Consider the following 130350-nt stretch of genomic DNA (forward strand, 5'->3'; position numbering starts at 1 on the left):
CCTCCTGCTTCCGTGCTTCTGGCCCTATTTGTATGAACCAGGGCAGTATGAAGGTCTTTCCCTCACTGAGCCTCAGACTTCCCGCCTGTAAAATGGAAGCAGATTTCTGAGGGACTCTCCTGCTCTGACAGCCAAGGTTTTACGAACCCCTGCTTTGTACCCAGGTCCCTGGGTGCCACAAACGGTTTGCACTCAGCTACTATGGCAGCTTGAACCTACCCAGTGGTGATGCCTCAGAAGAAAGGCCTAGCACTCTGTTTCCAGAAGATTATAGCCCAGAAAACCCTGTGAAGCACACTTCTACTCTGAAGCACATAAAGTTGCTCTCGGTAGGAATTGGCTAGACGGCAACAAGTTTGTGTTTTTTAATTTATACTCAGATTTACGACGCATATGCCAAAGGTCAAGTTAATATTCAGCCAATGTTTGGTGAATGGATGAATGCTGAATGAATGAATGAGATGTCTTTCTTGCCTCAACACCCTGCCTGTAAGCAGAATGAAGAGGAATTAGAGCTTTGCTGTTACACCCACCCACCCACTGCCATCTTAAATCCCAGCTCCCCCGTTCCCTAGCTGTGGACCTTGGAAAAGTTGATTTGTCTTGGTTTCTTCATCTTGAAAATGGACCATTACTGTCCAGTAATAGCTTCCTCTCCAGGGTGCTATGAAGCTGAGGCGTGGCAACATGTAAAGTGCCTAGAACAGGACTCGGGGCAGAGTGGAAGCTTGAGAAATGAGAGCTCCACTCAGGGGTGGGTTAACCAGTAAGCACGGTATGTATGGGTTTACTTGTGTTAGTAATCTGTAGTGCACAACTTCACAAACCCCAGTGTACCTTGTTTATAGGGTGATGCGTGCCTGGCTCCGCCCCTTCTGATCATCTGTTCATCTCTCCACCCTTCTCCCCTGTGCCACTCAAAAAGGGTAGGTGCAAAATAAATTATATATATAAAACAAAACAAAACCCGTTGCCAGCAAGTCAATTCCAACTCATAGCAACCGTAAAGGACAGAGTAGAACTGCCCCATAGAGTTTCCAAGGAGCACCTGGTGGATTTGAACTGCTGACCTTTTGGTTAGGAAGTATAGAATTTAGGCACTAAGCTGCCGGGGGTTCCATATGTATGTAAAGGATAGGCACTACAGTCAGGCTCTGTTTGATTGCATAACTAGCAACATCTGCCCTGCAAGGGACTGGTAGCTAGGCCTTCTAACAGAAAGCATGCTTAAAATCTTCTTGACCTACTGGTCCTCTCTGGATAAAAGATAAAACCCAGCCCCAGAGGAGGTGCTGAGATTACTGGCCTGCAGCATGGGAAAGAACTGGCTGCAGAACCCAGAAGACCTGAGCTCCAAGCCCCCATCCCCAGAAACCTCTGTAAGCTTGTGGCTTTGGGCAAGTAACTCTGCCGGCTGGGTCTCAGTTTCCCAGTTTGCTTACTTTCTAAGTGTGAAGCTCAAAGAGGATTGTGAAAGCCTGTGAACCCTGTGGAAGCCATGATCGTTATGTAACTGATCAATTCCTCGGCCCCCCTGCAGCAGGCGCTGGACTAGGGTGGGACCTTCCTTGAGCTGCAATCAATCTCTGCAAAACTGATACTATTGTTCCTGTTTTCTGTTAAGAGAAAACCTAGGAAATCTGGGTCAGATGCCACACCAAGCCACGTGTCTTTTCTTGGTCTCAGTTTCCCCACTGGAGAAAGGGGCTTCCTAATGTCACATAGGAGCCCTTCCTAATGTCACATGGGTGGAGCAGTGGTTAAGAGCTCAGCTGCAAGCCAAAATGTCAGCAGTTCGAATCCACAGCCGCTTCTTGGGAACCCTATGGGGCAGTTCTACTCTATCCTACAGGGTCGCTGCAAGTCAGAAGCGACTCGACAGCAACCGGTTTGATTTAATGTCGCATAAGGACCTGAGAAAGTGGAGCATCAGGTGGAAACCGAGGGGGAGGGAGGCAATACTGGAGTCGGCCTGGGTCTTTGTGAGTGGTAGAAGGACACAAAGAGGGTGTGCGCCCTACGGATTGGGGATGATCAGCAGGTGGCTTGGAGTTCTCCCGGGGATGACCCCAAGCCTCTCCTGGAGCTAAGGGCCAGGGATTCTCTGGAGGCTCCAGGGAGCGGGCGGGGCCAGAGGCGGGGCGGCGGCAGGAAGAGGCCCGAGCGGCGCTCAGAGCGGCCTGGGCCCGGCGGAGTCCGGCGGAGCCCAGCGGCTCCTGGAGGCTTCGGCGAGCCGCTGGGGGCTGCTCGGGGACCCCGGGGGAGGCGCGCTCCGGAGTGCACCGCTGGGCGCTGGAGGTAGAGGCGCGCGAAGGGGGCACAGGGACGTGGGAGGAACCGGACCCTCTGGGAAGACCGCAGCCCTGGACGCGTAGGTCCGGGAGGCGGTGGGGCGGGAGTCCCAGGACTCGCTGGGCCCCCCGGGGCAGGGCGGGGCCTCCGCGGCTCCTCCCCCTGTGGGCGGGCCCGCCCCCTCCTCCCCGCGGGCTGGGTCCTGCTCCCGGGTGGGGACCCAGCGCCGCGCTCCCCCCAGAGTGCCATGGCCTCCCGGCTCCTGCACCGGCTGCGGCACGCCCTGGCCAGCGACGGCCCCCGGGAGGCGGCGGCCGGGCCCGAGGCGGAGCAGTTCCCGGAGAGCTCGGAGCTAGAGGATGACGACGCCGAGGGCCTGTCCTCCCGCCTCAGCGGCACCCTCAGCTTCACCAGCGCCGAGGACGACGAGGACGAGGACGACGAGGAGGCTGGCCCTGACCCGCTGGCCCCCGGGGATGGGGCGTCGGGAGAAGACGCAGGTGAGTGTCGGGGGACGAGACCAGACCCTGGAGCTCAGGTAGGCCTCCATCGCAGCCGCGTTCCCGAGAGCATCTGGGGGCGCTCAGAGTTGATCCAGCCGAAATTCCGACACTTCTTTAAGTGCCCCAGCCACCTCTTGGCTGTGTGACCTTGAGAGAGTCACAACACCTCTCTGAGCCAAGTTTTCCCCTGCTTCAAATAGGGGAAATCACCCCCATCTCTGGGCTGGTGTGGGCTTTAAACATATGTATGGCATGGGATACACATGGCAATAATGTGCTGACGATGCTTCGGGATGAGAATATTTATTCAGCGCCTACCATGTTCCAGACATTGTGCTTGGCACCCGGCTCCTCACTGGCCCTCAATTTCCTTTTCTGTAAAATGGGGATAAAGCTTGTCTTACAGCTTAAGAGGATAAATGAATTCCTGGCATGTGGTTACATGCGTCCTGGCCCTAGGCTTGGTGATGTGACCAGTACCTGTGTGCTTCCGCAGAACCAGGCCCCCCGCCGGACGGTCCTCGGGGCAGTCAGCTCCTGGCCCGGCAGCTACAGGATTTCTGGAAGAAGTCCCGTAACACCCTAGTACCCCAGCGGCTGCTTTTCGAGGTGACTAGTGCCAACGTTGTCAAGGATCCACCCTCCAAGTACGTGGTGAGTGAGGGTCCAGGTCCTGGGCAGTGAGCCCAAAAGAATGGTATGACTAAGAGAGAGCAGGGAAGGCTCTAACTTCTTGGAAGCAGAAGGGTGAATACAGTTAGAAATGGCTGCCCCATTTTACAGATGGGGAAACCAGGCCAGGAAGGGGCTGAAACTTGAGCAGATCCTCAAATGACTTAGCTTTTCCGAGTCTGACTGAAGTGGAGATAATGAACTTGCCTCCTAATCTAGTTTTGGGACAGAGAACTTATATGTGTGAAAGGGTTTTGCAAACTGTAGCAAGATAACAGGGGGAAGGACATGATCTGGGTTAGACTTGCAACCTGAGTTGCATGGGCTAGTGGTTAAGGAAGTGGGCTTTGGAGCCAGAACAAGCTGAGTCAAATCCCCCTTACTGGATCCCAGATTGATCTCAGGTGTTTGGTATTGGGAGAGTCATGTGACCTTGTTGACCCTCAGTGTTCTTATCTGGGCAGTGGGAATAATGACAGTGATATCTACATCAGAGGATTGTAGCAGGAATTAAAGGAGACAGTGCACAGAAAGCTTTCAGCATCGTGCCTGCCTGGCATTCTGACATGTATGTGTAAGGACCCCTGGTGGTACAGTGGTTAAACACTCTGCAACTAACTGAAAGGTTGGCGCTGTTCAAACCCACCAGCTGCTCCGCGGGAGAAAGATGTGGCAGTCTGCTTCCATAAAGATTACAGCCTTGGAAACCCTATGGGGCAGTTCTACTCTGTCCTATAGGGTCGCTACGAGTCAGAATCAACTCAATGGCAATGGGCTGTTTTTTTTATATCATTATTTACTTTGGGTTGAAAATGGCTGGCATCTAGGGCCTCCTGTGGCCTCCTTCCAACCCAGGATAACCAATTCTCAAGCACCCACCCTGTACAGTATAATCTTGTCCTAAGGGCTAGACTTAGGAGGCCAGTAGGGGCTTGGGGTGAACAGTAACATGGAGGAGAGGCCTTGGAGTCCCCATTTTCCTTGCTGTGGAGAGGAGGGACTGGCATGAAGAATGAGGTCTACCAGGTTGTGCTCCCTGCCAGGCCTGAAACCCAGCCCGGCCTGGCCAGTCCTGGCGGTGGTGGCGGTGCTCTGCCTCTCATGTCCCTCTTCACCACCCGCCTCTGCCTCTGACTCAGCAGGAAGGGGGCCTGGAGCCCTGTCCCACATCTGGGCCTCTCCACCCCTCTCTGCTGCTGTTAGTACACAGGTCCACACCCATGGGGACACTCCTCCAATTTGAGCAGGGGTTGATTCTGTGATGCTCAGGTCTTAGGTGGCAAAGGTCTTAGAGTTCTAGGATGGATGAGGGGTAATGCACAGGAAGGAGACACTAAGAATCAGTCACCTAGGAGCAGCCCAGAGGCAGGGAGGAATGGGGGTGACTTGGAAGGAAATGACATAATAGAGCAGGATGGCCGAACATGCACTGGCCCATGTCTGGGGAAGCAGTTCACCTCCTCTGCCCAGTGGGGACCCCTGGTCCCCATCTAACTTCTGGGGGAAAAGCACAGGCTTTGGAATCTGACCTACCTGGGTTTGAATCCCAGCTGGGCCACTTATCAGCTGTGTGCCTCAGAGAAAGGCTTTGAGCCCCTTGCCCCCGCCCCCAGTCCGCTTCCTCAGCTGCCTACCAGATAATAACACCTTCCTTGCAGTGCTCTTGTGATGATTAAATAATACTGTAAATGTTCAGCACATAGCACAGGGTGAGTGTTCAGTCCATGGAGCTACTATCATGATTTCCTGTCTTGGTGGGAGGTTACAAGGATCAGATGAGATAATGGATGTAAAAAATTTTTTTGCAAAAAAATTAAAAATAAAAATAAAAGCTTCATGAACATAAGGGGTTATCATAGGCCAGTGTTTGCTGAAGTGTATTCTGCAAAATAATGGTTCCTGGGATATTAATAACTGTTCAGGAAAGGGTTTTGCAGTCAGTATGTTTCGGGAATGCAGATCTGAATGAGAATAAGATAGGTTTCTTTATTGTGAGACTTTCGCATCCTCTGTATTAACATACTTGGTGAAGTAGAGGGCCGGTGAAAAAGAGGAAGACCCTCAACGAGATGGATTGGCACAGTGGCTGCAACAGTGGGCTCAAACATAGCAACAATTGTGAGGATGGCGCAGGACTGGGCAGTGTTTCCTTCTGTTGTACACAGGGTCGTTGTGAGTCGGGACGAACTCCACGGCACCTAACAACACTGAGAATCATCAAGAGAACAGAGTAGGCAAACCTAAGTGACCAGGAGTGGCTATAACACCGGCAAATCTGCAGAACACTGGAGAGAAAAAGGTGGTCTCCTGGTAGTATGGAGTCCCTGGGTGGCATAAACGGTCAAGCGCTGGCCTACTAACCAGAAGGTTGGTGGTTTGAATGTACCCAGAAGCACCTCAGAAGGAAGGCCTGGCAATCTACTTCCAAAAGATCACAGCCATAGAAGACCCTACGGAGCTCAGTTCTACTCTGACACACGTGGGGTTGCCATGAGTCGGAACTGACTCGATGACAACTGGTATTTCTTGGTTTGGTGTCAGTATACCTTTAAAACCTAGCACTTGCTAATCCCTTTTTTAAACCTGTTGGCTCAGCATTACTGTCATTAATCCACACTCAGGTTCTCAGAACTGGGGGGAAGCTCAGCGGTCATCATGCTCAGTGTTTCCCAAAGCCTCTGTCATTCCAGTACCGACTTCCCAGTTCTTGTCCTGTCTGAATATCACTTGTACCACTATTGGCTTCATATTTTCTTTAAATGAACCTGCTTTTTTTCATTTTCCTTAAATAAGTTTATTTTAAAAGACCATTTTACAACAGCACTGTATGTGTGGAAAACCTCACTTGCCATAAATAGAAGGTAGACATCAAAATAAAGGCAGAGAAAATGAAGCTGCGTCAGCCTAGATGCTGCTGTTGCCGGAAGGGGGCCCTGACCTGCGATTAGCTTTCGGGCTCTTTTCTAAAACTGGAGATGAGAAATGTTGGGGGAGTGCTTAAAAAAAAAAAAAAAGTGCCAAGCTGAGAGCTTCTCAATTTATAGTCACAGAGATTAAGAGAGGACTAAAGGGGAACCACCTCCTATCTGTGATTCATCATTATTTACCCTGGTACATAAAAACGAATTACTTCACTTGTACACGTTAAGTCAACACCGACCTGGTCCAACGCTTCTGGTCCCAGAAGGGGACTGTTTTGCCTGCAGTCACATGGTGAGGTAGAAGCCGACCTGGGGTTTGGAACACCTTCAGTGTCCTTGGCACAGCGTTCCGGCTGTCTGAAGACTTGTCCTCTGGGCCTGGTTTGGAATAACCTGGCCTGGGTAGAGGCTGTGTCTGGAGAGGAACAAAATCCAGGATGGTCCTAAAGGTTGGCTCGGAGGCCTGGAACCTGGGTTTCTGAGCAGCTGTTGGAACAGCCAGCAGGGCTATGGGGAAGGGGTGTTCCCTAGAAGGAGCAAAAAGGGCCAAGTAGCCCCAGTCCCTGAAGCTCATCTCTGTCTTTCTCTCTCCGTGCTGACATGGGCCTGGGTCATTTCAGACGAGCCTCAGGTAAGATGGCTGGGGTTTCCTAGCCACTGCCCAGCTGCTCCCACCTTCCTGGGCCCAGTCCTAGGGCTGAAGGGGAGAGGTGGGAGGGTGGTGAGGAAGGGGACCCGTGGAAGCCTTGCACCTGCGCTGACACTCATTCCCCCTGCAGCTCTACACCCTCACCGTGATGGGCCCAGGGCCTCCAGACCGCCAGCCAGCCCAGATTTCCCGCCGCTACTCGGACTTTGAGCGGCTGCATAGAAGCCTGCAGCGGCAGTTTCGGGGCCCCATGGCTGCCATCTCCTTCCCCCGGAAGCGCCTGCGCCGGAACTTTACAGCAGAGACCATCGCCCGCCGCAGCAGGGCTTTTGAGCAGTTTCTGGGCCACCTACTGGCGGTGCCCGAGCTGCGCCATGCCCCGGACCTGCAGGACTTCTTCGTGCTGCCTGAGCTGCGGCGGGCGCAGAGCCTCACCTGCACTGGCCTCTATCGTGAGGCTCTGGTGCTCTGGGCCAGTGCCTGGCAGCTGCAGACCCAGCTGGGCACCCCCTCAGGCCCAGACCGCCCCCTGCTAACCCTGGCTGGGCTTGCTGTGTGCCACCAGGAGTTGGAGGACCCTGCAGAGGCCCGGGCCTGCTGTGAGAGGGCCCTGCAGCTGCTAGGGGACAAGAGCCCCCACCCTTTCCTGGCGCCCTTCCTAGAGGCCCATGTCCGCCTCTCCTGGCACCTGGGCCTGGACAAAAGCCAGTCAGAGGCCCGGCTCCAGGCCCTGCAGGAGGCAGGCCTTACCCCCAAGCCACCCCCCAGTCTCAAAGAGTTGCTCATCAAGGAGGTGCTGGATTAACCCTTGCCTAGGCCACTGTGGGGAGGGGCTGCCCCAGGATGGAGGGACCCGATGAGGACATGGGCTGCAGCTGGGAGGCTGCAGGGGTGCTGGGAGCCCCTAGAAGTTTCACGAAGAGAATCTGCAGCAGACCAAGGAACTTTGTTGCTTCTGTCCCGCTGGGCTCAGGATGAGCTTTGGCTGGAGTTGCCCTGGGATGGTGGAGGGAAGAAGTCTGCCACAGCCTCTCCAGCACAGCAGGATCAATGTTCCCTTTTCTAAGGGCAGGGACTCTGACCCTGAAGTCCTGGAGTTAAGGGTTGCTATTCCAGCCCAGGGAAATTAAAGGCCAGCCACTCCAGTGGTACCAGTCTCTTTATTGGTTGCGTGCATTGGAAGGCCCAGCCTTCTACTGTAACTCTTGCTTCAGCAGTAGAGGTGGAAGGGAAGTCCTTGAAGCCCCAGGCCAAGCTGGTACCTCTGGCTAGAGCTTGCTCTTTGAGTCCCGGGGCTTCACTCGGATCACACCCTCCTGGGCACAGGACACAGCCAGGACCCCATCCCGACGCCACAGCCGCCCATGGACCAGTCCCCGGGAGCCACCTGTGGGCAAGGGGTAAAGTGGGTACGGCCTTCGCTCCCTAAGCACAGCCAAGCGTACTTCTTGAAAAGAATTTAGCCAAGGGCAGGGCCAGCCCATGCAAGGGCGCCACTGACTGTGTCAGCTGCTCCATGTCTCCCTTTACAAGCCTATTATGGTCAGTCACTGGAGGTGACCCCTCCCATGGGAACTTACCTGACAGTTTACAAGCACTTTCACATACCTGCTGGCTTTCTCAAAAAGACTGCAGAGGGAAGGACTCAGAGAACAAACTTTAAGTGGCTTGGCCGAGGGGATCCGCTTACCTCTGACCACTTGTGTTAGGAAACCCTTCGGTTGCCTTTATAACCTCAAACCAGGTCCTTCAGGCCAGTTATTTGTGAAAACTTCCATCACCAAGGGGAGGAAGAGGCTGGGGGCAGAAGACCTGGGGCCATGAGGTCTGGGGACTCTCCATTGCTGGCCTTAGGTCTGAGTTGAACGTTTAAGAAGGGAACGATTGGCCTTCCTTACAGAGAGCTTAGCTCACTTAGTCCTCACAATAGCTAAGCAAAGCAGGCGCTTGTTCCATTTCCAGACAGTGACACTGAAGTCTCTGGGACTTGGGAACTGGGCCCTGAGGACCAGGGCCAAACCTGAACCCAAGTGTCCTGACTTCAAGCCTGTTAATTCGTATTTTGATGCTCTTGATACTTGAGAGCAGCCCTTTCTGAGTATAAGGAGTCCTTTAAGTTCTGTCCCTGTTTCACAAAGTAAGGCTTTTCTTCGTTTGAAGTGGACCTCCTTGAAAAGGAAGCCAGGGTTCTGAGACTAGACATTAATGAACGAGTGTGGGTTTCTCTCTCTCCCATACAAGGATGGTCCAAGTAGTGGAGTCCTTAGGAACCGGTGAATCCCTGACCCCCAACCAGGTTAATCACAGAATCACTTGGCGCTTTTGAAAAATGCAGATTTCTGGACCTTAGCCAAGACCTGCTAAGTCATAACCAAGTGGGTAGAATCTGAGTATGTTTTGAAAAAGCTCCCCCAAGTGGCGGTCTGATGAACCACCACTGCTCTAATGCAACCCCCATTTGCTCAGATGGAGAAACTGAGGCTCAGAGAGGTGTTGGGACTTGCCCAAGATCACACAGAGAATCTGGGGTGATTCTGGGACTAGAACTGGGTCTCTGTGAATCAGTCCCTTGACCTTCCCAGCATGTTAGAAAAATTTAGAGCTGAGAAGGTGTCTCATCCTCGAGCCTAACCCTGTCATTTTGAAGGATGCCAAAGCCTGGGACAGGGCAGGGGAGGAAGTGACCTGTGCAGTGCCCCACAGGAAGGGAGGCAGCATCACCTGAGAAACAAGGCTCCCTGCCACCCCAGGGGCAGTGCCCTCGCCCCACGTGGCCCCACACTCACCAGCCCAGGGGCTCTCGCACTCATACAGCATCCAGTGGTCCGCTCGGAAGGGGGTGTGGAACCACATGGAGTGGTCCAAGGAGACCATGAAGTGCACCTTATGCTGCCACTCGTGGGGCAGCAGTGCCGTGCCCAGGAAGGCATAGTCCGAGATGTAGGCAGCCACACAGCAGTGCATCTTGATGTCACCCTCCCCTGCAACAGGTGCCAGCCCCATCAGCCCTGGGCTCCTGGGCTTTATGGCTCAGCACCTGCAGTGGGGTGGGATGGAAGGGGCTCCATGCACAGATATGCAGACTTTACTGACAAGGGTACCTGGCCCAAGGTGTGTGTGTGGCAGGAGATAAGGGGGGAGATGAGTGAGGATGGAGATGCAGTCTTCACTCACCAGTCTCCCACCCGGGCCCCGGATGGGGTGCCTTTTTCTAGTCGGCACAAAGGCACCCTTAGAGTTAGCAGCAGACCAGGAGAAAAACCTCAGGTGCCCTGCCTTCTTCAGAAAGGGCCTACATTGGGATTGTAGTCACCTCCCCATTCTCCCCATGCAAAGGGCTAAGACAGCGCTGGTGAGAAACTGGGCCAACTTCCCCATCACACAAATAAGGAAACAGTACCCGAGAGGGCAAGTACCAGGCCCAAGGTCACAGGGTGATGAGTTGCAGGTCTAGACCCCTGGAGAGAGTTTTCCTCCAGTCCATGGGGTCCTCTTACCAATATAGCCCCGGGCTCGCACCCAGAACATCTGTTTGGGCTCCAGGCGCTGCAGCTGGCTCAGGGTGGGTGGGTTTATGACCCTGATCTCAATGGGCACCTCCTGGGCAGCAATCCGGTTCAGCCCCACTCGGTACCTCTTGTGGAGGTTAGGGTCCCTGAAAGTAAAAGGGAGAGTGGGGAGATGCAAGAAGAGCGGAACTTCTCATCTGAGCTGCCTCTTCTGACCCCCTCCTTCCTCCACAGGACTCCTGACTTGTCCCCAAAGCTCCCCTCTGCTTGTGGCAGGCACAATAGTAGTTTTTTAATTCCTTCTTTGCTACATATGAGCCATATGGCTTTGTCTCAGTTAGTGATCTCTCTGAGCCTATTTTCTCATCTGCAAAATGTGGATAATCATAGTAACCTGGCTGATAACAACGTGGTGAAGACAACACATTATAGCAGTAAGACGCACACTTGAGAGGCACTATTCTGTTCTAAACATCTCACATTAACTCACGCCTCCCAACAACCCTGTGAAACTGGCACTGTCATCACCCCCTTTTGATAAATGAAATAAGTACAGAGAGGCCACGTAGCTTGCTCAGAAAGTGGAGAGGGCATTTGGACCCAGGCAATCTGGCTCCATAGTTCATGCTCTTAACCATGTCAGCATTCTACACAGTCAGGAAACAGCAACTTGGCCTGAGTTACCTAACATTAAAGCAGCTGGGAACAACCTTCTCCCCCAGAGGGAGGGGCCCGTTTCCAAGGAAGCCCTTTCACCACAGTAACAACCACCCATAGTGCTTCTCGGGGTGCCGCCATTTTCATCCCTATCCTCACGAGTGCTGTCCCACAGAACTTTCTGTGATGGAATGCTCTATACCTGCACTGTCCACTATGGTAGCCACGAGCACATGTGGCTTTTAAGCTCTCGAAATGTGGCTAGTATAACCAACAAACTGAATTTTTACTTCTTTTAATTAATTTAATACAGCCACATGTGGCTAGTGGCTACCTTACTGGACAGCACAGCTCCATAAGCGGAGCCCCTGAAGAACAAAAGTCTTCATTTCATTTCAGCAAACATTTGTTGGGCACTGACTACATACGAGGCCCCCTACTTATTCCTGTCAAGAGTGGTATAACTACCATTTACTGAGTACCCTCTAAGTGCCTTATTTCCCTTACCTCATTTAATCCTCACAGCGGCCTTGGGAGGTAGTAATTATTATCAGCACCATTTTACAACTGAGGGCACAGGCTAAGAGAGGGAAAGCAACTTGCCCAAGCTCACAAAGCCAGTAAGAACCAGTCTAAATTTGAACACAGGCCTTTTGGGCTCCTAAACCCACATCCATCTACCCTGCTGCCTCCCCAGCATCCAGCACAAGGCAGAGGAGCTGTCCTTGTGATTCAGCTGTGAAGCAGGCAGGGCAGAAGTGACTACTCCCATGTCTTAGATGCAGAAACTAGGATCAGAGAGGCTGGGGAACTGGGCAAGTCCACAGCAGGTATGCCCTAACTCAGCCGGCCAGAAAACACCATCTGTCCTGAGTCTGGACCTGGTGCTCTTTCTCTTGCACCAGCATTTTTCAAACTTTATAGGCTGTGATCCAAGTGAGAAATACATTCTACCAGGTGATACACCCAGTAAGGCAAAGGCAAAGAGCTGGTGGCAAAGCCATTAAAGTGCTTGGCTGGTAACCAAAAGGTTGGTGGTTTGAACCTACCACCCACTCTGTGGGAGAAAGATGTGGCATTCTGCTTCCATAAAGATCACAGCCTTGGAAACCCTATGGAGCAGTCCTACCCTGTCCGAGAGGGTCGCTATCAGTCGGAATCGACAAGAGGGCCAATGGGTTGAGTTTTTGGTTGATATTATCTAAAGCAAGGAGCCCCGGTGGCACAACAATTAAGCACTTGGCTGAGAACCAAAAGCCTGGCAATTCAAACCCACCAGCAGCTCAGTGGGAGAAAGATGTGGCAATCTGCTTGCACAAAGATTACAGCCTTAGAAGCCCTATGGAGCAGTTCTACTCTGTCCTATCGGGTCACTATGATTCAGAATCGAGGCAATGAGTTTTGGTTTGGAAGACAAAGGCAGCGACCAGTCAGAGCAAATTTGGGCCATAGCTTCGCAGCAGGGTTCTAGAGGACACCCACCCCTGCCAGGCATTAACTCCTAAGCTGCTGAATCATGGGTGACCAGGAGAAAGGAGAGGAGATCATTCAGTGGCCTGAGGAGGTGACTATTTACCAAGTGGTTACAGAAGTATTTCAATATTTTAACAGCCAGTAAAGCTGTAACAGTGCCTGCACTGGCTGAATATAAACCCTGCATTTTACATCATGACCCAGTACACACACAACTGAAACTCAAGTGTCACCAAAGAATTCTTACCCTTCCTACGTACGATATACTCCAATATCTTCTTTTCTATTCTATATTTCTAAAATGCTGGTCAAGACCCATGAAAGGATCTCATGACCCACTAATGACTGAGAACCGCTGTTTGAAAGCACTGCCCAGGAGCCTCCAGGATTCTCACCTTAAGTACTGGTCAATGAGGGTCTCATAGTCGAGCAGCTCCTCTGGCGGGGGCACAGCTGGCATGGAGAACTGGTGCTGCAGGGGACTGGGCTGGATCTGTTGGAAGGAGGCCTGGCAGATGAAGATGGGCTTGCCGTGTTGCACGGCCCTCACGGAGCGCACCGAGAAGCTCGCCCCTGTTCGCGTCCGTTCCACCTGGTATAGCACTGGCAACTTTGGGTCTCCTGCAGTGGGCACAAGGGGCACAGTGAGCCCTACAGGCTTTGTAGACAGCACAAAGGCCAGGTGGGCACCTCTGCCACTGGTCCTCTATTCCTTTCTCTGTTCAGTAGCTAGGGACTGAGACCAGGTACTGGGGATACAAAGAGAGCACTAGGTGGAGTGCCTCCTGTCAACAGCACAGAATACTTGGACTCGGCCAGATTTCCTGCATTCAAACCCTGGCTCTGCCACTCACCAGATGTGTGACCTTGGAAAAGTCGCTTAACCTCTCCGAGCAGTTCACTCCAGTAAAATGAGGACCCTCATAGTGCTCAGACCTCACAGGATTTTTATGAGAATTAAATGAACTCATAGTTGTACAGTGTTTAGAATAATATCTGGCTCATAGTTTTTCATAGTTAGTACTCTCTAAGTGTTGGTTAAATAAAATAAATTCTCTCAGTTCTTATCTTGTTCTGTCTGTGACTGGGATCATGTCATGACTACAGAATCATTTCTTTAAAATCAGGGGTCAGCAAACTATAGCCCGTGGGCCAAATCCAGTCTGCTACCTTTTCTGGTAAATAAAGTTTCTTTGGAGCACAGTTACAATCATTTGTTTGCATATTGTCTATGGCTGTTTTCGCGAGCTACACAGCAGAGTTGAGTTGTCACAAAGAGACCCGCAAAGCCTAAAATATTTACTATCTGGTCCATTACAGGAAAAAAGCTTGCCGACTCCTGCTCCAGATTTTCCCAGCTCTAAACCTGTTGACTCAACGGCAGTGGGTTTAAACCTGTAGCATGCTACATTCCTGTACTACATTCTTTTACCTCCCTAAAAAAAAAAAAAAAAGACATTCTGCCTTGGGCTTTTAGAGTTGATAATATAAATGACAAAGATTACCCACCCTCAGCATCTTTTATAAATATATATATCATTTAAAACATCTTCATTGGTTATATTTGAGGTATGTGGTAAAGGGTCACGTCACAAACTACTGAGAGCTTCCCTTTTTGCCTTGCTGCCAGGGAGCTGAGAACTAAATTTTGTGAGAAACTACAGCAATATGCCTTAGCCCAGTTTTTTGGTAAAGTCATTTTCCCCAGGCTCCTACTCTGCTGTCCTTTGACCTTTATTTTGATAGTCCTTTGATAGCTATCAATTATCTTCAGCTGTCTTGCAGCCTTTCCAGGAAGAGATAAGGAACAAATAATTGGTGATTTATTCTGAAATGGTAGCAAGGAAGAAGATCCTTCCCCCAGAACCTGGAACGAGCACTGTGATGGTTAATGTTATATGTCAACTTGGCTAGGCCATGATTGTAATTATCTTCCCTTTTTGTGGCCTGATGTAATTATCCTCCATTTTATGTGTTGAAAGTCCTAACCTCTACGTGCTAATAGGGCAGGATTAGTGTAGGGTGTATCACGAGTCACATCCTTATAAGCAGGTATGACCCAAGTCACACCCTTGCTCAACTATCTGACGTGATGGGAGTTTCCTTGGAGGGCACAGCCTGCATTCAATATACATGGATGACTGGCAAAGCTCTCCCTTGCTCTGGGTCCTACATCGAGCTCGTCATCATCTGACCTCTGCTTCTTGGTACTTGAGCCAGCAGCCTACCATGTGACCTGCCGATCTTGGGTTCCGCAGCCCCTGCAACCATGTGAGTCAGAAGAAGCCTTCCAGCCCAACACCCGACCCATGGATTTGAGAACTGCCGGCCTCCACAACTGTGTGAGCCATTTTCTTGAGATAAATCTCTATCTATATACATATATAGATATATACACTTCACTGGTTTTGCTTCTCTAGAGAAGCCAGCCTAAGACAGGTACCCTGGTAGCCCTACACGGATTTGTAATGATCTTCACAAGTGAAAAGAGAAAGTAGCAGAAGACTGTGGAGCTGGAGGCACACAAACCTGGGTTCAGATCGTGGCTCTGCCTCCCTGAGCAGCTGTAGGAGCTGGTTACAAATCTCTTTAGGTTGCCATTTCCTTATACACTGAATGGTGGCAGGAATGCCCACCCTCATGTTATGAGGACTAAGTAAGATAATGTACCTGGCCATCCTCTGTGCCATGCAAATATTAATTATTCTCATAAATTCATCATAAAAAATGATTATTATCACTTATGGGAAACCTGCAATGTGCCAGGCACTGCACTAGAGGCTTTCACTACAAAGAGTTATAATTCTTTCATCACAGGATAAAGAAACAGATTCTGAGGGATCAAGTAATGCCCCTACTTCCACAAGGCAAGACAAAACCACCAGGTCTCTCACTGAGCTAGGAGGATTACACTACCAAAAGACCAGCATCTTGGAAGCTTACAGCCAAACTGAAGAAATAAAGTCCAGAGGTGCTCCCAACTAGCACAAAGGTAAGAACTGGGCTGGTAAGTAGTGATGACAATCACAGTCAAGGGGCTCAGGCAATAAAGGAAGGGGGAGTGAAGGGCATGGTAATATGGTGTGAAAAAATAGATTTATTATTATAACTATTTTTTATTTTTAAAATGAAAGAAAACCCCCCCCTATTGTTTTCTGAGTACAAATCACAGAATATAAAGTTAAACAAAATCTTCCCAGCTGGTTTGACTCTGAAGAAGACAACAAGTCTAAAATTGTGGGCACCTGCCTTAGAAGTCAGGGGTATGGAGGCAAACCAAGTGAGATTTTTGTTTCTCAACACAGAGTGGGTTTTAAAAGACTGCCCCTTGCTCCTGGACCGGATCCCCGAGCTATAAGCAACTATAGAGATCATCCAACTAAAAGCCCCTGGACCAACCCTTCCTCTCCTCCCCACTAACTTCACTCTAAAGAGGGCACAAACCAAGCCTCAGGGAGGGAGGTCATCTACTCAGTGTCACAAGGCAAGTTATTGGCAAGGCTGAAACTAGAACTAAGATCTTTTGATTCCCAGCCTGGTGCTCTTTTCTCCAAGCCAGGCAGACCCAAACCCCTAACAGAGGTTACAGCAGATGTGAGGATCTAGCACCATACTCACACCAACAGGGAACAACTAAGAAACAAGTCTTGCATCATCAAGAGCCAGAGAACAAGTTAACGGTCTCAGTAAGTGTAAAGTCCAAAGCTCTTTGTTGGCCCCAGGCCTTGTTTCTCTCTTGGCTCCCCTGCGACTGGAACTCTCTGTCTCCGTTCTTCGCTTCCCCTTTCCCCTCAGTCAGCCCCCCAAAGCCAGGAGGAAATGGCTCCTAAGCCCCCCTTCTCTCCCTCTCTCCTCAGTCAGCCCTCCAAGACCAGGGAGAAGTGGCTGCCGGGTCCCCAGGACTGGGTGGGGGCAAGGAGGGGGTGGTTTACCTGCCCGAACAAAGTAGCAGTGCAGGGAGTGTACGTGGACGTCTTCAGTCACAGACTTGGCTGCAGCTACCAGGGCCTGACCCACGATCTGACCCCCAAACAGCCGCTGGGTGGTGGGTACCCAGTAATGCCTTCCTCTGTGGGAAGAGGAAATTGGGAGAGACTTGGGTAGGGGCTGAATCCTACAGCTCTCAAAGAGCCTTTACTGCAGGATCTCTTAAATTTATTGGGGTTTGGGATCCCTTTGAAAAACTGGTGAAAGCCATGGGCCCTCTCCCAGGCAAATATCCTCACACATTACTCTGCATACAACTTCATGGCCTTCATGACCACCCAGAGCCCTTCTGTGGATTCAGTTAAGGATAACAATCTAACTCACTTATTTCACACTCAGAGAATGGCGATCAGAGAGTTCAAATGACTTGAGCAAGGTCACAAAGCTTAAACATTGCACATCCTGGACAGTTCTAGAGTCTTTTGACCCCAAGTCCAGTGTTTCTTCTACTCCCCATATCAGAGTAAGACACAAGCATCTTGGGTGGACCAAGATGAACCTCCAGGGCTGAGTCTATCCCCTATATTCCTCAACCACAACAGCCCAGTTCTTTCTAGAACCCGATTCAGAGCTGGAAGTGTAAAGATGAGGAAATTGGGTCCCCCGAAGTGAAAAAAGACCAGTTGGCATGTGAGCCCCAGCCCCAATTTAGTATTCTCCATAGCACTGTATTGCAAATAACCCTCCAGGAAGTGATTTACAAGTCGTTAAGTGGACGGAAGGGAAGTTAAAGCCAAAGATGGATTCCAATAAAGCCAGTAGGAGCTCTGGAGGCCAAAGCGGTCAAGAGCTTAAGTGAACTGGGAAGGAAAGAGGCTCAGACCTCAGCATGAGCAGCAATGAGCTACCAAATCCCACCAAGTAGTGGGGAAGGAGTATGTAAAATTAAAAGGATAGTAAAGATGCAAGAAGCTGCGAATCAGGGGACTTAAGTTTTAAACTAGATTTGCTGTGTGCCCTTAGGTAAATCACTGCCCTCTCTGGGCTGACTCCCCCAGGGACCCCAAGGGCCGACTGCCGTATCACAGGTTACCACTTTATTTGCCCAGTTCGCAAGAGCGCTGCGCAGTCCGGGCATGGAATGGGAGGGAGGAAGCCAGTGCAGTCTGGACAGCGCAGTGAGGGCCAAGCCCTCTCTCGATCGCGGCAGAGCCTGCAGCCTCCGCACAGCCCATCCTCGTTCAGGAGCTGAGGGACAATGGGTGGCGGCTGTCGAGACCAGGGGCCTCCGTCCCAGTGGGGGCGCGAGCCGGATGCTGCAGGCTACCTGAAGAGATCTTCGTCCAACGGCTCAAGGTTGAGCACGCTGGTGACCAGGACGCTGCGGAGGTCCCTGGGGGGATCGTGGCCTTCCTGCCCGTCCTCCGGAGCCTGCGGGGACGACATCTTACTAGCTGGCGGCTGGCCTCGGCCACTGCCCTGGGCGAGGGAACTGGAGACATACCCAGAGCCGGAAGCCCCCGGCAAATTGCCCTCGTAACCGGAAGTGCCCTGCGGGACCGTGAGAAGGCGGGATCCGACTATGATTGTTGATGTTCCTATCCGTCTTCTGGTGGATGAGGCGGGATTTCTCTAATGATTGGAGAAAATAAGTGCCACTCTGGGGTCCCGTGTGTGATTGGGTGTGATACTGAGGGGGCGGAGCCTCGGGGCTGAATAATAAGGACTGAGTGTCAATTTCCCTCTGTCAGGCAGTAAAGACGCCCCTCGCCCCAGAAACCCCTCAGACTTGGGATCCTCCTGAGCTCCATAACAGGCACTCAAGTGGAACCGACCTCTAAGGGCCCTGGACCTAGACCAGCCTGTAGACCCTCACAGTGACCTCTGACCCCCGGTGTGATACTGGGCCCACGCTAGGACCAGCCCCTGCTGTGGGCTGAGGGGACAGCCATGGAGCTGGGCAGCTGCTTCAAGACCTACGAGGACTTCAAGGAATGCTTCAGCGCCTACAAAAAGGAGAACAGGTGCTCCTTCATTCTCAGAGACTGCGTCTCCGTCCGCTTCCACAACCTCCACCATGGCACCTCTATCCGCGAAGACATCCTGTAAGGGCGGGGCGGGGGCGGGGCAGGAGGATGGGGAGGAGGGTGGCCGGCCCTCCGGAGGGCGGCCTGGAGGAGGAGGAGGAGGCGGGAATGCTCTTGGGCCCTTGTCTCAGACTTCCGCAGCCATTCATTCAGCAGGCACCTACTGAGCACCTGCTGCGTGCCTTGTGGATATAGAGCAAACCCTCTTTAGGCGTTGCTTTTTGACCACCCACTTCACCGTCACTCACTCATTCCTTTATTGAACAAGCTTTTCTGGAATTCATAACTGCAGTTTGTCCTATTTTTGAAGCACCTACAGTATTCCAGACACAAAATACTGCCTTCAAAGATGGATAAAAACGCCTTAGCGTTTTATTCTTTACAAAGCAGTAACAGGTCAGTTGGTGATTGTTGCATTCATTCATTCTGTAAATGGTTCTTGAGCTCCTAATATTAACAACCATTTTTCAAACACTTTGCATGTCCCAGGCAGCGTTCTGTACTCTGGGCGTGCTTTACCCCTCAGGGCTGTATCAAGGATTAGACGTTATTCTTCTCATTTAACAGATAAGAAAACAGGCTTAAAGAATTTAAGACAGGAGTTGAAAACTCAAATGCCTTTTGGGCTCAGGTGAAACAGCCCAGGGTAAGAAAATGTAACATAACTTTTTATTGTACTGTAAGAATAAGAATGATGAAATAACGCCATGGGGACAACAGAGAGAACTGTGAACTGGGGCAAATTAGAGAGCAAATCCCATCTAATCAACTCCAGCTGATTACTGCCATGTGAAAAATGAAGATTCATTGTTGCCAGAATTTTGGGCGAGAGGAGTGAGAAACAGACTTTTATGTGGATTTGGCCACTTTTTAAAAAAAATGGAAATTAGTTCAAATTGTGGGCTACACTATGTGGGCCATCTCTGAGAGTCAAAAATAGTATATCTCAGGGCCACCAGTCTAAGACCTCTGGTTTGAGAAGTTGGCCAGAGCTCCCCAGCTTGGGAGCCAGGCAATGTGTGTTCTTTCTGTTACTCAGAAGTCTACTGTTGTGTTGGGTACAGATGACGTAAAGATGATTAAAAAATCCAGCCGACCCTGAAGGAGCTTAAAGTGGAATAGACTCGAACTCAGATAAGCCAACCTGTAAGTGATAATGCTTTAAAAGAGACTTGTGCAGAGGAAGAAGTAACATGCCTGGGAGGTATGGAAAAGCTTCACTCTGGAAGTAATGGTTTCTCTGGGCAATGAATACACACAGAGGGCTAGAGTAGGAGCCTCAAAGTCCCTGGGTGGTGCAAAAGGTTTGCTCTGGACTACTAACCTAAAGGTTGGTGGTTTAAACGCAGCTCATATGTCAGTCATTCTGTGTGCCATCATCTCAGCTCTTGCCATGTCCTGTACTACAATTTACTTAACGTTTTTTTCTTTAAATTCACTCAGGTTTAATATTCAAAGTAACCTATTTTAGACCTAACCTAGGAAATAATATATATGAAGTAACAGCATAAACCCGTTTGCTATTGAGTCAATTTCAACTCATAGCGACCCTATAGGACAGGGTTGAACTGCCCCATAGGGTTTCCAAGGAGCAACTGGTGGATTCGAACTGCTGACGTTTTGGTTACTAGCCTCAGTGCTTAACCACTGTGCCACCAGGGCCAAAAAAAAGTGCATTCTGGAATCAGACTGACGGATTCCAGGTAAAATGCAGAGCATTCATGTGAAATGAATGTTATGTATTTATAAATAATCCTGAAAATATCTGTTCTTAAGCAATCTGAGGTCATTTTGGACCCCTTATGGGAAACTCGGTCTTAGCTAGTTGTTCATTTTTCTTTAGGTCTCAGCACTTCCTCCAGGAAGTCTTTCTTAACTTCCCCAAGATTAGGTTTGATGTTCCTGCTGTGCTCCAGCAGCAAGTGTTACACCTCTTTGCATATTGCTTTGTAATCCAGTTTACAGAGTTTTCCCCATTGGCTGTGCTTTTCCAGGGAGAAACTTTGGTTCACCATTGTGTCCGCAGGGTCTAGCCCTGGGTTGGGCCCATAGCAAGTCATTGTATATTGAATGACTGAATCATCAAGTGCTAAAAGTGTGCTTCAGGGGAATAGGTGCTGCAGGAACTGGGAAGAGAGAGTAATCACTAGGCTGGAGAAGTAAGAGAAAGGGAGACCTGAGGTGCACCCCTAAAGATGGAGAGGGGGCACTGGGAGGTATGTTAGTTTTCTTTTTGCTGCTGTAACAAATTACATGAACTAATGGCTTAAAACATCACAAACTTATTTTTAGATTCTGTAGGTTGGGAGTCAGACATAAGTCTCACTAGGCTAAAATCAAGGTGTCAAGGAGAATTGGTTCCATTGCCTTTTCCAGCTTCTACAGACGCCTAGCCCTCCTTGGCTTATGGTCCCCTTCCTCCGTCTTCAAAGCCAGCAATGGCAGGTGGAGCCCTCCTCACATCATATCACTCTGACCTCACAACCCGTTCTCTGACTCCCCTTTTCTGTCTCCCTCTCCCACTTTAAGGACCCTTGTGGGGAAACCTACTTAGCTAGAAGGAAGATTTATGCTGAAGAATAGTGGGGAAGAATTGGATGGGCCCAGATAAATAGGCTGGAGGGTTGACATTAGTTTCATTTATTTTTGTCTTTGAAGGTTGAACAATTTTAAAAATTAATTTGTTTTGGTTATAGTTAATATAGTAACTAAATTAAAAAAAAAAATCAAACAGTACCAAAAAATCTAAAAGTCAGTGTCCCTTCAGCATTATTACCTAGAGACAACCACTGTTAACCTTCCTGAGACACTGGTGCCTGAACAACCGTATTGTCTTTGTGCATATGTATTTTAGCACAAGTGGGAGCGTACTATCAATACACGCGGTTCTGCACCTTGCTCTTCTCATGTATCTGTGTATCTTGGAGATTATTCCGTATGGCTTCTTCCACTTGTATGTGCAAAGCATCCTTACTCAAAGTTCCCTGGTTTAATTCATTGATTTCAGCATTTATTTACTGAACACTGATTCCATGCTAGAGTCTGGAGAGACAGTATTGAAAAAGATAAAGTGGGTTCCAGCCCTCCTGGAGCTTACCTTCTGGTCAGGGAACAGATACTAACTTATCACCACAGAAGTAATTATTTACTTAAAATTGTGGTAAGGGCTGCAAAGGAGAAGTCTAGGGTGCTGGGTGATGGAATGACAGGGAAACAACCTGGTTGGGTGGCCAGGGGAGAGTGGTGGTGGTGGTGGTGGAGGAAGAAGGTATCGGTTGAAATTTGATACCAGTTCAGGTTCTTGATTAGAAAAGTGATGTTGTCATCCCTGATACTTTGCAGAGATCATTTACAAAGCACGCGCACCTTCATTATCTGACTTGTTATTTTGTTTGCCCATTAAGTGAGTTAATACATGTAGAGTGCTTATAGGAGTGCCTGGTTCATAGGAAATAGTCCATAATTGTAAGCTGCTATTATCGTTATTATTTTGCAGGTGGGGAAACACAGCCAGGGGAAGTCAAATGTTAAAAAGGGACTAATAATTTCTACCTCTCTGCTTTAGGTCCAAGGAGCCCTGGTGGCACAACGGTTAAGCTCCGGCTGTCAACCAAAAGGTCAGTGGTTCAAACCTACCAGCGCTCTTTGGGAGAAAAGACCTGGCCGTCTGCTCCTGGATAGATTACAGCCTAGGAAGCCCTATGGGGCAGTTCTACCCTGTCACATGGGCTTGCTGGGGGTTGGAATTGACTCCACAGCCTTCGACAGCAGCAGCTTTAGGTTACGGCACTGAGCTCATTTACATAACACTCGGAAGGCTGCTTTGCACGGAGTTCCAAATGTGTGAGCACAGGCAGAAGAGAGGATAGATAGAGGCCAGGAGTAGGTGGGAGCAGGCCCCCAGGCAATCGAGGCATGGAAGAGGAAAATCATGAGAACCTGTGGCAAAAAGCACCCTCACCCCCAAAAAGCACATGGGTGTGAGCCAGGGAAGTCTGAATCTGGTACAGTCACAGCCAAGAAAAATGGGAAGGGGCAGAAAGGAGGGGGCAGGTCAGAGTAGGGAGTAGGGTAAGATTTCAAGAAACCGTAAGAAAACACTTAGGTGTTAGGATAGAGTAGAACTGCCCCGTAGGGTTTCCAAGGCTGTAAATCTTTCTGGAAGCAGAGTGCCACAGACTGCCACATCTTTCTCCCGTGGAGTGGCTGGGGGGTTCAAACTGCCAACCTTTCGGTTAGCAACTGAGCGCTTAACCACTGTACCACCAGAGCTCCTCCCTTAGCCTCATCCTGGTTAACAGATGAGAAGGGAAATCAACAAGGATGATAATAGGATTGGAACCTGAAAAGGAAAGGATTTGCATAGCAAAGAATGAAGATAGATCCTTGGGAAAGCTAATACAGCCCTGGAATATTTGGGTAAAACTGACCTCTGCATATTGCAAAAGTGAGACAGGAAATGAAGTACCATAGTGTTTGCAAAAATTACACCAGGGAAAAAAAGTTGGCACTTAAGGTTGTTCTTTTTGTTTTTGTTTTGTTTTTTTTCTTTGCCTATTCATCTATGCTTAGGCCAGTACAACCTCAAGTTGTTCTTTGATTATTCTAAGAATAAGCATATAGTTGTCATTATAATCTACGTTTTATTAAATATAATATTAACTCCATAATTTTTGTCTTATTTTTTAAGGTGAAATTCCACTCAAATCTTTTTTCTCCCACTATTTACTGTGAAATGTTGCTTCCAGGGATGTCCTTGGCTACAAGGAACTGAAAACCTTACTCAAATTGGCTTATTAGTTCCCATGTAGAAACCCAAAGGTAGGCCTCTGCAGGTGACTGTCTCCGAGGCCCAGGCTATTTCCATCCTCCCACCCTGCCATCCACAGTTCTCAGCTGTGCCTTCAGCGTGGCTCCCCACATGGCACATCCAGAAGAAAAAGCTTTCCTTGGTGTCCTGAAGACTTCCTACTGCCTTTCTTGGCCAGAATTGAGCCAGTATACGTGCCCCTTCCTAATGGGATTACCTTAATTGGCTTAGACTAACCCTGAAGCACAGAGCTCTGTGGAGGGGTGGCAACCAGAATAAAATGGAAGTTCTGTTAGAAAGGAGGAAGGGAGGGGACAAAGTTCTGTGGGGCTGGCAACAAGCAGAATCTGCCAAAGCCTTTTAAATGGATTCCCTTTAAGTGGTACTGATCATTCGTAGAACAAGAGGGACCTGTTGCTTTGTTATTTCCACATTCCTGACTGTGCAGATGGAGGTTTAGAAGAAGTGAAGTGCCTTGTCCAAGGTCGTACAGCTAATCTGTGGTAGAACTGGGATTGAAACTAAGGTCTCCTGACTCCGGAGTCTTGTTCCTAACTCAAACTATATTGTCTGAGATGTCTTTAAGGCGCCCTGGCAGCACAACGGTTAAGCACTTGGCTGCTAACTGAAAGGTTGGCAGTTCAAACGCACCCAGCAGCTCTACGAGAGAAAGACCTGGCTATCTGTTCCTGTAAAGATTATAGTCTAGAAAACCCTATGGGGCAGTTCTCTGTCACATGGGGTTGAAATGAGTTGAAAATCAACTTGATGGCACTAACAACAAAGATGGCTTTGCCTATTCTTTTTTTATTGTACTTTAGATGAAGGTTTACAGAACAAACTAGCTTCTCAATAAACAATTAGTACACATATTGTTTTGTGACGTTGGTTACCAACCCCACGACATGCCAACACTCTCGCTTCTCGACCTTGGGTTCCCTATTACCAGCTTTCCTGTCCCCTCCTGCCTTCTAGTCCTTGCCCCTGAGTTGGTGTGTCCCTTTAGTCTCGTTCTGTTTTTTGGGGGCTTTGCCTATTCTTCATCTATAAAAATCCTACTCATTGGTCAGGGCCCAATTTACATACAAAAAAGGGCACAAATCTTACACAAAATTAATTGAGAGCCTTAGTTAATCATACCGATTTCTACGGTCAGAGTGCCTCACCTAGTTTTCAGTGATAAATATATTGTTTGTGCCTCTATTTAACATTCAGTTGATTTTGACTTTATTGGCCACCTGTGTAATAATCTGCTCATGAGACTTTGAGAGTAGGAACTATCTAATTTGTCTCGGTAGCCTTCTGAGCAACTAGAAGTATTTGGTACTTAATTGTTGTTGTTAGTCTCTCCCTCATGCCAAACTTATGTATGATAGAACAAAACATTGCGTGCTCCTGCACCATCCATCCTTACAACTGTTGGAATGTTTGAGCCCATCCGTTGCAACTCCTAGGTCATTTCATCTCACAAAGGGTTTACCGCATTTTCTCTGACCCTCTACTTTACCGAGTACGATTTCCTTTTCTAGTCATTGGTCTTTCTTGTTGTCCAAAATAAGCAAGTTGAAGTCTCGTCATCTTTACCTCTAAGGAGCATTCTGGCTGTACTTCCTCCAAAATGGATTTATTTGTTCTTCTGTCAGTTCACAGTATATTCAATATTTGTCGCTGATACAATTCAAATGCCTCAATTCTTCAATCTTCCATTTTCAATTGTCCAGCTTTTACATGCATATGAGGCAATTGAAAATACCATGGCTTCGGTCAGGTGCACCTTAGTCATCAAAATGACACCTTTGCTTTTTAAAACTTTAAAGAGATCTTTTGCAGCAGGTTTGCCCTATACATCGTTCGATTTCTTTCTTTAATAATATTTTATTGTGTTTTAGGTTTAGCAAATTATTCTATACATACTGTTGAGTGACATTGGCTACATTTTTCACAGTGTCAAGATTCTCATTATTTCCATTCTGGTTGTCCTGTTTCCATTAATCCAGCTTCCCTCCCCCCTTATATATTCTTAATTGTTGTTGTTAGGTGCCTTCAGGTTGGTTCCAACTCATAGCGACCCTATGCACAACAGAATGAAACACTGCCTGATCCTGCGCCATCCTTACAATCGTCATTATGCTTGAGGCCATTGTTGCAGCCACTGTGTCAATCCATCTCATTGAGGGTCTTCCTTTTGTCTGCTGACCCTATACTTTACCAAGCATGACATCCTTCTCAGGGACTGATCCTTCCTGACAACATGTCCAAAGATCCAGTCTCGCCCTCCTTGTTTCTAAGGAGCGTTCTGGTTGTTCTTCCAAGACAGAGCCGTTCGCTCTTTTGGCAGTCCGTGGTATATTCAATATTATTTGCCAACACCACAATTGAAAGGCATCAATTCTTCTTCCATCTTCCTTATTCACTGTCCAACTTTCACGTGCATACGACAGGATTGAAAATACCATGGCTTGGGTCAGACGCACCATAGTCTTCAAGGTAACATCTTTACTTTTCAACACTTTGAAGAGGTCCTTTGCAGCAGATTTCCCCAATGCAATGTGTCTTTTGATTTCTTGACTGCTGCTTCCATGGCAGTTGATTGTGGATCCAAGTAAAATGAAATCCTTGACAACTTCAATCTTTTCTGTGTTTATCATGACGTTGCTTATTGGTCCAGTTGTGAGGATTTTTGTTTTCTTTATGTTGAGGTGTAACCTATACTGAAGGCTGTGGTCTTTGATTATCATTAGTAAGTCCTTCAAGCCCCCTTCACTTTCAGCAAGGAAGGCTATGTCATCTGCATAACGCAGGTTGTTAATGAGTCTTCCTCCAATCCTGATGCCCCATTCTTCTTCGTATAGTCCAGCTTCTCAGATTATTTGCTCAGCATACAGATTGAATAGGTATGGTGAAAGGATACAACCCTGACATACACCTTTCCTGACTTCAAACCATTCAGTATCCCCTTGTCCTGTCCGAACAACTGCCACTCGATCCATGTACAGGTTCTTCATGAGCACAATTAAGTGTTCTGGAATACCCATTCTTTGCAATGTTATCCATAATTCGTTATGATCCACACAGTCTAATGCCTTTGCATAGTCAATAAAACACGGGTAAACATCCTTCTGGTATTCTCTGCTTTCAGCCAGGATCCATCCGACATCAGCAATGATATCCCTGGTTCCACATCCTCTTCTGAATCTGGCCTGAATTTCTGGCAGTTCCTTGTTGATATACTGCTGCAGCTGCTTTTGAATGATCTTCAGCAAAATTTTGCTTGCGTGTGATATTAATAATATTGTTCTATAATTTCCACATTTGGTTGGATCACCTTTCTTGGGAATAGGCATAAATATGGATCTCTTCCAGTTGGTTGGCCCATAAGCTGTCTTCCATATTTCTTGGCATAGACAACTGAGCACTTCTAACACTGCATCCATTTGTTGAAACATCTCAATTGATATTCTGTCATTTCCTGGAGCCTTGTGTTTTTTCGCCAATGCCTTCAGTGCAGCTCGGACTTCTTTTTTCAGTACCATTGGTTCCTGATCATATGCTACCTCTTGAAAAGGCTGAAAGTCAACTAATTCTTTTTGATATAATGACTCTGTATATTCCTTCCATCTTCTTTTGATGCTTCCTGCATTGTTTAATATTTTCCCCCACAGAATCCTTCACTATCACAACTCGAGGCTTGAATTTTTTCTTCAGCTCTTTCAGTTTGAGCAACGCCAATTGTGTAATTCCCTTTTGGTTTTCTATCTCCAGCTCTTCGCACGTGTCATTATAATATTTTACTTTGTCTTCTCGAGATGCCCTTTGAAATCTTCTGTTCAGTTCTTCCACTTCATCATTTCTTCCTTTTGCTTTAGCTGCACGATGTTCAAGTGCAAGTTTCAGGGTCTCCTCTGGCATTCATCTTGGTCTTTTCTTCCTGTCTTTTCAATGACCTCTTGCTTTCTTCATATATGATGTTCTTGATGTTATTCCACAGCTTGTCTGGTCTTCAGTCATTAGCGTTCAATGTGTCAAATCTATTCTCAAGATGTTCTCTAAATTCAGGTGGGATATACTAAAGGTCTTATTTTGGCTTTCGTGGACTTGCTCTGATATCATATCAATTGCATACGAGCAATTGATAGTCTGTTCCACAGTCAGCCCCTGGCCTTGTTCTAACTGATGATATTGAGCTTTTCCATTGTCACTTTCCACAAATGTAGTCGATTTGGTTCATGTGCATTCCATCTGGCGAGGTCCATGTGTATAGTCACCGTTTATGTTGGTGAAAAAAGGCATTTGCAGTGAAGAAGTTGTTGGTCTTGCAAAATTCTGTCATTCCATCTCTGGCATTGTTTCTATCACCAAGGCCATGTTTTCCAACTATCGATCCTTCTTCTTTGTTTCCGACTTTCGCATTCCAATCACCAGTAATTATCAATGCATCCTGACTGCATGTTCGGTCAATTTCAGACTGCAGAACCTGATAAAAATCTTCAATTTCTTCATCTTTGGCCTTAGTGGTTGGTGCATGAATTTGAATAATAGTCCTATTAACTGGTCTTCCTTGTAAAACCCAACCCAGTGCCGTCGAGTCGATTCTGACTCATAGACTTCCTTGTAGGCGTATAGATATTATCCTATCACTGACAGCGTTGTACTTCAGGATAGATCTTGAAATGTTCTTTTTGATGATAAATGCAGCACCATGCCTCTTCAAGTTCTCATTCCCAGCATAGTAGCCTATGTGATTGTGTGATTCAAAATGGCCAATACCAGCCCATCTGAGCTCACTAATGCCTAGGATATCGATGTTTATGCATTCTATTTCATTGGAATTTCTACTAGAAATTCGGCCCCATGCTTGAACCCCTCTATATTCTCAGCCCCATTGGTGTCTGACCAACAGCAAGCACATGGTAAATATTTGTCGAATGAGCCACGATCTTGTCTTCTTTACAAAAATTTGCCAGCTGATCCTAGCCTTTTCTTTCTTTTTTCTTTTTTACCGTACTTTAGATGAGGGTTTACAGAGCAAACTACCTTCTCATTAGACAACTGATACACATATTGTTTTGTGACATTGGTTGCCAGCCCCACGACATGTCAACGCTTTCCCCTTCTTGACCTTAGGTTTACCATTACCAGCTTTCCTGTCCCCTCCTGCCTTTTCATCTTTGCCTCGGGGCCGGTGTGCCCATTTAGTCTCGTTTTGTTTTATGGGCCTGTCTAATCTTTGGCTGAAGGTTGAACCTCAGGCATGACTTCATTACTGAGCTGCAAGGGTGTCCACAGGCCATACTTTCGGGATTTCTTCAGTCTCTGTCAGGTCAGTAAGTGTGGTCTTTTTTGTGTGTGTGTGTGAGTTAGAATTTTGTTTAAGTTTTTCTCCAGCTCTGTCTGGGACCCTTTATTACGTCATTTGATTTCTTGACTCTGTAAATGTTTGCCATGAAATAAAGAACTTGCTCAAAGTAATAGTGCTAGGGATAGTTCCAGTAAGAGTAATAGCCAATGGTGCTTGGCTGAGAGTAGCCAAGTCATCTACTCCTATTGTAGGAAGAACATTCTGTGTCATACATTCACTCATTTAATGTTCATTCAGCGTATGTCTATAAAAACCCATTACCATTGATTCTGACTCATAGAGACCCTATAAGTACCAGGTACGGTGCCAGACACTGGGAGTACAGTGGAAGCATCAGCAGGCCCCTTCCTTCTGGGGTTACAGTCCAGTAGGCAAGTATGGATTGGAAGGAAGCAAGACTGACTGACTTGCCTTCCTCCACTTTGTAGTTGAGCACTCTTAGATATTGTTGTTGTTTTATACTATCAAGTCTATTCTGACTCATAGCAACTCTATAGGACAGAGTTAGAACATAGCCCCCTAGGCTATGATCTTTACAGGAGCATGAGGCCGGGTCTTTTCTACCATGGAGTGGTTGGTGGGTTCAAAGTGCTGACCTTTCAGTTACCAGCCAAGTACTTAACCATTGTGCCACCAGGGCTCCTTAGTCTTAGATATAAACACTTCAGTATAACTGAATGTTTTGTTGCATTACACATAAGGTCTCTATGAATCAGCACTAACTTGATGGCACCTAACAACAACAACAACAAAGGAGATTCAGAAAGAATAAAACCTCGTCCCTGTTTTGAAGGGAATCTGTGCTTTTACCAGCGAGACAGAAATAAGTATAGATTGAAATAACAATAGCACTTGGTGAATTTTTACAAAAGATTTGTGTGCTTCAGTGTACGTAAATTATATCTCAGTCCAAAAAAACTGAAGGAAGCAGAAGAAAATAACAGAAGCTTAACCCAGTGTCTATTAAGTATGAAATGCATGATGCCGACAAGGACAACAAGTTTAGGAACCATTAAGGAAGTCTTCCAAGGTGAGGAAGAAAAAAATGGGAATTCAAAGAAAGAAGTCAAATCTGAGAAATATTTTTAAGGAAGAGAGGAAATATAACAGTTAATTACTCAGACTATAGCCAAGCCGGCTTAATGTAAATCCCAGATCCTCCAGTCTCAGCTGTAATGACAAATCCCAGAGCCTCATCCTTGAGGACGTTACCGAGCTTCTTTAAGCCTGTTTCCCATCTGTAAAATGTGGGTGATAATAGTACTCCTTTCCTAGTATAAAATGATGGAGGTTAAGGGCTTACTATTGCTGGCGTATATGTATAATAAATCCTCAACACATGTAGTAGTGGTAGGAAAGAATTAAAAAGTCTCGGGAACATATTGGATATAGGCACAAAGGAGAAGGAGGAATTAAAAAAGAATACCAAGGTTCCCATATTGGAAGATATGGTCATTAATGGAGCCAGGAATGGTCAAAAGAACTATTTGTTGGCAGTCACTAGTATCTTTTTTTGGAGGAGCTCAATGAACATTCACCGAGTGCACATCCCCAAACCAAACCCACTGCTGTCAAGTCAAATTCTGACTCATAGCGACCCTATTATAGGACGGGGAGAACTGCCCCATAGGGTTTTCAAGGCTGTAATCTTTACAGAAGCAGACTGCCACATCTTTCTCCCATGGAGCAGTTGGTGGGTTCAAACTGCCAACCTTTGGGTTAGCAGCTGAGCACTTAACCACTGTACCACCAGGGCTCCTCTTAGTGTACATAAAGCCAATATAATTTGATGAGCTAGAGTTATGCTAAGATATTGAGAGAACAGAAGGGTAGAATCCAGTCTATGTTCTTGAAGAAGGCTCCCTGGAAAAGACAGTGATTGCATGTGGTCTTGAAGGATGAGTAAGCTTTGAGATGAAGAAAGGGGGAAAGGGCTTTCTAGACAGAGGGACAAACATGAACAAGGCAGGAAGGGGAGACACAGCATAGTGAATACAGGAAGTGGTACGCAGTTTGTCTTTCTAGGGCCTAAAGAGCAAGATGGGTGGGGGGTGCGAAACGCAGCTAGAGAGATAGGCAGAGGCCCCATGGTGGTCACCCCTCACTCCCTTGCCATACTACTGGGCTGCTCCAGCCCCTTCCTGGCCCTGAGCTACGGGTGGTGGCACTATTCTTCCACTGTGTACACAACAGGTGGGGGCGTCCTCAGTCCCAGGCCCCTCCACCCTGTCATTAGTGGGCATGACATATCCTGTTTTTCTAAGTTTGTCCCACAGGATGGGCAAACAGGACCAGCTGGATTAATGTTTGGAAAAGGGTGGTTGAAGTTCCCTGGCTGTGCCATGTTATGCCAGAGATCTTTTCCCATTCCCATGGTCTTTGGGTGGCACAGATGGCTTGAACTCACCTACTCACCTAAAGGTTGACATTCTAACCCACCCAGCAGTGCTGCTGAAGAAAGGCCTGGCAATCTGCTTTCGTAAAGATGACAGCCAAGAAAACCCCATGGAGCAGTTCTACTCTGTCACACTTGAGGTCACCGTGGCTCGGAATAGACTTGAAGGCAATGGGTTTGGTTTTGGTGTTTGGTCTTTGGGCTGGAACCTCCCGTGGGGAGGCAAGGGTGTGACCTGTCCCAACCACCAGTGATTCATCCAGGAAGGCTTTGATAAGCATCTGATGGAGGAATAGTATTGTGTTAAGAATTTGGAATACAGTGAGGAATCTCTCAGTCCTAACACTTGAAGACTACCCATCCAATCGGAAGGGCACTACATAAACATTTGAGAACTTAAATAGCAGGGAAAAAAAAAAAAAACAAACAAGAGAATGTCACAAGGCACAGGAGCTATAATAATAGCAGTAAACAAACAAACAAAAAAACCTGTTGTCATTGAGTCGATTCTGACTCATAGTGACCCTACAGGACAGAGTAGAATTGCCCCATAGAGCTTCCAAGGAGCGCCTGGTGGATTCGAACTGCTGACCTTTTGGTTAGCAGCCTTAGCACTTAACCACTATGCCACCAGGGTTTCCAATAATAGCAGCAGCTAACATAAATAGAAGGCTGAACCAGGCTCTGGGCTGAATGTTATGCCTGTGGTTCATTTATTCCTTGCAACAACCATAAAAAGATAGCCTTATTTTTCGATGGCGTCCCTGAGTGGGGCAGTTAACACATTTGGCTGCTAACCAAAAGGTTAGCGGCTCGAGTCCACCCGGATTACCTTGAAAAAAAGGCCTGGTGACCTACTTCCAAAAATCAGCCCTTGAAAACCCTATGGAGCACAGTTCAACTCTGACACACGTGGGGTTGCCATAAGTCAGAACTGACTCCATGGCAACTGGTATTTTTCGATGAGGAAACTATACAGAGAGGTGAAGTACCTTGCCCAAGGTTAAACAGCTACTGAGTGCCGGAGCCAAGACTCAGATCCAGGCGGTCTGCCCCCAGTGTTCCCACTGGTTAACCACTAGGTGTACTGCCATTCAGCTAAGCCTTGTTAGATAACCCATTGCCGTCAAGTCGATTCTGACTCATAGCAACCCTGTAGGACAGAGTAGAACTAACTGCCCCATAGGGTTTCCAAGGCTGTGATCTTTAAGGAGGCAGACTGCCACACCTTTCTCCCACAGAGCAGCTGGTGGGTTCAAACCGCTGACCTGCAGCGAGTACTTAACCACTGCTCCACCAGGTCTCCTTGTCTTTTAGATTTAAAAAAAAAAAAAGTTGCTGTCGAGTTGATTCCAACTCATAGCGACCCTATAGGATAGAGTAGAACTGCCCCATGGGGTTTCCAAGCAGCAGCTGGTGGATTCGAACTGCTAACCTTTTGGTTAGCAGCTAAGCTCTTAACCACTGCACTTTTTAAATAAATGCTATGAATTCAGAGAAAGAAGCAATTACTGTTGCGTGGGGCATCAGCAAAGGCTCCCTGGAGAAGGTGGGACCTGATTTGGTCCTTAAGTATGGATAGAATGAGGATAGGAAGAGAGAAAGTGCAGATATTCAATTTAATTACCCCTTCCTTCAAATCATCACTTTCTGCCTAGAATGGCAAAGCTAGAAGAACCCTAAAGATCATCTAGCCCAGTGGTTATCAAACTTTCAGGATGTGGACATTTTTCTTTACATGAAACAGAGAGCAGGCCTGGACACACCCAGCCCCAAGGGCCCTGAAGAGCTCAGCTCTAAACAGTTGATCTAATCCAGGTCCTTAATGGGTCAGCTTTTCTCTCTGATGCCTGGAGGAGGAGGCAGAGGCTCCCAGAGCACAGGAATGAAGGGGACGTTTTAGGCCGTGAGGAACCAGCTGGGTACACTGCTGCCTGCCTCTTGTCTGTTTTCCCTTATATCTTGCCTTGGGTTGAATTGTTGGCAACTAAAATGGGCAACAGTAAATGGGCAACAGCTGGGGCTTAAACTGTTACAGATGAAAATGTGGAGAGTTGCAGTTGGCGAGGGTCTTTAAGAAAGGGCTGGATTCTTTGGGACTTGAGAGTTAACCTAAATTGTCCTTCTCAACATCCTACACTACACTGTGGTCACCAGGAAATGTATCAGCCAATATAAGTTCCTAAGAGTGTTAGCTACAGAGCCTTGTAAGTGGAATAGGGTGGCCAGCAGCATTCTCATTGTAACCTCTACCTTCCCTAGATATGTGCAGGTGAAATTTGTCTGTATTCGGACCCAGTCAAACAGGAAGAGAACATCAGAGGCAGACACGTGCCCAGCATACTTGTCCCTGCGGTATGATGAGAAACTGGATAGACTGTTCATCAGTGGGCTAAACACTAAGCATGTACATGGCGACTCTACGACTGCAGGTCCTGGAGGAGATACCACTGGCAAATCTCAAAAGACAATGCGTCTGCAGAAACCCCAGCCAGCGTGGCCCCCAATCAACAAAGACCTTGACGCTGAGAAGTCCCCAACCGAACCATCATTTTGCTTAAATAAGGTTCAAGTGCCCCCAAAGCATGAGCAGGAGGGCATCACTCCTTCTGACCTGGCCAGTATAGCAAAAGTGATGAAGAACTTTCTCAGGTTAGATGTAGGCTCCATGGCCTCCCTTAGTGTGGGCAACAGCCAAGTCCTGGACCGACTCAGCTTCCAGAGCAGCAAGATGAGTGACCTGTTCATCCGTTTCCCAGAAAGTCTCCTGCTGCACCGGGTGGAGAACGCCCAGGGCCACATCCTCTATGCTTTCCTGGTGGAGAACAAGGAACGAGAGGGGCGAGTGGTACACTTTGCCGTGCTCAAGGCTGAGACCGCCACCTCCGTAGCCAAGATGCTGAACATCTTCACAGAGTTCAACTCCGACTGGCCCAAGGTCAAGGTGGTTTTTGTGGACCCATCCTTCCCTCACCGGGCCATCCTGCAGGAGATTTTCCCTGCTGCCCGCATCCTCCTTTCCATATACCACACGACCCGGCTGTTGGAGAAGAAGTTGCATCGTAGTTCAGCAAATGCGTCCTTTAAAAGGCTCATGAAGGAAGCCCTGCGGGAGGCTGTGTTTGTCACTTCAGAGGCCAGCCTGCAAAATCTCTCTCACATGTGCCAAGCCCTACTGGACAAGGAGCTCTTCAGCTTTCTGCAGGCCCACTGGTTCTCCTGTGAACTGCTGTGGTACATGCATGTCAGGAAGGGCCTGCACGCATGTAATACCTACATGGACAGCCTTGACGTCGTCACCAGCAAAGTGTCAAGCCTCTTCCGGGAACAGCAGTCCCTGCTGGACTGCATCCTGCGCTTTGTGGATTACATGGACTTGTTTAACACCAAAGGCTTGAAGAACTTGCCCACAGTTCCTCCCAAGCCAGCTCCTCCCAAGCTAAAGAGGGCCCGGCCAGCAAGTGGCATGCTGCCAAGGTCCAAGAAAACTTTGGGAACCTGTGGAGGGAAACTTCCTAGACCTTCCTGGCTCCCTGTGGCGGAGACAAAGCCAGACTCGCAGCAGCCAGAGCTGCGGTCTTCCCAGGGCTGCATGCTAGCCACTTTGCACCAGAGCGGCTCTGAGCTGGCCTATAAGCTGTGCCGTAGTGAGTGGGAGGTGGTAGAGAACTCCACCCACCTGGTAGAGGTGGTTGGCTCCTCAGTGAATGTTCAGCTGCTAGAGGATTCCCACCAGGCTAGCAAAGATGGCTGTAGCTGCAGCTGTTCCTTTCAGCAAAGGTACCACCTGCCATGCCGGCACATTTTGGCTCTGCTACACACCAGCCAGCAGCCCGTGAGTGAAGCCATGGTGTGCTCCCGGTGGCAGAAGAGGTACCAGCACCTCCTTGGGCCCAGTGGAGAATTTCGGGACCCTATTCTGGTCCCAAACACAGGTCAGCATGAGAACCAAGGACGGAACAACATGATCAAAGACCTAAGCAGGGAGCTGGCCAACCTGCTAATGCAGAGTGAAGGGCCAGAGCTGGAGGAGCGCTGCTCCACCCTGCGCAAGATAGTGGACATCTGGGCTGACCCCTGCCAACCTCCTGAGCTCAGGCAGCAACCTAGGGACTTCAAGGATGTGGGCCGCCTCCCTTTCCTCTGGGGAAAGCAGGAGGAAGGGGAGGGTCTCCTTCCTGCTAAGCCATGATTCATGACTGAAGCACCTGCACTGGAGCACTGGCCCCAAAACACCACTTTTTCGAAGTCGGAGAGCTCAAAGTGGCAGGATATGCCAGGGGCCAGCATTTCAACCAATGTCTTCCTAGGTAGGGCTAGGAGGAGTGTTACAATAGGGAGGAGTGGAACCCTACTGTACGCGAAGGCCCTTTGGATCTGCCCCTTTTCTGCTCTGCCTTTGACATTCCTTAAGAGCCTCATTCATTGTTCAAGGCCAAAGTTCTCTCTGTGCTGAAAGGTTACCCTCCTTTTTTACCCCCAACCCCTGAGATCAGATCTTATTCACTCTACAAAGATAACCCCCCGCCCCAGGATAGGTGAGACAAAATGGGCCTGGCAAAAGGGCCTGTTTTCAGGGACAAAGGGAGGGAGGGTGATCCTTGACTGTTGCTGCTCTTTATACCTATTTTTATTCATATTAAATAAAAGTGTTTGTTTGTTTTAATAAAATCAGATAAGCAGGAGAAATGTGTTCTGCTTGAACAGGGAAGGAAGGGGAGTTGGCTTACCTAACAGGAGGACTCCTGGCTTCGCTATCAGGAAGTGGGTGCTGTAGGTTGGATTTGTTAATTTTAAAGGAAATTGAGTATTATCAATCTAATGGGGTTATGGAGCCAAATAGAACCTGATGCCTCCAATTCAAGCACTTACACTCTCCCACTTAACACTCTCCCTACCAACCAAGTCTGCAGATTGATTTCAGGCTACCTCATATGCTAGCTGTTAGGTGCCATAGAATCGGTTCCGACTCACAGCAACACTATATGCAACAGAACAAAACACTGCCCAGTCCTGCACATCCTCACAGTCATTGCTATGTTTCAGCCCATCGTTGCAGCCACTGTGTAAGTCCAACTCCTTGACGGTCTTCCCTTTTTTTACTGATTCTTTACCAAGTGTAATGTCCTTCTCCAGGGATTGTTCCCTCCTAATAGCATGTCCAAAATAGGTAAGACAAAGTCTCACCATCCTCTCTTCAAGGAAGCGTTCTGGCTGTACTTCAAACACAGATTTGTTTGGTTTTCTGGCAGTCCATGGTATATTCAGTATTCTTTGCCAACAAACATAATCCAAATGCATCAATTCTTCTTTGGTCTTCCTTATTCATTGTCTGGCTTTCGCATGCATATGTTCTTATTGTTGTTTTTAGGTATCCTCAAGCCAGTCGTGACTCATAGCAACCCTATGCGCCACGGAACAAAACACTGCCCAGTCCTCTGCCATGCTCACAATCATTGCTATGCACGAGCCCATTGTTGCAGCCACAGTGTCAGTCCAGCTCATTGAGGGTCTTCCTCTTTTCCACTACCCTGTACTTTACCAAGGATGATCTCCTTCTCCAGGGACTGATCCTTCCTGACAACATGTCCAAAGTATGTGAGATGCAGTCTTGCCATCCTTGCTTCTAAGGACCATTCTGGTTGTACTTCTTCCAAGACAGATTTGTTTGTTCTTTTGGCAGTCCATTCAGTATTCCTCGCCAATACCACAATTCAAAGGCATCAGTTCTTCTTCCATCTTCCTTACTCACTGTCCAACTTCACATGCATATGATGTGACTGAAAATACCATGGCTTGGGTCAGGCGCATCTTAGTCTTCAAGGTGATATCTTTGCTTTTCAACACTTTAAAAACCTTTGCAGCAGATTTGCCCAACGTAATGTGGCTTTTGATTTCCTGATTGCTGCTTCCATGAGTGTTGTTTCTGGATCAGAGTAAAATGAAATCCTTGACAACTTCAATCTTTTCTCTGTTTATCATGATGTTGCTTATTGGTCCAATTGAGAGGATCTTTCTTTTCTTTACGTTGAGGTGTAATCCATACTAAAAGCTGTGACCTTTGATCTTCATCAGTAAGTGCTTCAAGTCCTCTTCACTTTCAGTAAGCAAGGTTGTGTCATCTGCATAACACAGGTTGTTAATGAGTCTTCCTCCAATCCTGATGCCCCATTCTTCTTCATATAGTCCAGCTTCTCAGATTATTTACTCAGCGTACAGATTGAATAGGTATGGTGAAATGATACAAACCTGACACACACCTTTCCTGACTTTAAATCACACAGTATCGCCTTGTTCTGTCCGAACAACTGCCTCTTTATCCATGTACAGGTTCCTCATGAGCACTTAATTGTGTTCTAGAATTCCCATTCTTCAAAATGTTATCCATAATTTGTTATGATCCACACAGTCAAATGCCTTTGGATAGTCAATAAAACACAAGTAAACATCTTTCTGGTATTCTCTGCTTTCAGTCAGGATCCATCTGACATCAGCAATGATATCCCTGGTTCCACGTCCTCTTCTGAATCTGGCCTGAATTTCTGGCAGTTCCCTGTCAATATACTGCTGCAGCTGCTTTTGAATGATCTTCAGCAAAATTTTGCTTGCATGTGGTATTAATGATACTGTTCAATAACTTTTGCATTCAGTTGGATCACCTTTCATGGGAATAGGCATAAATATGGATCTCTTCCAGTTAGTTGGTCAGGTAGCTGTCTTCCAAATTTCTTGGCATAGACAAGTGAGCACTTCCAGCGCTGCATCCATTTGTTGAAACATCTCAATTGATATTCCATCAATGGAGCCTTGTTTTTTCACCAATGCCTTGACTGCAGCTTGGACTTCTTCCTTCAGTATCAGCGGTTCCTGATCATATGCTACCTCTTGAAATGGCTGAACATCCACCAATTCTTTTTGGTATAATGACTCTGTGTATTCCTTCCATCTTCTTTTGATGCTTCCTGCATTGTTTAGTATTTTCCCCATAGAAACCTTCACTATTACAACTCAAGGCTTGAATTTTTTTCTTCAGTTCTTTCAGCTTGAGAAACGCTGAGCGTGTTCTTCCATTTTGGTTTTCCATTTCCAGCTCTTTGCACATGTCATTATAATACTTTGTCTTCTCGAGAGGCCCTTTGAAATCTGTTCAGTTCTTTTACTTCATCAGTTCTTTTGCTTTAGCTGCTCAACATTCAAGAGCAAGTTTCACAGTCTCTTCTGACATCCATATTGGTCTTTTCTTTCTTTCCTGTCTTTTTAACAACCTCTTGCTTTCTTCATGTATGATGTCCTTGATGTCATTCCACAACTTGCCTGGTCTTTGATCATTAGTGTTCAACGGGTCAAATCTATTATTGAGATGGACTCTAAATTCAGGTGGGATATACTCAAGGTTGTGGTACTTTGGCTGTCATGGACTTGTTCTAATTTTCTTCAGTTTCAGCTTGAACTTGCATATGAGCAATTGATGGTCTGTTCCACAGTCAGCCCCTGGCCTTGTTCTGACTGATGATATTGAGCTTTTCCGTCATATCTTTCCACAGATGTAGTCGATTTGATTCCTGTGTATCCCATCTGGTGATGTCCATGCGCATAGTCGCCATTTATGTTGGTGAAAAAAGGTACGCACAATGAAGAAGTCCTTGGTCTTGCAATATTCTATCATGCGATCTCCAGCATCGTTTCTGTCACTAAGGCCGTATTTTCCAACTACTGATTCTTCTTCTTTGTTTCCAACTTTCACATTCCAGTCACTAGTAATTATTGATGCATTCTGATTCATGTTCAATCAATTTCAAACTGCAGAAGCTGGAAAAATCTTCAATTTCTTCATCTTTGGCCTTAGTGGTTGGTGCGTAAATTTGAATAATAGTCGTATTAACTGGTCTTCATTGCATATGAGGTGATTTGGAAATACTACGGCTTGGGTCAGGCGCACCTTAGTCCCAGAGTGACATCTTTGCTTCTCAACACTTTAAAGAGGTCGTTTGCAGCAGATTTGCCCAATGCAATATGTCGTTTGATTTCTTGATTGCTGCTTCCATGGGTGTTGATTGTGGATCCAAGTAAAATGAAATCCTTGATGACTTCAGTATTTTCTCCATTTATCATGATATTCTTTATTGGTCCAGTTGAGAGGCTTTTTGTTTTCTTTATGTTGAGGTATAATCCATACTGAAGGCTATAGTCTTTGATCTTCATCAGTAAGTGCTTCAAGTCCTCTTCACTTTCAGGAAGCAAGGTTGTGTCATCTACTTATCACAGGTTGTTAATGAGTCTTATGCTAGCAGAAGGAGCCAAATAGACTGGGGGGAAGAAACCTGAATTATAGACTTGAATGCCAGCACCTTGCTGGGTGACAGTTTCTTTGGCCTTAGTTTCCTAATCTGTAAAAATTAGCATGTTGGCCTGATCTAATCCTGAACGAACCCACACTGCCCCCCAACCCTGGATTTATGTAAACAGAACGTTTTCCTTGCATTAATAAGCACAAACACTGTCTTTTGTGTTGTGCTAATTTGTAGTATTAATCGCCTAAGGCCTGGTAGCCATCCAGTCTTCCAAGATTGTTGGAGGTCTAGATTGACATTTTCAAGGAACTGAATCCAACATGGCAGTCAGTCTTGGTTCTTGCACTAATTCGCCATGACCTTGAACAAGTCACAGCACTACTCTGGACCTCTGAAATACTGGAGGGGGTTGAGCTGGAGAACACCAAGGTTCCTGTCTTTCCAGGGGATCTGGATTTCCCCAGGTCTTGAGGGTAGGGCCCCTGAGCCCTGAGGGAGAGGCAGAATTTGAGACTTAAGCTTCAGTTTCCCCGTAACGCAGTGCAACTACATATTCACCGTTTCCTTACTCCCTGAGGCTTTGGGGTTTGAGTAAAAAAGTTCCCGTAAAACACTGGTATTTATTTTCATTTTCAGCCATTGAGGGAGTTTCTATTAGTAGCTCCCCCTTCCCGTAGTCTACGCAGAGGAGAGGCTCCGGGATTCCAGCCTCAGGGTTCAGACTTGTCTGGATGCAAGCGTCCTCAGGCTGTCATTGGTTATCGCCTACCGAGCGCCTCGTAACCCTGGTAACAGTGCCGGCCCACAAGGCGCTGGGCAGTGATTGGTCCATGGCACCAAATACTAAAAGCGAACTCCTCAGGCCATTGGCCTGAGTCACTGCGAAGCAGGCGTCGCGGTTGGTGAATCGAGAGGTCAGTCAGAGTCGGGGGCAGGGCCAAAGTGGGAGCAATGGCGTTGGAGCCAGGCTTTGGGTGAGTGATTTTGGAAGGGGTGAGTTTGTGAGGGAACAGTCACCGGGGTTAGCCATGACACAGGTCCCACAGGGATGGTAAGTTGGCTCTTCATCTGGCACCGGCCTGACTCCGAGTGGGAACGTCAGACGTCCACATCCTCCGACCCGGGGTTGAGGTGAGAGGTCAAAGGCCATGTCCCCACCCCTTCCCTGGCCTTTGAACTCCAGATGATGTGCAAAGCAGTCAGCCTCCTGAGGCATAGACTAGGTTTTCACCTACTTACAGAGTGATGGTGGGCAAGTCATTTAACCTTTCTGAGCCTCAGTTTCTTATCTGTAAAATGGGGGCAATAATCCGGTTTGAAGCCAAATAGAGGAAATATTTGCAGTTAATTGTTGTTGTCAGGTGCCGTCGAATTGGTTCTGACTCATAGAGAGGACGCTGTCCCGTCCTGCACGGTCCTGCGCCATCGTCACAACTGTTGCTATAGTTGAGCTCGTTGTTGCAGCTACTGTGTCAGTCTGACTCATTGAGGGTTTTCCTTTTTTTCGCTGACCCTTTACCAAGCATGATGGCCTTTTCCAGGGGCTGATCCCTCCTGATAACGTATCCAAAGTAAGTGAGATGAAGTCTTGCCGTCCTTGATTCTAAGAAGCTTTGTGGCTATACTTCTTCCAAGACAGATTTGTTCGTTCTTTTGGCAGTCCATGTTACATTCAATATTCTTCACCAATACCATAATTCAAATGCATCAGTTGTTCTCTGGTCTTCTTTACTCATTGTTCAGCTTTTGCATGCATACGAGGTGACTGAAAACACTATGGCTTGGGTTAGTGCCTGTTAGTCCTCAAAGTGACATCTTTGCTTTTCAACACTTTAAAGAGGTCTTTTGCAGTAGATTTGCCCAATGCAATGTGTGGTTTGATTTCTTTACTGCTGCTTCCATAGTTGCTGATTGTGGATCCAAGTAAAACGAAATCCTTGACAACTTCAATCTTTTCTCCATTTATTATGCTGTTGGTTATTGGTCCAGTTGTGGGGATTTGTATTTTCTTTACGTTGAGGTATAATCCATACTGAAGGCCGTAGTCTGTGATCTTCATCAATAAGTGCTTCAAGTCCTCTTTGCTTTCAGCATGCAAGGGTGTATCATGTGCATATCACAGGTGGTTGATGAGTCTTCCCCCAATTCTGATACCCCGTCCTTCTTCATATAGTCCAGATTCTTGGATTATTTGCCTAGCATACTGATTGAGAGGCTACAGGCATTGTTTGCCCCATTTTGTGGTTGATGGGATTGAGGCACAGAAAGTGCCACTGATTTGCTCCAGATCACACAGCAAGTTTGGAGCAATTGCAGCTTTCTTGTATATACCAGGACCAAATGAGAGAATGGGTGCCAAAAAGTATTTTGTAATTATAAAATGCTATACATTTTTAAGGCCATATGCAGCTCTGGCCTTTACATCCATTTAAATCCCATGGAGCCAAATCTTTCCATGGCTGGCTGCTTATCATTTAGGTCTCAGTTCCCATGTCATCTCCTTCCTCCCAGAAATGCCTTCCCTGACCACCTAAGCTAATTTCTCCCTCCCTCCCTCAACCTCCCCTCTGGTCTGTTACCTAGAATTATGGTCTTTGTAACCTTCACTATTTGATATATCCTTGTTTGTTTATATCTTTATTGCATATTTTCCCCCAGAACAGTGCTGATACATAGTAAGTGTTTAATAAATATTGTCTGGATGAGTACTTGAAGCGCCACGTCCCCACTGGTTCATTAAACCTCTTTTCCTCCATAGGCCCGTCTTTGGAACAAGATCTTGAGACTACAGTCCAGCCTCAGGCCTAGACGTAGTGGTGGCTTGAGAGACTGAGAATCTCTGGACAGCAGCCTCAGGGAGAGAGCACTTCAGGAGATAGACACCTCCCATCTCCCCCATGGCCCTGACCATGCTGAGTGAGCCCCCAGTTAAGGACCCAGGCCCACCCATGCTGCTGTACCAACTTAGCAAGACTGCCCAGTTAGAGACCCTCAATTACCAGAGCTGCTCTATGCAGGGCATTTTTGCCCAGTTCCCTGAGATCTTATTTATCCACCGGACCTATAACCCAGTAGGCAAGGTGTTATACACCTTCCTGGTAGACGGACCACAGGTACGGCTAGAGGGTGCCCTTGCCCGTGCAGTCTACTTTGCCATCCCTGCCAAGGAGGATGCTGAAGGCCTGGCCCAGATGTTCCAGGTGTTCAAGAAGTTTAACCCAGCGTGGGAGAGGGTCTGTACCATCCTGGTGGATCCCCACTTCCTCCTGCTGCCTACCCTGGCCATGGAGTTCCCTGCTGCTGAGGTCCTGCTCTCAGCCTTCCACATCTGTAAGTTCCTCCAGGGCAAGTTCTATCAACTGTCCCTTGAGCGGCCAGTGGAGAAGGTGCTCCTGACCTCCCTGCAGAGCACGATGTGCTCAGCCACTGCTGGCAACCTGAGGAAGTTGCATGCGCTCCTGAGCAGCTGCATCCCCCCGGCCCAGCTGCCCGAGCTCTACTCACACTGGCTGCTCAATGACCGCATCTGGCTGGCGCACCGCTGGCGGAGCCGCGCCGAGAGCAGCCTCTACTTCCAGGGCCTGGAGGTCACCACCCGCACCCTCAGCCAGTTCTTCAGCACCCCGTGTGTGGAACAAGGCATGGCCTCTCTGCTCCAATACATGCAGCAGAACTCTGGAGACAGGGCAGGCTTCAGCCTGGGTCTGAGCCCTCAGAGCAGTGCTACCCACTTAGACACCACCCCTGAAAGCCCCCACGTAGTGCAGCTGGTAGAGTCCCACATCCAGCACTCCCTCAGTGTCATCTGCACGGAGCCAGCTGCACAGCTCTGCCTGGGCGAGTTTGCTGTCGTCCAGAAGTCTGTGCATCTCATTGGCTCTGGCTCAGAAAAGGTGAACATCCAGATCCTGGAGGACACCCACAGGGTGCAGCCCCAGCCCCCTGCCAGCTGCAGCTGCTACTTCAACCAGACCTTCCACCTGCCCTGCCGCCACATCCTCGCCACACTCAATGCCCGCCACCAGGTGCTGCAGCCCGACATGCTGCCAGCTCAGTGGGAGGCAGGCCGTGCTGCCAGTCTAGAAGGCATCCTGGGCAGCCAGTGGAGCGAGACCCTGGAAAAGCGCCTGGCAGTGGCTTTCCTCACTGAAGAGGTCAGGCGGCTCTTGCAGCACTGTAGCCAGGAGGAGTTTGAGCGGCGATACAACACCCTGCGGGAACTTGCCGACAGCTGGATCGGCCCTTATGAGCAGGTCCAAGTCTGATCGCCGTCAGTGCCCAGACATGTTCATGCATGTGTACATGTTCACATCCTCCCCTGCACACACACACACACACACCCAGCTGTATTTCTGTGGGCCCTCCTCCGGGAAAGGAAGGACAAGGGTCTCCTCCATTGTAACTGCTACCTACAAGCCTTTCAAAAGGTAAAAACCATTCTTCACTGGAGGGTCTTAAAAACAGGCAGTCTCTGCATTAAGACATAGGACATTGCGTGGAGAGGTTGAGAGCTGGGCTTGGTCACAACTTCCCAGGTCACGCGATGACTTCCCTACCCCATCTCCTGGGAGAGAACAGGCCTAGAAGCCTTCCCTCAGAGGAAAAGGCCCCTCGGGAGGTGGCCCCACCAGGCTCCCAGTATTTCCCTCCCTTCTCTGTCCTGGGGTCATTAAAGTTGAATGCAGCACATTCCAGCTCTTATGTTGTTTAGTTTTTTTGTTCTGGGTATATCCTGGAAAGAATATAGACTAAGGAGTCAGACACTATGTGCAAATCCTGGTTCTTCCCCTGCCTGACTTTTGGTTCAGCCTTTTACTAGCTAACTGATCTCAGGCAAGTCACTCTAAGCCTCAATTTGTTCATCTGTAAAAATGGGGATCCCCACAGGGTTATTAGGTTCAAAGGACAGTGGGCATGTACTGGGCCTGATGCCCAGTGGGTACTCAATTAAGTGCTCATTTCCCTTCCTTACCTGTGGTCCCACCATCTGCCCTCAACAGGCTGGAAAATTTAAAGCTAAAGGGAAATTTACATTGCCTAGCTCAGGACGTTGTATAAGACATTTTGATTGAGTCTCCCAAATGATATAAAAGCCTCCACTCTCCAAGCAAGGCCTCCTATACCACAGGTAATTTTACTTGTAACTACTCTGACAAGACCCATCTCCTGGCCTAGCAGTATCTGCAGAAAGTTCCTGGGGTCTGGGCCCTCATGAAGGACTGGTGTTGGTCAAGTGGCTCAAACAACCACCCTGTCCCCATCCCTGCCATAGGCACCGCCAAAAACCATATGGAAAAGCCACCCTATGTGTCTGGTGCTATTTCATCCAGCTACAAGCAGGAGCCAGGAGGCGGGCCCCTCCTGGGTCTCACTAGGGGCATCTGCCCAGAGGCCGTGTGGGCGGGTGCCTGCTCCCACCGCATGCCTTCCACAGCTCCCTCTGGCTCTGGATGGGCCATCATGAAAGCTTGAGCTGCCCGGATCAGGTCCTCTTCCCGCAGGCCTGGGACAGGCACGGTGGGGATGCCAGCGATCATCATGGCCAAGGTTAGGATGCAGATGTCAGGCTGCGAGCTGGCCTCTTGCCCTCCTGTCTCAGAGGGCACCTGCAGAACCCCTGGTGACACCCCGCACAGCAGCAGGGACCTGGGCCGGCCGGGGCCACCCACCTGGGGCACTCGGCCTCTGGAACAGCCATCCTCCCAGCCCAAGCTCTCCGGCTGCCTCATGGGGGGGAATCTGTGGCAGTATGGGCTGTACTCCTTCCGCCTCCGCAGTGGCTCCCAGCCAGCCCCTTCAGGGCAGCCCCTGGCTTCCTGCATGGCTAGGGCTGGGCCCCAGGCCTGGGCAGCAGATGTCAGCTGCTCAGCTTTCTGGCTCAGTGGGCCCCGCCCACCAGGGGCCACCACCACTGGCTCTGCAGGGCTGTAGAGGCCAAGGGAGGAGCCCGGAGAAGCAGCCCCACCTGCAGAGACAGGAATGAGATGGAATGTTGTTACTGTTCTCCTTGAGGAGGCCCTGAGGGGCAGGGCATAGGGGTGACATTGGGAGCAGGTGACAAGACTAGCTCAAGAGGACTGTCTTGAGGTTGGGAACTAGGTGTTATCCATCCCTCCAGTGCCCAACACGGAGCAGGTGATGGAGAAGTGTTCGTTGAATGAATGAATGAACAAGTGGGCAGTTACTGGCAAGGACTTTTGAAATGGCTTTTCTTCTAAGAGAATTGGCTCCAGGGCCAGCCCAAAGATGCCCAGCAGAATCCCCACCTCCCCAGAGCCAGAAAGCAGCTTCTCGGGGAAGGCGTACCCCCTCCAGTTCCAGGAGCCCCTCTCTCACCTTGGCCAGAAGGCAGAAAACCCAGATGAGTTTGTGGAGACCTGAAGTAGGACATGGCCAGCCCAAGGCCCCTGGTTGTGAGGGAACAGTCATCTGCCTCTTGTCCTACCCTCTCGACCCTTCTAGAACCTCACCTCACAGTCCCTCCCCTTTACACCTGGAACCTACCTCACAACACTGACTTGTTCATTCTAGAGCCCCTCTATGACAATGGGATGGGGTTAAAAGAGCACTGTGCCAGGAAGTGCGTGTTCTAGTTTCTTGCCCTTACCTTGGGCAAGTCACCCGGACATCCTCACCTGTAAAGTGTGGGTGGTAACTCTGCCTACTACCTCACCAGGAGTTGTGAGGAATAAATGAGATTGTTGGTATGGAAGCAAATGAGCAGAGATAAAATAAAGGAGTCTAGTGCTTTGTGCCCTGTAGTATGAGACAAGGAGCACTCTGCATTTCTGCATTCATTCATTTGCTGTGTGATCTGGGGCAAATACACTCCCATCTCTGGGCCTCAGTTTCCCACCTGCAAAATTCAATAGTTTGTCTAGGGCACTGTTCTCAGCCTGGGCTGCACATTAAAATCTCTTGGGAAGTTTTTAAAAATCCTGGTGCCCAGCCTCATCCCAGACCAGTGAAGTCAGAATCCGAGGGTCAGAGCCAGGCTGAAGACCTCTGTTCTAGGGAAATGCTTTTCTACCCTGGCTGTACATTAGAAATTCCAGAGGAGCTTTAAAAAAAAAAAAAACCTCCGGGCCTAATTCCCCAATAGAGCCCCGGTGCCCGGTGGCACAATGGTTAAGCATCTGGCTGCTAACCAAAAGGCTGGCAGTTCGAATTCAACAGCCACTCCTTGGAAACCCTATGGGGCAGTTCTCCTCTGCCCTATAGGGTTACTATGAGTCACAGCCAACTTGACAGCAATGGGTTTGGTTTGGTTTGAATCCTGCAACAAACTGGACAAGAACCTCTGGAAATAGGGCCCAGGGCATTAGCACTCTTAAGTATCCCAGTGACTCTAGTTAGTAGCCAGGCTAAGAACCACTGGGCTCCAAAAATAAATAAATAAACCCGTTGCTGTTGAGTTGATTCTGACTCATTGTGTCCCCATAGGACGGAGAAGAACTGCCCCATAGGGTTTCCAAGGGGCAGCTGGTAGATTCAAACTGCCAACCTTTTGGTTAGCAGCCAAACATTTAACCACCATGCCACCAGGGCTCCCACTATCCTCTATGACCTTTAAAATGCTCTCTCTTGCTCTGACCTGCTGACCAGCAGTGATCCTAAAGGAAATACCCCTCAGTGGCTGCAGGGGCAAAGAGACTGTGTTTATTTCTGGCCCTGGCTGGCAGCCACATCACCGGCTGCAGACAAGCCGCAGCTCTGGGGCCAGCACGTGCTCTGTGGCCCTGAGCCTGGTGACTGTACTTGCAGGCCTTCACTCGTACTTGCAGAAATCCTTCAGTCCTTTGGGCAGATGGAGCCCATCGATGGCCAGCCGGTGCACCACACTCCTCTGGATCACCAGGCGGCACAGAGTCTGCAGGGATGGCACTGGGAAGAGAAGGGAAACAGAACTGGAGGGTGGGTCTGATGCTGAGCCCCAGAAGATCTAAATGTTGGCCTCTACTTTGCTGTTAACTTGGACAAGTCCCTCTGCTCTCTGGGTCCAGCCTACTTCCTGGGCTGTTAACATGGCTGAGATAAGCACCTTTCTCTGCGAACTCTCATGGTGCTGCAGCAGGTTTCTATCACAACACTCAGTGCCCCGTCTGCTTCTCAGCCGAGCAGCTTCCAGGGGTCGTGTCTGGTTGGCCCCAGCTTCCAGCACCCTCCCCACACAGAGTACCTTCAAGTTCACTGAATTCATGCACTGAGATCAGAGGTATAAATTAAGGGCTTCACAGGACTGCAGTGCACCAGACCTCAGGATTAAGAAGTCTCAGTCTGGGATCTGTGAATTCTTTAAACTGGTCTACCCAAATCTATGAGTATTTTTGTAATAAGAGAGCACACAATTCTCAAAGAGGCCCAGGATCTGAAATCCGCTTAGAACCCCTGCCATAGGTTAATACAGAAAATATTGCCACAGCCAGAAGGGAACTTGCAGGGCATACTGTCAATCGCAGCCAAGACAGTCAACTGTGGTCCGAGATGACAAGCAGAGAAGGAATTTGAAGCCAGGTTCTACGACTTCTAAATTAGTGTTGGATCAAGGCCCAGCTAGCTGGCTAGGGAGTCCTAGCAGGATCCTGCCCCCACAGCGGGCCTGGAGGGGTCACTGCCCAGGGGGCAGGATACCTACAGCCATATTCCAGCTGGACCAGGCGCACGCTCTTGGTGGAGGCGAACACGTCCACCACTGCGTAGAGGGGCTGGGTAGCTGGCAGCCCCCGGGCGCTAGGGCCCATGTCCTCGCCATTAATGATGATGTGCATGTCGGCCGTGCCGTCCCGGCGCGGGCAGAAAAGGACACCCAGGCGGCTGCGGCGCGCGGTCGGAGGCAAAACGTTTAGCTCGTAGAGCTGGTCTAGTAGGTGACTGTAGAGCCCTGGCCGGCTGCGGCCCACCAGGCGGTCCCGGGGAATGCGAAACTGCTCAATGCAGAGATAGGGTTCCTGCAGGAGGGCCGAGGGTCGGCTGGGGAACACGACCTCCACCTCCGGGTGACCCTCGGGGGGCACTCGGTTGTGGTGGCGCGTGATGGCGAAGACCCAGGTGTGGCCGAGGCTGACCAGGTCGGGCAGCGAGAACTCGGGCACTACAGGCAGGCTGGCGGGGTCCAGCGCAGTCAGGCCGAGGCGCAGATGCCCGCACCAGCCCAGCTCCTTCTCCTCAATCTCGACCAGGAACACCTGGCCCGGGGCCAGCGGCTCGCGACTAAAGCACACGCCGTGAGCGAAGCTCTCCACGCGAGTGGCCCGCGTCCCGGAGGGGTCCAAGCGGATGTGGGCACCGTGCACCCGGTGGAAGCGGGTAGGAGCGGGCTCGGGGCGCCCGGGTCCCCAGGGGGCACCCAACTCCACGGCGTCGGAGGCAGAAGCCATCTCCCAGGCAGGAGCCGCGCCGGCATACGCCGGGGGCTATTTTGGGTGACGGGCTCAGCTGGTGACCGCGGGGGCACCATGTAAGGTATTTCCCCCCTGACTCCCGTCCCCCGGGCTCTGCCTGGGGGTCCTAGCGCCGCTGGCCCGGCCATCCAGCCTAGAATGGGGCCCCCAGAAGGCTGGGGTGCTGTCCACACCCGGCTCTATGCATCTCCCAGGATACAACCCGCGAAGCCTATCGACCCTGACCGGGCATGGACCGCCTCCACCACCGACCCCCAGGCCAGAGGAGACCAAAGGAGGGCCCATGAAGGCTGTCATGTGACACCCGAGTTCACGTGACTCGGAGTACACATGACTACCAGTCGCCGGCCGCTTCTTGGAGCATAAAGACGTGGGGAGCAGAGGTGAGGGGAGTCCGGAGGCTGAAAGGGATCCCCGAGTCGCCTCTCCGTGCGCGGCGAAGGAGGCTGAGCGGATGGGAAGCTGGGTCTGGGAACAAGGCTTCCGTCGCCAAGGCGCCGCCAGCTCCTCCGCAGGGCGGCTGCACGGAAGCGCGTAGTAGCAAACAGGGCAAGGAAACTGTAGGCTCCTGCTTCTTCTTCCCTCAGATGTTCAGAGCCGCGCTATTGCTGCCGTCGCTACTGCTGCTGTTCCTGTCCTGGGCGCCCCGAAGCAAGGCAGCTCCCCAGCAGGACGAGATCCAGCGCCTCCCCGGGCTGGCCAAGCAGCCGAGTTTCCGCCAATACTCCGGCTACCTCCGCGGCTCCGGTTCCAAGCACCTGCATTACTGGTCAGCTACCCTACCTCCCGGGGGGGTTTGGGGGACACTGAGATGTCCTACCAAGGGAGATGACGGGTCGGGGGCGGTTCTGAAGACCTCTGAAAGCGCCTAGGAGCAGAGAGGGAGCTCAAAGGGGCCTCTCCACCTGCAGTGACCTTGCCTTGACCCCCATCCCAGGTTCGTGGAGGCCCAGAAGGATCCCAAGAGCAGCCCTGTGGTACTGTGGCTCAACGGAGGTCCAGGCTGCAGCTCCCTCGATGGGTTCCTCACAGAGCATGGGCCCTTCCTGGTGAGTGTAAAGCAGCCCCCCTCCTCCAGTAACCCAGGAAAGGAAACAGTGGGGGCAGTTCTCAAAGGAAAAGGCTAAGGAAGAGAGCACAAAAGACTTTGTGATTTTCCCTTCTTTCTGAGCCTCCATCTTCATCTGTACAATTGGTTTGGCCACTCAGGGTTTCTGCCCTCATATAAAGTGCCTACCTAGCATAGCGCCCCTTCCGTTGCCTAGTTGCCCTTGGTACTTAACTCGGCCATCTCTTTCCTCCTCAGATCCAGCCAGATGGTGTTACCCTGGAGTACAACCCATATTCTTGGAACCTGGTACAGCTGGACCTGTGGGATGGGAGTGTCTGGGGAACTGGATGGGGTGGGGAACATCTCCAGCTGGTTTCCTCCTCTCCTTTAGATTGCCAACATGTTGTATCTCGAGTCGCCAGCCGGGGTGGGCTTCTCCTACTCTGACGACAAGTATTATGTGACCAACGACACTGAAGTGAGTCTGGCAGCCTCCAGCTGCCCCAGCCTTCTTGGCTTTCTAAGATGGCACCGCAGGGGGAGAACACGTGGCTTTGGAGTCCATTGCTGGCTCTGCCACAAACTATGTGGTGTGGTTTTGGCCAAGTCACTTCCTCTTGCACAAACAGGGTGGGTTGATCTCGTTATCTCTGATGTCCTCTCCAGCTCAAATATCAGTTTTCTGATTCCCTCTATCTTGCCTTCCTCAGGTCGCCCAGAGCAATTATGAGGCCCTTAAAGATTTTTTCTGCCTCTTTCCGGAGTACAAGGACAGCGAGCTTTTCCTGACAGGAGAGAGCTATGCTGGTGTCTACATCCCCACCCTGGCCATGTTGGTCATGCAGGACCCCAGCATGAACCTGCAGGTTGGGGGCAGCTGTGGGAGGGGAGGGAGGCAGCAGTGGTCATAGCCTTGCTATTAGCAAGGTCAGAAAGGCCAAACCCCTCCCCCATCCAACCCAGTCTCTGTCATAACATCCCTGCCACTAGCTGACCTGCCTCTGCTTGCATGCCTCCCACGACAGGAAGCTCACTACTACCTGTAAGGCCCAAAATTCTGTTCTTTATATTGAGTGATCTCACCCACTCCGACAAACCACCGTGTGTTTCAGCTTCCAGATTGCTGAAGGTCTGAGTGTAGGTCAAGGGAGGCTCCTCCTCCTCCTCACCCTCTCAATGAGCTGAACACCTTGGGTGTTTCACAGGGGCTGGCTGTGGGCAATGGACTCTCCTCCTATGAGCAGAATGACAACTCCCTGGTTTATTTCGCCTACTACCATGGTCTCCTGGGGAACAGGTATGGGAGAAGGGCAGTTGGGCAATCTCCAGGGTGGGGCCGGTCATGAGCTATCAGATCTGACCCTGAAACACGTGATAGCCCAGGACCTTGCCCTGGTTTATGAGCAGGAGGTGGGGGCTGGGGTTGCTGGAAGGGCTTGGTGCTGAAAGGCCAATGAATAGAGATCAGAAGGGACTAAGGAGAACTGAAGGTGCCCTAGTGGTGCAGTGGTTAAAGCACTCGATTGCGAACCAAAAGGTCAGCTGTTTGAACCCACCAGCTGGTCAGAGGAGAAAGATGTGGCAATCTGCTTCCATAAAAATTTACAGCCTTGGAAACCCTGGGGGGGTAGTTCTACTCTGTTCCATACAGTCACTACAAGACAGAATCGACTGCGCAGCAGCTGGTTTAGTTTTGATTTGGAAGGAGGGCTAGCTGCATGGCCCAGGGGCAGCTCCTTGGGAGCTAAGTTTGGTCACCTACATACCACACCCTGTGATGTATTTCTAGTCACCGGGGATCAGGTCCTGATTGGGGTTGGACGGAGGAGCTGGGATGTTCACCTCTGCCCAGTGGGGGCCTAAGCACTTTTCACTCTGGTCTCTGACAGGCTCTGGACTTCCATCCAGACCCACTGCTGCTCTCAAAACAAGTGTAACTTCTATGACAACAAAGATCCAGAATGTGTCACCCAGGTGATGTTCTGCATCAGCCCTGCTACCCCTCATCCTCGGCATGGGGTCCCATCTCACCCTTGAGGACTCCTTGTGCCCATCCCCATTGCTTTCCTGTCCTGCATCTTTCAGCCGTCCCGTGCTCTCTGGGATGCATGCTGTTTGTGTGTTCCCACCAGCAGCAGTAGCTATGACTTTTTGGGGGGAAATCCTATAACCCCTGTGAGGGGGAAAGGACTTCACATTTCCCAGACATCTGCCACGTGCTAAACTGTATCCATATAGACTATGCATAATCTTCAGGACTCTTCTTCAAGGAAGATTGCACTGTCCAGTTTTCCAGATGAGGAAACCGAGGCTAAGAATGTTGAAGTCACTTCAAGTTCCAGTGCTAGGAAGTAGTGGGGCTGGGTTTTGGACTTAGGGCTGGCAGATTCCTTCCACGGAGCCTCAGTTGTCCTACCTGTGAAAAAAGTGGAGGAAGGGGAATGACAATAGAATACAAGAGAGTTGAGTCTTGGGGACAATTTGGTGAGGTCGTGGAGAGGCCAGGGATCTGGAAAGTGTGGCAGCTCCGTGTGTCATTGCAGCTTAATGAAGTGTCTCACATCGTGGCGCAGTCCGGCCTCAACATCTACAACCTCTACGCCCCCTGTGCCGGGGGAGTGCCTGGTCACGTCAGGTAGGACCTGCCCTGTGGCCCTTGGGCCCACCCCAGCCGTATCTGGAAGCGCAGGCCCTCATGCCCCCACCTCCCCGGCAGATACGAGAAGAACACCATGGTGGTCCAGGATTTGGGGAACATCTTCACTCGCCTGCCACTCAAGCGGATGTGGCATCAGGTGCGCGAGGGCACAGGCTTCCTGCTGCAGCAGGGTGAGGGGCGGGCTGGGGCAGGGGAGCAAAGGCTCTGACCCTGTTTGTGCCCACAGGCACTGCTGCGCTCTGGAGACAAGGTGCGCCTGGACCCCCCTTGCACCAACACCACAGCCCTGTCCACTTACCTCAATAACCCTTACGTGCGGGAGGCCCTGCACATTCCTGAGCAGCTACCCCACTGGGACGTGTGCAAGTGAGACTCTGGGGCCCTGCTGGCCTGGGGGTGGAGGGCTGGTGGGGCTCATAGGCATCAGAAAAATTCCAGGGATCCTCTGGCTAGTGTTTGGGCTTTCAGGGTACGACAATTAGTCGTTGTACAGAATGTTGAACATCCCAGACCCCTGACTCGATATTCAGCCAGTTTGTTCTGAAACGACCACGTTAGTTATGAAAACCTTGATTACTTCTGTAGTACTGGAAACTCTGGTGGTGTAGTAGTAAAGTGCTACAGCTGCTAACCAAAAGGTCAGCAGTTCGAATCTACCAGGCGCTCCTTGGAAACTCTATGGGGCAGTTCTATTCTGACCTATAGGGTTCCTATGTGTCGGAATCAATGGCAACGGGTATGGTTTTTTTGGTCTGTAGTATTTGGTAGGCAACGTCCCAAGCACCCCCCCCCAAGCTCCCCCGTCAGCGCCCTCCCCAGGTGCCCAGATTGAGCCAGCAAGGGGTGATACCTGGTATAACGGGGCCACTGTAATTGGTCAGTGCCTATATACTTGCAGGCCCCTAGGCACCAAATACCAGTCGCTTCCCCAGTTATGGAGCCCTGGTGGCGCAGTGGTTAAGAGCTCGGCTGCTAGCCAAGAGATTGGTGGTTCAAATCCACCAGCTGCCCATTGGAAACCCTATGGGGCAGTTTTACTCTATCCTATATAGGATCACTACGAGTCAAAATTGACTGGACAGCAACGGGTTTGGTTTGGCATCGGGTCTGCGGTTATTGTGACAACCAGAAAGTGTCCCTATGCATTTCTAAATGGGGGTGCGTTGAGGATTGCTGAACTCCAGCCCCCATCCTGGAGAGGTGAAATGCCCAAGAAGGACACTGAAACCCAGCTGCCTGCCTCTGAGGCTGGAGCTTGCGATGGGAGAGGACATTCAGTTGGTTGGCTTTTTTTTCCTGCTACCTGTTTTTCCTGGGGCCCTGCCGTGTGCTCCCGGCAGCTTCCTGGTGAATTTGCAGTACCGCCGCATCTACCAAACCATGAACCCCCAGTACCTCAAGCTACTCAGCTCACAGGTGAGCAGGATAGCACAGCTGGGTCCACCGGCAGCCGCAGGGTTCTGGAGCAGCAGGGCAAGGCAGGGGCCCCTTCACAGCTCCCCTCGGAAAGCTGGGGATGCTCAGACCTCAGGAGGGGAAGTCACTTGCCCGAGGTCCTGCAGTTGGTAGTGTCGGGATTTGAACTCAGTCTGTTCCCTGATGCTCTGCTGGAGCAGCCTGAGGGGTCTGCATCAGCTAGGGGGTCTTCAAGTGAGGAGAGCCAATCGCCTTGTGTTACACATGGGCAAACGGAGGTCTAGGGTGGGCGAGGGCCTTGTCCAAGGTCACCTTGGAGGTGCTGGCAGAGCCAGGTTAGACTCAGGGCCTGTACAGCACAGTGGTTAAGAGCACAGGCTCTGGAGTCAGATTTCCTGGGCACAAGTCCCTTTCCTAGCCATGTGACCCTGGGCAAGCTTCTTAACTATCTTGAGCCTCATTTTGACCATCTGTAAAATGGGGACAAAATACGTAAAGCATCTAATACTATGTTAGACGTGTAGTAAACGGTCAGAAAAGCATGAGAATTTCCTGGTTCATGCCATTTAGCTGGGTCCCTTGAATCCCCAGGTCGGGTGGGAGGGAAGGACTTTAACTGGGGAAGCCATAGGGCCTGGGCTTGTTCTAGAACCCCATTTGTCCCCCTGTCCTGCTCCAGAAGTACCGGATCCTGATATACAACGGAGACGTGGACATGGCCTGCAATTTCATGGGGGATGAGTGGTTTGTGGATTCCCTAAACCAGAAGGTAAGGCAGGGATTTCTGGTCCTGGGGGAAAGCTGGGGTTTGGGGTTGTGGGTCGGGGACCTGGGTGTGGCTGGTTGCTTGGCTCCAGCCAACAGAGGGCAAACCTGGAGAGCAGTTCCAGCCCCTGAGGCCTCGCGTGCAGCCATGAGCAGGGAAGATGGGCCTGCCGCAGGCTGATAAGTTTTCCTGGGGTGGGGGGGATAGATGGAGGTGCAGCGGCGGCCCTGGTTAGTGGGCTATGGGGAGAGCGGGGAGCAGATTGCTGGCTTCGTGAAGGAGTTCTCCCACATCGCCTTTCTCACCGTCAAGGTAGGACCTGGCCTGGCTGGGCCAGCTGGGGAGAGAGGGCAGGGGCAGAGTCCTCCCTGTCCTTCCTTCCAGCCTCCTTCCCTTCTGGGGCTTCCCTTTGGCCTCTGTAAGGACAAGTTTTTTCAGAGGGGTGGTGAGGATAGGGGGGCTTGAGTACAGGGGTCTGGGGAAGGGCTGGGGGAGGAGAAGTTCACTGGTTAGAGGGATCCAGTGGGATGAAGGCAGCAGATGGGGGAGGGATGGTGGGGGTCAGAACCTCCACACCACTTTGCTCCTCAGGGCGCTGGACACATGGTTCCCACCGACAAGCCCCAGGCTGCCTTCACCATGTTCTCCCGCTTCCTGAACAAGAAGCCATACTGATGACCTCAGGGACCAGCCCCAATGCCTGATCCAGCCCTCCCATCCCCACCCCTAGGAGGGAAGGCCTCCTTTACCCACAGGCCCCTGTGGGGCAGGCCCCTGTCTCCAGCACCCGCCCTCCTTCCCAGGCCCTGAGCATCCCAGAGGGGCACGGAGACAACCTGGGGTGGTTAACACTTTATTCCCACAGTAGACCCTGACTGGGGAGGGGGGTGCTGCCTCCCTTTCCTGCTTAACAGATGCCTTCTAATGCACTGATCCCACCCCAGGAACCCAGCTGAGCTCAGGAAGGCCCTGGGGGGGGGGGGGTGTGGACGGACTGTAATTGATGAATTGACTGTGATTATGGAATTAAATTGGGACAGCTTAAAACTTTGTCTTCTCCAAGGCACCAGGGGTTAAAGGGGCTACTACAGGCTGTGCGGGGGGCGGGGAGAGGAAGGGATGAGAGGGACCGGAGTCCTGAATGTCAGCTCCCAGGGTAAGGTCAGAGGGCTCAAGCAGTTGCTGTAGAAGATGGAGGGCCACTGGATGCCTAGGGGTCCCTGGCTTCAGCAGGCCGGTATTTCTCAATCACCTCGCGCAGCCCCTTGGCAAAGTGGAGGTCAGCCCCAATGGTGAGGAAGCCCTGTACAGCAAGGCAGAGGGGGGGTCTCAGTCTAGTAGGAGAGTGGAGCAGCACAGCAGTGTGTGAATGGTGCTGAAACAGAGGCTGAGGGATCACAGCCTGTAGGGGTCGCAGAGGGCTTCCTGGAGGAGGAGACCACTTAGCTAAGACCTGAATGATCAGTAGGAGCTGGGGGTGGAGTCAGGGAAGATTGTTCCAAGGAGACGGCATCATGGCTTGTGCAAAGGACTGGAGGTGGCTGGTGTAGGATTAAAATGAGAGGGGGCAACCGAGAAGGGAGGGCTCTGGTCCTGGAAGGCAAGGGCACTGGGGAGCTAGAGAGGGTGGGGCAGCTCTCCTCTCCTTCCCCTTGCCCCTACTCACCGCATGGTTCGTCACCACCTCACGCACAAAGTTGATGCCCTCAGGCAGGGGGATCTGCACCCCACGCAAGGTCCGCTCTGTGGGTGGGGGCAGTGGGCTAAGCCTGGGCCTACGCAGCCCAGCTCCCCTTCCTCCCTCTTACTCACACCCAACCGTACCGTTGATTATCGGCATTACCCCAACCTGCAGCATGGCCTTCAGGGGGTCCTGCAAAGGAATCAGCTGGGAAGGAAGAAGGATGTAGTCAGGGCAGCGATTAGGGGGTTAGCTGGCCTTAGCTGGCCACCCCTGACCCGAGCCTTGGCCGCCCTACCATTCCCTACTCACTGCCAGTGACTCGAGTGCAGACTGGTTCGAATAGATTCGGAACCTGCAGGAGAGAAAGAAGTGCCCAGTAGGCAAGCGCCCCTTCCTCAGGTCACCCAGGCCCACCCACCACAGGCCCCTCAGTGTCAGTCTGGGATGTCCTACTATACACCTTTCCAGGCAGCTCTGCCACTTTTCAGGTGTGCATTATCCTTGGTGAGTCATTTCTTTCTTTGGACCTTCTTTTTTTTTCTTTTAGCTACCATTTATTTGTTGAGCACTTCCTATATGCCATTCTTCTGTTGATAGCTTTGTATGTGTTGTTTATCTTTACTTAACAAATTTTATGGTGCTTACTCTCTGCCAGGTACTAAGCATGTAAGCATGTTACAAAAATGAAAATATTAAATATTTTAAGGTATCAACTGCTTGAATCCTCATAACAGCCCTAAGAGGTAGGTGCTATTATGATCTGCACTTTACAGGTGAAGCAGATGAGGCCCAGAGAGGTTCAGTAATTTGCCAGAGGTCACATAGCTCATAAGTGGCAGAAGCTGCTCCTAGAACCTAGGCTCTTCACCGCTACCCTGCAGTATTTCATTTAATTCCCTAGAGAAGTGCTGCCCAATAGAACTTTCTGTGAAATGTTCTGTATCGGCACTATCCAATATGGTAGCCCCTTGGTGGTTTGAATCCACCCGGAGGCGCCTTGGAAGAAAGGCCTGGCGACCTACTTCTGAAAACTCAGCCATGGAAAACCCTACAGAGCACAGGTGTACTCAGACAACACACACGGGGTTGCCACGGGTCAGAGTTGAATTGATGGCAACTGATTTGATTTGGTTTTTAGCAACCTGTGGCTATTAAGCATTTGAAGTGTGGCTAGTGCAACTGAGGAACTATTAAGTTATAATAGTGGCTGGTGTTCATCATATTGGACACCACAGCCCTAGAAACTAGATGCTATTTATACATGTATTTAACAGATGAAGAAAATGAGGCTTAGAAAGATCATGTGACTTGCCTCAAGGTCACTAGGCTACTAAGTTGTGCTGAGGTTTCTGCCAAAATCCAAGTTCCCAGACACTAGCTGCATGGCTGCGGGATGTCATTTACCCTCACCGAGCCATCGCTCATCTCTCGATACCTGCACTGCCTACCTCTGGGGTTTTGAGAGAATGCTGAGAGGTAATGCTTTAATAAAGCACTGGGTATGCAATAACATAGAAAGGCCCAGCTCTCCAGTGACTGCATCTTAGTTCCATGGTTTTATTGGGCAGGTGTGACTATCTGAAGACATGGAGGCTCACTGAGGTCAAGGGCTCGCCCAGGGTCATCGGGCATCTGCATACTTGCGCAGATCCAGCTGTGTGCGCAGTGCCTTCCCCCGGAGTGTCATCTTGGCGCTGAGCCGGGCGTCCTGTAGCAAAGTGGGAGGGGTGTTACTGACTGGAAGGGTACACAGCCCACTTTTCCCTGACCCTCAGCAACCCCCACTCCAGCAGCCACACCATGGTCATGCTGGACAGCTGGACCTCAGGCTGGTTGGGCGGGACCAGGGCGATGGTGACAGTCGCAGTGATGGAGATGGTGGTGCCAGAGGGTTTGATGGTGCAGCGCGGCGGCGCTGTGACCCGGAGCTCCAGCTTCATCGGGGAGTCAATCACTGCTGGGCTCTGGGGACCAAGCAGGGAGGGCGAGTCACGTCCCAGATCTGTTCCCTCACGAGCCCTCCCGGGAGGAGGGGTGGTGCAGCCTCAGCCTTCTGGGAGCCCAGGCTCTGACAAATACAAAGCCTGGTCTGGCTTCCAGAACCCTCCCAGATCTGCCTGCAGCCCTGTGCCTTTGTCTGCGTTGTAGACCTAGGATATTGTCTCCTTCCTTCTCTTTTTGCATTCCTAAGTTCTCACCACTCAAGATTCATCTCCAGTCCAGATGCCTCAGGGACAGCCTCTTTGCATGAAATGTCAAAGCCAGCCGGTGGCTTTGTCCCCTTTTTTCTACACTGCTGTACTCTTTCTCCTAATGGCTAACACTGATGGAGTGCTTACCCTTCACCAGACATGATTCTAAACACTTCACATGTTACTCCTTTAAGCCTTACAATAACTCTGTGAGGCAGCTACAGTTATTATCCCTATTTCACAGAAGCTGAGACACAGAGAGATTAAGTCACTTGTTCAAGGTCATGTAATTATTAAGATGTGGAGCTGGGATTCCAATCCAGGCAGTACGGCAACAGAGTCCATGCTCTTAATCGCTTGGCATAGGTTTGATGATGATGATGATAGTAATAATAACAGCAACTAGTGTTTATTGAGTAATTACCCTGTACCAGGTGCTGTTCTAATTGCTTGACACGTATTGATTTAATCTTCGTTACAATTCTGCGGGATTGTGGCATGTAGGGGAGAAAGTCAGTGTGACCTAGGATCACACAGTCTCAAATTCTGGCTCCATCATTTTCTGCATTGAACGATAACTATTTCTTTTTAAATGTTTAACTCCCATCCCCCTCGCTACACAAGGGAAAATAAGCCAAAAGAATAAGTAGTCATTTAAGCCTGGGTTTACTGCAAAGCCTGGGTTCTCACTGCTGCTCTGTGAGGGAGACAGGACAGGAAGTAGCGTTCTGTCTAAACAGACTTCGGAAACAGCTCAGTGGTGAGGAGGAAACTTGGCCATGGGCAAGAGGCCAGGTCTTCTGTTTACTCCTTAGCTACTGCTGGGGCCAGAGCCTCAGCACCCTCACTGGTCCCCTCATCTGGGATCTAGGTGGTGTGCCCCCCACTCTGGCCATGTCCCTACCTCCCGCCAGTGCTCACCAGCAGGACGATGCTCCCAAAGTAGGTGGCCCGCAGCAGCATATCCAGATCGTGGGGCACCTGGACAGGGAATGGAGGTGAGACAGGGTCATCAGGAGCTGTCACTGGCCCTCTCTTGCCCACCCCCCGTATGGACCCTGGTATACCTTGTCCCCCACCAGCGACAGCTGCAGAGCCCCTGCCTGGAAGTAGCTCTCCATGGCAGAGTCAAAGAAGAACTCCGAGAAGGCCACGTATACCATCCGCTCCTCCTCCTGCAGCTGGGGCTCCACTGCCTGGTTGGGCAGGCTCCAGTTCCTCTCGGCCAAAGGGAAGAAGGCCCCCTGGGGTTGGAGGTCAGGGTCAAGGCAGACTGGCTCAGCACACAGCCTGACAGTAGGTGTCTCCCAGCCCTGTCCCAGGCGCTATGGGGAGTAGCAGGGGGCTGGACCCAGGTGCTGCCCTTGAGGGATCTGCAAGTACATCTCTTAAAAGGCATCAAAACAAGGGCAGCTGCGGTGCTGCAAGGGAGCAATTCCATCCCACTGGCGGGGGGATCAGAACAGATTTCACGGAAGAGATGGCACTTGAGTGGATCTTGAAAGCTGAATAGCAATAATAATAATAGCTACTGTTTGTTGTTGTTAGCTTCCACGGAGTCGGCCCTGACTCATAGTGACTCCATGCACAACAGAACAAAACGCTGCCCAGTCCTGCGCCATCCTCACGATTGGTTATGGACTGGACTATTGTGATCCATAGGGTTTTCACAGGCTGATTTTTAGAAGTAGATCTCCAGGCCTTTCTTCCTAGCCTGTCTTAGTCTGGAAGCTCTGCTGAAGCCTGTTGAGCATCATAGCTACATACAAGGCTCCACCGACAGATGGGTGGAGGCTGCGCGCCAGGGGGACTGGCCGGGAATGGAACCTGGGTCTCCCACATGGAAGGCAAGAATTCTACCGCTGAACCACCGCTGCCCTGGTAGCTACTGTTTACATAGTAATTATGTGCCAGGTGCTATTTAATCCCTTCATATAGATTAGTTCCATTAATCCATATAAACAACTCTGTGAGGTATGTTTTCTTATTGTATTATTTGCAGTTACATATTAGGAAACAAAGGAACCCTGGTGGCATAATGGTTAAGCACTCGGCTGCTAACTGAAAGGTTGGTAATTCAAACTCACCCAGCAGCACCGAGGGAAAAAGACCTGGCAATCTACTTCCATAAAGATTACAGCCTAGAAAAACCCTATGGGGCAGTTCTACTCTCTCTCATGGGGTCACTGTGAGTCAGAATTGACTCGATGGCACCTAATAACAACAACAACATTAGGAAACAGGCACAGAAAGGTTAAGCCAAAATTTGAACTTCAGCATTCTGGCTCCAGAATCTGTGCTCTGAAACTCTGCTACATTCCATTGGGAGAAGCTAAGGATGATGGTTATGAGCAAAACTGGCCACGTGCTAGTTGTGTGACCTTGGGCAAGTAACTTCACCTCTCTGAGCAGGTCTCACATCCCTAAAATGCGTATAAGGTTAGTACCTGACTCAGGGTTGTAAAGAGATGAGATTATGAGCATAGAGCTTTATGTCCAACTCCTTCAGGAGGAGTAGGGAAAGGTCGTGGGAGCAGCATGAGCAAAGGCCCTGAGGTCAGAAGCAAGGAGCATATCTGGGGAAAAGAGGAGGTGCAGAGAAACAGGATAAAATTAAAGAGGTTGGGCCAGATACGATTAAGAAGGCTGGAATGCCAGACACAGGAGGTTGAACCTAATTCTCTAGGCAGCAGGGAGCCATGGCATTCTAATGGAATGGCCTCATCATAGCCCGTGCTTTAGGAAGATAAAACCATCAATTTAGAGAAGGAGGAGGAAAGAAGGATCTGGTTAGGAAGTCAGCAGTCACAACACACCAGCCTGGCAGCTTACCCGGAATTCCAAGTCCAGGTTGCTGACAGAGGCCACAGGATCCTTCAAGAGGGAGTAGTCAATGCCAACGAGCTCGTCCACAGAACTGCGCACTGACGGAAAGGCTCAAGTCATTCAAAGCTGTGTGATGTTGAGCAAGATGCTTAGCCTCTCTGGGCCTCAGTTCCTCATCCACAAAATGATGATAATAGAACTTTCCTCACAGGTTTCCTCACTTAGTGCCTGGTGTGTAGTAAGTGCTCAATAAGGTTAGCTGCCGTTATTATCATTACTATTACCCACTCCACTGCCGCCGAGTCTATTCCAACTCATAGCAACCCTATAGGACAGAGTAGAACTGCCCCATAGAGTTTCCAAGGAGTGCCTGGTGGATTTGAACTGCCGACCTCTTGGTTAGCAGCTGTAGCACTTAACCACTACGCCACCAGGGTTTCCATCACTACTATTAGTACAGAGGTTTCATCAAACCACTAAGAGCAAAGTGGGCAGGCATTCCTGTTTCTCCTCTTTGGTCTCCCCTGCCTCTCCTTCCTGTCCCTGTGTGTGGAGTACCATGGGACAAGCTGTCTGTCCCACAGGCAGAGGACATGGCTTAGAAGAAAGGAATTCACGTTATCTGGCCACCTATTAAGTGCCAGGCCACGAACACATTGGGCCCCCAGTGGTCGGCAAGGACATATTGAGATGTCCTCAATACATTAATCATCACAGCAACCCCATGAGGGAGGCATTACCAGCCAAGTGAGGAAACGAAGGCTCAGAGAGTAGGGAATACTTACCCAAGTCCACAGAGGAAGTCGGCAGCGGAGCCCAAATGTGAACCCAGGACTGTTTGACATAAGGGCTCGAAAGGGGCCCACTCTGAGGCACTGCGTGACAGCTGGATCCCAGCCTCTTCCCCATCCCCACTCCAGCTCAGGGCCCGACCTAGAGCTTTTAGTCCCGCAGCACCAACTCACCAGGCAGGGTCCGCAGGAGGGAGTTGAGCAGCACCATCCCAGCGTGGTGGAACACCGGGCAGATCTGGGAGGTGGGGCTAGAATCAGGGCCTTCTAGGTGAGGCCACGCCCATCCCTGCTGCACCCTCCCCCCCCCCCCCCCCCGCCACTGCACACACCTGCTGGTTGAGGAGGAAGCGCATCCCTGGGGTGATGAATGTGGACAGGAAGTCATATACCTTCCTGTGGGGATACAAGAGGCCAGGTGAACCCAGACCCTGTCCCTACCCCAGGAGGAATCATAGTGACTAGAGATGTGGCAGTGGTGGTAGGGATGCCTCTGCTTTGACCTGAATTACCAGCTCCTTTTTTCATGGAGGTTTTCCAGGACCCAGGCCCAAGTCTCTCCAAGGTCTGATTTTCTTACCCCCACCCCCTTCCAGCCAAATGAATCTACCACAGTTCCCCAAGCCTGCCCTGAGCATCCTACCTCCAGGTGTTTACTGATGCCCTCCCGTCCACCTTCAATGCTTCCTGCCCTGTCCCAGATCAGATGCTTCCTCCTCCAGGCAGCCTCCCCAGATCACCCTCCTCTGAACCCCCAGAGTCCTGACTTGGTTCCTCTCTCAAGGCCCTGATGACAAATGTCCCTCCAGTGAAGCACTGAGCTCCTTCTGGAATCCTCAGGGCCTGGCAAATACTTTGCTGAATAAATAAAAAACTGGCATCAGGTGACAAATCCACCATCTTCCAGAACCAGCACAAGGTCCCCTTCTCAGCTCATCTTCCAGAATTATGTTACTATTTTTGCTATTATTAAGAGCTGCCCAGTTATTAAGAAGCCACTACATGTCCAACTGTGCACACGCTAATCCTCACAATTACTCTAAGTGGTTAGCACTTACAGAAGTGTTTATTATACACCAGGTACAGCACTAAATATTTCTACATATATTAACTCAAATATGCTCACAGCAATCTTATAAAACGGGTTCTATTATCATCCCCATTTTACAGATGAGGAAATCGAGGCACAGAGCTTCAGTGACTTGCCCAAGGTCACACAGGCAGGAAGTGGTAGAGTCAGGGCTTGGACCCAGTTGGTCTGACTCCCAAGTCTGTGCACTTCATATTGCACTAGGCACATGGCCTATGGGGCTCCAAGGGGGTGCGCTGGGGTTGGAGATGGGGCTTACTTGAAGGTTCCCCCGAAGGCTGCGTGTATTCTGGAAATAGAGGCCTGGCAGGAGATGTTGGACACCTTGATCTGGCCAGTAGGGTCTCGGGAGAGCTGCAGAGCTGTGTGGATGGACATGCCCTCCGCCGAGGCATTGATGTAGCCCCCATCATAGCTGCCAATGAGGGGTTAATGCTCACCCCAGCTGGGAGCTTAACTGGGTCTTCACTCCCCCGCCCCCGTCTCCACCCCCATACATTATGATAATTCATTTAATAAGGCTTCACTTCACAGCCTACCAGACACCCTACCAAACCCTCCTATCAGTCCTTATGCACAGAAGAATTTGAGATTCAGAAAGGCTAAGCACCCCCAGCCCTCCCAGCCCAGCCCCTCCCTGAGGCTCTGGATCCTCACAAGAACCAGTAGAGCAGCTGTCTCCGGAAGCGCAGCCCCAAGGAGGCATTGGTGATTTGTAATATCAGTTCCTGCTCCGGGTGGAAATGGAGTTCAGAGGAGGTCAGCTGCAGCTCTGTGACCTTCACCCTGTTGGGGACCCTTAGAGTCAAACCCAGGGCGGGGGCCCCTCAAAGGGCCTGGAGACCAGGGCCTGCTCACATCCCCCTGGGCCAAGAAGAGGGGACCGGCCCAACGATGGGAAATTCATTCCCTCTTCTTCTAGTCCAAGCCTGGGAAGCAGGGTTTGGGTGGCTCAGAGATTAGCTTGTCCTGACACAGGCGCTAAAGGCGAGCTTCACCCCCATCTCTTAGAAGTCTTGTTGCTTGCACCCGCTTCCCTCCCACATCCTGGGGTTGCTTGACCTGGTCTTTTAACTGGCTCCTTGGACTTCACCTCCACCATCTAAACTCCGCCCCATCTCCAAATGACCTGTTCCCCACTCCATCCTAAACCAAAGCTGGGGTCTTTACTTAGGAGCTGGATCCCCCTCCATCCCCAGCCCGGGTGCCCTAGACTCCACTCTCATCCATTGGCCAAGTTTCTTGATTCCGCCTCTCAGTTCTTTGGCTACGCCTCAATATCATTGGTCGTACTTTACTCTTCTTGGCCTCACCTACACTTTCTAGGCCACGTCCACCTGCTTGGCCCCGACTAAATTGGCTGGCTTGGCCCCATGCTGTTTCTTACGCCCTGCCTCATCCATTGGTCTCGCCCCCATTCCACTCATCTGTCCGGTCTTCCGAGACCATGTGCTTATTTCATAAGCCCCGCCCCCATGTCGCCTAGGCCCCGCCTTCACGCCCGAGGCCCCGCCCCGGCCCCCTACTCACTCGGAGATGTTGTAATAGAAGTGGACTTGGCTGCCCCGCAGGTCCGGAATGGTGATGGTCTCCAGCTCTTGCTCCAGAAAGCGCAGCCCCTCCTGCTTCACTGAGGCAGCAGCGAGACCCTTAGCGCCGGCGCCCACTGCTGGGACGACCCCACCGCAGCCCGCCGCCGCTCGCCCTCGCGCCCTTACCCAACTCCAGCGCCTTGGAGGTGATGCGAATTTTGCAACCCGGGAGCTCCGCGTAAGAGCTTGCCAGCAGCGCTAGGAAGAGCGCCCCGAATAGGGCCATGACGAGCGGGCCTGGGGTGGGGGGGTCGCGGGGGTCATCCGGGCCGCTAAAGCCCACTCCTCGGGCGTCCCATCAGGAGAAGGGGCTGGCCCGGACCGATACGCTGGAGATAGCTCTTCGGGGAACTTGCAACCAATAATATTGCCTCCATTTGGCAGATGGGGAAACTGAGGCTCAGAGAGGCGAAGCGACTTGCACCCAGGCTCCCCGAGGATTCGAGGCCGGGGGAGGGGTGTCCTCGGCTCTCTCGCGCAACCGCCGCGTGACAGGTTTGGACCTCGGGGGGATCAGCCCCCCCTCGATTGCCTCCCTTTTCCTTAGCGGAGGGCGGGCGCGGGCTTGCCTGTTGCTACAGCAACGGTTGCACGCGCATTCCTAGGGGGCAGCTAGCGGTCTCCCGGGTCCCGCGCCGGGTCCCCCTCCGGGGGAGTGGAGGAGGCGGCCCCCAGCACACGGGCTCCTGGGTCGCCTGGCTCCCCCAGGCCCTAAACCCTGCCCTGCACGATCCTGCCCGGTGCCCCCCATCTCAGCCCCCTCCTCCATCGGTTCTCCTCCCCACCCTGGGTTCAGTAGACTATGCGGTTCGCCGAGGGTCTGGGGTAGGGAGGACAGGGACGCGCCTCAACTCACGCAGCGGGGGAGCTGGGGGTGGCGCGGTCACGTGGGCGTCCGGCAGCGCTGGGATCCGGACGGCGGGGTCTGGCCGGCAGCGCGGTTCCAGCGCCTTTATAAAGCCAGACCTCCCCGACCCCCCCTTCTTTCTCTCCTTCTCCCCTCCTCCCTCGGGGGCTGGGAGGGGACTGGGCGGGACGCTGGCAGCCAGGAGGGTGGAAAGGGCTGTACGGAGCGGGCCCGTGATAAACCTTGCCGCTGTAGAGACAATTGAGGCGTCCGAGGAGGACAAGAGAGAGGGAGGTGCAGGAGCCGCCGCCCCGCCCCAACAACCCCTGCTTCTCGGGGCCTTAGTTCAAATCTCAGTTACCCACGTCTTCCTGCCTGGTCTTGGGCAAGTCCCTTCCCTTTGGGCACTGAGCCTCAGTTTCCTCATCAAACAAAATGGGTGTAATAATAGGAACTGCCTCTAAGGCCTTGACTGCAGCTCAGGGCAAAGCACCAAGTCCATCCCCAAGGCATGTTTTTTTCTTTCCTTCCACCCACAATCGCTTCAAGGCCTCTCCTTGTCGGTCTTCTCTAGCTGGGCCCCCAGCTGTCCCTATGTTGCTACCTTAAGGGCCCAGAAGCCTGTCCCACTTGAATCCAAGTATGTGCTGCAACCCATAAGGTGAGGACACTGCGCAGGAACCTGAGTCACCTCCAGAGGGAGGATTGGTGTTTTCCCAGACCCCTGGATTTTTTTGTGTGTGTGTGTACCGTTGAAGCTAGGTGCTTGCACAGTGCCCTCCATCTACCGCCTACAGTATTCCCAGCTCCCAGGACAGGGCACAGAGTAGGTTTTTTATTGTCAAATGGATGAAAGGAGAAAGGAGAAGCAATAATGGTCAATGCTCATTGAACATGTATCGGGCACTAAGCTCTTATCTTTCCTGATGCTGAAACTGAAAACCCTTTCCTGGGAACTCCCTCAGTCTCAGGCAAACCGGGACAGCGGATCATCCTAGATCTAGCTGAACTCATTTAACCCTCTTAAACTAAAAACCAAACCCGTTACCACTGAGTCAATTCTGACTCATAGCCACCCTACAGGACAGGGTAGAACTGCCTCATAGGATTTCCAAGGCTGTAAATTTTGGGAAGCAGATCGCCACATTTTTCTGCTGCAGAGGGTTTTAATCACTGCGGCAACCACCAGGGCTCCTTACCCTTCTTAACAACCTGTGGGGGGAAAAAACCCAAACCTGTTGCCTGTGGAGTTGATTTCCACTCACAGCGACACTAGAGCGACCCTGTGAGGTCAGTACAATTATGAACTGCCTTTAGTAGAACACTAGAGTTAAAGAGGAGCCTGGTGGTGCAGTGGTTAAGAGCCTGGCTCCTTAGGTCAGCAGTTCAAATCCACCAGCCGCTCTTTGAAAACCCTATGGGACAGTTCTGCTCTGTCCTATAGAGTCACTATGAGTTAGAATCGACTCGATGGCAACAGGTATAACGATAATCCTGTCAAGGATTTCCCTCTTGGGAAACCCATAGACTGTTCATGGAAGAGTGAGAGGTGAGTTTTTATAGCCCGATAGCTAAATGCTTAGATTCTTGTGTTTGAAAGACCAGGGTTCAAATCCCTGAGCACCAATTCTTAGGAATATGACCTTGGATAGCTTACTTAAGTACTCTGAGCTTTAATTCCTCATTCTAAAATAGAAACAACAATTTAAGGTTGTTGGAAGAATAAATTAAATAGGATTGTGTATGTAATGTGCATAACCACAATGAAAAGTTCTGGAATTCCCATTCTTAACAATGTTATCCATAATTTGTTATGATTCACACAGTCGAATGCATTTGTGTACTCAATAAAACACAGGAAAACATCTTTCTGGTATTCTCTGCTTTCAACCAAGGTCCATCTGACATCAGCAATGATATCCCTCATTCCACGTCCTCTTCTGAATCCAGCTTGAATTTCTGGGCAATGAATAAGGAAGACTGAAGAAGAATCGATCCCTTTGAATTACGGTGTTGGCAAAGAATATTGAATAGACTGTGTACTGCCAGAAGAACAAACAAATCTGGTTTGAAAGAAGTACAGCCAGAATGCTCCTTAGAAGTGAGGATGGCAAGACCTCATCTCACATACTTTGGGCATGTTATCAGGTGGGACCAGTCCCTGGAGAAGGCCAGTAAGCTTGGTAAAGTAGAGGGTCAGCGAAAAAGAGGAAGACCCTTAAGGAGATGGATTGATACAGTGGGTGCAACAATGGGCTCAAACATAACAACAACTTTAAGGGTGGCATGAGACCGGGCAGCATTTTGTTCTGTTGTATATAGGGGTGCTGTGAATCAGAACCGACTTGACAGCACCTAACAAGGACAACAACATCATGACAAGGGGCAGGAACCACAAGCAAAGGAGGCAGAAAGGGTGTGGAGGGGAACAAGGAAAATGCTAAGGCAACCCATGCAGGAAGTGCTTCAGTGCTGGCCAGGGACTCCTTTGAACTCCAGTAACCCTCGACCCTTCTAGTGCCTGACTCAAGAAGAGCACCTAGTGGCTGTTAGTTTTCTTTCCTCTGATTTTCTTGACATGCAGGATCTGTCTTTGTATCATTTTTATCTCCTACAGGGTCTTCACCCTTGAAATTCACTGTCCCCGCAACACGCCAAGTGGATTTTAAATGTGGCCATGTGATCTTGGGCCAGTGGTTTAACCTCTCTGGTCCTCAGTTTCCTTATCTGTAAAATGAGGATAATCGAAGTACCTCCCTCCTAGCATTGCTCATGAGGATGAAATGAGCTAATGCATTTTAAGCACCAGGCAATTAGTAAGGGCTCAAAAAATGCTGGCTACAATCACTAGCATTATCGAGCCATCGTTTTCCATCACACTTGGAATGAAATCCTGCCCCATATCCTGGTTTACAGGCTCGTGATAGGGCCTCTCTCGCCACTCTTGCCCTTTTACATCCTGCTCCTACCCCACTGGCCTTTCTCTGCCTTGAACACGCAGGCTCTTCTTGCTCAAGGCCTTTGCATTTGCTGTTCCCTCTGCCTGGCATTTGTTTCCACCTGATCTTTCCATGGCTGCCTCCTGGTCATTCTGGTCGCAGCTTAAGTACATATTCTTCACAGAGGCCCTCCCTGCCAACCTTCCAGTTATTCTCAATCATGTCAGCCTGGTTTATTTTCTTTGTAGTTCTTACTACCACTTAAGATTTTCTTGCTTTTTTGTTTATTGTCTATCTCCATGAGAGTTGGGGTTTTGTTCACCACTGTCGCCCCAGTGCCCAAAATAATACCTGGCACAGAGTAGGTACTGAATGATGATAATAATGTGTGGAGTAATCGTACAGGTTTGGAGCCCTCACATGGCCCTGGGGAGCAGGCAATACGTACCCCATTCCTCATTCTTTATGAACTTCCATGCCTTGCTAACCTCAGTCCAACTGACTGTAAGCATGGCCCTGAGCTAAGCTGGAGATTTTCCAGTTTCAGGGACTTGCCCACCCTGCCTCGCCTCTCTGTCGCATGGGCTTCCCCTTCTCCCAAAAGCTTGTTGCTTGATGCTGGCGGATGGGCTGCTAGCATGGGCTTTGGCAGTCTCTTGAGTTCTCGTCACTTGGCTTGAGGGATCAAAGGATCAGAATCCTTCCTGCTTTCACTTCTGACTTTGAAGAGGGAAGGGGAAGTCCCAGCACTCAAAGGGACCAGAAAGGAACACTTTTCTAGCCTCTATTATGCACTGGACACAGCAAACAAATGAAAAAGAGGGTAGCAAAACAGTTAAATGCTTTGGGTCCAGTCAGACCTGGTTCAAACCCTACTGCCATTTTCTAGAACAGAGGCCAGCAAATTTTTCCCTTAAAGGGCCAGACAGTAATTGTTTTAGGCTTTGCAGGCCTTGTAGTCTGTCTGGAACCCTGGTGGTACAGTGGTTAAGAGCTCAGTTGCTAACCAAAAGGTGGACAGTTCAAATCCACCGTTTGCTCCTTGGAAACCCTCTGGGACAGTTCTACTCTGTCCTGTAGGGTTGCTATGAGTCGTAATTGACACAACAGCAATGGGTTTGGTTTTTGTCCTAAAGTAAATTTAAAAAGTTAACCACTTTCTGAGCCTCGGTTTCCACATCTATAAATGGGGCTGATCTTGTCTCTGCTGACCTCCCTGGGTAGCAGTGAGGGATTACGTGTGATAAAGTATACAAAGTGTTGCACTAGTACTTGGCACACCAAACAGCTCAACTAGCGGCTCCAATGATTAGTAGTATCCAGTTGTTTAAAAATGTGAAAAAGAGCTTTTAAAAATGCTAACTCACTTATACCTCATAATATCCTATAAGGTAGGTGTAGGGTAATGCTACTCAGCTATATGCATCCCCTCTCTAATGGAATCAGCTTTGCTCTTCTCTGAAGCATGCTGGGGATGACTCCGGGATGGACTCGGGCTAAGGTACAAGGCCAGGAGTGGCATGGGCCAGTGGCCAAGGCCGAGGAATGCCTTAGCAACAAGAAGGAAAACATCTAGGCGTGGATGTGAAGTCCCTGGGAACACTAGACTGCCCAAGGACGTGGGAGAAAACGATGGGCCTTGGTCCCAGCTGGTGGTTGCGGAAAATACTCCAGTAGGCCGCCACTGGAGAGAGCAGCTGCTTGCCCGTGTCAGTAAGTTTCCCTGAATGTATGAATTTGGAAAGGGCTATGTGTCAGTTCTCCAGATTATCTGCCAGGACGCACAGTGAGGGTCTTTCCTTGCTGGGGCCGTCCCCCGACAGCAGGTATCATCACCCTTATTTTACAGTTGAGGAAACTGAGGCCCAGAGAAGTTAAGTAATTAGCGCAAGGTTACAGAGCTAGTAAGTGGCAAATCTGTGAGTCAAACCCAATCAGCCTAGCTCCAGAGTCCGTGCTCTTAAATACTCTACTCTGAAGTAGCTCTGGTTGGGAAACTGAGGCACAGGCCAAAGAAGTAACTGGTCCAAGTGAGGAAACACAGGCCCTAGTAGTGACCACAGAATACCAAGTTGGATTTCTGCCCAAGATGTCAACATGGGTAGCCTGGCTCCCTCCTCCTTCTCCCCATCTCCAGTGTGTTTTCTTTGGATTCCCTCATGGCTTGGAGAAGCTGCGTCAGCCCATCTCCCCTTCTGACCATTCTTCTACCCCTTACACTCACCCAAACTACCCCTCACGAAATGACTCTCCTCCCTCTCACTCTGCCTAAGCTCCTAAGCACTGCTGTTTATACAACTGCGTTGGTCAGCGTGGGTGTGCCTGAGAACATGTGATAGGGGACCCAGTTGGAATGGGGAAGGGAGCAGATATCCAGCTAGGGGACCCTGATTACATCTCTCCAAACTGGCCACATGACCATGTGTTTCCAGAATGCAGCTGGCCTGGAGAAACCTCATGGGACCAAACATTTACCAAATGGGGACTGGGGCTTTATGTTCAGCTAAGGCAAAGCTATTGGCCACTTTCTGTGACTTTTGAAGCATGGGGGCCTGGTCTTTTGCTTTCTCCTTCTTTGCATTTCCTCCTTGAAGACCAGTTCCTTTTTCTGGGGAAGGAGTCAGCCATCTGGCTCTTGAAGGCCCTTCCAGGTTTGATTCTCAAGGATTCTAAGGTTTCTCACAGGGAGTTGCTCCCCTAACTCCCAGGTCCTTTGCACCCCTATACCTGGTGCCTCTCCACTCAGTTTGGATGTTGACCTCAAGCAGCTCACTCTTCCTCTCTGACTTCTTCTTTTTTCTCTTCATGCTCCACCCTCCTTTCCAGTTTCTATGCTTCCTTCCAGCCTGATGTTTGACTCTGACTCATGAGGCCTCTTTTTTTTTTTTTTTCCTCTGTGGTCCTCTATGATTTCATTAGTAATGAGATTTCTAAGTGGTCTCATTACTGTTTATGCTTTCATTAGTCACCCAGGGTGGGTTTCTGGTCCCCGAATTATTCTGAGGAAGGGGTGGAGAATCTATAGCGGTGCTTTCTAGATGTTTCAGTTACATAGCCAGTAATAAAATTTCAAAGGAATTGAAGCGAGGAGGCAACAAAAGGTAGTGGACTTTTCTTTGGACAATAATGGTGGGTCACCACCTTCAACCTGAGCTTATCCCTTTTTTCCAGGACCTTCCTAAAGTTTGCAAGAAGCAGCCAACATATTCTAGCATCTTAAATTTTTCCAGGATGCCCTAATGCTATGGTCTCTGGAGTCCCAGCATAACAGAGATTGTGGATTAACCAACTCTTTGGTTAAGACCTAACAAGGAGTGCCAACCCCATAGCCTTGGAATCATGAGGACATCACAGCCTTCTGGCTTCCTTCCTGTCTTCCACCCAGCTAGGTCCATATTTTAGCATCTCCACCCTCTGGTACTAAAGTCTTTTCCTCTCTTAGTCTTCTCTATATCAGATCACAGTACCATCTTTTACCTAGATGCTCCAGTCAAAAAAGATAGGAGTCATCCTTGACTCCTTTTATCCCTTTATGCCCAAAGTCATCAAACCCTGGTGTTTCTAACTAAAAAAGATGTCCCACATCTATACACTTTTTACCATTTGTGCCAACACTAGTCTAAGCCATTTTCATCTTTTATCTAGAAAACTTGCCTCATCTCCCGGCCTCACTCACCTTTATAGGCCTGTTCTCCCTGCACCAGCCAAAGTGAACTTTGAAACCACTGCGTTTTACAACCCTGCTCAGAACCCTCCAGTGGCTCCTCATAACAAGCAAAATAAAACTTGCACTCTGTTCCATGGCCCCTGAAAGATTCTAGGTGATGTAGCTCTTGCCTACCTTCTTCCCCAACCCCATCTTTTATCAGCTCTTGAAACACACTAAGCCTGTTCAGCCTTGGTCTTTCTATTAACTCTTCCCTCGACCAGATACATCTATGTACAGAGTTTTGCATACATAGTTAGCTTCCTTGATTCACTCAGATCTCTACTCAAATGCTACCCCTCACAGAAGACCCTTCTTCATCATTTATCTGTCATCTGTTTGTGTCATTTTTTTTTAATTGTGGTAATATATATGTAATAAAACAATGGTCATTTCAGCAGTCTTCGCATGTACAGTTCAGTGACGTTAATTACGTTTATCGTGTTGTTCAAACATTGCCCTTATCCATTCCCCAGTTTTTCCATCATTGATGACTTCTTTATTGCCTGTTTCCTTCAGTAAATGGTAAGCTCCACGAGGGCAGAAGCCTCTTTTATGCATGGCTGTGTCCCCAGTACCCAGCAGAGTGCCTGCACAGGAAAAGTGCTCACTAGACTTTTGTTAAATTGAAGAATGGGTGGTTATTGTCATCCGAAGACCCTGCAAAAGGGGTAGAATCTATCGTGGAGTGTGTGGCTCTGACCTAATTTCCCCCTGAGCCTCTAAGCTGCCTTTGCTTCATGAGGGCACCACCCATCTCCTCACATTTCTCTGGTAGCTGGTCTGCAGCCAAGAATGTATGGTTTCCTAATCTCTTCGGGGGGCCTAAGGGCCTAAGTGATCCCTAAGGTCATGGGAGGTGCCCCTCAGGATCCCGGCTGATTGTGTTGGAATCAGGTTTACTTGACCCAACCCACTCCCCAGCCCCCTTGGGACAGGCCCCACTGTCCTGAGACCACACATGAATTTTCTTAGGAGTGGGGAAGGGTCTTGTCTCCTGCCCCTAAACCGAGGTGTTTCCTAATGTGGGAGAAGCTGCTGGTGAGCTTGAACTTGCTCTCAGGGGCCCTTAGGACAGAACTTTAGGCCTGAAGTTAGATCAGTAGTTCTCAAGTCGTAGGCACATTAACCAGTTGCCACTCAGTCAACTCCAACTCAGATGTGTCAGAGTAGAACTGTGCTCCATGGGATTTTCAATGCCTGATTTTCCAGAAGTAGATGGCCAGGCCTTTCTTCTGAGGTACTTCTGCCACGCTTATTAATCGTTCGTACCACGCAAGGACTCCTGTACATTAGTAGCTTTTACAAGTAGGGAGTTTTTATTGTTCTAACAACTATGCCAGGGCCCAAACCTTAAGATTCTTATCTAATTGGCCTGCGATGGGGACCGGGTTTTGGTGAATATTTTTTAAAAGCTCCTCAGCTGGATATAATTTAAAAGACAGAATAACAAGTGTGGGTGAGGACACGGAGAAACTAGAGCCTTCATAAATTGTTGGTAGGAATGTAAAATGGTGCAACTGCTTTGCAAAACACTTTGGCAGTTTCTTAAAAAATTAAACATAAATTTACTGTATGGCCCAGCAATTCCAGTCCTAGGCATCTACCCAAGAAGAATGAAAACGTTAAGTCCACACAAAGACTGGTACGTTAATGTTCACAGCAGCATTATTCATACTAGTCAAAAAGTAGAACTAATCCAAATATCCATCAACCTATGAATGGATAAACAAAACATGGTACTATGTAGCCATACAACGGAACACTAGTCAGCCATACAAAGGATCTAACTACTGGTAAAAAAAAAAAAAAAAAAATGGATGAACCTCGAAAACGTCATGCTAAGTGAAAGAAGTCAGACGTGGAAGATGACATTTTGTATGATTCCATTTACGTGACATGTCCAAACCTGTTGCCGTCGAGCATCGATTCGGATTCATAGCAAACCTTATAGGACAGAGTAGAACTGCCCCAAAGAATTTCCAAGGAGTGCCTGGTGGATTCGAACTGCTGACCTTTTGGTTAGCAGACATGGCTCTTAACCACCAGGCCTCCAGGGCTTCCATGACATGTCCAGAAAAGGCACATTTATAGAGACAGAAGGCAGAGCAGTGGTTTACTTGGGGCTGGGGATAGGAACAAGGGTTGCCAGTAACTAGGCACCAGAGATTTTTTTGGGTGATGAAAATGTTCTAAAACGTCCGTTGTGGTGATGGTTGCAAAACTCTGTAAATTCACTAAAAATCACTGAATTGTGTACTTGAAAGGGGTGATCTCTTAGTATGCAAATTAGACCCCAATAAAGCTGTTGAAAGTTTTCCCATCCAAGGTGGAGACCTCTGGGTTAGAAGCCAAGTGTCCTAAGAACCCTTCGGCTGGGTCCCAGGCTCAGTGGGTGTCTTCCTCCCTCTCTTCTGTAGATCAAAGTTTCCTCTGATCTCAGACATTTGGGAAGCTGCCAGCTGTCACCCTGGCTTCTTTCTGAGAAGTGTGGGGTTGAATTCTGCAGACGCAGCTTGTATTGGGGTAAACATCTTGGCTCTTGGCCATTCTGCCCTAAGTACAAAAATGGGAATTATAGAGAATAGGGGAAGGGAACCACCACAAATGCTCCCCACCCCCTGAGATGACCCCAACACCACGTGGGGATGCTGAGCACTAACCCAGGTTGTTGTTGTTGTGTGCCACTGGGTCCATTCTGACTCATAGTGCTCCCTATGACAGAGTAGAACTGCCCCATAGGGCTTCCTAGGCTGTAATCTTTGTTGTTGTTGTTATTGTTACTAAGAATACACACAGCAAAACATACACCAATTCAACCGTTTCTACGTGTACAATTCAGTGACATGGATTGCATTCTTCAAGTTGTGCAACTATTCTTACCCTCCGTTTTGAATTGTTCCTCCTTCATTAACAATCTTACTGCCCCTTAAGGTTCCTATCTAGTCTTTTGAGTTGTTTTTGTCACTTTGATCACAGATAGATAATTCTTAAAAGAGCACAATGCCCAAGGCAAAACTTTTTTACTAGTTAAGCTAAACTATTGTTTGGTTTTGAGAATACTTATTTTTGGTTTAAGATTTTAACAGGGGTTTATCCAGCCCCCATGGCTCCAGAAACTTTGGAGTCCATGTGCATTTGAAATTCTGTTCTCTATGGTGCCCCTTTGATCTGGATTCTTCTGTAAAATCTTTGATCAAAATGCTCAGCAGTGGTAGCTGGGCACCATCCACTTCTTCTGGTCTCACGGCAAAGGAGGCAGTTGTTCATGGAAGCAATTAGCCTCCTATTCCTGACTTGCCTTCTTCCTCTGTTGCTCCAGGCAAGTAGAGACCAATTATCGTGACTTTGATGGCTGCTTGCAAGATTTTAAGACCCCAGGCACTACACAACTAACTAGGTGGTAGAACAGGAGCACTAAGCATATGTTATTAGGCCAATTGACTGGGATGTCCCCTAGGCTGTAAGAACAGATCACCAGGTCTTTTCTCCTGCAGGGCAGCTGGTAGGGTTAAACCATGAACCTTTCCGTTAGCAGCCAAGCACTTAACCACTGTATCAACAGGCTCCTACTATCCCAGGACAGGGGCTGAATTTGGATTCCAAGGCCCTGGTCAGACCCGTACCTCCCATTCCCTGGAGATGCTCAGGCTGGCCAGTTCTCCAAACACACCATACCTTTCCACATCTCCAGGCCTTTCCACATGCTGTACCTGTCCCCTTTCTTGCCCACCTGGGAAATTCTATTCTTCCAGTAAGATTCAGCTCGTTGTCATCTCCCCTGTGTTCCCACAGCCCTGCGCCTGCCCTCAGGGACCTTGCCTCACTGGAGCAGAGGGTTTGCTTGAGAGTCTGCCTCCCCTGCAGCTCTGTGGGCTCCCTGAGAACAAGGGGCCTGTCTTAATTACCACTTGTTCTCGAAGCTCTCAGAAAGGCCTCAGCACATAGTGGGCCCAGCTATGTGAGGTGGAGGAAGGGACCATCTGCACCACATCAGACACTAACAGGGCCTGGAACACCAAAGGAGCCTCCCTGTTCCCTTCAGCTATTCTTGGCCTGAATGGCATCTCTCATCTGGTCCCAGAATGACCAGGGAGCCCCTCCCTGTGGGAACCACAGTCTTGGGGTGGACTCCTCCCTTCCTTGGCTCTGCTGGTCAGGCCAACATGCCTTGGAAACTACCTTTGGGTTAAACTGCAAAACAGTCTGTGGGCAGCTCTAGCCCAGGCTGGTGGGTGGGGGCAACCCACAGCAGGACGTCAGGGGATGAAATGTATGGTTCCCTTCCAGCTGCTTCTTGCTATATTCATATATATATGAATGAGGGGGTGGAAAAGAATGAGGGGGTTAAGGTATGCGGCAACGTGGTCCTGTATATATATGTTTTTGCTTTAACTTGGAGGCTAGGCTTTGTCCTGAGTTGAGGCTGGGGTCCTCAGAGGCCCTGGAAGCTGGCTCCCAGACGAGACCGGCTACATAATTTTTGGGGCCCAATGCAAAATGAAAATACAGGGCCCCTTGTTAAAAAATTATTAAGCGTTTCAAGATGGCCACAGCAGAGCAGAAAACTAAAGCTTCTAAAGCCAGCTGAAGGGAGCCTACTTCTCCAACCTCCTCTCCCAGCCCAGATCTGCTGATCTAGTGAAGCTTCCAGAAAAGATGCTGGAGTGTGTGAAGACCCCTGGGTTGTTGCTCAACTTGGTCATCCCCATCTTGGAAGAGGAGGACTCCAGATTGCTGGCAGACTCTGCCATAGGAGGCAATTCTGCTGTTCTTGGTGGCCCAAAGGGTGCTGCACTGGTGTTCCCACCACAGAAACCAGAGCCGGGAATAGGAACAGGGGTACCTTAAAAAGTCATTCAGACTTCAACCCAATGCCCTCTGTCTGCAGTCAACAAATGTTTACACGGGGTGAGGCATAGCCCCGGACATGGGGCCACAGGGGTGAGCAAGCCCTGGCCCTGCCCTTAAGCAGCCCATAGCCTAGTGGGGTAGTGACAAAAAAATGGACATGCACCATGAGCACAGGCTACTGTGGGAACACAGAGGGGACCTGACCTAGCCTGGGGTGGGGTGAGCCCAGGGAAGGCTGCCTGGTAGAGGTGACATCTACACTAAGACTTGAAGGATGAGTAGGCAAAGGGGTGGAAGAATGAGAGTAAATGGCATATTCAAAGGCCATAGGCCAAGAGAGAACTTGGCACATTCAGGGAAACTACAAGTAGTTCAAGATGGCTGGGACCAGATGAAGGAAAGATGGTTTGAGGGTTTAGATCATGAATAAAATGAATGTATGTTTTTTTTTTTTTTTATGTGAAGTGCTTGGCTCACTGCCTGGTACACAGTAAATACTCCACCATAGTAGCCCTCATAGAATAAGCGTCTTGTAATTCTGGTCTTGTAAGCCAAGTTAAGGACTTGGGACTTTATCCTGTGGACAACAGGGAGACATTCAAGGGTTTTAAGCACAGAATGATTTGATCAGATTTGCAATATGACCAGATATAAAGAGATCCCCTGTGGCTGCAGGGTGGATTATGGACTAGGAGAGGAACAAGGCTCAAGGCCCTGAAGATTAGCTTGGAAACTATTGTAATAATCTAGAAATTACTGTATATATGTCATATACTTGTATATATGAATTGTATGTATGTATATAATATATAGTCTATCTCTCAACAATAGAATATATAGTGGAAAAGAATACAGCAATGAAACGGACCAACCACAGCTCCTCCATGCAACGTGGATGACACAAGCATGATGTTGAGCAAAAGAAGCCAGACAGAAAATACTACTATATAATTCCATATAGTTCAAGAAACAGGCAAAACTATAGTGTTTAGGGATGCATGCGCAGGTGATAAAACTACAAGAACAAGGAAGTCATGACCACAAAAATAATAGGACTGTGATTACCCGGTGGTAATATTCAGTATCTTGACCTGAGTGATGATTACCTGAGTATTCTCTTCATGAAATACATTTATGCCTTATATTTACATTTGTTAGGGTTTACATTTATGTTTTATGCACTTTGTGTTATTCTCAACAAAAATTTAAAAAAATGGGACTTGATCAAAGGTAGTGAAAATGAGGACAGAGAGAAGTTAAGGTTGATTTTTTACTATATGCGGAAGACGAGATGAGGAATACATTTCACGAGGAACAAGTTTGAGGATCGAGGTGAAAGTGAAAAGCAATTTTTAACACACTGAGTAAACTTTTAAGATATTGAAGTGAAACGTCCAGAACCACTGTGTGAGCTCAGACAAGTCACTTCCCGAGTCGATTCCCTTCTCCATTAAAGAGGAAAGTGGTGTGGTTTTATGAAACCAGGTTTGGGTTTTGGCATTGGGAACCCTGAGCTTAAAATCCCCGTTCTGTTAGTTCATGGCTACTTCTAAACCTGGACAAGTATTTTATCCCTACCTGTTAATCCAGCCTCAGGTTCCTTATATGTTGTTGTGTGCTGCTGAGTCCATTCTGACTCATACCAAAAAAAACCCAAACCCGTTACAATTGCCTCATAGCGACCCGAAATGAGAGTAGAACTGCCCATAGGATTTCCTAGGCTGTAATCTTTACAGAAGCAGATGACCAGGTCTTTTCTCCCTTGGAGTGGCTGGTGGGCTTGAACCACTGATCTTTTGGTTAGCTGTCCAGTACTTAACCCTTGCCACCAGCGTTTCACGTGTAGAATTGAGATAATTCCTACTAACGAGGTTCTTGGCAGAGGATTACATGGTAAAACAAAGAAATAAGCACATGGGATGTGCTTGGTTATCGATTGTTAAGAGATTATCAACAATGAATGTGAAAATATTTTGAAAACAAAAGCAAGAACAGGTAACGATTACTACACGGCTTTTACAGGTTATTTTAAGACCTAGCTGGAGAGCTTATAAAACTGGGCATTTTGTAGGCCTAAAAAAAATAATAATTTATTGTCCAAAAGAGCGCACTTTTGAGAAAGGAGGCAATATTAATTATGCCAGGACAAGAAGCAGAAACTAAGACTGTCTCAGGCAAAGGACATGTGGTCCCCCATGTAGATTATTAAATTTCCCAACTGAAATGTAAGCTCTGCAGGGGCAAGAACTGCTACACCTCAAATCTAAGAACAATCTGCACCACAAACCTGTGAAGTGATGATACATTTATTACTTATGATGAGCCAGTTACCATTACCAGTACTTTACATGCATCTCATTTAATTCTCACGCCATCTCTATGAGGTGGGCAGGCTTATCACCTTCCATCTTAGGAAGCCGAAGCTTAAAGGTCAAACAACTCCTTCAAGGTCATACATCTGGGCGGAGGAGCAGGGATTTGAACCCAATCAGACTGAGGAGAATCCATTCTTAACTACCATTCATACTACTGCCTCCGCTTTTGACACTCCTCCCCCCAACACACGCGCGCGCACACACACACACAGCTGCACGGGACCAGGCACCACGACACCACGACGTCACGCAGCCTCCGTTTCCACACAGCCAGCAGCAGTCGGACAGCAGGTGGCAACCTTCCCCTCCCTGGAAACTCCCACTGGGAGGTGTGTTTACTTGGGAATCCAGACGGAGGTAGAGCTGCCATCCTGAGTCGCCTGCTGGCTTGGGCACCCAGAATTGCCAGTCTGCTGCTGCGCTAACCCTAAGGCCGCCTACGGTCTCTGTTTAGAGTCCCAACCAGGCCAAAAGCCCTCTTTATTGTGTGTCCCCCATGCAAGATTTAATTTTCTTCTACCCAAGAGCACTTGCGCAGCCTCACTACAGGAGAAAAGTTCGACGAGCCTGAAGCCTGAACAAGCGAAATGGCTGGAAACTCCTCCTGAGCACCCACGGGGCAAAGGCCCAGAAAGAGAAAGCTGCCCGCCGGAAGTCACGAAGCCTCGCCAGGGCTTGGACCCGGGACCCCTAGGTCCAGAGCTGTGACGTCACCCGGCTCCGCCCCCGAGTCGGCGGCAGAGTCCGAGCCCCAACAGGCTCCGCAGCAGCCCCGAGCCCCCTGGTGCGCACACTCAGTCCGACTTTGCTGGCGGACCGCCCACCCGGGTTTTCAATCCCTTGGAGTGTGCAGGCGGGGGAAACTGAGGCGAGGAGGGTGTGAGTGTGCTCCTCCCTCCCTCAGTCCACACCCCAGGGCACGAAAAGCTGTTTCCCCACTTCCCAGACCCGGAGGGAGCAGCAGAGAAGAAGGGGAGGAAGGGGAGGGGGCCAAAGCAAGCAAGGGCTGAAAAGCCTGCCACACTCAAGATGGCGGCGCGGCCGCGACGAGGCCCCTCAGAGGCGGAACCAGCGCATGCGCAGCCCGGAGTCCCGGGCCGGGACACAAAATGGCGGCAGCGGCGCTGGGGAGGGCGAGGCGGAGGCGGCAAAACGGGCGGTCGAGCAGAACGTGTAGCCGCGTCCCCTCGAGTCCGCTCCGGGCAGGTAAGGGTCCCAGGAAGTAATGGTCCCGCCGCGAGCCGCGCCAGATTCCGGGGATCCGATGCCGGGAGGCAGCGGCCCCTCCGGCGCTTTCCGCTTGCGGCTGTCGCTTGCCCGGTCTCTGTCGCCGCCGCCATCTTAGGCCCGCGGATGGGTGGCCGGGCCGGTGGCCAGGGAGGGGAAGGTAGGCCCGGAGAGCGCAGGCGGAGCGGCCTCTAGGGCCCCTCCGCTGCTGCCGCCGCCACCGTCTTTGTGTCGGGCTCCGACTCTGAGTCGCTTCAGCCCGGGGGCGGGAGCGCGCGGCGGGGCGGGGGGCGGAGCCCGGGAGATGGGCCGGCGCGCGCGCGCCAAACAACCCGCCCCCGCTGAGGTTGGGGGAGGTAGAGGTGCACGCGCGCTGCAGCTCGCCTCACGCATCGTTCGCGCGCCTGCGCGCTTTGCGAGCCCTTTGACTCCTCCCTGCGGGGTCGAAGGATTCTGATTGGCCCATTCTTGAGACGCTCCTGCCCCATTCTCCTCCAATCCCGGAATCGGACTCCCTTCTTCTGGTGGGTTCTCCGGGTTGCGCAGATACAGTTGTTTATCCTTAAGCTGCTCTGCACCTCTGAGATTGCGGTATGCGTGGGGGTCGGGAAGCCACAGAATGAATAAAAACGTTATCTTAAGAAATAGTTATCTCTTACTGAGAATGTTCAATGTGTTGGACTCTACGCATAGAAACCAAGGAGGTCGAATGATTGTGGTTTATAAGCCGGAAAGCACAGAAGAGTCTGGAATCCGGGTCTGTCCAGCTCCAGAGCTGGTACTTCGGCCACAGACCTGCTGCACTCAAATCACGTGGGGAATTAAAAAAAAAATTTTTTTTTTTCTTTTAATGGTAAAATCTTCAAACGGTGTAAAGTGAAAAAGCCGTGCTGTCTCCCGGTCCTACTCTTGGGATGCATTTAAAAAAATACAAGTTCTTGTGTACCTCCTTTCCCCGTTTCTTAGTCATAAGATTTAGACTGGGGCACGGGACTCAGTTTTTTGACAAGCCCCAGGCGACTGTGATGCACAGACAGTGTTGGAAACGGCAGTGCTCCGTTTGGCCGCGCTAGCTGTGCCTCTTCTGCACAGTTAATTTACCTCCTGGTGCATCAGTGTCACGGAATATTTCTTGGGGAAAAAGACTTTTAAATAAACATGAACAAGATGTGCTATATAATGCATTTGCACTTTTTTTTTTTTAAGGACGTTATTCACTTTATGTGGGTCGCTTGGGACCGTGGCCCCGGATCTGTGATGTGTGTTTTTCTCTGATCTTAGGGGTACTTTTAAGGAGCCATGGTAGTGCAATACCTTAGTTCTTGGCTGCTAACCAAAAGGTCGGCAGTTTGAACCCACCCAGAGGCTCCGTGGGAGAAAGACCTGGCGATCTGCTCCCAGAAAGATTACAGCCAAGAAAACTCTATAGGGCAGTTGTACTCTGTCACACAGGATTACTGTGCACCGAAATCGACTCTACTGCACACAACAACAACGGGTACTTTGGTTGGCTAGACTGGGTACAAAATTTGTAGGGCCGGTGCACAATGAAAGCATGGGGCCCTTTGTTGAAAAACTATTAAGAATTTCCAGATAGTGACAGCAAAGGGTTAAGCCAAGTGCAGGGCCCTTCTGAATACAGGGGCCCTGTGAGACTGCCGTAACTAGGAATCCCTGTCGGTTGGACAGCTTGAGAAGTACCATTTTCATCCCCTGAATCGCCAGATGCCCCCGCAGTGTGTCTTACCCTATCCCGGGGGTTCCCACCTTGCTCTGTGGCCTTGCCCCTCTTGCTGTTGTCCCTGTCCTGGGGCCTCCCTCCTTGCTCTGTGCCCTTGCCGCCTTCCTATTGTCCCCGTCCTGTGCCATCTCACAGGTCTGTGACTCTCTCCTTCTGTTTGCTCTCCAGCTGCTGACGCAAGGAGTCCCCTGAGCCCCCGTCCACTCCACTGCTGACCAGCCCAGTCATCTGTGCTGAGCCTTCCTGCAGGCCTCCCTTCTGCCTCTGTGGGACCCTGTGACGGGGGGTCCATCCGGCCAGAGAAGAAAACCCTCTCATGCTAGCATTGCAGACCCCAGAGGGTGAGAGAGAGGGGGACCTCATTCAACCTTCAAACCTGTGGGCTCAGCCCCCAAGGCACCGGGATTCCCTCCTCCCCAAGAGAACCAAGGCAGCTACAGTCTTTCTTTTCTCCCCTTGGTCAGGGATTCCAGACCTGTCTGTTACCGAAACCCCTTTTGTTGTATATGTGTCCTTTTGCCTCCTGCATTTTTATCTGCCAGACTGTACCTATGACATAACCATTTTTCCCGTTCTAAATTAACAATTAACGTTTATAATCGAGTGTAAAATAAAAATCAGTGTCCCAATGATTCCTACCATGTCGTCAACAGCCAATCAGAGCTTCTGATCAGCAAGAGATAATGTGACCACACTGAGTTGATAAAGTTTCAGCAAGCAAAGATAATTGATGTTTAAACTTGGCTTTGTGGTCTTTTTGTGGGTAAATGTTTGATTTCTTTTGGGTGTTGTGACATATTGAAAACAGCTTTCACATCACCAGCCCCATCTCATTTGGCCTCCCAGGAGCGCAGCTCCCCCAGGGTGGGAAGCACATTGAGGTTGAGGCTTATGCCGGCTGTGCTGTGGGTGGGGGTGGCAGGGAATACAAATCCAAAGGAGCTGACCTCCTTGCTGGTACTTCAGGTAAATTTTCACCTGGGGATTATGAAGGCCTGAATTAGATATTCTTTCTGAGTCCCACTGGTTCTATTAGTAACAGATTGCTTCTTGCCCTCTAGTGTATAGTGGGGCACCCAATTAGATCCCGTGCTCCCTCCCTAGCTGTGCTTTGTTCCAGTTCCAGTTCACTGCACGGCCGCAAGGACAGGAAGGAGTGACTATTCCCTCTTGTAGGAATAGCATCTCAAGGCTAGGCCCTGTTCTGTCTTGACTGGCACTCTTGGTGCTTTGTAAATACTTGCAGAATAAATTGAGCTCTTCTTGGAGCCAGTTACCATGCTAAGCACTGGAGAGAGCGTTATATTGCACCCAATTTCTAGTCTTGGGAGTTCTGGTAGGCTACAGTGTACTGGGGGGACACACCGAGTTGACAGACCAGATCATGTGAGTGCTAAGATGGACGTGCTCGTGGTCCTGAGGAAAGGCTCAGACCACTTAGCATGGGGAATCAAGGAAGGCTTTCAGGGGGAGGTGAACTTGGTGGCAGCCAAGCAGAGAACTGGGGGAAGATTCCAGGCAGCGGGAGTGAACTAATTTTATAGGTGAGGGAACTGCAATCTAGACCCCAGGGCTCCTTTCACCCCTTCTGAGGGTGGTCACGGGGTTGTGACTGGTGGGTGGGTGGGGGTAGAACTGACCTACATGCCTTGCTGGCCCTGACACCCTTTGGTCCTCTGTATGGCAGGTCCTGTGTGGGTGTTGAGATGGCCAATGAGAATCACGGCAGCCCCCGGGAGGAGGCATCCCTGCTGAGTCACTCCCCAGGCACCTCCAATCAGAGCCAGCCCTGCTCTCCAAAGCCCATCCGCCTGGTGCAGGACCTCCCAGGTACTGGCAGGGGGCAGTGGTGGGGTGGTGTGGGAGCAAAGGCACTGGGGAGCAGCTCTGAGCATGGCTGGGCCCCGTGCTTGTTTGCAGAGGAGCTGGTACATGCTGGCTGGGAGAAGTGCTGGAGCAGGAGGGAGAACCGTCCCTACTACTTCAACCGATTCACTAACCAGTCCCTGTGGGAGATGCCCGTACTGGGCCAGCATGACGTGATTGTGAGTGCCAGCCTCAGGCGGGTCTCCGGCCAGCCTGGGGGCTTCCCAGAATATACCCTGAGCAGCTATTATGCCCCCAGCCCTGGGCTGCCCTGGGCCAGGACCTGGGGATACAGCGACAAGCAAGACAGATACAGTCCTTGTCCTCGTAGAATCTACATTCTAATAGGGGAGACTGACAAGTAAACACTGTTACAGTGATAGAGTGTGATACTGAACTACTTCCTGCCGGTCATGGGGCCAGTGATACAGTGAGTCAGATGTGGTCCTGCTCCAGGGCTGGATGGGGACAGGCAGTGACCGAATTGACCACAGGATTGCAGCTGAGGCACTTAGATGAAGAAGAGTGGATGCAAGAGTCTCTCAGGGGAAGACTGGCCTGGGGGGAGGGGAGATGGGGCAGGAAAAGCTGCTCTGAGAATTAGTGGTGGGAATGTGAGCAAGGCGAAGGTGGTGAGAAGAGTGAACCAGGGACTGAAATGGCAGTGTGATGGGGCAGGACAGGCATGGAATGTCTGGCAGGAACAGGGGCTTTTAGGTCCCTTAGTTGGCACAGACTTCCTTCACTGGGCACAGTCAAGCCAGTGGGCATCCCCATTTTGCAGATGAAGATACTGAGGCAAAAGAAGGGGAAATGACTGACCCAAGATCTCACAGAGCAGGACTTGCACCGTGATCTGACTTCAGGGCCACATGGATGAGTGTGAACACATAATTTCAACGTTACGAAAGTGCCATCCATAAGGGCCTCATGTTTTTACAATCAAGCATTTCTTGTATTTTTCTTTTCGTCTTGGTTCTTAAGGAAAAGGAATTAACACGGGCTGAGCACTGATCCCACGCTAGATACGTTAAACAAGTTTATATTCACGGACTTATTTAATAGTCCTCTCAGTGGTGACGTTGGGCTCAGTGTGGCTGTTTGGAAGGTGAGGGAAGAGGAAGTAACTCCATGGCCATGGCAACACAGCTAGCAGGTAGCAGGCAGGAGTGGAGTCCAAGACTCCTCTGCTCCCCTCCACGGAGCAGAGGTAGGGGGCGGGAGGCAGCAGGAGTCCGCAGGACTGGGGCTCTCACACCACTGGCCCCAGTTGCAACTCTGCTGGTCTCCCTCCACTAGTCGGACCCTTTGGGGCTGAATGCGACCCCACTGCCCCAAGACTCGAGCTTGGTGGACAATCCCCCGGCTGAGAACAAGCCCCGAAAGCGGCAGCTCTCGGAAGAGCAGCCAAGCGGCAATGGTGTGAAGAAGGCCAAGGTGAGTGTCTGCCCCTCAGGACCTGGCAGTGAGCAGTCAGCTCAGGCAGGCAGCCAGCAGGTCCCTGCAAGGGCTGGGCAGCAGCATGATGGTCAGGAGGGGGCCCGGCCCTGGGTCACCAGGTGTTGGAGTGTTGGAGCCTATCACTAATCTTCCTAGTCTCATGCCTCTGCAATTCTCTTGCTCCAGATTGAAATGCTTGCGACACCCACGAGCCAGTCAGTGCCCAGCTCCCCCAGTGTGCCAGGAACCCCAACCCTGAAGATTTGGGGTGCATCCCCTGAAGATAAACAGCAGGCAGCTCTCCTCCGGCCCACTGAGTGAGGCTTGGGGCACCCACTGCTGATGCCCAGGCTGTCTGGGACTATGGGTCTGGTGGTGGTGGGCAGGGCACTCCTCCAGCTCCGTTTGCTACTTTCCTCATTGCTCCTGTCTGTGTCCCAAGGGTGTACTGGGATCTAGACATCCAGACCAATGCTGTCATCAAGCACCGGGGGCCTTCGGAGGTGCTGCCCCCGCACCCTGAGGTGGAGCTGCTCCGCTCCCAGCTCATCCTGAAGCTCCGGCAACACTACCGGGAGCTGTGCCAGCAGCGAGAGGGTAACTGCTCCCGGGCTGCGACCTCCCTCTTTCGTTCCCATCCACCATTAGGAAGGATGGGACATTGGCTGGGTGGGCTTGAGGAGGGAACAGTGGAGCCCGGTGGTTAAAAGAGTGTGCGCTGTGGAAGGGACAGACCTGCTGGAGTTCCAGCTCCCCTAACTGCTGGCTTTGTGATCTGGGACTCAGCTCTGCACCTCAGTTCCCTCATCTGTAAAATAGAAAGAGTAACAGTGCCTACCTACAAGGGTGGCTGGGATAGTAACAGTGAAAGTAGTCATCAACTCGTCCATAGTACTGTGTGCCAGGCACTGTTCCAGGCTCTCCTGCATACCTGTAAAAAGCCTACACCTCACAGATTATTATGAGGAGTACGTGATAAAGGATAAGTGCTCAATAAACTACAGCCTTTATTACTTATAATTAGTAAATAAATTTGCTTAACTTTGCTGAAACATAAGACTCCCTGCCCTTTTTCTTTTTTTAATCTAATACTTGACACACCTTAAAACCAGTGATTCTCAGAATATACTTTGGAAAATGCTGTCTAGGATGTAAACTTCTGAAGTGACAGCGCTCAAGTCTTACCATTGTACTCCCAATGCCCTACACGTGTGCCAGGCCCCAGGCAACACTCTCAGTCCAGACCTTCATCAGCTCTCCTGTCCCACAGGCATCGAACCTCCCCGGGAATCTTTCAACCGCTGGATGCTGGAGCGCAAGGTGGTAGACAAAGGATCAGACCCTCTGTTGCCAAGCAACTGTGAACCAGTCGTGTCGCCTTCCATGTTTCGCGAAATCATGAATGACATTCCCATCAGGTACAGCCCCACAGCTGGGGAGGACCTGGGCCATCTGGCTCCTGTTAGAAGGGCTCCAACGCCGCCCGCTCTCTAACCCAGGTTATCCCGAATCAAGTTCCGGGAGGAAGCCAAGCGCCTGCTCTTTAAGTATGCAGAGGCTGCCAGGCGGCTCATCGAATCCAGGTTTGGCTCTCTCCTCGTGCCCCAGGCAAGATGGGTGTGTGACTGGAGGGGGTAGATTGGAGGCCACCTTCCCCACTGTCACTCAGGGCTCTGTCATTGCTCTTGGTGGCAGAAGTGGGACCAGCTCCCAGAGGCAGAGCACAAGGGCTCTGGTGAAAGTCTGGGGGTTGATGGCCCTTTACCATGCCCCGGGGGGTATGGGCACAGACACCTTAACAGCCAGCCTAGTGCAGAGCTGAGCCACCTATTTCTCTCCCCATTACCTGGCAGGAGTGCATCCCCTGACAGCAGGAAGGTGGTAAAGTGGAACGTGGAAGACACCTTCAGCTGGCTGCGGAAGGACCACTCGGCCTCCAAGGAGGACTACATGGTGAGTGGGCGCTAGAGCAAGCTTAAAGGTCCTTCAGCCGCTTCCTCCAGGAAGCCTCAAGAAGCCTCTTGCCTGCCCCCAGCTTGTTCTTATGCAACACGGCAGCCCTTGATGCCCAACAGTCCCCAGACTCATGAATATGCAGATGTTTGCCCAGGTTCCTGGCCTTCTCCCAAAATACATTTCCGTTAATGGAATCCTGTGCTTGGCCACACACAAGTAGCTGCCTCTTCGGCTTAATGAATACTCCACATTTCCCTTGAGGACATTTTTGGAAACAGATTGACAGACTACTATTTCTTGTGTGTGTGTGTGTGTGTTCATATCACAGTTAAGAGCTACTACCCCCAAATTCATCCCTTCTCTTAAGGTGTCCAAATAATTCTGTTTTCTGGCCAAGACCCATCACTTCTTAAGCCTCTCCACTAGCACTAGCAATGGGCTTTCTTTTCAGGGCCATTTTTCACAAGAGACCAGGTTTGGCACTTCACGCTAGTAACTGTGCACTTGACACGTAGAGTGACCAAGGTAGGTGTGTGCGCTCACTAGCCAGAGGGACTCACCTCCACTCGACAGGCTCATGTGATTCAGCAAAACTACAAATGCCTATAGTCATCCTTGAAAGTAGCTAAAAGCTCAAATTTCAAAGCTGCTGTGACTAAGTACCCCGTTTTGTAATGTCTCGCACCCCAACAGACAGCAAACACTTTGTAAGTTGGGACTGTCCCCAGTCTGTTTCCCCAGCACCTTATCATGGGGTAGGGCACAGTTTAATGCCCACAGTAAGTACTGGGCATTTATTGGACACTTATATGCCAGGGACTTGGTAAACCCTTACACAGAATGACCACATCTGATAGTCAAACCACCACCTTAGGTAAGTATTTCATGTTCCCTCGACAGTAGAGGAATAAGGCTGAGAGAAGCCAAGGGATTTGTCCAAATGACACAGTTTGTAAGAGAGCCAGGTTTCAAAATGGGGGCCTGCCCTTCCCCTACTGGCCCAACAGAGGCCCTCAGCCGCCTGCTAGAGCCCTGATAGTAGCGTCTCCCCCAGGACCGCCTGGAGCACCTGCGGAGGCAGTGCGGCCCCCACGTCTCAGCTGCAGCCAAGGACTCTGTGGAAGGCATCTGCAGCAAGATCTACCACATCTCCCTGGAGTACGTCAAACGGATCCGTGAGAAGCACCTTGCCGTCCTCAAGGAAAACAACATCCCAGGTAGGGAGGTGGGGACAGGCAGTGGGGGCGCAGGGGTGGCTGTGATGGCTCTACTCTGTGTCCCTGGCCCTGGTGGAAGGAAGAAGTGAGGCTGGACCTCCAGGCCATGGGCTGGTCTGGGGAGCGCATTCCTCCCAAGAGGGGTGTTTTAGTGTGGGGTGAGGAAGCTTCAGCACAGGCCGGGAATGAGAGAGAAGTGATGCTAGAGGAAGTGCCAGAGTCGGTGGACCTGGGTTTCCCTCTGTTCGCTTCATGCTTCAAGCCTCAGTCCCCAGACTGAGGTGTCGTGCCTGCCCTGGGGTTGTGTGAGGATTCAAAGTGTATAGCTCCTAAGGATCTTAAGGCAGGCGCTGTAGCTGTTGTGAACGAAAGGCAGCCCTGGCGCTCCTGCCAGGCAGCAGGGCCACAGACCCAAGCCAGCTCCCTCTCCAGATGGCAAACTGGGGCATACTGCATACTTAGCGTGCTGACGCGGGCCACCAGATCCTGCCCTGCCAATTGCCTGTTTTTCTCCTAAATGACTTTTGCTCCCTGTGTTACTGCCTGAGCCACGGTTGACTCCTCTGTGGGATGGCATTCACCTCCCTTCATTACTGGGAGGCTTTAGTGCACACTTGGAGACTTAGCACACAGTGGGCCCTGGGCTGTCTGGGGTGAGAATGAGCAAAGCCAGGCAGGGGCCTGGGCAGGCCAGTCCTCACTGCTCTCGCTGTCCACAGAGGAGGTGGAGGCCCCCGAGGTGGAGCCCCGCCTTGTGTACTGCTACCCGGTACGGCTGGCCGTGTCTGCACCGCCCATGCCCAGTGTGGAGATGCACATGGAGAACAACGTGGTCTGCATACGGTATAAGGGCGAGATGGTCAAGGTCAGCCGCAACTACTTCAGCAAGCTGGTAAGAGTTGCGTGCGGGGTGGGCTGGGCAGGTCTCCACCGATGGGAGAAGCATCCTAGCTGATGGGACAAGTTGGGGCCCAGGGTCTTTGTTGACCTCAGCAGGAGGTCAGAGATGAGGGACTCGGGCCTTGTTGAGACCCACCGCTTTTTGTCCACAGTGGCTCCTTTATCGCTATAGCTGCATTGATGACTCCGCCTTTGAGAAGTTCCTGCCCCGGGTCTGGTGTCTCCTCCGACGGTACCAGGTACAGGCCCGGGCAGTAGGGGGAGGACTCCCCTGGAGGGAGTGGGGAGGCCTAGTCAGATGGTGACTGCGCCACTCTGCAGATGATGTTTGGCGTGGGCCTGTACGAGGGCACGGGCCTGCAGGGCTCACTGCCCGTGCACGTCTTCGAGGCCCTCCACCGGCTCTTCGGCGTCAGCTTCGAGTGCTTCGCCTCACCCCTCAACTGCTACTTCCGCCAGTACTGCTCTGCCTTCCCTGACACAGACGGCTACTTCGGCTCCCGCGGGTGAGAGCCAGGGGCTGCTAGCCCCATTCTGCCCGGAGCCCACCTGGTCACCGCATAATACTCTAGGGCTTTAGAGCCAGGCAGGCTTGGGTGTACTCCCTGCCTTTACCACATATATTTCACATATAGCTGTGAGGCCTCAGGAACCTCTCAGCTTTTCTCATGCCGTGGGTAAGCATGTGGCACCCCTGACTGGCCGCTCTGTCTCTCAGGGAATTAGCTCAGGTGTAGGTAGGCATGTGGCATCCCCTAACTGGCCGCTGTGTCTCTCAGGGAATTAGCTCAGGTGTGGAATAGGAACGCCTAATCCAGGCACTGAGGAATGAAAAGTGTAACAGACCCCCAAAACTTAAAGAGACTAGAGGTGGGGATGAGCACGGGTGTCAGGAGAGGATAATGCTGCCTCCAGGAGGAGGAAGTGGCCGCTGGGGGGCTGGGCGGGGGAATCTCAGCAGCTGGGGGTTCCTGGGCCCAGTGTTGTGTTTTGGGGGCAGTGGGGTCAGAGTTGGATTTGAAGCCCCACGCCTCCACCAGCTAACTCATGGACTTGGGCACCTGAGCCTCTTAGAGTCTCTGTCCTCACCCCAGGGTGGGGCAGGAGGGAGATGTCCACTAAGGGTAGATGACCAGGGGTACCTCGTCAAGTGTTCCATGTGATGGTCCCCGTTTTGGCTGAGGGACTGGAGATGCTCACCTCTGTCCCCAGGCCCTGCCTGGACTTCTCCCCACTGAGTGGCTCCTTTGAGGCCAACCCGCCGTTCTGCGAGGAGCTCATGGATGCCACGGTCTCGCACTTCGAGGTAGGTGGACTGCTGCTAGGTCAGCAGGGGGCCAGCCAGCCAGGTTGCCAGCCACTGGAAGGGCAGACCCCGACATCTACTCTGTGCCCCTCCCACAGAAACTGCTCGAGAGCTCCTTGGAGCCCCTGTCCTTCATTGTGTTCATCCCCGAGTGGCGAGAACCCCCCACCCCGGCGCTCACCCGCATGGAGCAGAGCCGCTTCAAACGCCACCAGCTGGTCCTGCCCGCCTTCGAGCACGAGTACCGCAGCGGTTCCCAGCACATCTGCAAGAAGTGGGTGTCCAGGGAAGGCAGGGGTCGGAGGGCCGGGCTGGCCTCCAGGCGAGCCCGCCCTGAGCGATGCCTTTGCTTGGCAGGGAGGAAATGCACTACAAGGCGGTCCACAACACAGCAGTGCTCTTCCTGCAGAACGAGCCAGGCCACGCCAAGTGGGGGCCAACACCCGAGCGGCTGCAGGAGCTGAGCGCTGCCTACCGGCAGTCAGGCCGCAGCCACAGCTCCAGCTCTTCCTCGTCGTCCTCCTTGGAGGCCAAGGACCGGGACTCGGGCCGGGAGCAGGGCCCTAGCCGCGAGCCTCACCCCACTTAGCACACCATGCTGGGAGGAGGAGCCCAGGGTGCTGGTATGGACTGCTGGGACTCAGGCCTCTTGGGGCTGAGTGGACCCCAGGGCCCTCCCCCTGAGGTGGCAGCGGGACTCAGGCTGCCAACGACATAGGAAGATTATGGCTCCACCAGGGGTCCCCTCCCTGCTTCATCCCCCAATGCCACACCTTGAACTCACTCCAAGTCCCCTGTACATAGGCCCTGATGCCTCCCTCTCCCACATCCCAGCCCTCCTGGTGCCAGTTTGTTTCATTCATAAAAGGAAATACAGAAACCCACCCAAGAATGCTTGAGGGTCTTGAGGGCAGAGAAGGCTGAGGAACCTGTAGCTACTTCTGGGACCATACCCTCGACATCCAGGCTCACCTTCTCCTGGCCCTTGGGCCTTCACACCCACCCAGGGCCCCAGTGTCATCCTTCTCACCTGGCATCCCCACCCCGCTGGTCCCTGAGGTTTGGCAGTGCCCACAGGCCTGCAGAGCCCTTCGTCATCCAGCCCCAAGCCCCGCACGCCTGTCCTGGGTCTGCACTGACACTCAGGAGTGGAGGGCTGGAGGCTATACCCAGACTAACAGCCAGACTTGCTGCTCTGGAGCCACCACAGCAAGTGGGCAGCCAGGCTCCACAGGCCTCTTGGCAGCTCATCCATCTCCCGCTTTCAGGCCTCTGCCCCAAGAATCTGCCCAGTTGTCGGGCCCTGTACTTACAGAGGCAGGGAAACTGCACGGTGCAGCCACTCCCACCCTCCGTGGGCTGTTAATAGGCTCCGCCTTCCTCTGCTTCCTAGGTCCTTGCCTGGCTCAGGCTGTAGCAGCAAGTAGACAAAGTAAGCTGGCCAGGGCTGGACTCTGGTCCCTTTATTGAGACTGAGGGGCCAGTGGGTCCATCCAAACAAAAATAAAGTTCTCTCCCAAAGCCTGCCTGCAGGCTGGGGCACCCAGCAAGTCCTGGCTGGGGCCCATGGCTGCCCCCAACCCCAGCAACACAGGTCTGGCTCCCTCAGTGATGGGATGCTGGCTGCCCAGTACCTGGAGACCCCAGGTGACAGTGGTGGTAGGGGGTGAGTCCCGGGTGCCCCCCCGCCCCCAGGAGGGCTGGCCCCAATATCCGTGGGCTGTGGCGGGCCCTGGGGCTCAGTCATCAGTCAGGGTGATGACGTCGTACTCGATGCCCTGGTGCTGCAGCTGCTGAATGTGTTCCGGCACTGCCTCCTCCGAGCTGAAAAGGCCCTGGGCTTGGGCCATGGCAGCATCGGCCACTGCTGCCAGGAGGGAGAGGGACGTGAGCCTGAGCCCCAGGCCCTGGGCCCACACCCTGGCTCCCACCGTCTGGCCCCATACCTGTGACAGCTGAGTGTGCTGCAGCCTCAAGCTGCGCCTGTGTAACAACCTGCTGGCCTGGCGACATGGGTACATACTGGATCTGGAGAGGAAAAGCTGATGAGGTGTAGCCCAGGAGCTCTACCAGTGCCTACCCCCCACCTCCCCGACCTCAAGGGCTCTACCTGGGACTCCTGAAGGAACGGAGTCCCTTGTTCGTACTGGATATGTGTGATCTGGCCCTCCTGTACCTGGAGAGAGAGCAGCCCCGTGTTCCGGGAGGAGACTCTGCAGCCTTCCCCTCCACTCTCCACCCTAGCCCCAGGCCTGGCCTACCTGGATGTGATGTCCCTCGGGGACTACAACATACTCCTGGGGGAGCAGGTGCTGGACTCCGTCCTGGGAAATGATGTACTGTACCTGAGAAAGGTGGAGAGAAGGCAGGTGGCTGGGCCCCCCTTGCTGGGAGCTGAACTGAGAAGGCAGAATGGGGATGAGGGACAGCCCATACTCAGCAATGGCGGCTGCAAGTAAGGACCCTGGGAAGGGTGGTGGTAGGGAGGAGAGGGGGAGGGTGGGCAAGGCTGAGGTGGTCGGCAGCTGCGCACCTGGTTGTCAGAGGTCACCAGGTGCTGTACCGTCTGGCCATCTGCTGTAGTGATCTCCTGGATATAGGTGGCTTCCTCCTGCCAGGGCCAAGCCAACTCTAGCCTCAGCACTCTGCCAACCCACCTCTGCTGAGGGCCAGCCAGCAGGGCCCCTGCCTTGGGCTCTTACCTGGTTGGTCACTGTCTGCTCCTGGGCCACAATGATGTGTTCCTGGCCCAGTGCCTGCTGTAGTCGCTCTGGGCCCAGGACCCCATGACTGGACTGGAGTGCTGCTGGGCAGAGAGGGAGGATGCTGACCCAGGGATCCAGGAACTCTGAGACGCCCCCTCCCCTGCTCCAGCAGAAGGGTGCTTCTGGGCAGTGGCTCAAACCCCTGGACCCACTCCCAGTATCCATCCTGTGGCCCCAGGGCCAGCTCACTGTGCAGCGTGGTCAGCGTCTCATCGCTGTTCAGGATGATGGTCTGGGTGGGGGTCCGGGCTGGGGCCCGGGCTGGAGGAGCCCCTGACTTCCTTCCATCGGGGCTGTGCAGTCGCTGGATGTGAAACTTGAGGTGCCCGTTGCGGTTGAAGCTGAAGGGAGGGGAGGAGGCTCAGGACCGGTGCAGCCCCAGGGGCCTGGCAGCCCTTCCCTTGGTGACCAGCCTCACCGCTGCCCACAGAGGTGGCACTCGAAAGGCTTCTCGTTGGTGTGGGTCAGCACATGCCGCCGCAGATCCTTCTTGTTCTTGGAGGCGAAGCTGCACTGGCTACACTGGTGGGGCCGCAGGCTTGAGTGCTGTGCCATGTGGGCCTGCAGGAGGGCAGAGGCAGGCACTGGCAGGCGGGCAGGACAGTGGCAGCAAACCCCAGCTTCTAAGAGCTGTACAGGGAACCTGTCTCCAGGTGGAGTGGACCTGGGAAAGCCAGCACTCTGGGCCCCAGTAGCAGCTGGGAGTTAACAAACCAGAATCTTCTAGACTGCTTGCGTGCTGAGTGCAAAGCCCTAGGCTCCATCATCAGGTCACTTGGACCATCCTGTCCGTGTTCTCAGACTGTTGACCCGTATGTGACCTACAGGTGCCGGATGAGAGAACCTCGGAAGGTGCCCTGCAGCCTTGGCATCCTGAGATTCAGAGCCCCGCTTTATCACACCTCGTCCTCTGGAAGGTGAGGCTGAAGCCTGCTCACCTGAGCTGCTGTGGGCATTCAGCACATGGCTGGATCTGAAAACAAGACTCCTTGGGCAAATGGACAGAGCCCCAAGACTCGACCGTAAACCTGCTCCAGAACCTGCCTCATTCGCCTTCTCACCACCCTAGAACTTGAACCTCTGCCCTCAGTATTGTAGACACAACTCTAATTTCCATAAGTACGCCTGTCTTCACACCTCCGTGCCTTCGCTCCTACAGACTGAGCCCAACCACCACCTGTGACACTTCCCCACGTCCTCATGACTTGTTCTCCGTTTGTGCTCTCATCCACATGGATTTTGTTCTCCCTGGGGACACTGGCATTAGTCTCATTATGTCTGGTCTGTCTCCCCACTGGACTGGGAACTCCCTGAGAGCTGGGACCTTGCTGAGGCATCTCACTGACCCTAGCAGGGACAGATGGCCTAGCTCAAGGGCATGCTCAATAAAGATTTGTTATACAGATGAGTGGCCAAGTAAGTGACAGCTGGGGCACCACCTACCCGGACCTCGGGCCATTGGCGTGCACTGAATGGGCAGTCGGGGCACTTGAAGGCACTAGGCCCAGCGTGGGCCCGTTTGTGACTCTCCATTTCAGCTCTGCCAGGGAAAGCCTCAGCACAGATCTTGCAGGAAAACTTCTTTGATGCTGCAGCAGCTGCAGATGGTGGGGAGGGGGGCACTACCAGGCCCAGGGCTTTGCTGGCTGCCGGAGGAGGGGAGACGGAGGCCTGGACTTCCCCGCCTCGGTGGGTCCTGGCTAGAGACGGGGGCTCAGGGCCATCTCTGGACAGACCCCCACACTGCAGCAGGGGCCACTTGGTGCCTGAGGCCAGGGCTTCAGGACTCGGGAAGGAGATGGAGCCGTCGGCAGTCAGCTGTTGAGACACCGGGTGTGTGAGGGGCCAAGGGGGGGCATGGAAGTGGGGCAGGGGCTTGCCACCCAGGGCCTCACCTCTATGTGATGCAGCTGGGTACCGTCGGCTGCCATGATGTAGTGGGTGCCGGTTTCTTTCAGGGCCTCACTCACCACCACGGCCTGGGCTGCCTCCCCAGGGGGTTCTTCGCTACTGACAGAGGGAGGGGTGAGTTGGGCTTCTGGGAGAGGATGGACGGCCATAGGGGTCCCTTCCCCGTAAGAAACAGTCATCAGCCGAGGGCAACCACCACCACAGAGGACTCGGGAGCTGAAGGGCCTGGTTTGCATCCTGGCTCTGCCTTTTGCCCGCTGACCCTCCACTGCCTCCTCTCTGAATGGTCTTCAAGTGCCCAGCATATGATGCTTTTGGGTGCCATCCAGTCCGTTTTGACTCACAGTGACTCCATGCGACAGAGTAGAACTGCCCCATAGGGTTTCCTAGGCTGTAATCTTTATGGGAGCAGATCGCCAGGTCTTTCTCCCATGGAGCCACTCCTGGGTTTGAACAGCCAATCTTTCAGTCAGCAGTTGAGCATTTAACCATTGCGCCACCAGGGCTCCTTACAGCCCAGCCCTAAAGGTGGAAATCCCACCCCTCAATGGACATGGTGGCGGGTAAGGCCAAGAGCCCCAGGGGTCCTGCCCAAGTCTGGCCAAGTAGGACAGGCAGCAGACAGTGGGGTGGAGGCGGGGGGCCGTGGTGGTAGCTATGGACCTGGTAGCTCCAGAGAGGGAAGGGGGGTAAGAGGACCTGCAGGTGCTCCCTCTTCCCAGCATTGGCCCAAGGCACAGACAGGGATCCTGACTCCCACCCCAGCTAAACAAATGGGGACTTAGATTCTTCCTTAGACCGTGTCAGTGTTCAGTGAACATGTAAGTTTTTTGGCCCCGGACAAGCTCAGTGTAGAGGAAGACAAGTGTGCATGCAGGACCTTGAATGCCAGGAAAGGAGCCTGAGCTCGCTCCGAATGTCAGCAATCACCAGAGAAAGAACATTTGGGCTTTGGCACCACTGCAGGGTGACCTCAGGCAAGTTAACCTCTCAGAGCCCATGTTGTCATGGGCACGGTTTCGGTGAGATGATGAGTCCAGTGCCTGGCACATACAAGTGGGCAAGAAACGGGAGCCCCTGATTCGCAGAGGATATGGCTCCACCAGCGCCCAGTCACTTTCTATTTATCAAGGTTTTGCCTCCTGCCACCTAGGTTTGGTGGTGCAGTGGTTAAAATGCTTGGCTGCTAACCAAAAGGTTGGCAGTTCGAACCCACCAGCTGCTCTACTGGCGAGAGATGCGGCAGTCTGCTTCGGTGAAGATTTACAGCCTTAGAAACTCTATGGGGCAGTTCTACTCTTGTCACATGGAGCCGCTATGAGTCAGAATTGACTTCGACAGTGATAGGTTTGGTTTTCGGGTATCTAGGCTTAGATGAGCAGGGCCCTCATCTGGCCCCCCTCCCTCTGCATGCTCATAAAAGACTGGAGGGGGTCTTGTAGTCCAAAGGTCTCACCTGTATGGTGTGCCTGGTGCCGACGTCCCCTCCTCCATGGGGGGTGCCGTGATGACGCTGTAGCCAGCCCCACCAAATGGCCCGGGCGCCAGGGTGATCTGCTGTAGGTCAGGGGTGCCTAGCTGGCTCTCGGCTGCCACGCTGCCCCCTGGCTCTGCCACGTGGAGGGTTACCACCTGCTGAGGGGCCCCTGCTGGGGAGGGCTGCCCACCAGAGGGCGCTAACTCTGCTTCCACGTCCTCAGACTTCACCACAGCCACCTGCAACGGCACCAGCGGGCATCATGGGCAGGGCTGGAGGCAAAGATCCGTAGCTATCCCAGCGCCTTGAAGCTCACCCACGCTCTGGCCAGACCCAGTGCCATCTCAGCGGGCATCATGGGCAGGGCTGGAGGCAAAGATCCGTAGCTATCCCAGCGCCTTGAAGCTCACCCACGCTCTGGCCAGACCCAGTGCCATCTCAGCGGGCATCACGGGCAGGGCTGGAGGCAAAGATCCGTAGCTATCCCAGCGCCTTGAAGCTCACCCACGCTCTGGCCAGACCCAGTGCCATCTCAGCGGGCATCATGGGCAGGGCTGGAGGCAAAGATCCGTAGCTATCCCAGCGCCTTGAAGCTCACCCACGCTCTGGCCAGACCCAGTGCCATCTCCACTCATCCTCACTGGCAACTGGGAGTAGACCAAAAAAGAATAGGACAGAGAGATTTTGCCCCTCAGGGGCATTCAGCAATGTCTAGAGGCATTTTTGGTTGTCACAATTCAGGTGGTGGTGGTGGTGGTGGTGGGGTGCTACTGGCCTCTAGTTTGCAAAGGGCCAGAGATGCTGCTAAACCTTCTACAATGCACAGGACAGCCCCCTCCTCAAACAATTATTAGGCCCCACACGGTAATAGCGCTAAGGTTAAGAAACCCTGAGGCAGATCCCTACCTCATACTAAATACCAAATAAACTCAAAATGGATCAATGACCTAAATGTAAGAGCTAAAACAATAAAACTCTTAGAATAAAACCTAAGGGTAATCTTCAGGACCTTGTACTTGGCAATAGATTCTTAGATATGACACCAAAAACATGAGCCACCAAAGAAGAAAAAACAGATAGCCTGGACTGCATCAAAATTATTTAAAAAAACAAAATTTTTTGTACAACAAAGGACATTATCAAGAAAGTGAAGACATAACTACAGAAAGGGAGAAAATTTGTGAAAATAATATATGATAAAAGTTTAATATTCAGAATATATAAAGAACTCCAACAACATACAAAGGAATAGGCAGTATCTGTCCTTTTGTGTCTGACTTATTTCACATAGCATGTTTTCAAAGTTCATTCATGTCATAACATATATTAGAATGTCATTTCACCTCTCTTTATAGCAGAAAAACATTCCATTGTTTGGATATACCATATTTTGTTTATTCTAAAATGGCAAGTTTTAGGTTGTGTGTATTTTACCACAATTAAAAAAAGAAACCCTGGAGCCGAGGGCTAAGTGGCAAACCATTTAAGAAAAAAGATAAAGCCTGAGCTCTAGCTCACATGTTACTCCAAGTCCACTTCAAATTAAAGATTTAAAGACTGAAATGTAATAAATGAAACATTAAATCTACAGCAAAACAAACCATAAAACGAAGTAAAAAAAAAAAAGAATTGCCAAAGATTAGAGAGACCCATAAAACAAAATGAGACTAAATGGGCACCCCAGCCCAGTGGCAAGGACAAGAAGGCAGGAGGGGGCAGGGAAGCTGGTAATGGGGAACCCAAGGTTGAGAATGGGAGAGTGTTGACACGTGGGGTTGGCAACCAATGTCACAAAACAACTGTTTAATGAGAAACTAGTCTGCTCTGTAAACCTTCATTTGAAGCATAATTAAAAAAAAAAAAGAAAAGACCATGGTGGGGAAGTTACGGATAAACTGCTTATTAGGAGCTCAAGAGATGAATTGTTTTTTTGTTGTGGTGTGTTAATAACATAATTAAACCATGGAATGAAGTGTGGGCTCAAAAAAGTAAAGATGACTCTCCCTAATTATAATTAATGAAATAAATTTCACCTGCAGTACCCACAATACTTTGGCTAATGACTGCCCTGAAAGGCTCAGGAATTCAGCTCACTCCATTACCTACATATTTGAAACAGTCTATCCCAAATTTAACTCAATTGTCTAAGCCTTTTCTACTTACCCAACGTTCAGCAGGTGAATAACATAAAAAATACAGCTCTAGATGTAATCAGGATGCCCGCAAACAAAAAATATGGAAAAATGAGAGTTTCTAGATTGTTCAATATATGGCCAAAGAGCAGTTTTCAATTTATCCAAGTTAATTTTTCCACAAGCCATTTTCTATAAGCAGGCATCTACTCAGGACCTAGGGTTGACATAAGTCCTTCGGCAGCAAATGGCCTGGGAATTCCTGGTGACTGGAAGCTCTCCTGGTGTTGGTGATGCTTCTCATACCACATCTGAAAAACCACTTCCCCTTTCACCATCTGCACAGCCCCACCCATGTTCTCGCCCTTGGATGGTGCTTTAGTATCTGGTTCTAAGTGTGAAATGAACACTTAGAAAATGAACCCCCCTTATGTATTACTCTGTTCATCAAAAATGGAATAGCCATAGGAGAAAATAAATGGCAGAAATTCAACAAAAGAAGCCTCTCAGCTGCTTTCAACATTCACAGGGTTGGCTACTAAAATAAGAAGAGACAAATGTGAAAGACCTGGAAATGAACAGACTGAGTCACAGGGTTAAGAGCAGAATCAAAGGCTTGTTCTAGCTGCAGCTCTCTGTTCCTGATCATTTTATGTTATGATCACTCCCTCATTATTAGCCAGTTTATACACTATGGCCTTCCCTGATTTCCTCATCTTCCGATTATTTCTAACAGATTCATTCTCAAAACTCATCTGCCATATTCCTCACCAGGCATTCTCTGAAGCCACTTTTCTCTTCATGAAATTATCCCATTGGTTCCTTTCCCATCACCTATCACCTATCTTGTTTTATGGCTATTGTATAGACTGAATTATGTCCCCCCAAAATATGAGTTGTAAATTCTAACCTCTATGCCTATGGCTATAATCCCATTTGGGAATGGGTTTTCTTTGTTATGCTAATGAAACAGGATTGGTGTAGTGTGTATCTTGAGTTGATCTATTCTAGGATATAAAAAAGATGAAACAAGCAGGAAAAGAGAGACGCCAAGTCACATGACGATCACCCAGGAGCAGAAGCTCAGAAAAGACAAGGACATTCCTCCTGAGCTAACAGGCAGAAAAAGCCTCCCCCTCTAGAGTTGGCGCTCGGAATTCAATCTTTCAGCCTCCTAAACTGAGAAAACAAATTTGTTTGTTAAAGCCATCCACTTGTGGCATTTCTGTTATAGCAGTGCTAGATAACTAAGACAGAATTTGGTACCGAGAGTGGGGTGCTGTTTTAAGAAATACCTACAGTGTGGAAGTCGTTTTAGAATTGGGTAATGGGTAGAAGCTAGAAGGGTTTTAAGGTGCCTAACAGTAAAAGCCCAGATTGCCTTGAAGAGACTGTTGATAGAATTATGGACGTCAAAGGCAATTCTGGTGAGGGTTCAGAAGGAAGTGAGGAGAGGTAGAGAGAAGGTCTCTATTACCTTAGAGGATACATATGGCACCAGCAACAGAGTGTTGCTAGACATGTGGGTGTTCAATGTGCTTCTGGGGAGGCTCTAAAAGAAAATGACGAACGTGTGATTGGACAATGGAGGAACAGCAATACTTTTTATGCAGTGGCAAAGAACATGTCTGAATTATGCTGAAATGTTTGATGGCAGTATAACTTGTAAGTGATGAACGTGGATATCTGGCTGATGAGATTTCTAAGGATGGTCTTAAAAGAGCTGCACAGTTCCTTCTTGCCATTTAGTAAAATATGAAAGAAAAGAACTTAAAAATGAACTGTGCAAAATGAAAACAGAGAAAGATTTGGAAAATTCTATTGTATCCTAGAATGTTCACCAAGAACATGGCTACACAATCTTTTGTTAGAGATTAAGCCTGTAACTGATGGATCTAACCAACTACCGGAGCAGAAAATCCACCAGTTTAACCTGAAAGGGACAGAGAAAGAACAAAAGGAAAGAACATTATTTGCCTCTTGGAATTCTACACGCAGGAAAAAGGCCAAAGGAATTACATCTGTTGTCTTCCAAGAAAAGAAAAGGACTATCCCTGGAGCAGCTTGGAGATCAGCAAAACTGCTGGAAGGAACGCCAGAAGCAGGGCCTTCTCGGTTTCAAAGGGTGTAGCCAGCCACAGTCTCCTGGATCTCAAAGGGTAGAGCCACAGCCTTCTAGGTTTCAAAGAATTGGACCTTTGCCAACTTGGTTCAGAGTGTGGGGCTGCCACTAAGGTGTGCCACAGGGATGGGGACACTGCCCAAAGCTGAGAGGGTGGGGCTGCCACGCCCAAAAGAGACGAATGGGGCCTGCTGGGACCAAGGGGCTGAGGTTGCCATTCTGATGGACTAGGAGAATGGGACTGCCTAAAGCCAAGAGAGCAGAGTTGCTCTCCCAGAGTGCCTTGAAGACAAGCTGAAGCCCAGGGCCAAGAAGCCTCCACCTAGAATCCAGAGGACATGGCTAATACCCAGAATCTGGAGGCAGAGCCATTGCCCAGATGGTCCCTAAGAACAGAGATTATTTTCAATCTTTGAGAGCTAATGTAAATTGTTCTGCTGGGTTTTGGACTCACTGGGTGCCTGTTATCCCTTGTTTACCTCCAATTTCTCCAGTTTGTAATGGAAATGTCTGCCTTGTGCCTGTTACGCCATTACACTTTGGAAACAGATAACTTGTAGTCTAGATTTCACAGGTTCACAGTTAAAGACGAACTTTGCCCTAGGATGGAATATGCCTAAAGTCTCATCCATATTTGACTTAGATAATTCAGAAGATGAGGTTTTGGACTTGGAGTTGATTTAAGACTTTTGGGGTGACGTGATGTAAATGTGTTTTGCACATGGCAAGGACATGAATTTTGGGGGGCCTAGGGTGGAAGAATCTGCCAGGTGCTCCTTGGAAACTCTATGGGGCAGCTCTACTCTGTTTGACTCGACGGCACTGGGTCTGGGTTTTAAGACTGGAATGTTATGGATTGAATTATGTCTCAAAAAATATGTGTTGTAAATCCTAAGCTCCATACCTGTGGTTATAATCCCATTTGGGAATGAGTTTTCTTTGTTATGCTAATGAGGCAGGATTAGTATAGGGTGTATCTTGAGTCAATCTAGTTTGAATATAAAGAAGATTACACAAGCAAATCAGTAAGCAGAAATGGGAAGAGAGATGCCAAACCACATGAAGACTGCCCAGGAGCAGAAGCTCAGAAGAGACGAGGACATTCCTCCAGAGCCAAGAAGAAAGCCTCCCCCTAGAACTGGTGCTCTGAATTCGGACTTTCAGCCTCCTAATATGTGAGAAAACTAATTTGTTTGTTAAAGCCAAAAAAAAAAAAAAAAAAAAGGAATTGCAGGGAGTCTATAACAACTCATATGAGAGATTAAGATAGAAACAGCCCTGGTGACACAGTAGTTAAGAGCTTGGCTGCGAACCAAAAGGTTCGCAGTTCGAATCCACCAGTTGCTCCTTCGAAACCCTATGTGGCAGTTCTACTCTATCCTATAGGGTCGCTGTGAGTTGGAATCGATTCGATGGCAACAAGTTCCTTCATATACAAAGAGCTCTTGCAAAGCAATAATAAAAAGACTAACAGTAGAAAAATAGAAAACACAAACAGGTAATTTGGAAAAAATAAAAACAAAAATGGCCTCTGACCATACGGAAAGTTCACCCTAGTTTATAATCACATCCCTATAAATTAAGATCATGCAATATATCTCCAGCACATTGGTAGGGATTAAAAAAAAGACTGATAATACTAGTGTCAACAAGGGTATAGGGAAACATACCCTGGCAGTATCCCTGTAAACTGGCTATCCTTTTATAAGGCTTCATTCCCTCTGACCCACCAGTTTTACTTCTAGGAAGGTTTTTTTTTAAGCCAAAAAAATGTTTATAAGCACTTGGAAAACATGTGTGCATTGAAGCACTGCTTGAATTAACAAAAAACTGGAAACAACCCAACTAATTAAGGACTATATCAACTTTCCAATATCCGTATGACGGAATGATACAGAGACGTAAAGAATAAGGAGCTCTGCATGTACTGGCCAGGAACATGTAAACTGTTGAGTGAAAAAGAGGCAGGTTGCTGAGGACTACGAACAGGATGATCCCATTTTTGTAAGGAATAAAAGATCTATGTGCTAGCACTCACACAGACAAAACTCTGAAGAAATGCTTATCAACCTGCTAACAGTGGTTACCTGAGAGGAGGGGAGGAATGTTAAGGACTTTCACTTTCTGTATTAAACATTTCTGATTTTCTTTTTCTTACAAGCATATGTTTTTGCAATCAGAAAAAAAAAAATTAAAGCAGCGTGATAACGATACAGGAGAACAGCAGACAGGCCATTAGAACAGGACTGAGAAGTCTAGAAAGAGACTCCTGTACACGTGGGATTCCATTCCATTGCGCCGCCAGGGCTCCTGGGGAATCTAGCGTATGATAAAGGGGGCGTTTCAAACCACCGGAGAAGACTAGATTACTCATGATGTGGCACTGGACAACTTTTTGAAAAAGAATAAAGTTACATACTTTCTGCATACACCAAAAATAAATTACAGGCGAAGTAAAGACGTAAGTGTAAAAAATGAAAGAAGAAAATATAAATGTTTACGGAGTCTTGGGTCGAAGGGGGAGGAGGCCTTTCTAGGCAGGATATCAACGTTAAAACTGTAAAAGACTAATACATTTAATGATCTAAAACTGTACAACTTTTATATACCCCCCAAATCCCTAAACGGAATCCTATGATTTCCAAATGCAAGGCCAGATTTCCTCCAAGGAGCTTTCTGTTGCCCAGCCCCACATTATGGCTCCAGGTTCATCTCAAACACACACTCAACATCTTTGCAAGAGGCCAGGACACAGAGAGTGCTAACAAAATTCTCTCGGAGGCGGGCTGGCTGTGCTGGGGGTAGGTGTTGTGTGTGAAGGTGACCCTAGGTAGCTCAGTGAAGGAAGAGAAGTGGAGACTCTAAACTCCATGTAGCACCTGCTGGCCGCAAGGGGTAAGTGCCACGAGTGAGGCCTGAGCTACAGAGAGCCTGGAGTGTCCTCAGGCTGTAGAAGTCCTAGAAGGAGAGCACTTGGCGAACAGAAAGCTAGTTCAGGCCCCTGGGGAGAACCCACAGGCACAGGATGGCCACAGAGCTAGGAGGAAAACCAAGCAACGACATGGTCCCTGAAGCCTGGGGAAGCAGTGCATAGTTGGGAGCTCCTCTGATGGGTCCCCTGGCACAGCTGGCCCTGTCCTCTACACCTGCCCACTGGATCTCAGTGGGTCTGTCTCCTCCCCAACTGGGAGCCCCCGAATGTGGGGCACACCAGCATTGCTTTGCTCTAGCCCCAGAGGTCAGTGCAAGGCTGGGCATGGGAGATGTTGGGGCAGCTGGGGTCCCCCAGCACTCACCTGCAGGGCGGTGCCCCCCAGCTCCCGCTGGGCACTCATGTTCAGCAGCAGATCCAAAGCTGTCTGGGTGGCCATTGCCGTTGACTCCTCAGCTCCTGGAGGGTGCGGGTGGGGACCTGGGCATTAGAAAGGGCTGGAAAACCGGCACCCAACGACGCTCCTTCCTTCTCCCAGGCCCTGCCTGCTTGACCTGTGCCCCTGCCCAGCCCCCACCCAGCCCCCACCCTTCCTTCAGCACTCACCCTGCTGGTAGATGATGGTGGCGCCACCCAGGGTGTCAGAACAGAGCAGCGGGGGGGTCTCAGGTGCCTGGAATGGTGTTGCCTCTGGGGGGACCTGTGGGATGGGGACAGGCCAAGCCTGAGAGGGGTGGCTACAGTTTGAAAGCCATTTACTCCGCCCCTCCTGTGTATCAGGCATGTTGCATCTCTTGGCTTATTTCATCGTCAACACCACTTTCCATGATATTTACCAGACCCATGCTACAGATCGGAGCCCTGGTGGTGCAGTGGTTAAGAGCTCAGCGGGTAACCGAAAGGCTTGCAGTTTAAATCCACCAGCCGCTCCTTAGAAACTCTATGGGGCAGTTCTACCATGTCCTATACGATCGCTACGAGTCAGAATTGACTCCACAACAATAGGTTTTTTTTTTTTTTTTTAATGCTACAGATGAGCACACTGAGGCTCAGGGGGTGAAGCAACTTGCCCAAGATGTGGCTACTAAGTGGTAGAGCTGGGACTTGAACCCAAGACTGTCTAGCGCCTGTGTTCTTCCAGAGCACCATGTGGTCCATCTACTCAGGTTTATGGCGTGAGCACAAGTTGGTCGAGACCACTGGCTGCCTACCCGGAACCCATCCTCCCCTTCTTTCTTGCTAACGGAGCTCTGATTTTCATCAAGGGGACAATGTACCCAGCTACAAGACTACCTTTCTCAGCCTCTCTTGGAGCTAGGTAGGGTGTGGCTAAGCAGGAACTTCTGGTAAAGTTCATGAGGAAGACAGATGGGAGGCATCATTTCAACCTTTCTCCCAACCTTTTCTTCTGCTTCCTGCCTAGGAGGTGGCTGGGATGGCTGGAGCTCCTGCAGCTACACTGCACCATGAAGCAACCATGAAGCTAGAAATCCTGTTTCTAGGATGGCTGAGCAAAAATATAGAGGGAGGCTGGTCCCTGATGACTGTGGAGCCACCACATCAGCCCTGGACCGCAGACCTTTCGTATTCTTTTATATGAGAGAATGATAAAATACTATCTTAAACTATTGGTAGTTCCATTCTCTCTATTACTAGCACCAGAAAGCCACCCTACTCTGAGCTTAGAGCTGGCATATCCATGACCTCAACTGATCTTTACCAAGGCCCAGAGAGGCAGGGATCGCTATTGCAACCAATGCGCAAACAAGGATGCTGAGGCTGGGAGAGGTGATATAATACTGTCCTCCTGGCCAATGCCCCCAAGCCCCTTATGTCCATTGCTGCCTCCTCAGCTCAGCTTACCTCAGGAGGTCCTGTGGGACTAGGAGGTGGCCCGGGGGCTGAACTGTGCTGCTGCTTCAGCTCCTCAATCTGCTGCAGAGAGAAGAAGGGGCGGCGGCGGGATGGGGGCTCCTCAGGGTGGCGCCGCCCCCACTCCTCGAAGCTGCTTGCATGGCGGCACCGTACATGCAGGCGTAGGTTCTTCTTGTGCCGCGTGCTGAAGTGGCAGTACTCACATGCGAAGGGCTTGGCCCCTGTGGGCACACATAGCGGGGTGCTTGTGTCTGCCCAGCCCTGGCCTACCTGCTCCGGGGAACCTTCCCTGACATCAAGGACCTCTCCACCTGGTTCACTCCTAGACACAGGCAAGCCCACACCGTGTACACTCTGGCAGCCAAGGACAGGAATGAATCGGGTCCACCCTCAGCACTCAAAGCCTTCCTGCTAGTGCCTGTTTCCAAGGTCATCTGACCGAACACCCCTCTTGTGAATCGTCTCCCCTGGTAGGAATCTAGCTAAGAAAGCCCCAGGCTCCCTTTTCCCAATTTCCCCACGGTGTCCCTACCACAGGGATGGGCACCAATGAGGAGGAGATGTACAACACTTGGTGTACATCTCCAATGGGCCAAGCATGCAATGCTGCTTCATCTGCTGAGGACAGGGCCTATGGCAGACCTGTTTCTGGACCCTGTGCCCAACATACAGACAGGGCTCAGGGAACAGGCGGAACTTTCATAACAACCACAGGGTGGGTACTTCTGATTTCCCCATTTTACATCTGAGGAACTACGGCTCAGAAAGGGCTAGGGGCTGGCCCAGGGTCACCCAGAGAGTAGGTGACTGAGCCGGAATTTGAGTATGCCCACTCAGAGAGGGTTCTAGAAGGACTCCAGCTGCTCCATGGCCGGGACTGCCCAGGAGGAAGAGGCCAAGAGTTGAGCTTCCAATTCAGGGGGTAGGGGGCGGGGGCGTGGCTGGCCCACCTGTGTGCTTGACAGCCACGTGGGACAGCAGGAAGTCCTCTCGGAAGGTGCGGTAGGGACAGAAGCCGCATTTGAAGGGCTTGTCGCTCACGTGGGACAGCTGGTGGTTCAGCAGTGCTTTCTTGTCCTCGCAGACAAACTCACAGAATTCGCACTTGAACCTGGAGGCAGTTGGAGGGAGGGAAGCTCAGCAATGGGGGTGGGGCAGGGGGCTGCTCCCAGTCCCAGGGGGTTCCTCGGGGGTGTACCTGCGGTTGGCAACAGCTTGGATGTGCGTCAGCAAGTGCATTTTGAAGGTGTAGCGCTTCTTAAAGGACTTTCCGCACTGGGAGGGGTGGGTGGAGGGTTAGATGGTAGGCCCACCAGGGAGGCCCCCTGGGCCCCAGCCCTGACCTCAGCTCCCACCCACGCACCTTGTCACACATGTGGGGCTTCTCAGTGCTGTGTGTCTTCATGTGCTGTGTAAGCCTCTTCTGCATGGGGTAGACTCGGCCACACACAGGACAGGGGAAAGAGCTCAGCTTTGGGGTCTGAGAAGGTATCAGAAGCAGCCAGATGGAAGAGAAAGGGAGAGTGAGACCTCACCTCCTGCCTGGCCACCCCTGGACAGCTCCCTGAGCAGTCCTTCCCCAGGCAGGGACCCAGACTCACCGGATCAGGCCTCTTCTTCCTGGGGGAGAAATGTACAAGAGTCAGACCAAAGCTCCTCAAGCCCACCTCCTCATGCCTCCCACATCAACCCAGACTCAGCCGAGTGTCTTTACTCTCCACCAGTCCCTTTCTGACTAGGGTTCCCTGGGGAAAATGTTACGAAGTATGCTGTGAATAAGTTCTGCACTCAACTACATTTGAGAAATGGTGCACTCTTTCTCTGAGTCACAAGATACATTTGTACATTAAAGGCTCTGAGAAGTACTGCAGGAAAGATTATCTGTTGAATCACATTCAACTTGGTGTCCTCCAATCTTTTTTGGATCCCGTATCCAACCTTTGCCTGCCTCTCCCAAGACATGAGGCTGACTCCTCCTTGAAGCTGCAGGGCTAATTATAATTCAGTGAGGTATGGCTAGGCCCCAAAGGATTGTTGTTTCTCCCCACACTTGTCCTAAGTCTGCTCTCTCAGCACCATGAGAAATGGTATTACATGGGCTTGGGGTCACCAGATCTTTGGATCACTTACTGAGCCCCTTTAGATATAAAATTTCTTTTAATCCCCTTGACAACGACTGTCCCCATTTTACAGATGGGAAGCTAAAGCTCGCAGCAGAGGAAAGCCTAAATTGGACCTCAAGGCCCTGCCCTGCCCTCTTCTGAGCCAAGTGATCTGAGATGAACTGCCCTGCTGATCACATCCACAATGTGGTTTGAGTGAGGCTGGCCCAGAGTGGGGGCTCAGTACGTGGGAACAATGGTCCCTGGGGCTCCACTTCCCCTACTCCCACCCCACCCACACCCACACCCACTGACCGGTCCCGGCTGTGCACGGCCGCATGTCGGATGACGTCCTTCCGGTAAACGCTGGTGTAGCTGCACTCGTCACACTTGTAGGGCTTACTGCCCACATGGTTGAACATGTGCTCCTGGGAAAGAGGTAGAAGGACAGTGGGCCAGGGCTTGGTCTCTTCTGTGTCCCCGCCCCACCTGTGCCCTCAGCCGCTGGTCCTTGGTGCTGCTGTGGGAACGGCGCACAGAACTGGGGAGGGCCAGACAGCAGAGCTTCAGCAACAAAGACCGAGAAGACGCTTTCCTGAGGAACCACCTGCTCTGTGCCAGGTGATACCGCTCACCATTTGACAGAGCAAGGGTGGGGCTCAGGGTGGTAGGACTTACGGAGGACCCACAGTGACCTTGTGGATGGCACAGCTTGTGGCTGAACCGAGGTAGTGTGGCTCCATATCCCACACTTTCCTCATCCAACTATGTTCCAGAGAATAACTTCCAGGTCACAGGCTCCCTGTCTCTAAAGGAGGAAGCACTGTGTGCAGAAAGCACCAAAAAACCAAACTGGTTGCCATCGAGTCGATTCTGACTCATGGCAATCCGGTGTGTGTCACAGTACAACTGTGTTCCGTAACGTTTTCAATGTATGATTTTCAGAAGGAGACTGCCAGGCCTTTCTTCCCAGGTGCCTCTGGGTGCACTCAAACCTTCAACCTTCCAGTTAGGGGTCAAGTGCGTTAACCGTTTGCACCACCCAGGGATTCCTGCAGAAAGCACAGGGGCTTTGAAATCGGACCATCTGTGCTTCCTCATCCCTGGACAACTTGCTGTATCACTTTGCCCAGCTGAGCCACAGTTTCCTGGGTCGGTAAAATGGGGCTATCAACACCTACAGCCTCACTGGGCTGCTGTGAGGATACAATAAGAGTGCTCATACGGGGGCCCAGCAGGTACTGGATAAGGCAGGCCCAGGGCTGCCGTAGGACACCTTTGAGCTCATGAGAAAAAGGAGCACATTTCTTGAGACACCTGCTGGAGAACTTTTCTAACATTCTGAATTAGACGACACAAGTTTCATGCCATCTGCCAGTCTGTGATCATGGACAGGCAAACCTATGACGTCCACTATGTGAAGAGGCAACACCTCTGTGTACTGCGGGTGGCAGAAACACCACAGCGGCCCTCCCCACGTTCAGGGAGGTGTTCCTCAGTACACCAGCATGCAAATGCGTTCCCTGCAGACCCAGGGGACGGTGACCAGGACGTGCAGTTAGCTCCTCTCCCTCTCAGTACCACCAGCTGGCCTCTGCCTGCCGCCACCTCTCTGTCCAAGGGGACCCACCAGCCTCCCTTCCTCCCTGCCTGTGTCTCCCGGCCTCCTGTTGCACCTTGAGCGAGGACCAGCGGCGGGAGCGGTAGCTGCACTGCAGGCACTTGAAGAGCTGGGGGTCGCCGGCCTCATGGGAGTTGACGTGGAAGCGCAGGTCCTCGTGGGACAGGAAGCGGGAGCCGCAGATGCGGCAAAGGAAGGGCCTCAGGAGTGGTTTAGGTGACTTATAATAGTACCTGCCAGGAGGATGTGGGGAGGGCGCTGGCTAGTCTGGCAGCCACAAGGGGCCACATCGGCCCCTGGGGCCCACCAGCTGCCTCCCACACTTTCATCTCTGCTCTACATACTTTCGATATTTCTTGCCGAGGAAGCGCCGGGAGGGCCGGCCACGACGGCGCGGAGGAGCATCGGGTTCGTCCTGGCTGGAGGGGGCTGCGTTCTCTGCGTCCGACTGGCTCACAGTGGGTTCCCCGGGGACCCTCCCGGACTTGTCCAGGGTCGCCCAGTGTCCTGGGCCAGAGGAGCTGGGAGCCTCAGGGTCCTGCAGCTCCGGGGGGCTCTGTCCAGTCTGGGAACTCACCAGGGGCTCTCCTTCCACACCTGCCACGGACATGTGGATCACAAATCAGCCACAGCACATCGGTCACAGACAACTGACAGACACGTCAGATCATTTGGTAGGCACAGGCAGGCCTGGCTAGAGGGCAGCACTGAGAGCCCACCTCCTGCAGCTGACATGTTAGCACGGCCTGACTTAAACAGGAGGCTGTCCAGAGCAATACCAGGGGAGCTGGGGTTTCCTTTTTAGGAGACCCGGGTTCCAGGTGTGGCTCCATCACCAATTTGCTATGCAGCCATCTACTCCTTTCTCTGAGCCTCACTTTCCCCATCTGTCAAAGGGAGATGGTAATTGCTGTACTACTGACCTCACAAAAACATTCTAAGGTTTGGGAAGCAGTACCAGTACTTTCAGTTGGTTGCTCCTAGGGACAGAAAACTGGGGGGGCTGGAGGGCAGGTGGGGAAGGAGGGAGATGTCACTGTAGCACTTTCAAACCTACTGAAGTTTGAACTATTTGAATGTGTTACCTTTCAAAACAATACGCTGTTGCTGTTGAGTGGGTTCTGACTCATGACGACCCCATGTGGTACGGAGCAGAACTGTTCCACAGGGTGTTCTTGGCTATCATCTTTACAGAGGCAGACTGCTAGGCCTTTCTTCTGCGGAGCCACTTGGTGATTTTGAACTGCCAGCCTTTAGGTTAGTAGTCAAGCACAAACTGAGCTATCTAGGGACCTTCAAAACCAGGAATAGCTAAATACATTGTCGTTAGCTGCTGTCAAGTCGGCCCCTGACTCCTGGCAACCTCATGGACAAAGGAACAAGACGTTGCCTGGTCCTGTACCATCTCCGTGATCGGTTGTGGATTAGGCTGTTGTGATCTATAGGGTTTGTCACTGGCTGATTTTCAGATCGCCAGATCTTTCTTCCTATCTGTCTCCATCTGGAAGCCCTGCTGAAACCTGTTCAGCGTCCAACTTATTCAGCGACAGACAGGCAGTGGCTACACACGAGGTGTTTTGGCCAGGAATCGAACCCAGGTCTAATGCATGGAAGGCAAGAATTCTACCACTGTACCACCAATGCCCTCACTTAAATATATTTTTAAGTTAAAAATGATGCAAACAGTGACAGTAACATGCTGTTTCTTGATTGGGGTGTTTGGTTGTACAGGTGTGTCTGCTGGTGACAATTCACTGAGCTGTATACTTAGGATCTGTGTGCTTTTTCCATACATGTATCTCAATACAAAGGTATTTTTTTAAAAAAGACTGAAGAACATAATGATCCCTTCCAAATGGCATATGCAAAGGAGCTACCATTTTTTTGTTGTTATTTTACCGGTGCTCTTTACATGTTCATGTGGAATCCAGTTACTGGGTAGTGTCATTTTATCTCAGTACTAAGGACTCCTTTCGCTACTTCTTGTAAAGCAGGTCTTTTAGCGATGAATTCTCTCATTTTTTGTTCATCTGTGAATGTCTTTCTCTCTCCTTCATTTGTGAAAGACAGTTTTGCTGGATATAGCATTCCTGGTTGAGTCTCTTTTTTAGCACTTTTAAGGTGCCATCCCATTGTCTCCTGTTAACCGCGGTTTCCGCTGAGTAGTCAGCTGTTAGTCTTATTGGCAGTCCTTTTATACACGATACGTCTATTTTCTTTTGCAGCTTTCAAAATTCTCTCTTTCCCTTTGGCTTTTGAAAGGTTTTCTGTGATGTGTGTAGCTGTGAATCTTGTGTGCAATTCATCGAGCTTCTTGGATGTGCAGATTAATTTTTATATCAAATTTAGAACATTTTTGCCATTATTTCTTCAAGTATTATTTCTGCCACTTCCATTCCCTCCTCATCTCTGTGTATACCGCTAAACCTGATGGTATCTCACAGGCCTCTGAGGCCTTGTTCATTTTTCTTAATTTGTTTTCATCCTGTTCATTAGATTGGATAATCTTTATTGACCTATTTTCAAGTTTGCTGGTTTTTTATTCTGTAACCTAAAATCTGAGATTGCATTCCTCTAGTAAATTTTTCATTTCACTTATATGTTTTAACTCCAAAATTTCTATTTAGTTATTTTTTTTAAACCATCTATCTCTATTTGGTGAGACATTAATCTCATAATTTCCTTTAATTCTTTGAGCACATTTACAACGTTGTTGTTAGGTGCTATCGAGTCAATTTTGACTCATAATGACCCCATGTCACAGAAAACTGCCCCATAAAGTTTTCTAGGCTAGAATCTTTAAGGGAGCACATCGCCACGTCTTTCTCTCATGGAGCTGTACCATTTGTTTTGGAGTATAGCATTTAACCCTCACAACAATACTAAAAGACTGCTATCATGGCCATTCATAAAAAAGGGAAGAGGAGCTTCAACAGGCAAAGCAGCTAGTGAGTGGCAGAAGCGGCACTCACACCCACCTCTGGGTGTTTCCTGCCCCCTGGAATGCCCCGGGCCAGGGCTTTTAGACATCGTCTCTGCGGTTGCACCTACTCCTCTGTTTGCATTTCAGGAATCGTATTTCACATGTACCTGACTAGTTCAAGTATAAATACCTGTGTTTAATTTACCAATGGAAGGCATTGTCATAAAGCTGAGATTTCATTTTTCGAGTCAAGGTTTCTCAAGCTTAGGTTTGGGAGGATTTCCCCTTCAACGAGGGGACCTGGAGATCATCCTGGTTTGAGATGTGCTCCTCCACATGCACGCTCGGCTCCACAGAAGCAAGTGGGAGATGAGGCCACCCCTAGGCCCTACACCCACAGGTCCCATCCCCAACCAAGTCTCATCACCTGGGAGGTCTGAGGTCTCCAGGCGAGGCAGCTTTCGGGGCCGGCCAGGTCTCCTTCGGGGTCTTGGAGTGCTGGGGGCAGGACGCTGGGGCCGCAGCTGCCGGCCTCGAGGCTCGTCCTCGGCCGGATTGTAGTCACTGTCCTCTATGGAAGGGATAAGAGGAGGTGGGTGTCAGTAGCTTTCAGCCCTAGACCCTTGCACCCCTGGCCCCTGGGAAGAGGCCCACTTCCCCATCCCTACCTGTTGGCACCCTATTCCTCCTTCAAGCCCACCAGTGATGCCTCCTCCAGGAAGCCCTCCTGGCTGTGAGCGTCCCTCCTCCAACCCCCTGTTGTCCTTTCTCTGCACCTTTTCTGGCCCCTACCACTGCTCACACAGTGCTTTTATGAGAATTAGAAAAAGGTGCCCCTTCCTCAAGACCCCCTCATAGCCATTGTTGGAAAACAGTTGTGATAATCATGTAAGTCTACAAACTCTAAGGCTGTGCTGTCAAACACAGCAGTTACCAGTCACATGTGATTACTGAGCACCTGAAATGTACCTAGTCCAAATTGAGCTGTGCCTTTAGTGCGAAATACATGCTGAATTTTACAGGATTACTATGAAAAAAAGAAAACATTTTTAATAATGTACTTTTATGATGACTGCATATTAAAATAGTATCTTAAAGCAGATAAATAAAACACGATTAAAATTAATTTCACCTCTTTCTTTCTAATCCTTTTAAACATGACTACCAAAAAAGTTAGAAGTACACACGTAGCTTGCATTATGTTTCTATTGGATGGATATGAACAGGGTCCCCTTACATGTGGGGCTCTTTTTCAGTGCACAGCCTGCACAATGGCACACAGAGGTCCTATTCCCAGAGCATGGCCTCCACTGAACCACAGCTGCATGTATGCCAACTCCCCTTTCCTGGCCCTCCAGCTGTAAGTATTTGGGGACAGGGACAAGGGTGGGGGTGGCGGGCGTGGGAGCCATAGTTGCCTACCCTCCAGGTCGTCAATGGCGCCAGCATCTACGATGTCATCATCGTCCTCCTCCTCAGGCCCCTCCTCCTCCTGGGTCTTGGCTGAGGTACCCCACTTCCGCAGACGTCCTTTCTTACCTGCTGCCACTGCTGCCGCTGGGGAGGGTAAGACAGGCTTGCCATGACTAGCTCCCTGCATCCCGCCCCTAGCCCCACTGTGCAGTCCCGGGTAGGTGGGCTGCTATGGACGGACCTGGGCGGAAGTGCCGTTCCCGCATGTGGCGCAGCAGCGTGGCCTTAGTGCTGCTCCGGTACTGGCACATCTTGCACTTGAACTGCTGCACCACCACCACCTCCATCATGGCCTCCAGGCTCTGCAGGTCTGGCTCCTCGGCACCAGAGCCTGGAGGTGGCTGTGCTGTTGGGGAGCTGGGCCCACCCCGCGCCTCCTCCGGCGGCTCCAGGCACATGGATGTGGACGTGGGGCCATCAGCCAGGGCCTCGATGGCCGCCAGACTGTGAGCCAGGGTGGAATTGGCCATCGGCGACACCATGGGGGCTCCTGCAGGTGGATGAGGGGAGCAGTGGAGAGGGAAGCAGATGGCAGGGTTGGCCACAGGCAGGCCCAGAGATCCCGGAACCCAACTCCCCACCAGAGGCCACCTGTCAGTGGGGAAACTGAGGCCCAGAGCAGTGGGTAACCTTCCAAGATAGCACAGTGAGTCAGTGGCCGAGCCTGGCCTCTCCCTGATCCAGTGCCAGGGGTCTTACCATCATCTGGGCCCTGCAGGATCAGGAAGCGTGTGGTCTCGGCCCCGCCACTCTCAGCACTGGTCACTGTGATGCAGCCTGGGCAGAGATGGGAAAATCCCAGCTGCAGACCCACATCCCCCAGGCCACTCTGGTTGCCAGTGTGGCTCGAGCCAGCCCCATCGCCTCTCTCAGCCTCAGTTGCCTCCATTAGCAAGGCTGATAGGAGGCCCTGTGTGTGAGGCACTGGCCAAGTAGCCTGTCTGAGCTCATGGCCCAATGCTGTTCACTGCTTGCTGGTGACAGTAAGTTATTTCATGTTCTTTGCTCCTCAATTTTCTCATCTGGAATGTGAGAATAATAGCATCCACCTTTGGCGTCATAAGAAGGGTTAAATCAGCTACTGTATATAAGGCGTCCGCAGTGCAAAGGCAGCTGCTCCTGTTTGTTACTTACTGAATACTTACTACACACGCTGTCTCATTTAAACCCTCACGCTGTTTACCACTACCAGACAGGAGCATCACTCCCACTTTATGCATTCAAAGCTATAAGGTTATTTGCCCAAGGTCACACAGTGGGGGTGGGCAGCTGGCTCTGGCAGACTCCACAGGCAAACCCCGCAGGTGACTCCTGCCCCCTCTGCCTGACTCACTCTGGATGAGGTCAGGCCCGATGGTGGACTCAATGATCTTGTCGATGGCTGAGCCCAGGTCCGAGGAAGACGCTGTGCAGTCGGACACCAGCATGGCAGGGTCTGGGAGTGCACTGGAGTGCACTGGGCCTGGGGGGCCGCCTGTCACCCCCACCACCAGACCACGGGACACAGAAGACGAATCTGGGAGATAGCCATGGGGCAGGGGGTCTGTGCTCAAGCTGCTCTCAGTCACCTCCTCCTAGGGTGGGGGAGAAACAGAGTGGGAGACATTCAGGACCCAGAGATGGGCAGGCTGGCCTGTTGGACAAGCTATCTGCCCAGAGACATAGAGAGCAGAGCTGCCCACACTCTGAGCCCCACTTGGGACCAGCGGGAAAAGCCCTCCAGTCACAGAGCCCCCCAGGGACAAGCCCTGGGGTTCCTGGCTCTGTCTGGCTAGGAAGCACCCCAGAATAAGAGAGGGAGCTCCCACCCCCCATATTACAGACAAGTGGAGCTCTTTTCACTGGGCCTTTGCATAAGTTGTTCCCTCTGCCTGAAACACTCTTCCTCCCATCACCCCATGGCTAACTCCAACCAGTCTTCTCAAGACCATTAGCAGGTCCCTCTTCTAGGACGCTGACCCTGGCCGCAAAGGCCAAGTACTGCCCCCTCGGTGATTCAGTTCCCTGTACGTGCTATCACAGCACTGCCCGCTCAGCAATGTAACGTCCTCATGCCACTGTACCCTCCACGAGGGCTGGGACCATGCCTGTCTTGTCCCCTGCTGTATCCCCAGAGCCCAGCACAGCCTGGCACACAGCAGGCCCATCTCAGCTGAATTAATGAATCCCAGGAGGCCAAAGTGGGGGCCGTTGTTGTGCACTTCTACCAAGTGATACAGATATCATTCTCCCTGTTTTATAGAGGGGAGTCGCTGGGTGGTGCAAATGGTTAACATGCTCGGCCCCTAACTGAATGGCTGGAGGTTCTTGTTCACCCAGAAGTACCTTGGAAGAAAGGCCCAGCAACCTACTTTGAATTAGCCATTGAAACTCTATGGAGCACAGTTCTACTGTGACACACGTGGCGTTGTCATGAGTCGGAATTGACTCCACAGCTACTGGTTTTTTCAAGTGATATGAATATGATCACTATTTTGCAGATAATAATGGTAATGGCTCGTACCCACTGAGTGCTTACTATGTACTGAGTACTGTTCTGATTGGTTTACACATATTAACTCATTTAATCCTCATAAAAACTCTACGAGGCAAGTATACTTATCATTCTCACCTTACAGACAAAGAAAGTGAGGTCTAGAAGTGGGACAGTTTGCCTGGTATCACAGAGCTAGGAAGTAGCTCAGAAAGAGATGGTTTAAAAAGTGTTTCCAAGAGAATGCCAGGTGGCAGCTCACAAAAGAGAACCTCAGAGGCAGAGGAGACCCAGAGAGGTCTACCAGGAAATCAGGGGCAAGGCCAGCACTCAAGAGGCCACCTGTCTCTTAAAGTATGGAGGCAGTGGGTACTACAGCGGCTAAGACCACAGCTTAGATCTGAGTCCTGGCTGCCTGCGCTCTGTGCCTCGGTTTCCTTTTCTGTAAAACGAGGAAACGATTGGATGCGCCTTACAAGGTGTGAGTTTTAAACGACAAAATCCACAGTAGGGGCTTGGTTTGGTACCTGGCTCACAGTAAACCAGAAACAACAAACGCGAGCTATAAGTAAGCCTTGCTGGCTGCTTCCCCGTGGCTGCCAGGCATTGCTGCCTACGGTACCTGCCTCCACCCATGCCGTCCAGCCTAGTCCATACCAGAGAGCTGCTGCCGCGGTCCGAGCTTTGCCCCACCCCGGAGTCATCGGCCTCTACCGGTCCCGGGGCGGCTGCAGCGTCGCTGCTGTCAGCCGACACGGCTTCCGAGGTGCCCACACCCAGGCCGCTCTCAGAGGGTTCCTCGGGCCGGCCAGGCCCAGGGGTCGCGTCGCTACTGCTCTCCACCTCGTTCTCCATCGGCTCCGGTGGCCGCCTGGTAGAGGTGCGCAGGGTCTGTGGCCCTCACTCTGCGGGAAGAGGTGGAAAGGCCTGGAACAGGTGGGCCACTTCCCCGGCCTCGGCGACCACAGCCCACACAGCCGCATCCTTGCGCCCATTTCGCAGATGCAAAGACTGAGGCTTGACGGGGCGGGGCTCTCGTGTCCACAGAGGAGAACTCTGGGAAAACAGGACCGAGAAGCCTTGCTTCCCAGTGGAGGTCCATTCCCCATTCCCAGGAGGGTGGTCGATGGCCGGTAATCTTGACCCTTTCCCCATCCTCCCCTCCCCCGTAGCTGCCACAGAGTGGTTCGCTCTACGCGCCCCATTCGGGCTCGGTGGGTGGTTCAGCCCTTCGGCCCCCTGGATCCCCCCAGTGCAGGGTGGGTGGTACAGCCCGCAGGCCCCCTGGGTCAGTGGTTCGCTCCCCCCTCGCCTGGTTCCCCTGCGGAGGGGGCTGACAGAGACAGTCCCGGGGCCTGGCGACTCAGGGCTGTCCCCGGCGCTGCCTGCGCTCCAGACCCGACGCCATCTTGTGGCGGCGCCGGGTTTCCGCTCAGGCAAGTGCGAGAGCGACTAAAGGGCCTGGGACCCCGGGGCCCTGTTCGGACAGCCCCGCCGGCCCGGTACCTCGCAGCCGGGTGCTCCCGCAGTGCGGCATCACTCCACAGCAGGGCGCAGTGGGACGACCTGACTCTGGCCGACACTCACCCAACACTCTCGTAGCCGCGTTCCTCTCCAACTCCGGCATCGACAAGGTCGCCATCCTCTTCCCCCCGCCGCGGAGGAACCCATCGTCCTATAGTAGGCCGGAACTACTTCCTCCGCCGTCCTGGGGAAAAGCAGGTTTCCAGTGTGTCGGAAGGTCGCTCTGAGGTCCCAGAGCCATAATCCGGTCTGTAGGACGCTTAGGATTTTGCATTTCGCCTAGTCTGGGTGATGGGGGAAGCTCTGGGTTGGGGACTACTTTCCTCGCGGCGGAAGATTACATAGGGGAGGGGTTTTGACGTCACTGCTTGGGTCCCTTTCTTGGGCCGCAGGGTTGGGCGCGGCGAAGTCGGCACCACTCTTCTTGGGGCGTGGCTCCCAGTGGCCTGGCCACGCCCCTCCCGGGACCGAGGCGGGAAGCGTTCCCTGCAGCGTAGAAAAGCGTGAGGAAAGGCTTTAATTTGGTGGGAGAGAAATAGGTGTTATCAGTTATTTTGCTAGGCCGTTTACCGATTATTTAACTCTTTCATCATCCCTAGTTGGGTCCTCCCTGGTTAGGCTTGGTGTGTCCTGGGAGCCTTGTACAGATGGGAACACTGAGGCCTGGAGATGGGAAGTGGCTAATCCAAAGTCACGCCATGTCAGGGGACGCGGCCCTCCGGGAGGCAGGTCCGGATGCCGGGTTAGAGGAGCGGAGAGGAGCTAAAGTCTGGCGCCCGATGAGGTTTGCATACGTGTTTATTAAATTATTAGACCTGGAGGTCAAAACGTCCTCCCACCGCTCCTGTCTGCCCAGTGTAGATGGTGAAGGTGTATTTAGAGACCGTCAGCCCTTGAGAAGAGGTATTTCCCTCCTCATGTCCGAAATGCTACCCTTGACGCCACCCTCTGTTTAAGTGGAAACCCTGGTGGCATAGTGGTTAATCTCTACAGCTGCTAACTAAAAAGTCACCAGTTCAAATTCACGAGGTGCCCTTTGGAAACTCTATGCCCCAGTTCTGCTCTGTCCTATAGGGTCGCTGTGAGTCGGAATCGACTCGATGGCAGTGAGTTTGCCTATGGGTTTCTGTTTGAGTTTTTAGTATTTTGCAGTGGAAATGCACTAGAGAAGGAATCTGGTACCTTGGTTTTGTCTCCAAGTCTCTGTGTTGCACAGGCTGTCTTCCACAGTTGAAAAATAAAGATTTTGGACTAAGGATCTTAAAAAACGAAAAAAAAAAAAAATCGTAGAGAAAGGACAAAGAGTGCATTGAGTTATCATTTGTGTGCCCCTGGGTAAGAGGGGGTTTACCTGGTCCTTTTCTAGGAGCAGGTTTTGGCAGGGGGAATAGAGTATGAGGCCCTTGGATGGGTCAGGGCCCTGGTCCCCTCTCCCTCCATTAGTAGGACCAGTCCTCCAGGGCAGTCCTGAAGAGCAAGGTCAGCACTGGCATGATGGCTGACCTGCTTTGCACTCCTCAAGCAGTTTTGCAGTATGATTCCTCAGTTCCACAGAGGCACCCCTTGTCTTGCTCCCCATGCTTGTAGGCTGTGTCCCACCCTTGACCAGGTCACCTCCCCAAAGCATGTCAGGGTACTCAAGAATAGCCCCACAGTACCCACTATCCTCAGCCCAAGGACGACTCAACTCTTCCTGGCTTTTGCCACCCCATCACAAGATTGTAGGATGTCATGGTACAGACAAGACAGTCTCATCATGGAACAGAAGGGAAGCCCAAGTTGGAAACATATATCAGCAGACAAACCCTGGGTTCTTGACTGCTAATCCAGGGTTTGTCCCAGCAGATCACGTAATCTATAGGTCTGGCCTTAGCTTTGTTTCACTCCTGGAGGCAGGGGAGGGGTTCCAGGTCAAAAGGACGTCAAAATGGACTTTTGAGAAAAATGCACGGAGAAGAGTTGCCAATAGGAAAGTAGAAGTACTTTATTATTATCATTTTTTTAATAATTTGTTTTTCTTGTTGAGAATACACATAGCCAAAATGTACACTAATTCAAGTTTGTAATGTACATTTCAGTGACATTGATTACATTGTCTGAGTTGTACAACCATTTTCACCCCCCTCTGAGTTGTTCCTCCTCTATTAACATAAACTCACTGCCCTGTGAGGTTTCTGACTAAACTTTTGAGTTGCTCTTGTGAACTTGATCCCATATAAAAAAAAAAAAAAATTTTTTTTTTTTTTTTTCCCATATAGATAGATCTTAAAAGAACATAATGCTGAGGGCAGACGTTCTTTACTAGTTAACTACTGTTTGGTTTTAAGAAGACTTCAGGGGATATTTTTGGTTTAAGGTTTAAAAGATTATCTCAGGACAATAGTTTCGGGGATTCATCCAGCCTCCATGGCCCTAGGAAATATGGATTCCATGAAAATTAGAAATTCTGTTCCACATTTTTTCTCTTTTTATCAGGGTGCTTCTATAGAATCTTCAATTAAAATGTTAGTAATGTAGCTGGGCACCATCCGGTTCTGGTCTCATGGCAAAGGAGGCAGTTGTTCATGAAGGCGGTTAGCCACCCATTCCATATTTTCCTCCTATTCCTGACTCTTTCTTCCTCTGTTGCTCCAGGCAGATAGAGACAACTGTGGTGCCTTGGATGGCTGCTTGCAAGCTTTTAAGGCCCCAGGCACTGCAAATGAACTAGGAGTTAGAACGGAAGCACTAAACACGTTATTAGGCCAATTAACTGGGATGCCCCATGAAACCATGACCTTAAACCTCCAAACTAAGGAACCAAATCCCAGGAGGTGCTTGGTTGTACATAAGCAGCCTCAGCAGCTACTTTTTTGTGGTGGTTGTGAATATTTATCTATCATACTTTTGTCAATTCAGCTTTTTACAGGTAGGTGTACAACTTACTGACAGCAATTAACGTTAATTGGCTGTGCAACCCTAAGAAGAGGAAGTACGTTAAATGAATACCTACCATGTGGCAGGCACTGCATGGCTGCTTTGCTGCATCATGTTATCTTTTCAAGGAAGCAGGGGTTGTTATCATCCTCTGTTGTAGAGAGGAGGAAGCTGAGGCTCAGGGAAAGTGATTTGTCCAAGATCACACAGCCAAGACAGGGTGGAGCTGGAATGTGGACCTGTCTGTCTGACCTTAAAGCCCCAAGCAATTTAGGTCCCATGCTTAGTAACCATAACACTTAAAATACTCTATGCCAGACAATGTTCTAAGTGTATTACCTACATTACTTTATCGAACCCTCATAACCACCCTAAGAGGCAGGTGCCGTTATTACCACCACTTTATATATGAGGAAACTGAGGCAGGGAACTGTAAAAGAATCTGCTTTACTCGGGCAGAGCTGGGAAAGAAACCCAGGCAGTCTGGCTCCAGACCCCACACTTTTACATCACTCTACCATCTCTCACATAATAAGAGTAATACCTGGTTCTTAGGTGGTACCTGAACTGTCTTCCTGAGTCAGGCAGAATAGTTACTATTTTCTCATTTTGTTGGGTGCTGTCGAGTCAATTCTGATTACTAGCGATTCCCACTAAAAGCAAATCCAAGTGATAGAGTAGAACTGCCCCATAGGGTTTTCTTGGCTTTAATCTTTGCAGGAACAGATCACCAGGCCTTCCTCCCGCAGAGCTGCTGGGTGGGTTTGAACCACCAACCTTTCAGTTAGCAGCTGAGAGCTTAACCATCGTGCCACAAGGACTCCCTTTTCCCATTTTACGGATGAGGGAACTGAAGCTAAGAGTGAGGAAGGGGCTTGCTTAAGATCACGCAGCAGGCAGCCGGGTTTCTGATGGGAAGGGCTGCAGACCCAGGCCAGATCTCCTGTGGTAGATAGTCTTACTAGCTCATGTTTATTGGGCACTTGGCAAGTACCAGGGGCTGCATTAGGTACTTTATATGCATTTTAAAACTGTGATCATCACAACAGCTGGTGATGGTAGGTACTCTCAGTATTCCCATGTTATGGATGAGGAAACTGAGGCTCAAGAGCAGTGATGTGACTTGCCCAAGGGTATGCACTTGACAGTTGTCAGAGTTTGCATTGAAACCCTGGTTTCCAGACTCCCCGTCCAGGCCTTCTTGCATTGTAGCAGATGCCCCAGGAGGGCAACAGCTGAGAGTAGGCAGGCAGCCGGTGGGTGCTCTGGGGTGCTCTACCTTCTCCCTCCATGGCATTGCCACCTCTGCGTTTAGGGAAACCTTTTTAAAGTTTATTTATAGCTTAAAACTATACCACCACTTGGGATAATGAGTCCCTTAAGTTGATTCCCCGTGGTGTAAATTAAGGCTTCCTTTTATTTGTCCTAAATCTTCTGTAACAGGATTGGAGAGGGATGGGGGCAGTGAGGAGAGGCCCTAGGACCAGGACTCTGGGGTTCAGAAAACAGGCTGAAGTCCAGAGAGTGGTTGCTCGTTTGTATATGGTGGCCATTACTGCCCTGCAGGCAGCGGCTGGCATTTACGCAGACATCTCGTCTGACCGTTACAGACATGAGGGGTAGGCAGGGCCTGAATTTTCATCTTTTTTAATCTGTCTTGTTTCCTATGTTATCCCCAACACCTAGCGTGGTTTTGGGGTCACAAGGTAGACATTGAATACATAGTTGCAGTATGAAGGACCCTCATTTTATAGACATGGAAACAGAAATCCAGAGCATTGGGGTCTAGCTGGGAAAACAAGACCAGGCCAGACGATCAAAAGAGGTTAGTCAATATGGAAAATTAGTTACAAAGGTGTTTGAAGGGCAGAAAGAGCAACAGGGAAGTTGACGCAAACCTGAGATTTGCAACTTTAGGAAGCCACTACCTCCCCTATGGCTGGAGGTATAAAGCTGGGAGATGGTATTGCCAGAGACCAGGAACTGGGCCACCTACAACAGGCCCAGCTACCAAGAGCTGAAACCACAGAGAAGTCACAACAGTTGCTGAAGCCACATCTCTCCTTCCCCTCCCCAAACACACAAGGCAGAAAGATGGGGGGAGATACTCTGGTTTCTTCCTTCCTCTGACCCTCTAATCTCACCAGGGCTTCCCGTTGGCTGAACTTAGCCAGAAGCCAATTGGCAAGGGCGCCTAGGAAACATGGCTTGCAGGAATCATCCTGTGTGATACAGAGGAGAGAGGAAGTGCAGAGAATGGTTGTTGAATGAGCCAGCCCTTGGTAGGGTAACATGGGCCAAGAGCTCTGGAGTTAAACTAAATGGAAAGGTCCAAATATCCCAGCACCTACATTTACATGTGACCTTGGACAGGTTTCATTCCCCCTGAACCTCAGCTTCCTCCTCTGTAAAATGGGAATAACAATAATTCCTACTGACAGGAAACTTTCAGGAGTAAAAGGGAGAATGTGTGGCAACGGAGTTAGGTCCAGAGGCTCCAGAATCAGACTGGGCGGTCAGATTCCAGCTCTACCTTGAGTTACTGAGCTCTCTGCAGCTCTGTTTCCTCACCTATAAATTGAGGTTGGTGTTAATACTTTATATGGTTTCTGTGAGGATAAATGAAACAATGTATGGAAAACAGTACACATGCTCAGTAAACGTGGCCAGTATTATGCATAAAAAAATCCTAGTGCTGTCGAGTCATTATTGCATGGTGGTCCTCAATCCAGTGGCTGAACATTGAGTAGGTAAGCTCTCAATAATACGCATCAAACGGAAGTATTGTCTTTCTTGTTTGTGCCTGTAGCCCCGTTACCAAGAGCAAGTAGGTACTCAGTCACTCTTTGCTGGACTGTTGAATGATGACTAAGTGATGTATGGTAATGCTATTCAGCTGATGAGTCCAGGGCTTGTGTGACCTTCCCCTTCCCCAGGTATCACAGGGGGCACCAGCCCAACCCTGGCACTGAGGCATCTTGTACAAGTCAAGGGACTGTCTTGGAAGTGAGGGTGTGGACTGCTGGGCCTGTGGGGAGGGGGTGTGCACACAAGAGACAAGGGCCTGGAGCAAAGGACTAGCAAAGGGATATACCATTTATTGAGCACCAACTGTGTACCATGTGCTGTACACACTTGATTGCATTTCATCCTCACAGTAGCCTGCAAAGCCCTGACCACTGCCCCAGTTTTAGAAACAATGAAATGGGAGTTCATAGAGGAGAAGGGACTTGTCCAAGGGTGTGGAGAAATGCAGGGCACACCTGGATCTGAACTCTGACTCCAGCTCCCTTCTCTTTCCATCGTACCAGCTGCCTCCCATAGGGCAGGGGAATGGGCCCTTTGCCCCAAGCCATCCAGGAAGCCCAGGAGCCAGCGTGGAGGCAAGGCTCAGGCTGAGTGACGGCCAGAGACCGCGAGTTTGACAGCTGCGCCAAGGCTGGCCCAGAAACAAGTGGTGCCTGGAAGAGAAGCTGTGATCAGAGAGACAGGAGGTGGCTAGGGGTGGAGCAGGGCATCACAGAGGTGCTAGGTGTCCTTGGGCTCACCCTCAACAGAAAAAGCTCCCTACTAACTTGCTCTGTGACCTGGAGCAAGTCCTTAGCCATCTCAGTTCAGTGTCCTCACTTGTCACACAGAGTCACCACGCCCACCAGGTTGTTATGATATTACACAAGACAATGCAGGGAGACAGAACTGGGTCAAAGCCAGGCCAGAGCTCAAGTACTTATTGTGTGATGTGAGGCAAGTCGCCTCACCTCTTTAAGTCTCAGTTTCCCCACATGTACTGGATTGCCGTGAGGATGTAGAGATTAAAAGTAGGAACTCTGGAGTTCAATTTCCTGGGTTCAAATCACGTTCCATCATCAACAGGGCAAGTTGTTTGCCTGCTCTGTGCCTCAGTTTCCCCACCTGTAAAGTGGAACTGTGATGACTGATACAATCAACAGAAAGCATAGGAAGCACGTGTGTGAGTGTGGTCACTGAGAGATCATTAGCCCTGGTTTGTCTAGCATCTAGTGATAACTAGTGCTTGCTGTCTGCCAGACACCACTGTAAACACTACACTTTTGATGCTAATCCTCAAAACAGTCCTATGAGGTAGGTGATATTACTGTCTCCATTTTATTTATGAGAAAACGGAGTTATTCTGAGGTTCAAGGACTTGCCAAAATCTCAGTGAGTCAGTGGAGGAACGAGGGTTTGAGCAGACTCCTGAGCACAGCTTCCTAAGCACTACCTTCAACCATCTCTGAGAAAGGCTCTATAAATGGGATCCACTAGAACTTCTACATTACGTGTAAGCGTTTTTTGAAACCAGAAGAGATGGCCATTATATATGTCCAGGTGGGGGAGGCCTAAAAACTAAAAGCTGGGATAAAGGCAGATCAGGGTGCCAGGTAAGGGGTTGGGGGAGCCTTTTGCTCAGTTCTTGTTGTTTCCAGCAGGGGGCGCCCGCCGCCTCCAATAGGTCTCCCAGACCTGAGCCAGGAGCCTGGCTGGTGACCTGTGCAGTGTTTGATGCAGGCAAGTCACTTCACCTCTCTTGAGCTTCAGTTTCCCCACCTGTACAGTAGGGCTATACCTGGCTTACCGAATTGCTGTGAAGATATAAGGATTACAAGTATGGGCTCTAGAGTTCAGTTGCGTGGGTTCAAATCACGTTCCATTATCAACAGGTTATGAACCTTGGGGATCGAGTGGAGAGACGGCAGGGGCACGTGGTCCTTCACTCGCCACGGTTCCCAAACCACGCCGCCGCGCTGCATTACACGGAGGGTTCAGCCCCCTCCCCGACGTCAGAACCTTTGGGTGTGAGGCCAGGAACCTGAAACTTTTAAAACTTGAAGGAAATACAATATGAGAGTGAAAATTAATAAACTCAAGCTATCAAGCTAAAAAATGTAATGCCGGTAGAAAAGGAAGTTGCCAAACACATAGTATTTAATGTGTGGGTAGAGGGTCCAAGGTAAGAATACAAATGGAGACCCCCCCAATTCTATCCCCCCCCATCCCCTGTCTCCTGGGTATGGACACTCTAGCCCAGTTTCAACTCTGTCTACTTCCCACCCCAGTTGCCCCTTGGCTCTGGCCTAGGGGTACACACATAGGTGGATGGTCTCCTGCGGGGAATGGACCCTGGACAGAGGCCTGCACAGATGCTGGAGGCAGGCTCCACTGGGGCAGGGAGTTCAGGATTCCAGGTACCCAGAGGGTGGTCTATAAGAGGCTCACAGGCTCTAGGTATGCACTTTGCTTTGGCCCATTGGACTCTTTGCCCCATGGAGAGACGAGCCTCAGGGAGATCCCTCTAAGGTGTGGGGCCGAGGCCCTACTTGCCTGGACCTAAGAGCTATACTGTATAGATTAATACTATTTCTATAAAGGATAAAATGTACAAAGTAATATATTGTTTATTGATACGTATGGAAATAATAAAAGATTAAAAACACGCATGGGAATGAAAATGTGTGTTTGGTAACACCAAAATCAAGACACTGTTACCTCTGGGTAGGAAGGAGGGGAGCAGGGGCATGGAAGGGTACACAGGGGCCTTCAAGTTGTGCCTCCCATGTTGAGTTACTTACGTTGGGTGGTGGCAACCAGACTTTGTTTCATCATTAGCTATAGTTTGCCTGTGCCTAAGCTGTTCATCAGTGGAGGTTTGCGTGTTGCTGTGAGCAGGTTTCAGTGGAGCCTCCAGACTGAGACACTGGGAAACAGGCCTGGCGATCTACTCTTGAAAATCAGCCTGTGAAAACCTTACGGGTCACAAGGTCACAGCGGTTTGATCCTGTCGTGCATGGGTCACCGTGAGTCAAGGGCTGGCTCAAGGGCAGCTAACAACAATAAGCTATTCTATAATTTAAAAATTAATGTATGTTATGATTAAAAAAACCTCAAGGTGCACAAAAAGGTATAAAGTTCCAGTAAAAAATCTCTCTCCCTGTCCTTCAATCTCAGTGAATCTTCCCAGAAGTAACCAGTTACCACTCTCTATGTGCCCTCCAGAAATGTCTTAAGACTGTGCACACACTGGACCATGTAGCAGTAACTGTTGTGTACACTGTTTCTCACCCCTACTCAATAGTTTTTGTATTGAATAATTTTCCGTAGGTGCATATACCTTTTTTTTTTTTTTTTACCTTTTAATGGCTGGGTAGGATTCCACTTTATGGATGTACCATGTTTAATCAGTTCCCTACTGGTGGGCTCTTAGGTTATTTCCAGTTTGCTTGCTATCATAAACAATGCTGCAAAGAAACATCCTTGAGCCTCTTTGTTCGCTTGAGTCACAAGAATAGTACAGCAAACAGTTGTGTGAGCATATTTGTAAGAAAAAAAATCTTAGTAGTGAAATTGTTGGATCGAAAGTTATGCTCGTTTAAATAATTTTCAAATTACATTCCCAAAAGTTTACACCAATTTGCATTGTTACCGATGATATATGAGGTTGTCTATTCTGTGCCCTTTCAAACACTAGATTGTTTATCTTTGTCTTATTGATTTGTAAGAACTCTTTGTATATTAGGGAAATTAATCCTTTGTCTCTCCTTTGTGTTGCAGATTTCTTCCCAATGGGCCATTTTTTTATTTTTAGTTCACTTTAAAAAGTATATTCCTAATTTATTTTTTTGAGGTGAGATTCATATAATGTAAAATCAACCATTTTAAGTTTACAATTCAGAGGCATTTAGTACATTCACAGTGTTGTGCAACTACCACCTCTATCTAGTTCCAAAACATTTTCATCACTTCAGAAGAAAACCCCATGCTCACTAAGCAATCTGACCCCATATCCTCCTCTCCCTAGCTTCTGACAACCACCTATTTGCTTTATGTCTCTATAAATTTACTTATTCTAGATATTTCTATTCTATGTACTTTTTTTAATTGTACTTTAGATAAAGGTTTACAGAACAAACTAGCTTTTCATTAAACAGTTAGTACACATATTGTTTTACGACATTGGTTAACAACCCCACGACATGTCAACACTCTCCCTTCTTGGCCTTGGGTTCCCTATTACCAGCTTTCCTGTCCCCTCCTGCCTTTTAGTCCTTGCCCCTGGGCTGGTGTGCCCCTTTAATCTCATTTTGTTTTATGGGCCTGTCTAATCTTTGATGAAGTGCGAACCTCAGGAGTGATTTCATTACTGAGCTGAAGGGGTGTTGGGGCTGTACTCTTGAGGTTTCTCCAGTCTCTGTCAGGCCAGTAAGTCTGGCGTTTACTTATATCTTGATATTCTAGACATTTCATATAAATGGAATCATTCAATATGTGGATTTTTGTGTCTGGTTTCTTTCACTTAGCATAATGTTTTCGAGGTTCATCCATGTTGTAACATGTATCAGTACTTTTATTTCTATTGTATCAGTATTTCTATTCCATTGTATGGATATATTCCATTTTGTTTGTTTATCTAAGACCGTTTGTTTTTTATGTAGTCAAATATATTAATCTTTTTCATAATGGCTTTCAGATTATTATATCATTTATAGAAATGCTTTGCCCACTCTAAGATTATTAAAAAGCAAAGGATTTAAGATTATTATTAATGGTGAGTGAAATCCTAAAGCCTGGGAGCCCCAGTTATGAATCACCCTCTCACAAATTTGAGTTCTGGCGCGCAAGCGTCTCCCTTTGATCTCATCTCCAGCACCAAACCTAAGGTTAGGTGTTTTGTTGTGTGCCATTGGGTCAATTCCAACTCTACTGCCCCATAGGGTTTCCTAGGCTGTAATTTTTACGGGAACAGATCACCAGGTCTTTTCCTCAAGCAGGGGCTGTTGGGTTCGAACCGCCAGTCTTTTCCCGTTAACAGCTGAATGCTTAACTAACGATTGTATCACCAGGGCTCCTTAAGGTTAGGTAGAGAGAAAGTATTCAGTAAATGTTGCTAAAGGCAGCTCCAACTTCACAATTTAAAATAAAAATATCTCATGCTCTCTTTTAGTCTGTGTAGTTTTTTTTTTTTTTTTAAGTTATAAAGTTTTCATTCATCTGGAATTTATTTTGGTGATTGGAATGAGGTAGAGATACAGCTTTATTTTTTTCCAAGTGGCAAGCCAGTTGAACCCATACCGTATTGAATGATCTGTTTTCCCTCACTGATCTGAAATGCCACCTTTACCATATATTGAATTCCCTCGTGGATTCGGATCTGTTTCTGGACTCCCTGCCCTCTTCCAGTGCTCTTTCTCTCTGGGACTCTGCATTTTTAAAAGCTCCCCAGCCCCTGTTCTATAGGGTTGCTATAAGTCTGAATCCACTCGGCGGCACTGGGTTTGGGTCCAGGTGATTCTGATGCAGCCAGTCTGTGGCCGGGGCTTATCCATGATGAGATATTTTCATGGATTCTTAGCAAAATGAAGGAAGAAAAGGAAAGGTATCATAAAGTTAAATTTCATCTTAAGGGCCTGTATTCATTTCCTGGGGCTGTTGTAACAAATTACCGTAAACTGGGTGGCTTGAAACAAGAAAAATTTATTCTCTCACAGTTCTGCAGGCTAGAAATCTGATATCAAGGTATCCGCACAGATGGTTCCTTCTGGAAGCTCTGAGGGAGAATCTGTTCCATGCTTCTGTCCTAGCTTCTGATGGTTGCTGGCAATCCTTGGCGTTTCTTGGCTTGTAGACACATCACTCCAACCTTTCCCCTTTCTTGACGTGGCATTCTCCCTTGTGTGTCTGTCTCTGAGTCCAAATTTCCTTCT

The 130350-nt window shown here is 50.3% G+C and overlaps 10 protein-coding genes across 27 annotated transcripts; 5 read left to right on the forward strand and 5 right to left on the reverse strand.

Moving 5' to 3' along the window:
- Positions 1–2177: 2177 nt before the first annotated feature.
- SNX21 (sorting nexin family member 21) lies at positions 2178–8196 on the forward strand. Of its 2 annotated transcripts, none has more exons than XM_010591734.3 (3): positions 2178–2792; positions 3292–3449; positions 5633–7013. In XM_010591734.3, the coding sequence occupies exons 1-3, from the start codon at positions 2540–2542 to the stop codon at positions 5699–5701; spliced, it is 480 nt and encodes a 159-aa protein (XP_010590036.1). In that variant the 5' UTR covers positions 2178–2539; the 3' UTR covers positions 5702–7013. The 2 variants fall into 2 exon arrangements, with proteins under 2 accessions (XP_010590036.1, XP_010590035.1); XM_010591733.3 differs by lacking the exon at positions 5633–7013 and adding an exon at positions 7168–8196 and having other exon boundaries at positions 2506–2792.
- On the reverse strand, positions 8179–18167 carry ACOT8 (acyl-CoA thioesterase 8). Of its 2 annotated transcripts, XM_003411743.4 has the most exons (6): positions 17931–18152; positions 16609–16745; positions 13072–13297; positions 10535–10692; positions 9824–10018; positions 8179–8424 (listed from the first exon to the last, which is right to left on the reverse strand). In XM_003411743.4, exons 1-6 carry the CDS (start codon positions 18047–18049, stop codon positions 8306–8308), a joined length of 954 nt encoding a protein of 317 aa, XP_003411791.1. In that variant the 5' UTR covers positions 18050–18152; the 3' UTR covers positions 8179–8305. The 2 variants fall into 2 exon arrangements, with proteins under 2 accessions (XP_003411791.1, XP_064132219.1); XM_064276149.1 differs by lacking the exon at positions 16609–16745 and having other exon boundaries at positions 17931–18167.
- ZSWIM3 (zinc finger SWIM-type containing 3) lies at positions 18131–37396 on the forward strand. Its single transcript, XM_003411582.4, has 2 exons — positions 18131–18708; positions 33517–37396. The coding sequence occupies exons 1-2, from the start codon at positions 18554–18556 to the stop codon at positions 35444–35446; spliced, it is 2085 nt and encodes a 694-aa protein (XP_003411630.2). The 5' UTR covers positions 18131–18553; the 3' UTR covers positions 35447–37396.
- Positions 37397–42442: 5046 nt separating this feature from the next.
- ZSWIM1 (zinc finger SWIM-type containing 1) lies at positions 42443–44239 on the forward strand. Its single transcript, XM_064276148.1, has one exon. The coding sequence runs from the start codon at positions 42443–42445 to the stop codon at positions 43808–43810; it is 1368 nt and encodes a 455-aa protein (XP_064132218.1). The 3' UTR covers positions 43811–44239.
- Positions 44225–45943, reverse strand: SPATA25 (spermatogenesis associated 25). The gene is made up of 2 exons (XM_003411745.3): positions 45882–45943; positions 44225–45510 (listed from the first exon to the last, which is right to left on the reverse strand). The coding sequence occupies exons 1-2, from the start codon at positions 45934–45936 to the stop codon at positions 44876–44878; spliced, it is 690 nt and encodes a 229-aa protein (XP_003411793.1). The 5' UTR covers positions 45937–45943; the 3' UTR covers positions 44225–44875.
- Positions 45944–45980: 37 nt separating this feature from the next.
- On the reverse strand, positions 45981–49538 carry NEURL2 (neuralized E3 ubiquitin protein ligase 2). The gene is made up of 2 exons (XM_003411746.4): positions 48181–49538; positions 45981–47429 (listed from the first exon to the last, which is right to left on the reverse strand). The coding sequence occupies exons 1-2, from the start codon at positions 48920–48922 to the stop codon at positions 47314–47316; spliced, it is 858 nt and encodes a 285-aa protein (XP_003411794.2). The 5' UTR covers positions 48923–49538; the 3' UTR covers positions 45981–47313.
- On the forward strand, positions 49200–55885 carry CTSA (cathepsin A). Of its 2 annotated transcripts, XM_064276147.1 has the most exons (15): positions 49200–49329; positions 49534–49715; positions 49884–49995; positions 50253–50303; positions 50389–50475; positions 50708–50863; positions 51203–51294; positions 51887–51971; positions 52541–52632; positions 52714–52792; positions 52883–53022; positions 53997–54072; positions 54752–54841; positions 55046–55150; positions 55430–55885. In XM_064276147.1, exons 2-15 carry the CDS (start codon positions 49534–49536, stop codon positions 55511–55513), a joined length of 1431 nt encoding a protein of 476 aa, XP_064132217.1. In that variant the 5' UTR covers positions 49200–49329; the 3' UTR covers positions 55514–55885. The 2 variants fall into 2 exon arrangements, with proteins under 2 accessions (XP_064132217.1, XP_023406061.1); XM_023550293.2 differs by lacking the exon at positions 49200–49329 and having other exon boundaries at positions 49341–49715.
- On the reverse strand, positions 55679–67021 carry PLTP (phospholipid transfer protein). Of its 4 annotated transcripts, XM_003411584.4 has the most exons (16): positions 65870–67015; positions 65140–65250; positions 64952–65051; positions 64079–64207; positions 63681–63836; positions 62664–62727; positions 62506–62569; positions 61547–61638; positions 59782–59958; positions 59636–59695; positions 58322–58486; positions 58163–58230; positions 56832–56874; positions 56663–56726; positions 56505–56581; positions 55679–56141 (listed from the first exon to the last, which is right to left on the reverse strand). In XM_003411584.4, the coding sequence occupies exons 2-16, from the start codon at positions 65237–65239 to the stop codon at positions 56049–56051; spliced, it is 1452 nt and encodes a 483-aa protein (XP_003411632.3). In that variant the 5' UTR covers positions 65240–65250; positions 65870–67015; the 3' UTR covers positions 55679–56048. The 4 variants fall into 4 exon arrangements, with proteins under 4 accessions (XP_003411632.3, XP_064132214.1, XP_064132216.1 ...); XM_064276144.1 differs by having other exon boundaries at positions 55679–56581; positions 65870–67021; XM_064276146.1 differs by lacking the exon at positions 65870–67015 and having other exon boundaries at positions 65140–65270.
- A 12917-nt stretch (positions 67022–79938) lies between these two features.
- PCIF1 (phosphorylated CTD interacting factor 1) lies at positions 79939–92271 on the forward strand. 3 transcript variants are annotated; one of them, XM_003411747.4, is made up of 17 exons: positions 80809–80940; positions 82871–83043; positions 84390–84532; positions 84623–84747; positions 85868–86005; positions 86195–86325; positions 86451–86605; positions 87279–87426; positions 87508–87591; positions 87862–87961; positions 89019–89181; positions 89901–90073; positions 90234–90320; positions 90403–90587; positions 91294–91387; positions 91486–91661; positions 91745–92271. In XM_003411747.4, the coding sequence occupies exons 3-17, from the start codon at positions 84409–84411 to the stop codon at positions 91974–91976; spliced, it is 2115 nt and encodes a 704-aa protein (XP_003411795.1). In that variant the 5' UTR covers positions 80809–80940; positions 82871–83043; positions 84390–84408; the 3' UTR covers positions 91977–92271. The 3 variants fall into 3 exon arrangements, with proteins under 3 accessions (XP_064132213.1, XP_003411795.1, XP_023406075.1); XM_064276143.1 differs by lacking the exon at positions 85868–86005 and having other exon boundaries at positions 79939–80940; XM_023550307.2 differs by lacking the exon at positions 82871–83043 and having other exon boundaries at positions 80815–80940.
- A 564-nt stretch (positions 92272–92835) lies between these two features.
- ZNF335 (zinc finger protein 335) lies at positions 92836–119089 on the reverse strand. Of its 10 annotated transcripts, none has more exons than XM_064276134.1 (27): positions 118781–119089; positions 117851–118098; positions 116054–116294; positions 115420–115497; positions 114902–115210; positions 114670–114804; positions 113675–113818; positions 110669–110921; positions 110380–110557; positions 109019–109131; positions 108203–108221; positions 107965–108081; positions 107800–107876; positions 107552–107712; positions 106590–106822; positions 105333–105426; positions 105091–105185; positions 97520–97779; positions 96048–96162; positions 95596–95970; positions 94571–94713; positions 94342–94493; positions 94090–94193; positions 93921–93998; positions 93649–93732; positions 93498–93563; positions 92836–93415 (listed from the first exon to the last, which is right to left on the reverse strand). In XM_064276134.1, the coding sequence occupies exons 2-27, from the start codon at positions 118046–118048 to the stop codon at positions 93134–93136; spliced, it is 4104 nt and encodes a 1367-aa protein (XP_064132204.1). In that variant the 5' UTR covers positions 118049–118098; positions 118781–119089; the 3' UTR covers positions 92836–93133. The 10 variants fall into 10 exon arrangements, with proteins under 10 accessions (XP_064132204.1, XP_064132206.1, XP_023406069.2 ...); XM_064276136.1 differs by having other exon boundaries at positions 118700–118806; XM_023550301.2 differs by lacking the exon at positions 118781–119089 and having other exon boundaries at positions 92836–93254; positions 93334–93415; positions 96048–96159; positions 117851–118693.
- Between the last annotated feature and the right edge of the window lie 11261 nt (positions 119090–130350).

The sequence above is a fragment of the Loxodonta africana genome, chromosome 24 (genome assembly GCF_030014295.1).
Source record: "Loxodonta africana isolate mLoxAfr1 chromosome 24, mLoxAfr1.hap2, whole genome shotgun sequence".
In the NCBI taxonomy this organism is placed as follows: Eukaryota; Metazoa; Chordata; class Mammalia; order Proboscidea; family Elephantidae; genus Loxodonta; species Loxodonta africana.

Bases quoted from the DNA above. Each gene is read 5' to 3' on its own strand.
- NEURL2 (XM_003411746.4), bottom strand. From the start codon at position 48,922: ATGGCTTCTGCCTCCGACGCCGTGGAGTTGGGTGCCCCCTGGGGACCC. The intron at 47,430-48,180 runs GTAGGTATCCTG...TTCTCTTCCCAG, and splicing joins GGTCCAGCTGGAATATGGCT to TGCCATCCCTGCAGACTCTG.
- PLTP (XM_064276144.1), bottom strand. From the start codon at position 65,239: ATGGCCCTATTCGGGGCGCTCTTCCTAGCGCTGCTGGCAAGCTCTTAC. The intron at 58,231-58,321 runs GTGTGGCTGCTG...ACTTTGCTACAG, and splicing joins AGCTGTCCAGCATGACCATG to GACGCCCGGCTCAGCGCCAA. The intron at 56,727-56,831 runs GTGAGTAGGGAA...CTTCCTTCCCAG, and splicing joins CTGCACTCGAGTCACTGGCA to CTGATTCCTTTGCAGGACCC.
- SNX21 (XM_010591733.3), top strand. From the start codon at position 2,540: ATGGCCTCCCGGCTCCTGCACCGGCTGCGGCACGCCCTGGCCAGCGAC. The intron at 2,793-3,291 runs GTGAGTGTCGGG...GTGCTTCCGCAG, and splicing joins GGCGTCGGGAGAAGACGCAG to AACCAGGCCCCCCGCCGGAC. The intron at 3,450-7,167 runs GTGAGTGAGGGT...TTCCCCCTGCAG, and splicing joins ATCCACCCTCCAAGTACGTG to CTCTACACCCTCACCGTGAT.
- ZSWIM1 (XM_064276148.1), top strand. From the start codon at position 42,443: ATGGCCCTGACCATGCTGAGTGAGCCCCCAGTTAAGGACCCAGGCCCA.
- CTSA (XM_064276147.1), top strand. From the start codon at position 49,534: ATGTTCAGAGCCGCGCTATTGCTGCCGTCGCTACTGCTGCTGTTCCTG. The intron at 49,996-50,252 runs GTGAGTGTAAAG...TTTCCTCCTCAG, and splicing joins CAGAGCATGGGCCCTTCCTG to ATCCAGCCAGATGGTGTTAC. The intron at 50,864-51,202 runs GTTGGGGGCAGC...GGTGTTTCACAG, and splicing joins ACCCCAGCATGAACCTGCAG to GGGCTGGCTGTGGGCAATGG.
- ZNF335 (XM_064276134.1), bottom strand. From the start codon at position 118,048: ATGGAGAACGAGGTGGAGAGCAGTAGCGACGCGACCCCTGGGCCTGGC. The intron at 110,558-110,668 runs GTATGTAGAGCA...TCCTCCTGGCAG, and splicing joins CTCGGCAAGAAATATCGAAA to GTACTATTATAAGTCACCTA. The intron at 94,194-94,341 runs GTGAGCTGGCCC...CTCTCTGCCCAG, and splicing joins GACGCTGACCACGCTGCACA to CAGCACTCCAGTCCAGTCAT.
- SPATA25 (XM_003411745.3), bottom strand. From the start codon at position 45,936: ATGTCCTACTTCAGGTCTCCACAAACTCATCTGGGTTTTCTGCCTTCT. The intron at 45,511-45,881 runs GTGAGAGAGGGG...CTGTCTCTGCAG, and splicing joins TTTTCTGCCTTCTGGCCAAG to GTGGGGCTGCTTCTCCGGGC.
- PCIF1 (XM_003411747.4), top strand. From the start codon at position 84,409: ATGGCCAATGAGAATCACGGCAGCCCCCGGGAGGAGGCATCCCTGCTG. The intron at 84,748-85,867 runs GTGAGTGCCAGC...TCCCTCCACTAG, and splicing joins TGGGCCAGCATGACGTGATT to TCGGACCCTTTGGGGCTGAA. The intron at 90,321-90,402 runs GTACAGGCCCGG...GCCACTCTGCAG, and splicing joins GTCTCCTCCGACGGTACCAG to ATGATGTTTGGCGTGGGCCT.
- ZSWIM3 (XM_003411582.4), top strand. From the start codon at position 18,554: ATGGAGCTGGGCAGCTGCTTCAAGACCTACGAGGACTTCAAGGAATGC. The intron at 18,709-33,516 runs GTAAGGGCGGGG...TACCTTCCCTAG, and splicing joins TCTATCCGCGAAGACATCCT to ATATGTGCAGGTGAAATTTG.
- ACOT8 (XM_003411743.4), bottom strand. From the start codon at position 18,049: ATGTCGTCCCCGCAGGCTCCGGAGGACGGGCAGGAAGGCCACGATCCC. The intron at 16,746-17,930 runs GTAGCCTGCAGC...CTCTTCCCACAG, and splicing joins TTGGACGAAGATCTCTTCAG to AGGAAGGCATTACTGGGTAC. The intron at 13,298-16,608 runs GTAAACCACCCC...TGCCCACTGCAG, and splicing joins CTGCTACTTTGTTCGGGCAG to GAGACCCAAAGTTGCCAGTG.